Source organism: Dendropsophus ebraccatus, chromosome 5 (assembly GCF_027789765.1).
Source record: "Dendropsophus ebraccatus isolate aDenEbr1 chromosome 5, aDenEbr1.pat, whole genome shotgun sequence".
Lineage (NCBI taxonomy): Eukaryota > Metazoa > Chordata > Amphibia > Anura > Hylidae > Dendropsophus > Dendropsophus ebraccatus.
In genome coordinates, this window is record NC_091458.1 from 15952066 (window position 1) to 16073961 (window position 121896).

Consider the following 121896-nt stretch of genomic DNA (forward strand, 5'->3'; position numbering starts at 1 on the left):
ACGCGAGTGTCCATGTTTTCCAGGCGATCCTCAGGCTGTCTTCAGTTTCTCCACCGAGCGCCCAGACATCGGGATTCATATGAGTGACCAAACCTAGTGGATTAGACGTAGTAGACTATGGCCGTGGTTTACTAACAATATGTAGTTCGGGAAGGTTTTTCACAGGACAAAACTAAAACCCGACCATCTCGTCACACTAGAAGTGGCTGTTTTTAGAATATAAAACCTGTCAAAAAATGATGGTTTGTTTAGTAAATCAGTCAGTTGTGGCAGGTTTTAAAGGACACACTCATGACACGCCCACTTGGCAGGGTTTTTTTCTGATAAAAATGAAAGGTTTGTCAGGTTTTTGGAAAAATTGTGTTGCACACCTTTAGTAAATATCAAAACATCAAAACAAAAGAAAAAATTTATAAAAACTTGTCAATTATCTATCTATCTATCTATCTATCTATCTATCTCCTATCTATCTATCTATCTATCTATCTATCTATCTATCTCCTATCTATCTATCTATCTATCTATCTCCTATCTATCTATCTATCTATCTATCTATCTATCTATCTATCACCTATCTATCTATCTATCTATCTATCTATCTATCTATCTATTATCTATCTATCTATCTATCTATCTATCTATCTATCTTCTATCTATCTATCTATCTATCTATCTATCTATCTATCTATCTCCTATCTATCTATCTATCTATCTCCTATCTATCTATCTATCTATCTATCTATCTATCCATCTATCTATCTCCTATCTATCTATCTATCTATCTATCTCCTATCTATCTATCTATCTATCTATCTATCTATCTATCTATCTATCTCCTATCTATCTATCTATCTATCTATCACCTATCTATCTATCTATCTATCTATTATCTATCTATCTCCTATCTATCTATCTCCTATCTATCTATCTATCTATCTATCTATCTATCTCCTATCTATCTATCTATCTCCTATCTATCTATCTATCTATCTATCTATCTATCTATCTATTATCTATCTATCTCCTATCTATCTCCTATCTATCTATCTCCTATCTATCTATCTATCTATCTATCTATCTATCTATCTATCTATCTATCTATCCTCTATCTATCTATCTATCTCCTATCTATCTATCTATCTATCTATCTATCTATCTCCTATCTATCTATCTCCTATCTATCTATCTATCTATCTATCTATCTATCTATCTATCTATCTCCTATCTATCTATCTATCTATCTATCTATCTATCTATCTATCTATCTCCTATCTATCTATCTCCTATCTATCTATCTATCTATCTATCTATCTATCTATCTATCTATCTATCTCCTATCTATCTATCTATCTATCTATCTATCTATCACAATTACCACCCCCAGCCCCCCACACGACTACCACACTTAGCCCCCAAACAACTACCACCCCCAGCTCCCCAAACTACCACCCCAGCCCCCCACACAGCTACCCGCAAATACACACAGACACACACAGCACATGTAGACACACACAGCACACCTAGACACATACATACACACAGCACATGCAGACACACACATAAGCCTCCATGCCAAGGGTCTATTCATACAAGGGCAGGTACACTAAGGATTTTCTGCAGCAGGTTTGTGTGAAGAAAATATGCAGTCTTATCAGCAAAGTGGAAAGGAAACCTAAAGGGAAACAATCAGCCCATACCCTAAAGGGAAACATACAGCCCGCTGTATAAAGCTCCTGCAGCAGCTGCGGCACGTACAGGCCATGGCTGCTGCAGAAGCTTTATACCAAAGAAAAACACGTTTTATTCTCTTGGTGCGTGACAGGCAGAGGCAGGGAGGTAGTCACCTGGGTGGCTCACCGTCTGTGTCTAGTCACCACTCTCTGCCTGTCAGCACGTTCGGAGGGATGATTGACCGGCAGAGAGGTATGTTACTGGCCTCTCCAGCCTCCGGCCAGATGACTACCTTCCCGCTTCTACCTGTTGTGCGCCTGGGGAATATAACTCATTTTTCTCCAGTATAAAGCTTCTGCGGCCGGTATGTCCTGCGGCTGCTGCAGGAGCTTCATACAGCGCTCCTGGGAACAATATCAGCCCCATTGGCCTGATTGGTTCCCTTTAAATGTCTTCTATGTACACACAGACACATGACAGAGCTATGCACACACACACACACACGCCAGAGCTATGTACACACACAGACACACACACATGACAGAGCTATGCACACACACACACACACGCCAGAGCTATGTACACACACAGACACATACACATGACAGAGCTATGTACACACACAGACACACACACATGACAGAGCTATCTATACACACACACACGCCAGAGCTATGTACACACACACACACATGACAGAGCTATCTATACAAACACACACACACACATGACAGAGCTATGTACACACACACACACACACACAGACAGACACACACACATGACAGAGCTATGTACACACACACACAGACACATGACAGAGCTATGCACACACACACACACACACACAACAGAGCTATGTACACACACACACACACACAAACACATGACAGAGCTATGCACACACACACACACACACAACAGAGCTATGTACACACACACACATGACAGAGCTATGTACACACACACACACATGACAGAGCTATGTACACACACACACACAACAGAGCTATGTACACACACACACACAAACACATGACAGAGCTATGCACACACACACACACACAACAGAGCTATGTACACACACACACACACACACACACAAACACATGACAGAGCTATGCACACACACACACACACAACAGAGCTATGTACACACACACACACACATGACAGAGCTATGTACACACACACACACACACATGACAGAGCTATGTACACACACACACATACACATGACAGAGCTATGTACACACACACACACACACATGACAGAGCTATGTACACACACACACACACACATGACAGAGCTATGTACACACACACACACACATGACAGAGCTATGTACATACACACACAGACACACGCACACACAGACACATGACAGAGCTATGTACACACACACAAACACATGACAGAGCTATGTACACACAGACACATGACAGAGCTATGTACACACACACACACACACATGACAGAGCTATGTACACACACACACACATGACAGAGCTATGTACACACACACATACACACACACGCACACACACAGACACATGACAGAGCTATGTACACACACACAGACACATGACAGAGCTATGTACACACAGACACATGACAGAGCTATGTACACACACATAGACACATGACAGAGCTATGTACACACACACACACACAGACACATGACAGAGCTATGTACACACACACATACACACACACGCACACACACAGACACATGACAGAGCTATGTACACACACAGACACATGACAGAGCTATGTACACACAGACACATGACAGAGCTATGTACACACACATAGACACATGACAGAGCTATGTACACACACACACACACATACACATGACAGAGCTATGTACACACACAGACACATGACAGAACTATGTACACACACACATACACATGACAGAGCTATGTACACACACACAGACACATGACAGAGCTATGTACACACACACACACACACACACAGACACATGACAGAGCTATGTACACACACACAGACACATGACAGAGCTATGTACACACAGACACATGACATAGCTATGTACACACACACACACACAGACACATGACAGAGCTATGTACACACACACACACACACACACAGACACATGGCAGAGCTATGTACTCACACAGACACATGACAGAGCTATGTACACACACACACACACGACAGAGCTATGTACACACACACAGACACATGACAGAGCTATGTACTCACACAGACACATGACAGAGCTATGTACACACACACAGACACATGGCAGAGCTATGTACACACACACGGACACATGACAGAGCTATGTACACACACACACACACACGACAGAGCTATGTACACACACACACACACACACAGACACATGACAGAGCTATGTACACACACACACACATGACAGAGCTATGTACACACACACATACACATGACAGAGCTATGTACACACACACATACACATGACAGAGCTATGTACACACACACAGACACATGACAGAGCTATGTATACACACATCACAGAGCTATGTATATACACACACAGACACATGACAGAGCTATGTACACACACACAGACACATGACAGAGCTATGTACACACACAGAGACACATGACAGAACTATGTACACACACACAGACACATGACAGAACTATGTACACACACACACAGACACATGACAGAGCTATGTACACACACACACACAGACACATGACAGAGCTATGTACACACACACGACAGAGCTATGTACACACACACACACACACACACAGACACATGACAGAGCTATGTACACACACACACACATGACAGAGCTATGTACACACACATAGACACATGACAGAGCTATGTACACACACAGACACATGACAGAGCTATGTACACACACACATACACATGACAGAGCTATGTACACACACACATACACATGACAGAGCTATGTACACACACACATACACATGACAGAGCTATGTACACACACACATACACATGACAGAGCTATGTACACACACACAGACACATGACAGAGCTATGTTCACACACACAGACACATGACAGAGCTATGTACACACACACAGACACATGACAGAGCTATGTACACACACAGAGACACATGACAGAGCTATGTACACACACAGAGACACATGACAGAACTATGTACACACACACAGACACATGACAGAACTATGTACACACACACACACACAGACACATGACAGAGCTATGTACACACACACACACAGACACATGACAGAGCTATGTACACACACACACACACACAGACACATGACAGAGCTATGTACACACACACACATGACAGAGCTATGTACACACACACACAGACACATGACAGAGCTATGTACACACACACACACACAGACACATGACAGAGCTATGTACACACACACACAGACACATGACAGAGCTATGTACACACACACATGACAGAGCTATGTACACACACACACATGACAGAGCTATGTACACACACAGACACATGACAGAGCTATGTACACACACAGACACATGACAGAGCTATGTACACACACACACATGACAGAGCTATGTACACACACACACATGACAAAGCTATGTACACACACACACACATGACAGAGCTATGTACACACACACACATGACAGAGCTATGTACACACACACACATGACAGAGCTATGTACACACACACACAGACACATGACAGAACTATGTACACCAGGGGTGGGGAACCTTTTCCATGTCGAGGGCCGGTCGGTCATTAATAAAATCATTAGAGGGCCGCATACCGTGCGCGGCAGTTAGTAGCGGGGGTTTGCAGCACCCAGGACAAGGCATAGTATTGTTCCCCTAGTGCCCCTGCTATTGTAGTTAACCCCCAGTGATGCCCCTTGTAGTCTAGTTAACCCCCAAGTCATGTCCCTGGTAGCCTAGTTAACCCCCATCAGGCATGTCCCTGGTAGCCTAGTTATTCCCCCCCATCAGTCATGTCTCTGGTAGCCTAGTTGTCCCCCCCATCAGTCATGTCCCTGGTAGCCTAGTTGTCCCCCCCCCCCATCAGTCATGTCCCTGGTAGCCTAGTTATTCCCCCCCCCCATCAGTCATGTCCCTGGTAGCCTAGTTATTCCCCCCCCATCAGTCATGTCTCTGGTAGCCTACTTGTCTCCCCCATCAGTCATGTCCCTGGTGGCCTAGTTATCCCCCCATCAGTCATGTCCCTGGTAGCCTAGTTATCCCCCCATCAGTCATGTCCCTGGTAGCCTAGTTGTCCCCCCCATCAGTCATGTCCCTGGTAGCCTACTTGTCTCCCCCATCAGTCATGTCCCTGGTGGCCTAGTTATCCCCCCATCAGTCATGTCCCTGGTAGCCTAGTTGTCCCCCCCATCAGTCATGTCCCTGGTAGCCTAGTTGTCCCCCCCCCATCAGTCATGTCTCTGGTAGCCTAGTTGTCCCCCCCATCAGTCATGTCCCTGGTAGCCTAGTTGTCCCCCCCATCAGTCATGTCCCTGGTGGCCTAGTTGTCCCCCCCCATCAGGCATGTCCCTGGTAGCCTAGTTATTCCCCCCCCCCATCAGGCATGTCCCTGGTAGCCTAGTTAACCCCCATCAGGCATGTCCCTGGTAGCCTAGTTGTCCCCCCCCCCCCCCCATCAGTTATGTCCCTGGTAGCCTAGTTGTCCCCCCCCATCAGTCATGTCCCTGGTAGCCTAGTTGTCCCCCCCCCCCCCCATCAGTCATGTCCCTGGTAGCCTAGTTGCCCCCCCCCCCCATCAGTCATGTCCCTGGTAGCCTAGTTGCCCCCCCCCCCCATCAGTCATGTCCCTGGTAGCCTAGTTGCCCCCCCCCCCCCCATCAGTCATGTCCCTGGTAGCCTAGTTGTCCCCCCATCAGTCATGTCCCTGGTAGCCTAGTTGTCCCCCCATCAGTCATGTCCCTGGTAGCCTAGTTGTCCCCCCATCAGTCATGTCCCTGGTAGCCTAGTTGTCCCCCCATCAGTCATGTCCCTGGTAGCCTAGTTGTCCCCCCCCATCAGTCATGTCCCTGGGATCCTAGTTAACCCCCAAATAAAAAAATAAACATCCCACTCACCTTACCTCCGTTCCCACGCTGCCCATGTCCTCTTCTCTCCCAGGTCCTCTGTGCCGGTCTTCTCCTGCAGGCGGCGCGCGATGAAATGACGTCATCGCGCGCGGCCCGCAGGAGACTAAAGACACGCGCCGCTCTGCTGGGGAAGAAGCCGGCACAGACAGCATCCTCCGGTGTCTGGCAGCTGTCACAGACACCGGAGGATGCGGTGTATGCCGGCTTCTTCCCCAGCAGAGCGGCGAGCATCACAGGGGAGCTGCGGGCCACGGGCCGCATCGGGAGGTCTCAGGGGCCGGATGCGGCCCGCGGGCCGGAGGTTCCCCACCCCTGATGTACACACACACACACAGACACATGACAGAGCTACGTACACACAGACACACACACACACACACACACACACACACACACACACACGACAGAGCTATGTATACACACACAGAGCTTTGTACACACACACAGACACACACAGACAGGCCCATCACACAGACATTCACAGACACTTACTTTTTATGCGGTCCTTGAGGCTCCAGGCCTGCACTTATCTCCATCTTCCTCTCCTCATGACTTTGCAGCCTGCAGGCCTCCCCCCTTACCTTCTGCACCGACTGCAGAGCTGTATAAAGGAGGGGGCAGACATCACTGCAGGGGGAGGGGGACCAGGACAGAGAAGAGGGGGCCACAGCTTTTCACTGTATCTTCTGTGGTATGTCCAGCCTGGGAGCTGCTGAGAGGGAGGGGGGATGGAGCCGGCCTCTTCCCTATGTCTGGCAGCTGCTGGAGCCTCCTCAATCCAGCAGGGGCCCTCAGCAAGCCCACCAGGCATGAAAGAGGGCAGCACAGGCAGCACATCTAACTTCCATAGATGTGCAGTGAAGCTCTCTGTCTGCCAGAGCGCCCCCTAGCTGGCCGGGAGTGAGGCACCCTGTGCAAGTGCCCAGGTCGCACACCCCAAAGGCCGGCCCTGTATCTATCTCCTATCTATCTATTATCTATCTCCTATCTATCTATTATCTATCTCCTATCTATCTATCTATCTATCTATCTATCTATCTATCTCCTATCTATCTATCTATCTATCTATCTATCTATCTATCTATCTATCTCCTATCTATCTATCTATCTATCTATCTATCTATCTATCTATCTATCTATCTCCTATCTATCTATCTCCTATCTATCTCCTATCTATCTATCTATCTATCTATCTCCTATCTATCTATTATCTATCTCCTATCTATCTATCTATCTATCTATCTATCTATCTATCTATCTATCTATCTATCTATCTATCTATCTATTATCTATCTCCTATCTATCATCTATCTATCTATCTATCTATCTATCTATCTATCTATCTATCTATCTATTATCTATCTCCTATCTATCTATCTATCTATCTATCTATCTATCTATCTCCTATCTATCTATCTATCTATCTATCTATCTATCTCCTATCTATCTATCTATCTATCTATCTATCTATCTCCTATCTATCTCCTATCTATCTATCTCCTATCTATCTATCTATCTATCTATCTATCTATCTATCTATCTATCTATCTCCTATCTATCTATCTATCTATCTATCTATCTATCTATCTATCTATCTCCTATCTATCTATTATCTATCTATTATCTATCTCCTATCTATCTATCTATCTATCTATTATCTATCTCCTATCTATCTATCTATCTATCTATCTATCTATCTATCTATCTATCTATCTATCTATCTCCTATCTATCTCCTATCTATCTATCTATCTATCTATCTATCTATCTATCTATCTATTATCTATCTCCTATCTATCTATCTATCTATCTATCTATCTATCTATCTATCTATCTATCTATCTATCTACATATCTTTAGCCCTGCTATGGGATCTGGTGTCTTCAGTAAAAAACATCTGTATTTTGGGCTGACATAGTCACAGAGGTGGGTTTGTGATACTGCGATACAGCGTTCAAGTAATAGCGCCACCTAGGGTGCCATGTAACTAGCAAGCTTGTGTGCCCTGTAGGAGGGTTGTAACCGCTAAGCTTATGGTGCCTCTGTACTGTGATGGAATAATGTAAACTCCTTTGCTCAGAAATCCTATATATCATAGAATATCCCGCCTGTCTTACCATGAGACGTTCCTGGGATGTCAGTAGAGCGGCGTGAACCTCCCGTGGAGGCCGACAGACTTCTCTAGAACAACAGATTATAAATCATATGTAAGACTATGGTAAACCACACAGTACGGAGCCAACATGGAATGAGAGCTATGAGAGGTGACACCGCTATTGGACTGACATCACATCCACCACCAGCGGCCGTGTATCGGGAGCACATTACTGGACGGCTGCCATTCCCCACCACTCACAGGTCCTGGAAGGTCTCCTATTTCCGCCATCGCTCTCTGGAGTCATGGAGTCTCTGCTCAGGATATTAAGGGTTTGTAGGATGAAGAAAAACCTCAAAGCAGATGAATCTTTAGAGTAGATGGGGGAGATATTGTGAAATACTCCACATGTATAATATATATAAGCTATCAGATGGTCCTGGGGGGAGTTATAACCGGGAATTGGCAAGGAAACCAGGAAGACGTGGACATTCCCAGTGTATGACACCTCCATGTGGTAGCTACCGGTATGATTAGCATCCCATTGGTCTACATCATGACCATCATGTCCTCTACTTGTCCTGTATGTTTTTGTGGTTGCCCACTCTATAGGAAAACAATCTGCAAACCTTTCCCACTCATGGCCTCCAGTGGTCAGAAGAGGTCTATGGCTATGTTTGGCTGAGTTTGTGTGTCCATATGGCTATAGTTGGCTGAGCTTGTGTGCCCATATGGCTATGGTTGGCTGAGCTTGTGTGCCCACACCACTGTAGTATGTTGGTTAATAGCTATGACCCCCCCCCCCCACTACAAGTACAAGTCCATGCTAAATATCATGGGTGATGGAGTCACATGGCCTCAGTGCTGTAGATTACAGCTATTTCCGGTAGTCCTTGACCTTTCCCCTCATTGCTTCATCCACCTTCCCTTCAAACGTCTTATTTACCGCAGCCAGACGTTCGCCCATTACTAATACCCTACACCACATGAATAGACGGGGATGAGTCCAGACCCTTCTGTACTGTGAGGGATATTTGGCTCTGGTTCCTGGCAGAGGCGACCACTGGTTTCCTCCGGCTTTTATCCTTATTATAGCAGAACAGTGTATCATTATCCATGTTTGTTATAATAACATTGTGCGCAGATATGAGGGGTGGTCTGTGTGTCACAGCGGTGGTGGGCGGCAGAACAGTCACCATAACTCTCCCTGTGACCTTCTCAGAGGAAGAAACAAACATTTTGCAATAGTATTTTTTCTTTTTGCACACAATGTATGTTGAGTCCCTGCCCCCAACATCCGACCCCTGCCCCCAACATCCAACCTTTTCTCCCAAAATGCTATCCTTGCACAACATCCCATTCCTGCCCCCAACATCCAACCCCAGCCCCCAACAACCCATCCCTGCCCCAACTTCCGACCCCAGCCCCCAACAACCCCTCCCTGCCCCCAACATCCCATCCCTGCCCCAACATCCGACCCCAGCCCCCAACATCCCATCCCTGCCCCAACATCCGACCCCAGCCCCCAACAACCCATCCCTGCCCCCAACATCCAACCCCTGTCCCCAACATCCCATCACTGCCCCCATCATCCCATACCTGCCCCTCAACATCCCATCCCTGCCCCCAACATCCCATCTCTGCCCCTCAACATTTCATCCCTGCCCTCAACATCCCATGCCTGCCCCTAACATCCCATGCCTGCCCCTAACATCCCATGCCTGCTCCCCAACATCCCATCCCTGACCCCAACTTCCGACCCCAGCCCCCAACAACCCCTCCCTGCCCCCAACATCCCATCCCTGCCCCAATATCCGACCCCTGCCCCCAACATCTGACCCCTTCCCCAAACATCCCATCACTGCCCCCAATATCCAACCCCTGCCCCCAACATCCCATCTCTGCCCCAACATCCCATCTCTGCCCCAACATCCAATCCCTGTCCCCAACATCCCATCCCTGCAATTACTAGCAACCACCTGATACAATTGTGCAACCAGACTCCATTGTTAGAGAAGAGAGATCGCAACCCTCAAGTAGTTCCTTACACGTTCCGGTCTGATGAGTGATTTCAGTGTAATCATCGTCATCCATTCTGGGGACGCGTCGGATCCTTAATAATAACAACCGAAATAACATTGGTGCCAAGATCCTTTCCCAAAAACCAGGCACTGCTACAGGGTCATGGGGGCGGCAGAGCCCACCAGTCAAAACCATGAAGCGTTACAGAACAATCTCAGATCACTAGATATAGGTGATATTAGTGTGTGATAGTATAACGGTATTATTTGTTATGGTAATATTACCCAAAATTTGGTGGTATTATTTATTCAGAGTTTGGTGGTATTATTTATTCAGAGTTTGAAGGTATTATTTATTCAGAGTTTGGTGGTATTATTTATCCAGAGTTTGGTGGTATTATTTATTCAGAGTTTGGTGGTATTATTTATTCAGAGTTTGGTGGTATTATTTATCCAGAGTTTGATGGTATTATTTATTCAGAGATTGCTGGTATTATTTATTCAGAGTTTGCTGGTATTATTTATTCAGAGTTTGGTGGTATTATTTATTCAGAGTTTGGTGGTATTATTTATCCAGAGTTTGATGGTATTATTTATTCAGACATTGCTGGTATTATTTATCCAGAGTTTGATGGTATTATTCATTTAGACTTTGGTGGTATTATTTATTCAGAGTTTGATAATATTATTTATTCAGAGTTTGGTGGTATTATTTATTCAGAGTTTGGTGGTATTATTTATTCAGAGTTTGGTGGTATTATTTATTCAGAGTTTGATAATATTATTTATTCAGAGTTTGATAATATTATTTATTCAGAGTTTCGTGGTATTATTTATCCAGAGTTTCATGGTATATTTATTCAGAGTTTGGTGGTATTATTTATTCAGAGTTTGGTGGTATTATTTATCCAGAGTTTGATGGTATTATTTATTCAGAGTTTGGTGGTATTATTTATTCAGAGTTTGCTGGTATTATTTATCCAGAGTTTGATGGTATTATTTATTCAGAGTTTGGTGGTATTATTTATTCAGAGTTTGCTGGTATTATTTATCCAGAGTTTGATGGTATTATTTATTCAGAGTTTCGTGGTATTATTCATTCAGACTTTGGTGGTATTATTTATTCAGAGTTTGATAATATTATTTATTCAGAGTTTGATAATATTTTTTATTCAGAGTTTCGTGGTATTATTTATCCAGAGTTTGGTGGTATTATTTATTCAGAGTTTGATAATATTATTTATTCAGAGTTTGATAATATTATTTTTTCAGAGTTTGGTGGTTTTATTTATCCAGAGTTTGATGGTATAATGTATTCAGAGTTTGGTGGTATTATTCATTCAGAGTTTGATAATATTATTTATTTAGAGTTTGGTGGTTTTATTTATCCAGAGTTTGATGGTATAATGTATTCAGAGTTTGGTGGTATTATTTATTCAGCGTTTGATGGTATTATTTATTCAGGGTACTATTTAATCACTTTGTGGTGGTATTATCACATGTTGCTACTATTAAGCTGTGAGGTGCTGCTGAATCTGGTGCTATATAAATAAAAATTATTATAATTCACCAGCACATGTTTGTGCTATTCATACGCTATATGGTCGTTTTAGTTATTCACAGTTGGGTGTTACTATTTATAGTATTAGTATTTAGTATTTAGTTTGTAATGGTATTATTTATTCACCATTTCTTGGTATTATTTATACTCTTCGCAGTGGTAATCCGAGATTGGCGGCATTATTTATTAAATCTGTAGTGGTAAATTTTATTCACCCTTTTTTGGTATTATTTATACTGGTTGTGGTGGTATTCAGAGATTGGCGGCACTATTTATTCCATCAGTGGTGGTAAATTTTATTCACCATTTTTTTTATATTCCGCTTTATAGTAGTACTATTTATTCAAAGCTTGGTGGCACTGTTAATTCAATCTGTGGTGTATCATTCACAGCTTTTGATATTATTTATATATAATATGTTGGTACTATTGGCTCAGTACTGTGTAGTGGTATTTATTCATTGGTAGTACTATTTAATCACTGTGTGGTGGTTTTATTTAGTTGCTATATTGCGGTACTCAATAATATAAGCAGGCACCAATCAGCCATTCTATGGCAGTACTATTCAGTCATTATATGACAGTACTATAAAGTCACTCTATGGTGGTTTCATTCAGTCAGCGTATGGAAGTATAATTCACTAACTATGTGGGGATATTATTAAGTGCTATTCACTTACTTTACGGTTGTATTACTGTCAATGGATGGTAGTATGAGTCAGACATTATGAATATGAGTGTTATTTAGTCACTGTATGACAATATTCTTTAGTCAGTATAGAGTATTATTATGAGTCAGTAGTATTATTTAGTATATTATATGGTAGCATTTTATTCACTGCATAGCAGTATAATTTAGTCAATGTGTGGTGACCATTTAGTTACTTTATAGAAGTGATATTCAGTCACATTATGTGGCATTAGTCATTGTATGATCACTGGATGGTACTATTATTCATTGATGTATGGCGGCATCATCCATTCACTGGAACTATTATGCAGCTGCTATGTAATGGTATTATTCAGTCATTATATGGTTGTATTATTCAGTCACTGTCTGGTAATATCATTGTCATTACATGAGGGTATTATGATAGAGAAGTATTATTTACTCACTGTACGACGGTATGATTCAGTCACTCTATGGTGATTGTTATATGATGGAAACGTTGAGTCACGGTACAGTAGTATTACATAAGATGTAATGGACAAATTATACTATATGTAGATCAGTATGGAGTGGGGTCAAAGATTGGTCTATTCTAAAATATCTTCCTACATGACGCCCTATGGTGCCCAGGAGGCGATCAAATTCCAGCACTGTTCCTGGCTGTGCCAGTTCTTGGCCTTATAGTGAATAACCCTCCCATGGTTTCTGTCATCTTCTCACTAGTATATTATAATTTATGGGCCTTTCGGATCCTTTTTCCTGGTTTTTAGATATGTGTTATGTTTAGACAGCTGCAAACTCATAAACCATGTGTGCATATCCACAGGGAGCGCTCTCCGCATAGCCCACCTGACAATGCGAGACAAAAGGCCGATAAGTCAATGATGCACTATAGGTTCATTGTTATTTCACTGTGACATATTCACATTCCTACCAAGGAGCAAAGACGAACCCAGAGAGGATCACACACTACAACAGGAGCCAGGCAGAAAATCCTACACTCTTATAAGACTATAGTAGTTATATTCTTGTATATAGGGGCAGTATTATAGTAGTTATATTCTTGTATATAGGAGCAGTATTATAGTAGTTATACTCCTGTATATAGGAGCAGTATTATAGTAGTTATATTCATGTAAATAGGAGCAGTATTATAGTAGTTATATTTCTGTATATAGGAGCAGTATTATAGTAGTTATATTCTTGTATATAGGAGTCAGTATTATAGTAGTTATATTCTTGTATATAGGAGCAGTATTATAGTAGTTATATTCTTGTATATAGGAGCAGTATTATAGTAGTTATATTCTTGTATATAGGAGCAGTATTATAGTAGTTATATGCACAAGCCAAAAAGACAGAAATGGCTGCACATCGCACCCATGGCTGACACGAAAGCTTATTCAGCTACATTTAAAACCAACATCAAAAGTTAGTATATAATTTGCCCAAACCATATTGCCTCATGTACCACGTGCAGGTCTTCTGATACACATGAGTCCCTAACCAAAAAACATCACTGTGCCGGTCAGCGACCACAATTCCCGCAAAACGTGCGCAAGCAGAGAAGGGGGGCCACGGAATGGCCCTGCAACCCCATTGTCACAGGACCATACCCTAAAGGGCCCCCCGAACCCCGCAGGCACCGCCGGCGGAAAAAGTGGACGCCAAACAATACAAGTGTGAACAAGCTCTTACCTCTCTCCATTCCTCTGCAGGTAGAATGGGAGAATACTAGGAGATCCTCCCCTTATGTACACAGGTGCTTCCTGCTAATTTGGATCACATGGGTCTTACAAAGCACGAGTGCTAGCCACAATGAAAAAAGGGACAGAATACATAAAATATGCACAAGCCAAAAAGACAGAAATGGCTGCAATTGCTTGGCGTCCACTTTTTCCGCCGGTGGCGCCTGCGGGGTCTGGGGGGGGCCTTTAGGGTCTGGTCCTGTGACAATGGGGTTGCAGGGCCATTCCGTGGCCCCCCCTCTCTCCTTGCGCAAACTTTGTGGGGATTGTGGTCGCTGACTGGCACAGTGATGTTTTTTGGTTAGGGACTCATGTGTATCAGAAGACCTGCACGTGGTACATGAGGCAATATGGTTTGGCCAAATTATATACTAACTTCTGATGTTAGTTTTAAATGTAGCTGAATAAGCTTTCGTGTCAGCCATGGGTGCGATGTGCAGCCATTTCTGTATTTTTGGCTTGTGCATATTATAGTAGTTATATTCTTGTATATAGGAGCAGTATTATAGTGGTTATATTCTTGTTTATAGGGAGCAGTATTATAGTAGTTATATTCTTGTAGATAGGAGCAGTATTATAGTAGTTATATTCTTGTATATAGGAGCAGTATTATAGTCGTTATATTCCTGTATATAGGAGCAGTATTATAGCAGTTATATTCTTGTATATAGGAGCAGTATTATGGTAGTTATATTCTTGCATATAGGAGCAGTATTATAGTAGTTATATTCCTGTATATACGGGGATGTATTATAGTAGTTATATTCTTGTATATAGGAGGAGCCGTATTATGTTAGTTATATTCCTGTATATAGGGACAATATTATATTAGTTATATTCATGTATATAGGAGCAGTATTATAGTAGTTATATTCTTGTGTATAGGGAGCAATATTATATTAGTTATATTCGTGTATATAGGAGGCAGTATTATAGTAGGTATGGTTCAGGGAAGAAACAGAGTGCTGCACCTCACACCTATGGCTGATACTAGTGCCGCTAGGCTAAATAAAAAACACATCAGTATTTTGTGTATGAATTGATCAAACCATACTGCCCCATGTACCTCGTGCCGGTATCTGATACACATGGGTCCCTACACTAAGTCCACACCGTGCCAGTCAGTGGCCACCAACCCCGCAGGCGCGCACAGTCAGGGAACGGGGGCCATGGGACGGCCCTGCGACCCCCATGCCACAGGACCAGACCCAAAAACACCACACCAGAACCCGGCCAGCACCGCCGGCGGAAAAGGTCGCCCCCAAGCAGCACAAGTCTGGATAAGGTATTACACTCACCATAGCTGCAGCAAACAGAATGGGAAAAAACAGGAGGGATTAAAACCATGTGCACTCAGGTGTCTCCTGCTAATTGCAGTCATGTGGGTCTCACCAGGAGGAGTGCAATACACTGTCCTGTGACATTGGGGTTGCAGGGCCGTTCCATGGCCTCCCTTCCCTGCACGTGCACGCTTTGCGGGGTTGGCGGTCGCTGACCTACACGGTGTGGAGTTAGCGTAGGGACCCGTGTGGACCAGAGGACCTGCGCGGTGGTACACGGGGCAATATGGCTTGATCAATTCATATACAGACACTCTGGTGTTGATTTTTAATATAGGCCTAGCGGCATTAGTATCAGCCATAGATGGGATGTGCAGCAATTCCATTCTCTCCAGTTCGTGTTTTACAGTTCTCCCTCTCTGAACAGCTAGCACTCCTTTATAAGACCCACATGACCAAAATTAGCAGGATATGCCTGTGCTCACATGTCTGGACCCTATGTCTTCCCCATTCTGTGAGAGCAGCAATGGTAAGTGTAATACCATATCCATACTTGTGTCGTTTGGGGGCAGCCTTCCCCGCCGGTGGTGCTGGCTGGGTTTTGGTGGGGCTTTTTGGGTCTGGTCCTGTGACATTGGGGTTGCAGGGCCGTTCCATGGCCTCCCTTCCCTGCATGTGCACGTTTGGGGGGTTGGCGGTCGCTGACCGACACGGTGTGGAGTTAGCGTAGGGACCCGTGTGGACCAGAGGACCTGCGCGGTGGTACACGGGGCAATATGGCTTGATCAATTCATATACAGACACTCTGGTGTTGATTTTTAATATAGGCCTAGCGGCATTAGTATCAGCCATAGATGGGATGTGCAGCCGTTCCACTCTCTCCAGTTCGTGTATTATAGTAGGTATATTCTTGTATATAGGAGCAGTATATAGTAGTTATAGTCTTGTATATAGGAGCAGTATTATAGTAGTTATATTCTTGTATATAGATGCAGTATTATAGTAGTTATATTACTGTATATAGGAGCAGTATTATAGTAGTTATATTCCTGTATATTCATTCAATTCATACCCAAAATTCTGATGTGTTTTTTATTTAGCCTAGGGACACTAGTATCAGCCATAGGTGTGAGGTGCAGCACTCTTTTTCTTCCCTGAACCGCATTTTGTTTCTCTCTTTTCTCCGTGTTTTGCACTCCTCCTGGTGAGACCCACATGACCGCAATTAGCAGGAGACACCTGAGTGCACATGGTTTTAATCCCTCCTGTCTTTTCCCATTCTGTCTGCAGCAGCTATGGTGAGCGCAATACCTCATCCAGACTTGTGATGTTTGGGGGCGACCTTCTCCGCCGGCGGTGCTGTCTGGGTTCTGGTGTGGTGTTTTTGGGTCTGGTCCTGTGACATGGGGGTTGCAGGGCCGTCCCATGGCCCCCGTTCCCTGGCTGTGCACGCCTGCGGGTTGGTGGCCATTGACTGGCACGGTGTGGACTTAGTGTAGGGACCCATGTGTATCAGATACCTGCACGATGGTACATGGGGCAGTATGGCTTGATCAATTCATACACAAAATTCTGATGTGTTTTTTATTTAGCCTAGGGGCACTAGTATCAGCCATAGGTGTGAGGTGCAGCGCTTTTTCTTCCCTGAACCGCATTACAGTAGTTATATTCTTGTATATAGGGGGCAGTATTATAGTAGTTATATTCTTGTATATAGGAGCAGTATTATAGTAATTATATTCTTGTATATAGGAGCAGTATTATAGAAGTTATATTCTTGTATATAGGAGCAGTATTATAGTAGTTATACGAACTGGAGAGAGTGGAACGGCTGCACATCCCATCTATGGCTGATACTAATGCCGCTAGGCCTATATTAAAAATCAACACCAGAGTGTCTGTATATGAATTGATCAAGCCATATTGCCCCGTGTACCACCGCGCAGGTCCTCTGGTCCACACGGGTCCCTACGCTAACTCCACACCGTGTCGGTCAGCGACCGCCAACCCCGCAAAGCGTGCACATGCAGGGAAGGGAGGCCATGGAACGGCCCTGCAACCCCAATGTCACAGGACCAGACCCAAAAAGCCCCACCAAAACCCAGCCAGCACCACCGGCGGGGAAGGCTGCCCCCAAACGACACAAGTATGGATATGGTATTACACTTACCATTGCTGCTCTCACAGAATGGGAAAGACATAGGGTCCAGACATGTGAGCACAGACATATCCTGTATTATAGTAGTTATATTCTTGTATATAGGGGGCAGTATTATAGTAGTTATATTCTTGTATATAGGAGCAGTATTATAGTAGTTATATTCTTGTATATAGGAGCAGTATTATAGTAGTTATATTCTTGTATATAGTAACAGTATTATAGAAGTTATATTCTTGTATATAGGAGCAGTATTATAGAAGTTATATTCTTGTATATAGGAGCAGTATTATAGCAGTTACAGTACATAGGGGTAGCAGTACTGTCGTTGTACCGTGACTCCTACAAATTATAGGAATGGGAGCAAATCCCAGTTACACTTTAGATCTACGAGGAATGAAAGTTCTATCATTGACCTGACACCAGAGCAGAGATTTCCCACAAGATTCTGCTGAAGTTAGTGACATCTCCCAGTTTTAGCGCTGAAGTTTCACATATATACAGAAAACTCCTCTGAACAGGAAACATAAAGGAGCAGAGTAAATTACAAAGTTAAAATATCAAATGATATTTTGGAGAATTTCATAGCCTTCAGACCACACAGTACGGCAAAGACTGCAGAATTTCACTGAGTTGATGGCAGCGGTGGAGGGGGGGGGATATTTATTTAGTGTAATTCTGTACTTTTTTTTTTTTTTTACATTAGTAACCAACGCATTAGCATCATCCTGACAGATCTGGACTGGATCAGCGCTGGATGTATGTCTGGGTAAAATTCATTCCGTGCAATTAGAGACAATTGCGCAGATTACACAAGGCATTGTAATTAATCAGAACTCGGATCTCTGCTCCGGAGGAATTCATATTCCACAATGTTATGTTAACTCTGTGAGTTCCACATTGTTTATAGCTCTGCAATATAGTGTATAAAAAAAAGGCTAATACTCCACATCCACTACGTTTATCTAGAGGGTAGGACAGTGGACTGTAAAAGAACTGGCGTTAATTTAAGTTAAGAAAATTTGTGAAAAGTTGAATTGACTCTCGTAATTTGCTTTGTAACCTGAATTAATCAGTGTTGTGTAGTCCCTAAATATGATCGTTTGCTAATGGTGTTGACAGACCTCTAATCTTAATGGAAGTCGCACACAGATTTATTGTATTATTAGGACACTGAAGAGGTCATTGGGTTCCAAGTTCACTGGTTGCCATGTCCGTGTCTCAGTGCAGATTGTACAGAGAACTCATCACCATAAAAGATGTAATGCCATAGTGGTGACATAAGGCCGGGGACATCTGTGAATAAGCGCATCAGCTCACACATTTCTATTCTCTATTTTCTTTGCATAATGTCTCACTAGAGCAATGAGTTCATGATATCATTATTCCTGAGAAGTTCTTTCACTGAGTAAATGTTTACTCTACATAGTTGTCACCCTTAAAGCTCAATTATACCTATATACCCTAAGCTGACTGTCTTTACTTAAACCAATATGAACTGCTATAATGATGCAGAGGAAAAGATTGCATCTACTATAATACTGCTCCTATATACAAGAATATATCTACTATAATACTGCTCCTATATACAAGAATATAACTACTATAATACTGCTCCTATATACAATATAACTACTATAATACTGCTCCTATATACAAGAATATAACTACTATAATATGCACAAGCCAAAAAGACAGAAATGGCTGCACATCGCACCCATGGCTGACACAAAAGCTTATTCAGCTACATTTAAACCAACATCAGAAGTTAGTATATAATTTGGCCAAACCATATTGCCTCATGTACCACGTGCAGGTCTTCTGATACACATGAGTCCCTAACCAAAAAACATCACTGTGCCAGTCAGCGACCACAATCCCCGCAAAACGTGCGCAAGCAGAGAAGGGGGGCCACAGAATGGCCCTGCAACCCCATTGTCACAGGACCATACCCTAAAAGGCCCCCCGGACCCCGCAGGCGCCACCGGCGGAAAAAGTGGACGCCAAGCAACACAAGTGTGAACAAGCTCTTACCTCTCTCTCCATTCCTCTGCAGGTAGAATGGGAGAATACTAGGAGATCCTCCCCTTATGTACACAGGTGCTTCCTGCTAATTTGAATCACATGGGTCTTACAAAGCACGAGTCACTGACCAGCACAGTGATGTTTTCTGGTTAGGGACTCATGTGTATCAGAAGACCTGCACGTGGTACATGAGGCAATATGGTTTGGGCAAATTATATACTAACTTCTGATGTTGGTTTTAAATGTAGCTGAATAAGCTTTCGTGTCAGCCATGGGTGCGATGTGCAGCCATTTCTGTCTTTTTGGCTTGTGCATATTTTATGTATTCTGTCCCTTTTCTCATTGTGGCTAGCACTCGTGCTTTGTAAGACCCATGTGATCCAAATTAGCAGGTAGCACCTGTGTACATAAGGGGAGGATCTCCTAGTATTCTCCCATTCTACCTGCAGAGGAATGGAGAGAGAGGTAAGAGCTTGTTCACACTTGTGTTGCTTGGCGTCCACTTTCTCCGCCGGTGGCACCTGCGGGGTCCGTGGGGGCCCTTTAGGGTCTGGTCCTGTGACAATGGGGTTGCAGGGGTTGCGGGGATTGTGGTCACTGACCGGCACAGTGATGTTTTTTGGTTAGGGACTCATGTGTATCAGAAGACCTGCACGTGGTACATGAGGCAATATGGTTTGGCCAAATTATATACTAACTTCTGATGTTGGTTTTAAATGTAGCTGAATAAGCTTTTGTGTCAGCCATGGGTGCGATGTGCAGCCATTTCTGTCTTTTTGGCTTGTGCATATAACTACTATAATACTGCTCCTATACACAGGAATAGAACTACTATACTACTGCTCCTATATACAGGAATATAACTACTATAATACTGCTCCTATATACAAGAATATAACTACTATAATACTGCTCCTTATACAGGAATATAACTACTATACTACTGCTCCTATATACAAGAATATAACTACTATAATGTAGGTGGTAAGATGTAGAGACCTGCACCGCTCCAAATATGGCACTATGTGGAGTGGGTCTGTGGAACGGTCTTGAGCCAGACAGTGAGTGTGAATGTGGCTGCTGGGTGGAGGTGCAGACTACAGAGGCAAGATGTACCAAAGTTCAAGAAAAGAAACACGTAGTAGCACTCACCCGTACTTCAGCTTAGCGGCTTTATTACATTCACAAGTTGCGGGGAGGGGAAGGATTCAGGTGTGTGCGCATCCTGGATGAGAAAAGAGTGCTGCACCTCACACCTATGGCTGACACTAGTGCCTCTCGGCTGCATAAAAAACATCAGAATTTTGTGTATGAATTTATCAAGCCACACTGCCCCATGTACCTCGTGCAGGGTCTGATACACATGGGTCCCTACACTAAGTCCACACTGCCCCATGTACACTGCCCCAGTGTAGGGACCCATGTGTATCAGATACCTGCACATGTTACATGGGGCAGTGTGGCTTGATCAATTCATACACAAAATTCTGATGTTTTTTATGCAGCCGAGAGGCACTAGTGTCAGCCATAGGTGTGAGGTGCAGCACTCTTTTCTCTCCTTTATTGCATTTTGCTTTCTTTCTTAGTGTTTTGCACTCCTCCTGGTGAGACCCACATGACTGCAATTAGCAGGAGTCACCTGAGTGCTCATGGTTTTAATCCCTCCTGTTTGTCCCATTCTATCTGCAGTAGCTATGGTGAGCGCAATACCTTATCCAGACTTGTGCTGTTTGGGGGCAACCTTCTCCGCCGGCGGTGCTGGCCGGGTTGTGGCGTGGCATTTTTGGGTCTGGTCCTGTGATATGGGGGTTGCAGGGCCGTTCCATGGCCCCCCTTCCCTGACTGTGCGCGCCTGCGGGGGTGGTGGTCACTGACCGGCACAGTGTGGACTTAGTGTAGGGACCCATGTGTATCAGATACCTGCACGCGGTACATGGGGCAGTATGGCTTGATCAATTCATACACAAAATTCTGATGTTTTTTATGCAGCCGAGAGGTACTAGTATCAGCCATAGGTGTGAGGTGCAGCGCTCTTTTTTCTCCTGTATTGCATAACTAATATAATACTGCATCCTATATACAAGAGTATAACTACTATAATACTGCCCCCCTATATACAGGAATATAACTACTATAATACTGCTCCTATATACAAGAATATAACTACTATAATACTTCCTCCTATATACAAGAATATAACTACTATAATACTGCTCCTATGTACAAGAATATAACTACTATACTACTGCTCCTATATACAGGAATAACTACTATAATACTGCTCCTATGTACAAGAATATAACTACTATAATACTGCCCCTATATACAGGAATATAACTACTATAATACTGCCCCTATATACAGGAATATAACTACTATAATGCTGCTCCTATATACAAGAATATAACTGCTATAATACTGCTCCTATATACAGAAATATAACTACTATGATACTGCTCCTATATACAAGAATACTACTATAATACTGCTCCTATATACAAGAATATAACTACTATAATACTGCTCCTATATACAAGAATATAACTACTATAATACTGCCCCTATATACAGGAATATAACTACTATAATACTGTCCCCTATATACAAGAATATAACTACTATAATACTGCTCCCTATATACAAGAATATAACTACTATACTGCCCCTATATACAAGAATATAACTACTATAATATTGCTCCTATACAGGAATATAACTACTATAATCCGACATGGAGAGAGAGGAGCGGCTGCACATCACACCTATGGCTGATACTAATGCTGCTAAGCCTATTTTAAAAAACCAACTTCAGGATGTTGGAATATGAATTGATCAAGCCATATCGCCCCGTGTACCAACCTGCAGGTCTCTTGGTTCACACGGGTCCCTACGCTAACTCCACACCGTGTCGGTCAGTGACCGCCACCCCCGCAAAGCGTGCACATGCAGGGAAGGGAGGCCATGGAATGGCCCTGCAACCCCCATGTCACAGGACCAAACCCAAAGTGCCCCCCCAAAAAGTCCCAGCCAGCACCACCGGCGGGGAAGGCTGCCCCCAAACAACACAAGTATGGATATGGTATTACACTCACCAAAAACTGCTGCAGATAGAATGGGAAAAAAATGGAGGTACTGTCATGTGAGCACAGGTAGATGCTCTGCTGACTTAGGTCACATGGGTCTTTTAAAGGGGAGTGCCAGCTGCCCAGAAAGGGGAGAAAAATGCAAAATCCCACATGGAGAGAGAGGAGCGGCTGCACATCACACCCATGGCTGATAATAATGCTGCTAAGCCTATTTTAAAAAACCAACTTCAGGATGTTGGAATATGAATTGATCAAGCCATATCGCCCCGTGTACCAACGTGCAGGTCTCCTGGTTCACACGGGTCCCTACGCTGACCGAAACGGTGTGGAGTTAGCGTAGGGACCCGTGTGAACCAGGAGACCTGCACGTTGCATTATTATCAGCCATAGGTGTGATGTGCAGCCCCTCCTCTTTCTCCATGTCGGATAACTACTATAATACTGCCCCTATATACAGGAATATAACTACTATAATACTGCTCCTATATACAAGAATATAACTACTATAATACTTCTCCTATATACAAGAATATAACTACTATAATACTGCTCCCTATATACAGGAATATAACTATTATAATACTTCTCCTATATACAAGAATATAACTACTATAATACTGCTCCGCTGACCGGCACAGTGATGTTTTTTGGTTAGGGACTCATGTGTATCAGAAGACCTGCACGTGGTACATGAGGCAATATGGTTTGGCCAAATTATATACTAACTTCTGATGTTGGTTTTAAATGTAGCTGAATAAGCTTTTGTGTCAGCCATGGGTACGATGTGCAGCCATTTCTGTCTTTTTGGCTTGTGCATATAATTACTATAATACTGCCCCTATATAAAAGGATATAACTACTATAATACTGCTCCTATATACTGTAATAATTTGTTATTATTTTTTTTGTCTTCCTCTTGGCTCTGTGTCCTCTGATATGATATTATATATCAGTATTATGGTTATTCCCACAATATCCTCCCTCATATTGCTCTTCATGCCTTTTATGAAATATTTTTGAGGACAATAACATCTTTTTAGAAGAAATTCACCCGGGAAACATTGATCTTTAGCTGGTGTGAATTGCTCTCAGTTGGACGGGATACAAGAATCAAACAATGGGCCTCACAGATATATGACACAGAGTCTGGGTCTAGCAGCGGATCCCGTCCTCCATGGACTCACAGACAGGATCTGGACAATGCTCACTTGTATAAGAAGCGGCTTGGGTCCTCTGGGTTATCAGCTTTCCTGTAATACACTCAGTTACATTGTATGGAGACAGATCCATGAATCTCTGCACATTCTCACCATTTCATTGCTCTGTTGGATAATTCCACACGGACAAATGACGAGCTTGAATGATGACTTGAATGATGGGTTCAGCCATGTACCAAGGGCAAATACCAGACATTGATGAGTCCCATAAAGGAAAGGAATAAGGGCGCACATTCGTGTTTCCTGACTTCCCAGCATTCAGTATAGGAATATTTTAATAATAACTTAATAGATATAAGATTTGATAACTTTATAATATGGGCTTCCCGACCATACGACACAGTCATCATTCTGGTCCTTGGTATATATTATCTAGCAGGAGCTTGCTGTGGTCCCACAGGAACTGACCAAATGTTAATCCACAGTTATCAGAAAACCCTGGGTGCACCAAGAAAATGTCCCCCCCCCCCATTACACATCCCCCTCCAGCCTGTACTGTTCACATTGGGTTCATCAATTCATGTTGTCTGTGACAAATTCTGACCCTTCCATCAGTATGGTACGACTGGATTCATCTGACCGTCCATTTTTCTCCATAGAGATCTGGATCCATCTGATCAGTCATATTTCTCCTCAGACATCTGGATCAATCTGACCGGCTATGTTTCTAAACAGAGATCTGGATCCATGTGACCGACCCCATGTTTCTCCACAGAGATCTGTATCCGTCTGACCAGCCATGTTTCTCCACAGAGATCTGTATCCGTCTGACTGGCCATGTTTCTCCATAGAGATCTGGATCCATCTGACCAGCCATGTTTCTCCACAGAGATCTGGATCCATCTGACCACCACCATGTTTCTCCACAGAGATCTGGATCCGTCTGACCGGCCATTTTTCTCTATAGAGATCTGGATCCATCTGACCGACCATGTTTCTCTATAAAGATCTGGATCCATCTGACCAGCCATGTTTCTCTATAGAGATTTGGATCCATCTGACCGGCCATGTTTCTTTACTGAGATCTGGATCCATCTGACCGGCAATGTTTCTCTATAGAGATCTGGATCCATCTGACCAGGCTATGTTTGTACACAGAGATCTGGATCCATCTGACCGGCCATGTTTCTACACAGAGATCTGGATCCATGTGACCGGCCCTGTTTCTCCACAGAGATCTGGATCCATCTGACCAGCCATGTTTCTCTATAGAGATCTGGATCCATCTGACCAGCCATGTGTCTCCACAGAGATCTGTACCCATCTGACCAGCCATGTTTCTCTGTAGAGATCTGGATCCATCTGACCAGCCATGTTTCTCCACAGAGATCTGGATCCAGCTGACCAGCCATGTTTCTCCACAGAGATCTGGATCCATCTGACCAGCCATGTTTCTCCACAGAGATCTGTATCCGTCTGACCGGCCATGTTTCTCCATAGAGATCTGGATATGTCTGACTGGCCATTTTTCTCTATAGAGATCTGGATCCATCGGACCACCACCATGTTTCTCCACAGAGGTCTGGATCCATCTGACCCACCATGTTTCTCTATAAAGATCTGGATCCATCTGACCGGCCATGTTTCTCTATAGAGATCTGGATCCATCTGACCGGCCATGTTTCTCCACTGAGATCTGGATCCATCTGACCGGCAATGTTTCTCTATAGAGATCTGGATCCATCTGACCAGGCTATGTTTGTACATAGAGATCTGGATCCATCTGACCGGCCATGTTTCTACACAGAGATCTGGATCCATGTGACCGGCCCTGTTTCTCCACAGAGATCTGGATCCATCTGACCAGCCATGTTTCTTCACAGAGCTCTGGATCCATCTGACCGGCCATGTTTCTCTATAGAGATCTGGATCCATCTGACCAGCCATGTTTCTCCACAGAGATCTGTATTCATCTGACCAGCCATGTTTCTCTATAGAGATCTGGATCCATCTGACCAGCCATGTTTCTCCACAGAGATCTGGATCCAGCTGACCAGCCATGTTTCTCCACAGAGATCTGGATCCAGCTGACCAGCCATGTTTCTCCACAGAGATCTGGATCCATCTGACTTGTCATTTTTCTCTAAAGAGATCTGGATCTATCTGACCGGCCATGTTTCTCCACAGAGATCTGGATCCATCTGACCGGCCATGTTTCTCCACAGAGATCTGGATCCATCTTACCGGCAATGTTTCTCCACAGAGATCTGGATCCATCTGACCAGCCATGTTTCTTCACAGAGATCTAGATCCATCTCACCGGCCTTGTTTCCCCACTGAGATCTCGATCCATCTGACTAGCCACCGTGCTCTTTACTTTATATACAATTGCGCTGGAGCGCAACCTCTGCAGTGTCCTAAATAATTATGTTTTAACACGCCCACATTGGTCTCACATTACAATTATGCTAAGTTGCTCTCACACCTGTATCCCAGGTTGAATTACTTTGTTACGATAGGCTGCTTTGCTTTTAAACATGTGTTACACGTAGCATGCATCATACCAAGACTAAGCGCGCATGCGCGCGAAACGCGTCGGTGTTATCTTGCAGCACAATTTTATGGCTTCTATGAAATAAAGTATTGGATTTTAACCTTCTTGGAGTGCCGGAACCATCACTCATTTTTGCACTTTCCATGTATTCTGCGACTGGCTATCGCTGGAACCGTGCACCCTCCTGCAATAGACTGTGACCGACATGCAATTACTGAGGTGAGCTGACTGCCCTTCACTTTCTCTTGTATACTCTGCAGTGTCCTGACTGCGCTTCTCCGTCTGTTCCTCAGAACAATCCCGGACTTCCTCCTTTGGCCCATTTTCAGCAAAGCGTTTCACCTTTCACTACATGTTTTTTTTCCCTGACAAAGCATATTCTCCAAATACTAGAAATAAAGGTGAAATCCACCTCTTCTACTTTAAAGAGGACCTGTCACCCCCTGTGCTGGGGTGACAGGCTCTCAACCTCCAGTTAGATCCCCTTATACATACCGAGTCCCGCCGAGTCCCGCTGCCGGAGCCGGTCCCGGGACGGAGATATCTTGGTCAGAAGCCGGCGTTGGGGAGAGGTCCGGCGTCCATAGAGAATGAATGGAGCCGTGCGCGCTCTGCAGAGACGAGTCCGGCTCCATTCATTCTCTATGGATGCCTTACCTCTCCCCACAGCGCGCTCGCCGGCTTCTGACCGGGATATCTCCGTCCCGGGACCGGCTCCGGCAGCAGGACTCGGCGGGATGAGGTTCGTATAAGGGGATGTAGCTGGGGGTTGGGAGCCTGTCACCCCGGCACGGGGGGTGACAGGTCTCCTTTAAAGTTTGGTTTATGCTCTCCTTAAAGTTAGAGGCAACAATGGCCACAGGAATCCATTACAATGCCAAAGATGATTGTCACCTACCTTGGGAGATGTTATGAATCTTGTTGATTGTCTTGCCATGACTGGATTGACCTGGCCCCTCTGAGATGGTTCCCTCCCCCCACATAGAACACAAAAACACTGGGCCATGCCGAAATTTACAGTATATGGGGAGGATGGGGACCTGTTGCAAGAGATAACTGATGGCCAAACTATTGTTTTCCCATCAGTTATTGGAGGTGTATGGGCAGCTAAAGTTGCCGAAATTCTCTAGCCCCATAGCAACGCTCTTAGTACAATGCAATTTTTGGATGTCCTCTATGGGCAGAAAAATAGGGCCCTGTGCCTAAAGAAGAGGGATTTGTGGCACCAATCTCCACTACTTTGATGGCATGTTCCTTTGATGTAAGACTGATTCGTGACCCTGCTGTCACCGCTATTGACTTGTATGAGTAAAATAAAAGGTTCCTGGGTGGGATCCACTGACTGTATCATCAGAAAGAGTAATGTAGAAGACTGGGATGTGCACTTTTAGCCATGAATGACTGCGGTTTAGGATGTGTCAGAGTCGTGAAGATCTCACGTTCTTCCACCCCCTCCTGTCGGGCTGTAATAATAAAGATAAATACTTTCTGAGAGCATGGAGCTGACATGGCATGATAGCCCGGGATTACATGAAACCACAATATCCTCTGTTCACAGGGTAATTATAATCCTAAATTCAATTCGCTTTTCCAGCATTTGAAGTCTGTTGTGTTTGGCTTCACCTCCGTACCGCAATGATGGAGCCGGTCTCGTAATGACAGACCTCACTACTACTGCTGTCTGCTCTCTTGTTTTGGTGTAATATCTGAGACACTTGCTCAAAAACACTTGAAACAGTCTCAAAATTAAAGGGATTTCTGAATTATACACGAATGACAGGCATTGTGTCAAGTCTAGAGAGATGCAGCATCTTGGGCACCAGGAGGGCTCTAGTTCTCTTCTGAAGGGTAGGTGCTCCAGTGTTTGTCTACTAAAATGAGATGTAGATATATCAATCCCTCTCTAATGAATTCATTAGGAGCCAAGACTAGATCAATCAAAAGTCATTCCGAATCCATCTCCCATTGAAATTAATGAAGGTCTCAGCAGTCCATCGCCACAGATGTCAACTGGAGGTCATGGCCAGTATTTCTGAGATGTTAATGGAAAGTTATGGCTAATTCACCTATACTTAATGGAAAGTCAATGGAATTAATAGTAAGAAATGGAAGGTCATGGCCAATGTAGCTGTACAGAAGTTAACTGAAGATAATTGCCAGTCCACCTCCACCTAAGTCATATGAAGGTTAATAGCCGATCTACCTTAGAAGTTAATGGAAAGTAAGGCTAATCCACCTCTATTTAAATTAATAGAAAGTCGATGGAATCAATGGCAGTAAATGGAAGGTCGTTGGCTAATCCGTAAGTCAATGGAAGGTCATGATCAATATAACTCTACAGAAGTCAATGGAAGGCCATGGCTAGTCTAGCTCCACAGAAGGTCACGACCAGTCCATCTCCATAGAAGGTCATGGTCAGTCCATCTGTAGTAAGCTCAGTTGAGATGTCTACAACCAATAAGCAAGGCTGGTTGTCCAGAGTCCCTATTTCCTAACAGGACTGGACCCACCAGAATCTGTTTGATAGTGAAGCATGTAAGCATTCACTGCCCAGGACCACCAGGGGCTTTACTGTTTTCTCATCACTGCCTTTACACTTAGGAGTGTTATGTGAGCACCAAATGGCTGTATTGTATAGGCACTGTATGAAAGTAATATTTGGTGATGTCTGGCAGTAGTTTAGTATTTGGTATAGAGATCTGTTCCATTGCCAGTCTCTATGGGATTTTGCTGGACCCTAGGGTTCTGCTTATAGGCATATGATGGGCTGATATGGAGGATGGGATGGTTCAGCCCAAAATCCTCATCTAACTCATTGCAGTTCAGGTTCTCAGTAGAGAAGACACGTCCCACTTCACTCATCAATTCTCCTTTTGTACAAATCTCCAGCTCTGTCGGTTCTTAGTCCACTTAATCTTAATGGGGCTCCTCAAAATAAATACATTTTCTATCAAAGAGAAAACCCGGAGATAAGATAATAGCCGAGAGCCCGTAGTAATATTCTGCCCTTTATGGTTTATCATGAGAGGGTTTATCTCCGGCTTCTCCTCACAATGAGTCGGAAACAGACGGCAATGTATAACATTAACCACCTGCCTTAAAGGAACAGTACCGTCCTCAAAAATAGCTTCTTATGTGCAGAAAAGCAGGAAAAAATCTACTATACCGATCTGTAAGATCCCCAGAGACAAGTTATCTGCTCCGGGGTTAGAGTTGGTGCAGGAGGTCTAGTCTGGGGTCTCTATAAGTTTAGGAGGTCTAGTCTAGGGTCTCTATAAGTTTAGGAGGTCTAGTCTAGGGTCTCTATAAGTTTAGGAGGTCTTGTCTAGGGTCTCTATAAGTTTAGGAGGTCTTGTCTAGGGTCTCTATAAGTTTAGGAGGTCTAGTCTAGGGTCTCTATAAGTTTAGGAGGTCTTGTCTAGGGTCTCTATAAGTTTAGGAGGTCTTGTCTAGGGTCTCTATAAGTTTAGGAGGTCTAGTCTAGGGTCTCTAAAGGTTTAGGAGGTCTTGTCTAGAATCTCTATAAGTTTAGGAGGTCTAGTCTAGGGTCTCTAAAGGTTTAGGAGGTCTTGTCTAGAATCTCTATAAGTATAGGAGGTCTAGTCTAGGGTCTCTATAAGTTTAGGAGGTCTTGTCTAGAATCTCTATAAGTTTAGGAGGTCTAGTCTAGGGTCTCTATAAGTTTAGGAGGTCTAGTCTAGGGTCTCTATAAGTTTAGGAGGTCTAGTCTAGGGTCTCTATAAGTTTAGGAGGTCTAGTCTAGGGTCTCTATAAGTTTAGGAGGTCTAGTCTAGGGTCTCTATAAGTTTAGGAGGTCTAGTCTAGGGTCTCTATAAGTTTAGGAGGTCTAGTCTAGGGTCTCTATAAGTTTAGGAGGACTAGTCTAGGGTCTGAATAAGTTTAGGGTGTCAAACTGGGGTATTGTCTAGGTCTAAGCTGTGGGTTTATTTGGGTGTACATTTGTGTCACTGCATTGCAGCACTAGTGACACAGACAGCTCCCCCTAGTCTAATGTCTATTCTAATGGTAACATGTAACATACAGACATCAGGGGAGGCTGCAGCACTAGTGACACAGACAGCTTCCCCCAGTGTAATGTCTATTCTAATGGTAACATGTAACATACAGGCATCAGGGGAGGCTGCAGCACTAGTGACACAGACAGCTCCCCCCAGTGTAATGTCTATTCTAATGGTAACATGTATTATATAGACACCAGGGGAGACTGCAGCACTAGTGACACAGACAGCTTACCCCAGTGTAATGTATATTCTAATGGTAACATGTATTATATAGACATCAGGGGAGGCTGCTGCACTAGTGACACAGACAGCTCCCCCAGTGTAATATCTATTCTAATAGTAACATGTAATATATAGACATCAGAGGAGGCTGCAGCACTAGTGACACAGACAGCTCCTCCATTCTCAACCAACATTTAGACTCTCAAGTGTGGGGGAGGCTGGTATAAAAAGTTAAAGGAGCATCTTAAGTCTCAAGACGGTCACACAGTCCTTAAGACTTTACTGTAAGTAGGAATCATTAAAAATTATTATTAAATTTCACACATTTACACAATTACTACACATTTTATTACAGTGGCCTATCCCTTTAATGCCACCACTTAAAATGTGTCACGTACGCCTAATGGTAAGTCCTCCCTTTAAGAGGAAATTTCTATACACAGACATACAGTGAGTGATTTTTTTTTCTCATTGTGTTTTCATCAATTAAAGAAGTTTATTTTCCATGTATCTCTGCAGAATATCCAGAACTTTAAACACAATATGGATGAGTCACCCAGAGGAGACATAAAGAGATGATATCAGGCATCTTCTTCTCCTCAACTTTATTAATCAGCTGAGACTGTGACGCCATTTCCCCTCAGGGGTTAAACATGAGCGTAATTACATGATGCAGATACTTGAAGCTTGAATATGTCCAGGATGTCCCTCTTGCACTTGTCTGGATCCGGAAATATCATCTGGACAAAGCGCAGCTGGGATCAAATTGTGATCAGCTGTGTCGCCAAATCGGGCAAATGTAATAATGTGTTACAGAGTACGGGAAGGGAGTATATAGGGGGAAAAGTATAACAGATGTTTTTATATAGCTCAGAGGGAGCAGTATTATAGTAGTTATATTCCTGTATATAGGGGGCAGTATTATAGTAGTTATATTCCTGTATATGGGAGCAGTATTATAGTAGTTATATTCTTGTATCTAGGGGCAGTATTATAGTAGTTATATTCCTGTATATGGGAGCAGTATTATAGTAGTTATATTCTTGTATCTAGGGGCAGTATTATAGTAGTTATATTCCTGTATATAGGAGCAGTATTATAGTAGCTATATTCTTGTATATAGGAGCAGTATTATAGTAGTTATATTCTTGTATATAGGAGCAGTATTATAGTAGTTATATTCTTGTATATAGGGGGCAGTATTATAGTAGTTATATTCTTGTATCTAGGGGCAGTATTATAGTAGTTATATTCCTGTATATAGGGAGCAGTATTATAGTAGTTATATTCTTGTATATAGGGAGCAGTATTATAGTAGTTATATTCCTGTATATAGGAGCAGTATTATAGTAGTTATATTCTTGTATATAGGAGTAGTATTATAGTAGTTATATTCCTGTATATAGGGAGCAGTATTATAGTAGTTATATTCTTGTATATAGGAGCAGTATTATAGTAGTTATATTCCTGTATATAGGAGCAGTATTATAGTAGTTATGCGGTTCAGGGAAGAAACAGAGTGCTGCACCTCACACCTATGGCTGATACTAGTGCCCCTAGGCTAAATAAAAAACACATCAGAATTTTGTGTATGAATTGATCAAGCCATACTGCCCCATGTACCGCGTGCAGGTATCTGATACACATGGGTCCCTACACTAAGTCCACACCGTGCCAGTCAGTGGCCACCAACCCCGCAGGCGTGCACAGCCAGGGAACGGGGGCCATGGGACGGCCCTGCGACCCCCATGCCACAGGACCAGACCCAAAAACACCACACCAGAACCCGGCCAGCACCGCCGGCGGAGAAGGTCGCCCCCAAGCAGCACAAGTCCGGATAAGGAATTGCACTCACCATAGCTGCAGCAAACAGAATGGGAAAAAACAGGAGGGATTAAAACCATGTGCACTCAGGTGTCTCCTGCTAATTGCGGTCATGTGGGTCTCACCAGGAGGAGTGCAAAACACGGAGAAAAGAGAGAAACAAAATGCGGTTCAGGGAAGAAACAGAGTGCTGCACCTCACACCTATGGCTGACACTAGTGCCGCTAGGCTAAATAAAAAACACATCAGAATTATAAGACCCACATGACCAAAATTAGCAGGAGATGTCTGTGCTCACATGTCTGGACCCTATGTCTTCCCCATTCTGTGAGAGCAGCAATAGTAAGTGTAATACCATATCCATACTTGTGTCATTTGGGGGCAGCCTTCCCCGCCGGTGGTGCTGGCTGGGTTCTGGTGGGGCTTTTTGGGTCTGGTCCTGTGACATTGGGGTTGCAGGGCCGTTCCATGGCCTCCCTTCCCTGCATGTGCACGCTTTGCAGGGTTGGCGGTCGCTGACCGACACGGTGTGGAGTTAGCGTAGGGACCCGTGTGGACCAGAGGACCTGCGCGGTGGTACACGGGGCAATATGGCTTGGTCAATTCATATACAGACACTCTGGTGTTGATTTTTAATATAGGCCTAGCGGCATTAGTATTAGCCATAGATGGGATGTGCAGCGGTTCCATTCTCTCCAGTTCGTATTATAGTAGTTATATTCCTGTATATAGGGAGCAGTATTATAGTAGTTATATTCCTGTATATAGGGAGCAGTATTATAGTAGTTATATTCCTGTATATAGGGAGCAGTATTATAGCAGTTATATTCCTGTATATAGGGAGCAGTATTATAGTAGTTATATTCTTGTATATACGGAGCAGTATTATAGTAGTTATATTCCTGTATATAGGGGGCAGTATTATAGTAGTTATATTCCTGTATGTAGGGAGCAGTATTATAGTAGTTATATTCCTGTATATCGGAGCAGTATTATAGTAGTTATATTCTTGTATATAGGGGGCAGTATTATAGTAGTTATATTTCTGTATATCGGAGCAGTATTATAGTAGTTATATTCTTGTATATAGGGGGCAGTATTATAGTAGTTATATTCTTGTATATAGGAGCAGTATTATAGTAGTTATATTCCTGTATATAGGGTGCAGTATTATAGTAGTTATATTCCTGTATATAGGAGCAGTATTATAGTAGTTATATTCCTGTATATAGGAGCAGTATTATAGTAGTTATATTCCTGTATATAGGAGCAGTATTATAGTAGTTATATTCCTGTATATAGGGTGCAGTATTATAGTAGTTATAAGTAGTGAAAGGTAGATAAATCAGCACTCACCCGGTATCTTGAATCAGCTCACTTTATTCCGTCTGCCATCAGTAGCGGGGAGGGGAAGGTGCGGACGCGCACTTGTCCTGCACGTTTACTGCCGTGGATTCCCAGATACTGGTGTTTTGATTAGTGGTGCGGGCCAGCTGTATCTCCCTCCTGCATTATAGTAGTTATATTCTTGTATATAGGGAGCAGTATTATAGTAGTTATAGTAAAAGGTAAGGAAACAGAAGCGGCCACTCACCGGTGATATACGTCTTCAGAATCGGTTTATTAAAGGGATCACTTCACGGGGCGTGCACAGTCAGGGAAGGGAGGCCATGGGACGGCCCTGCAACCCCCATGCCACAGGACCAGACCCCAAAACACCACACCAGAACCCGGCCAGCACCGCCGGCGGAGAAGGTCGCCCCCAAACAGCACAAGTCTGGATGAGGTATTGCGCTCACCATAGCTGCTGCAGACATGAATGGGAAAAGACAGGAGGGATTAAAACCAAGTGCACTCAGGTGTCTCCTGCTAATTGCGGTCATGTGGGTCTCACCAGGAGGAGTGCAAAACACGGAGAAAAGAGAGAAACAAAATGCGGTTCAGGGAAGAAAAAGAGCGCTGCACCTCACACCTATGGCCGATACTGGTGCCCCTAGGCTAAATAAAAAACACATCAGAATTTTGTGTATGAATTGATCAAGCCATACTGCCCCATGTACCATCGTGCAGGTATCTAATACAATTGGTCTTTAAGGAGCATCTGATGTCACAAGAACCCGCAACCGGTCACATTGCAGAACATCACAGAAAGCAGCACAGAGAATGAGAGAGATTCCTAAAAGTCCAAAGTGTCAGATTCAATAAACACCATCAGCATATACACAGTATCATCCTAACCACGGGAGAGTATAATAGTAGTTATATTCTTGTATATAGGGGCAGAATTATAGTAGTTATATTCCTGTATATAGGAGCAGTATTATAGCAGTTATATTCCTGTATATAGGGGGCAGTATTATAGTAGTTATATTCTTGTATATAGGAGCAGTATTAAAGTAGCTATATTTTTGTATATAGGAGCAGTATTATAGTAGTTATACGAACTGGAGAGAGTGGAACGGCTGCACATCCCATCTATGGCTGATACTAATGCCGCTAGGCCTATATTAAAAATCAACACCAGAGTGTCTGTATATGAATTGATCAAGCCATATTGCCCCGTGTACCACCGCGCAGGTCCTCTGGTCCACACGGGTCCCTACGCTAACTCCACACCGTGTCGGTCAGCGACCGCCAACCCCGCAAAGCGTGTACATGCAGGGAAGGGAGGCCATGGAACGGCCCTGCAACCCCAATGTCACAGGACCAGACCCAAAAAGCCCCACCAAAACCCAGCCAGCACCACCGGCGGGGAAGGCTGCCCCCAAACGACACAAGTGTGGACTTAGTGTAGGGACCCATGTGTATCAGATACCTGCACGATGATACATGGGGCAGTATGGCTTGATCAATTCATACACAAAATTCTGATGTGTTTTTTATTTAGCCTAGGGGCACTAGTATCAGCCATAGGTGTGAGGTGCAGCACTCTTTTTTCTTCCCTGAACCGCATTATAGTAGTTATATTCTTGTATATAGGGGCAGTATTATAGTAGTTATATTCTTGTATATAGGAGCAGTATTATAGTAGTTATATTCCTGTATATAGGAGCAGTATTATAGTAGTTATATTCCTGTATATAAGAGCAGTATTATAGTAGTTATATTCTTGTATATAGGAGCAGTATTATAGTAGTTATATTCTTGTATATAGGAGCAGTATTATAGTAGTTATATTCCTGTATATAGGAGCAGTATTATAGTAGTTATATTCTTGTATATAGGAGCAGTATTATAGTAGTTATATTCCTGTATATAGGAGCAGTATTATAGTAGTTATATTCCTGTATATAGGAGCAGTATTATAGTAGTTATATTCTTGTATATAGGAGCAGTATTATAGTTGTTATATTCCTGTATATAGGGGCAGTATTATAGTAGTTATATTCTTGTATATAGGAGTCAGTATTATAGTAGTTATATTCCTGTATATAGGAGCAGTATTATAGTAGTTATATTCTTGTATATAGGGGACAGTATTATAGTAGTTATATTCTTGTATATAGGAGCAGTATTATATTAGTTATATTCCTGTTTATAGGGGACAGTATTATAGTAGTTACAGTCTTGTATATAGGGAGCAGTATTATTATTTGTATAAACCACTTCCCTTCAATTCAGTGAGAGACGATTATTTTTTTATCTGCAATCAGAACTGATGAACCAGATTTCAGTCGCAGTGGCCTCATCCTTCCTCGAATACATCAGTTGTCTCTCTTTCTTATCTAACAGATATCCCTGAACAGTCGCTGAATTGAGGTCAAGTGCCGAGTCACATGATTCTTTCTCTTAAAACGAGTCTGTACCCACAATATGACCCCCCCAAACCACTTGTACCTTCAGATAGCTGCTTTTAATCCAAGATCTGTCCTGGGGTCCATTCGGCAGGTGATGCAGTTATTGTCCTAAAAAACAACTTTTAAACTGGCAGCCCTGTGTCCAATGGCCGTGGCCTAGATTGTATATGCATTAGGCTGGCACAACCTCTATGTCCCTCCTCCCCGCCCTCCTCATCATTAGGAATGCCCCAGACAGATTGTCCCCTATTCATCAGCTGTGTAAATACTGAACATGGGCTGGATTGTTAAGGCACCTGTGCAATGTTCAGACAGGAGAAAATGTTCCAGTGGCATTCCTAATGATGAAGAGGGTGGGGAGGAGGGACGGAGGGGTGGTGCAAAGTTAGGGCACAGATATTCTAGGCCATGGCCGTTTGGCACAGGGCTGCAAGTTTAAAAGTTGTTTTTATAGGACAATAACTGCATCACCTGCCGAACAGACCCCAGGACACATCTTGGATTAAAAACAGCTATCAGATGGTACAAGGGGTTTGGGGGGGGGGGGGTCAGATTGTGGGTACAGTTTCGCTTTAACACTTATTCGTTTTCAATTAATGTAAATTTTACTAAAGCATCAGAACAAATTTAGCCAAACCCATCAATATTAGAGGAGTAGGGTAGACTATCTTATGTGTATGGTGGTGTAAAGATTTTGGGGGACAGAATAATCAGGCGTGTTGGATTTTAACATACTCTGTTCATTGTTCTTAGATGAGATAAATCTCTATTACAGGAGTCTTGCAGCAGTTTTTTCAGCGCTCCACTTTGAGACAATAGTGTATGGGTAAGTTAGGAAGAACAACATTCGTCCAACAGCTATTGATAGTACATGAGCACCTTTGGTGAGCATCAGCTGCCAGTAGCTTCCATAGAGGCAGGCCACGCAACTGCTATGGGGCCCAGCCATTTCTAGTTACGCCCCTGGTGAGCATAAATAAATATAGGGTAGTGACGGGCACAGCATATAATGTTAATATTGTTACAACAGAGGTGTCCATAACAGTAACCCAAAACAAAAAAAACAAAGGCAAAGGTAAGTAGAGATGTAGTGTATATGTATACATAATCAAAATGAAATAATATATACCTGTTGTGGTGGTCCGAAAGTGAGGTAGCACAAACCCCGGTCACATGATCGGCTCGAATCATAACCAACAAAAATGTCAATAATATTAGTGAATAACAAACACAAGCCTATTACTGAGCCAAAGCTGTAACTATTGCGCAAGTGAGATACTAATATGCGCAGGTAATGCAGCACATGTTATATCACACGATGATCACATGATGTTCACCTCACAAAATAAAGATCCATCCGTCACTCTGAACTACAAGCGCCAGATCAATATGCGCATGGGCGTTGTTTTAGATGGTAAGCGCATGCGCGTTGTGTCAGATGGTAAGCGCATGCGCGTTGTGTCAGATGGTAAGTGCATGTGTGTTGTTTTAGATGGTAAGTGCATGTGTGTTGTGTCAGATGGTAAGTGCATGTGTGTTGTGTCAGATGGTAAGCGAATGTGTGTTGTGTCAGATGGTAAGCGAATGTGTGTTGTGTCAGATGGTAAGCGCATGCGTGTTGTGTCAGATGGTAAGTGCATGTGTGTTGTGTCAGATGGTAAGCGCATGCGTGTTGTGTCCCATGGTAAGCGAATGTGTGTTGTGTCAGATGGTAAGCGCATGCACGTTGTGTCAGATGGTAAGCGCATGCACGTTGTGTCAGATGGTAAGCACATGCGCGTTGTGTCAGATGGTAAGCGCATATGCGTTGTGTCAGATGGTAAGCGCATGGGCGTTGTGTCAGATGGTAAGCGCATACGCGTTGTGTCAGATGGTAAGTGCATGGGCGTTGTGTCAGATGGTAAGCGCATGCGTGTTGTGTCAGACAGGTCCCAGTATCCAACAACCAAAGATATGGAGACAAGACGAGTTCCCCTAGACATCCCCATTCTGGTACATAACCAGACAAAGAATGACGCATATAGATGGAATATAAAAAATAACATTTAGTTCATTTATATATGAAAAATATATATTAGTGCTTATCGACACAATTCCCCGAACTAATAAAGAGTAAAGGGTAGCTTCACACATACTGGATTCGCAACAGATTTCATGCTGCGAGTTTGCAGCGAAATCCGCTGCGAATCCTGGTACAGTAAAGTTGAATGCGTCACATACCCGCAGCAGAACTTTCATTCTGCTGCCAGTATGTGACCTTGCCCCTTTAACCCCCCGCCGCCCGCGCCTGGAGCATACATTACCTGCTTGTCAGGAAGCACTGATTGGCTGATGGGGACTGACGGGAGCTGGGGGCCTCACATGCAGCCGCGCCGCCAAGCAGGTAATGTATGCTCCGGGTGCAGGCTGCAGGCTGGTCCCCTGGTCACATACTGGCAGTGGCCTGGTCACATACTGGCAGTACGCTGCACAAGAGACGGACAGTCCACCGGGGACCAAACAACAGGTAATAGACGAATGACTATATAAATGGAAACTGTATATCACAGTTATATGGGCCGGCTGGAGAGACATCAATATGGTGACAAAAGGTAAAGCTAGAATATAGGCGAGCTGCCAGTATATATGAGACACAACAGCCATCAATCCAAAATCCAGGAAAAGAGAAACATGATTATCAAAAAGTCCATTAAAAGGCAACAAGTCCAGAAGGGAACGTGAAGATTTCACGTCGGGGAGTAGGTACGTTATTCCAACATTGATGACTGGTAATCCAATGGGGTCGCAGCATCCGGCACTTTCCAGAACAGAGATGGCATAATCAGGAGCTGTATTGCACGGTACATCCAAAGCGATCCGTACACTGTGTGTAATAGATGTGTTAGGGCCAAAATATCAAAAGAGGACACTGATCCATATCAAATGTGAAATTACTGTATAGTGGGAATTATAGATACCTAGAAATCGTGCTAAAAAGTACAAGAGTGAAGAAAGTGAGACAAATCAAAAATTATTACATAAAGTACACCTACACAGCAAAAAATATATATATAACAGATGAAACTCCCCAGTGATAGAAGTGACTGAGATGAATAAAAATAGTGCAGACAAAGTTGGGTAAAAATACCCAGTGACAAACAATATACACAGCAACCCAATAGCATAAACATGCACAAACATCCAAAGAAGAACAAGGAACAAACAGAAGAACAAACAACCAATAAATGAATGTAAGAGGCCCAAAAATGATATATACTGACCAAAAAAAGGAGAAGAGTTTAGGCCTTGGATGAAGATTAAACTACCTGCAATAAAAAAGTATATAGATTTGGTGTCCCACCACGGGTGTTGCCAGAATTTTGCCACAAGATGTCGTTATTGCAAGTATGTATACCTAGATATTGCACAGCTGTAGTACTCAAAGGGTTATTGTTTGTTTGTGTTCCACATGGAACTGCTCACCAATGAGAGTTCTTTCTTCTCTTCACCTCTTCATCTCTTTCTTTACTTCTGTATATGCACTCCTCACCCACTCACAGCACACCTTACATGCGCTGTAGGAAGGAAGTGACATGGGTCGAGGTCTATTCGTCATAAGACATCCTCTGTCCTGGTTGCACGCCCTTTGATAGGCCGCAGAAATCAGTTTGTGAGGACAACCACATGCTCTAAATCCTGACATTAGGTCTCTGGTTAGGTCACCAATCGTGGTACACTTCCTCAGTAAAATTTTCCTGTAGCTGCCATCTTTGATTTCAAGCCAAAGATCCAGAAAATCCACTGTGGAGGAAGAAACGTGGTAGGTAGGTTGTCACTATTTCGGCACAAGATAAACTTAAGATATTCCTGTTCCTCCCCATCCCCAAAAAAGACAATTTCGTCTTTAAAATGGAACCAATGGGTGCTGAAATGAGGCGATGTGTACACGTGGGCCACCTCCATAAAGAGGTTGGCGTCAGAGGGGCCACAAAGTGCACCCATCACTGTCCCGGATACCTGGCAGTAGAACTTCTAGTCAAACGTAAGGTAATTATGCCTAAGTATAAAACTCAAGGATTCCACAATGAAAGAGTTAAGTTTGTGATCAGAACCAACCTGGCGATCCAAGAAGTACGTTACTGCCGCAATTTCATTCCATCGTGATGACTGTTATTTGTATAAAGTGACTCCACATCACGTCACCATCAGTGTACCACAGCCGTCACAGCACTGGATCAGATGCATGGAGTCCCTAAGGTAAGTGGGGAGTTTGGTTACCAACGGTTCCAAAAAATGATCCACAAAAATGCAGTCCTTCTCACATAAACCCCCAATCCCGGCTACCACTGGCCTACCCAGAGGATCGCTCAAATCTTTATGAACTTTAGGTAACATGTATAGCTTCAGGACACGTGGAGTCTCCACCTTCAAAAAATCCAATTCTTTTTGGTTAATGGCACCAATAGGACCAACTTCGAATATTAAGTCGAGGAGCTGATCATACTTCATTTTAAAAAATGTGCGTTAGATCTGAGGGGAGTGGAGCGTAGACTCTAGTGTTGGACAGTTGTCGATGAGCTTCCCGAACATACAGGTCAGTTGGCCACATAGCGACATTGCCCTCTTAATGACAAAACTACTGTTGTTCTGTAATTTCGCCAGTGGCCGAGTCATCAATGCTGGAATAACGTACCTACTCCCCGACGTGGAATCTTCACCTTCCCTCTTGAACTTGTTGCCTTTTATTGGACTTCTTTGATAATCATGTTTCTCTTTTCCTGGATTTTGGATTGATGGCTGTTGTGTCTCATATATACTGGCAGCTCGCCTATATTCTAGCTTTACCTTTTGCCACCATATTTATGTCTCTCCAGCCGGCCCATATTACTGTGATATACAGTTTCCATTTATATAGTCATTCGTCTATTACCTGTTGTTTGGTCCCCGGTGGACTGTCCGTCTCTTGTGCAGCGTACATGAATAGCCGGCACTGACAGGCTAAGGACGTGTGGTGTATCTATACATAAGGCTTTGGGCAGGTTATATGTGTTTTTTTATATGTTATTTTATGGTGATTGGATGGAATGGGAACCTTGATATATTTATGTACAGGGATTGTCACATCATGGTTTAGGTGTCATATATATTATACTACATCATTATTTCTCTATATATTGATTTTTTTCTCTTTATACCTATTTATTAGTATGGGGAATGGTGTTGATTGTGTCGATAAGCACTAATAGATATTTTTAATATATGAATGAACTAAATGTTATTTTTTATATTCCATCTATATGTGTTGTTCTTTGGTTATGTACCAGATTGGGAATGTCTAAGGGAACTCGTCTCGTCTCCACATCTGGGGTTGTTGGATACTGGGACCTGTTCCATATGTCATTTAGCTTAATTTGCATGCACTGTATGGTATGGCATTAGCCTGTAGTGTGATGGAACGGTCACCTGATACTATTATTGCAGTTGCTTATATGAACTGTGTGAACTGCGCTGGCGTTTATTTGTATGGTGCAAGCAGGGTATATAATATAATAATCTCTCTATTAATTATTCACCTATTTACTTATTATTTTCCATGTTTGTGACTATTGGGGTTTGGTTTGCACTTTATTCACTATTTCAGTTAATGCGCATGTGCTAATCTGACCAGCATGTGAATTCCATTCGGATTGACTGACGTACCTCGGTCATGTGACGCAGACCCAGGTCATGTTATTGCGCTTACCAATTGATACAATGTGCATGCGCTTACCATCTGACAACGCACATGCGCTTATCGATCCGATAGACAGGTAGTCCTCCTATTATGCGGGTATGTCCCCCAATACACACGTGTGGGCCACGCAATAGTTAGGTAGGTTCCCCAGCCAAAAGACAAGTTTGTCCTTAGGTAGGTAGTACCCCCCAATAGATTGTTTTTTTCTTCGGTAGGTAGGTTGCTACCAGTAAGTAAGTACAGCCTTAGGTATGTAGTGTTACCCCCTCCAGTTGGTATCTATATGCTTAGGTAGGTAGCACCACCCCCACCCCAGTAGACAGACATGCCCCTAGGTAGGTAGCCCCCCCCAGCAGGTTGGTATGATTTTAGATAGGTAGTGACCCCCCAGTAGGTTGGTATGTCCTAAGATAGGCAGACCCTCCAGTAGGTATTTCCTTAGATAGGGTGACCCTCCAGTAGGTATTTCCTTAGATAGGCAGACCCTCCAGTAGGTATTTCCTTAGATAGGGTGACCCTCCAGTAGGTATTTCCTTAGATAGGCAGACCCTCCAGTAGATCGGTATGTCATTATGCATGTGGCCCTCCAGCGCCAAGAAAAATGCTGAGGTAGGTATTCCCCTTCCCCATCAAGTAGACAAGAATGACCCCCAATATATCCTACAACGACCACCAGACCTGCCTGGGTCTCTATCAACAAATTCCTAAAAAAACGGCTACTAATGTTTAATCAATGTAAATCTCTTTATTATCAAAAATATCAATAAAATCACAACATGGAGTAAAAATCATGCACACAAGAGGTACTGTCTAAACAGATGATAAGATGGATACAACAATGTATCCCTAAATGTAAAGGTATCCACTACTGTGTGAATCCTGCCAACAGCATGATATAGGCTTTGATGCTCTGTATAGCACTATTGCTATTGCACTAAACCCAGGTGAAAGGAAGTATGTAAACAATAATGAGAAAGTTCTCCAACAATAAATACACTGACTGGGACAAAAAGACAGTACCTGATATAATTGTGTGCTGCCACCTCTAACGCACGTTTCGCGTACCGCTTGTTCACAGAGGAGTACAGATCCCTATAATCCTGTTCCTTATATACACCAGAGGGAAATGCCGGTCTTTAGACGCCTCCCCCACTGGTCACATGATCGCGCACTACGGCGCGGCGTCCTGACGTCACACGTACACCCACGTGAGCGGGTCACGCCGACGTCATCGGTCGCGTTGCCATAGTGCCCTACAATGATAAGGCTGATGACATGAAAAGGATCTTGGAAAAATTCTGGCCTATCCTACAAGGGGACCCTATGATAGGCAAGTGGATCACTGAAACACCTGCAGTAACGTATAGGAGGGCGTGTAATTTGAAGGACATGCTTGTGCGGAGTTATCACAGAGGCACAACGGTAAAAAACGTGTTTGGATCAAGGGGTCCCAAGTGGGGATGTTATCCCTGTGGGACGTGCGTGGCATGTCCCAATATGGAGAGGGCAACTGAATTTGTTTCGAGTAATGGCAACAGGAGGTTTAAAATCACGCAACACATTACCTGTAACACAGAAGGAGTCGTGTATTACGCAACATGTCCCTGCAACCTGATATATGTGGGTCTGACCTCACGTAAATTGAAAGTGAGGATACGTGAACATATACAAGACATCCGTCGGGGGATGGAAGCAGATGAAGTGTCGATGCTAAAAGCAATTCCTAGGCACTTCAGAACACATCACGATGGGAATGGAAATCTGCTGAGAGTGAGAGGAATCGACAGAGTCCATATTGGCAATAGAGGAGGAGATTGGAGGAAGATACTGGCACAGCTGGAAGCAAAGTGGATTGTGAAAATTGATTGTGTAAGTCCCAAGGGATTAAATGAGATGCTAAGTTTTGCCCCATTTTTATAATCATGCGCATGAGTTTATGGCCTTGGTAGGGTTTACGTATAACTATGTTTCGAGGGTCCTTGTGTTATGTTAGGTGTACGTGATGTATACTAACGGTTTTAATTTCTTTTAATTTAGAGTTTTTGATATATCCTGATATTCTGTCCAGTGGGATAAAGAAGATTTCAAATGAAAAGGAAGAGGAAGTGGAGAAGAGAGGAAGCGATTTATTTATTCATATCATGTTGTTCTAATAATTGGCAGAGATCATTATCCATACATCATTACTAATTTTACATGAATTGATATATTTATTATAATTTTAACATGTTGTTTTATATATAATGAAATATATACTTTTTTACACTTATACACATTTTGTTTTATGTTTGTATATTTGGGTTTTAGTGTTGTGGGGTTTGAGTGTAGCAATCACCATTGTTGTGTCCGTGTGTATATGGGTGCATGTATGCATGTGCGTTTCGGCACATGTGTATATGAATTTGTGTGCACAGGGATGCATATTCACATATTTTTGTCAATCACACTTTTTGATATATTTATATATATATTAATGTATTGCTATAGTTAGTTTATTAATCATCTTATTAACACTGGGTTGTTTACTAGACACATCATGGTATCTTTATATTGATTTCGATTATTTATTAGTAGTTTAACTTTGGCACACATCATGCACTTTATGGTGTGCATTAGTTTCATTTACACATTATGCACTTTAGGGTGAGATATGGTCTTTTATACACATTATGCATTTTATGTTGTGGAGTGCCATAATTATATACATTGTGTACACATGGAACACTTATTATATTATATATTTTTTCACATATGTATTTATTGGTATTTATTATTAATTATATTTTTAAATTATATAATATACAGTTGTTTATCATTATTATGCAATGTAGGATTATTGAATAGTTTATATATGGTGCCCATTTGGTATATTTATGATTGATTGACACTGGTTTCTGTACATGTACAGTTGCACTAGCGATATGTATAATTATGAATTTTGCATGTGTTGCTATTATGTAGGTATGGGTATACCTTTTTAAATGGGCATTAACAGTTACGTTTACACATATGTGTTTTGGGCCACTGCTGTCTGTTTACTGTGCTGGTTTGGCTTTGATGCTCTGCTGATAGGATTTAGTTACGCTTTCTCCATTACCATCTACCGGGAGACGCCATTCCCCTGTCTGTAAACATGTTCGGCACTATGGCAACGCGACCGATGACGTCGGCGTGACCCGCTCACGTGGGTGTACGTGTGACGTCAGGACGCCGCGCCGTAGCGCGCGATCATGTGACCAGCGGGGGAGGCGTCTAAAGACCGGCATTTCCCTCTGGTGTATATAAGGAACAGGATTATAGGGATCTGTACTCCTCTGTGAACAAGCGGTACGCGAAACGTGCGTTAGAGGTGGCAGCACACAATTATATCAGGTACTGTCTTTTTGTCCCAGTCAGTGTATTTATTGTTGGAGAACTTTCTCATTATTGTTTACATACTTCCTTTCACCTGGGTTTAGTGCAATAGCAATAGTGCTATACAGAGCATCAAAGCCTATATCATGCTGTTGGCAGGATTCACACAGCAGTGGATACCTTTACATTTAGGGATACATTGTTGTATCCATCTTATCATCTGTTTAGACAGTACCTCTTGTGTGCATGATTTTTACTCCATGTTGTGATTTTATTGATATTTTTGATAATAAAGAGATTTACATTGATTAAACAAGAATGACCCCCAGTACGCAGACAGTCCCCCCTTTTGTACCAGAATAAGATAAAAAAAATTATGCTGACCTCAATCATGTAGCAATATCGGGCACAGTACAACCTGGCAGCTTCCCTTCCTTCTCCACAATGCAGGTCGATGAGTGACGTCATTGGCACCGGTACTGCGTCAGGGTGCAGGTCACGGTCTGCTGTTAGCATAAGCCACAGGTCTGACAGCAGACTAAACTGGCACCTATGCATGTGCACATGCAGTAAAAAGGGGTACACCTGGGGATCCAGAACAAGTGTTATTGATTCCCCATTAGCGCCAAAGAGATTGCAATGGAGGAGGTAGCCAAGGCTGCCCTTAATATAATCTGCCCCCCTGATGGCAGAAATACCTCTGGGTGACCCAACACACTCACTGGGTGAAAGGAATAAAGTCTGGAGGCCCCATACACGATGGTCAGCTGGCCCGGCCAAAAGCAGCAGGTTTAGCCGAATGGGAATGGTGCCTAAGTATCTCATAAGAAGCAGTTAGCAGAACAGTTTATTCTATACAAAGGAACTGACAGTCACCAAGAATTAACCCCATCTGGTATATCACAATATGGCTCTCCACAATATAGATGACTTATTTCCTAATGCGACTAGAGAACTGGAAGCAGCAACTGAGAACTCCAGCAGATCTTATCCAGGTGGCACTCTGTCTCCATACTCTCACAGTGGGCGCCAAGCACCAAAGGGAAACAATAGGGCACTGTGCTCGGAAGACATCGATATAGAAGCAAATAAATGCACAGAATAAATCACTGCGGGCACCGAGCATCAATGATTCATGAGGCATTATGTGAAATACTCAGAGGTTCCCACTCATTACCTAGATCTATGGTCAGCACATAATATAGTAGGTGCCCTCATCCGTCAGCCAATGCAGACTTTAAGTGCTGTATTGTTTTTGTACTTTAGTCTATTCAGTATAACTCTCCAAAGTTGGCAATGCATAGTGGGAAATCCATGGTGGCCTATGGTAAAGGAGACATCTCCCAAACTAGGAAAGGACTAGAGATGAGCGAACCGGGTTCAGGTTCGAGTCCATCCGAACCCGAACGTTTGGTATTTGATTAGCGGTGGCTGCTGAACTTGGATAAAGCTCTAAGGTTGTCTGGAAACATGGATACAGCCAATGACTATATCCATGATTTCCACATAGCCTTAGGGCTTTATCCAACTTCAGCAGCCACCGCTAATCAAATGCCGAAAGTTCAGGTTCGGATGGACTCCAGCTGCTCCAGGTTCGCTCATCTCTAGAAAGGACCCATAATGTAGGGCTCTATATGAAGATAAGGTAAGGACATACTGCTAAGCTGCCAAGTATGCTCCTATATAGGTGTAATGTAACAAACAGACGATATTTTACCCTAAAAGCCCAAACCGGACTCCTAGATTATCATAACCAAACCAGACCCTTAGATAGAAACATAGGATCATGGAAGATTGATGGCAGAAAGAGATCACTGGGTCCATCTAGTCTTCCCTTAGTATTTCCTTTCTTATTATCTTAGGATAGATATATGTATACACCAGGCAGGTTACATTCTGTTATTGTAGATTTACCAACCACCTCTGCTGGAAGTTTGTTCCAAGCGTCTACTACTCTCTCAGTAAAGTCATATTTTCTCACGTTGCTTCTGATCTTTCCCCCAGTAACCTCTCACTGTGTCCTCTTGTTCTTGAGCTCAGTTTTTTACTAAAACACTTCCCTCCTGACCCTTATTTAGTCCTGTAACATATAGAAAGGTTTCCATCATGTCCCCCTTTCCCTTCTTTCCTCCAGACTATACAGATTCAAATCTTTAAGTCTTTCCGGATATGGTTTATGCCTCACACCCTCCACCATTTTTGTAGCCGTCTTTCGACCCGCTCTATTTTATCAAAATCCTTTTGTAGGTGAGGTCTCCAGAACTGGACACAGTATTCCAGATGTGATGTCACTAGAGCTCTATACAGCGGGATCACAATCTCCCTCTTCTTACTGCCCAGAATACAGCCCAGCATGGCAATATATATACAGCCCAGCATACCATTATATATTACAGCCCAGCATACCATTATATATTACAGCCCAGCATACCATTATATATACAGCCCAGCATACCATTATATATACAGCCCAGCATACCATTATATATACAGCCCAGCATACCATTATATATATACAGCCCAGCATATCATTATATATATATATATACAGCCCAGTATACCATTATATATATACAGCCCAGTATACCATTATATATACAGCCCAGCATTAGAGATGAGCAAACCTGCCGAGCCTTACCTACCAAACCTTCTCCTATGTCACTATCCTTACCTACCAAACCTTCTCCTATGTCACTAACCTTACCTACTAACCCTTCTCCTATATTACTATCCTTACCTACCAAACCTTCTCCTATATCACTATCCTTCCCTACCAAACCTTCTCCTATGTCACTATCCTTACCTACCAAACCTTCTCCTATGTCACTAACCTTACCTACTAACCCTTCTCCTATATCACTATCCTTACCTACCAAACCTTCTCCTATATCACTATCCTTCCCTACCAAACCTTCTCCTATGTCACTATCCTTACCTACCAAACCTTCTCCTATGTCACTAATCTTACCTACCAACCCTTCTCCTATGTCACTATCCTTACCTACCAAACATTCCCCTATGTCATTATGCTTACCTACTAACCCTTCTCCTATATCACTATCCTTCCCTACCAAACCTTCTCCTATGTCACTATCCTTACCTACCAAACCTTCTCCTATGACACTATCCTTACCTACCAAACCTTCTCCTATGTCACTATCCTTACCTACCAAACCTTCTCCTATGTCACTATCCTTACCTACCAAACCTTCTCCTATGTCACTATCCTTACCTACCAAACCTTCTCCTATGTCACTATCCCTACCTACCAAACCTTCTCCTATGTCACTATCCCTACCTACCAAACCTTCTCCTATGTCACTATCCTTACCTACCAACCCCTCCCCTATGTCACTATCCTTACCTACCAAACCTTCTCCTATGTCACTTACAAACATATTAAAATAGATCAGGACCCAGAACAGACCCTTGTGGCCACCACATGTAACCAGTCTCTGCTCGGAATATACATCATTAACAACAACCCTCTGATATCTATTCTTCAGCCAGCCACAAATCCACTGAGCTATCCAGAGATTCCAATTTTCTCTAACTTCTTTGATGGCAGAAAGAGACCACTGGGTCCATCTAGTCTTCCCTTTTAGTTTTTCCGTTCTTATTATCTCTGGATAGATATATGTATATACCAGGCAGGTTACGTTCTGTTATTGTAGATTTACCAACCACCTCTGCTGGAAGTTTGCTCCAAGCATCTACTACTCTCTCAGTAAAGTCATATTTTCTCACGTTGCTTCTGACCTTTCCCCCAGTAACCTCTCACTGTGTCCTCTTGTTCTTGAGTTCAGTCTTTTACTAAAACACTTCCCTCCTGAACCTTATTTAGTCCTGTAACATATAGAAAGGTTTCCATCATGTCCCCCCTTTCCCTTCTTTCCTCCAGACTATACAGATTCAAATCTTTAAGTCTTTCCTGATATGTTTTATGCCTCACACCCTCCACCATTTTTGTAGCCGTCTTTGGACCCGCTCTATACAGCGGGATCACAAGAGCTCTATACAGCGGGATCACAATCTCCCTCTTCTTACTGCCCAGAATACAGCCCAGCATGCCAATATATATACAGCCCAGCATACCATTATATTTTACAGCCCAGCATACCATTATATATTACAGCCCAGCATACCATTATATATATACAGCCCAGCATACCATTATATATACAGCCCAGCATACCATTATATATACAGCCCAGCATACCATTATATATATATATATATATATATATACAGCTCAGCATACCATTATATATATATACAGCTCAGCATACCATTATATATATGCAGCCCAGCATACCATTATATATACAGCCCAGCATACCATTATATATTACAGCCCAGCATACCATTATATATTACAGCCCAGCATGCCAATATATATATACAGCCCAGCATACCATTATATATTACAGCCCAGCATACCGTTATATATTACAGCCCAGCATACCAATATATATACAGCCCAGCATACCATTATATATACAGCCCAGCATAGCATTATATATTACAGCCCAGCATACCATTATATATTACAGCCCAGCATACCATTATACATACAGCGCAGCATACCATTATATATACAACCCAGCATAGCATTATATATATACAGCCCAGCATACCATTATATATACAGCGCAGCATACCATTAAATATACAGCCCAGTATAGCATTATATATTACAGCCCAGCATGCCAATATATATATACAGCCCAGCATACCATTATATATGGTCACTATCCTTACCTACCAAACCTCCTATGTCACTATCCTTACCTACCAAACCTTCTCCTATGTCACTATCCCACTATCCTTACCTACCAAACCTTCTCCTATGTCACTATTCCACTATCCTTACCTACCAAACCTCCTATGTCAATAACCTTACCTACCAAACCTTCTCCTATATCAGTAACCTTACCTACCAAACCTTCTCCTATGTCACTATCCTTACCTACCAAACCTCCTATATCACTATCCTTACCTACCAAACCTTCTCCTATGTCACTATCCTTACCTACCAAACCTCCTATATCACTATCCTTACCTACCAAACCTTCTCCTGTCACTATCCTTACCTACCAAACCTTCTCCTATGTCACTATCCTTACCTACCAAACCTTCTCCTATGTCACTATCCTTACCTACCAAACCTTCTCCTATATCACTATCTTTACCTACCAAACCTTCTCCTATGTCACTATCCTTACTGTACCTACCAACCCTTCTCCTATATCACTATCCTTACCTACCAAACCTTCTCCTATGTCCCTAACCTTACCTACCAACCCTTCTCCTATGTCACTATCCTTACCTACCAAACCTCCTCCCATGTCACTATGCTTACCTACCAAACTTTCTCCTATATCACTATCTTTACCTACCAAACCTTCTCCTATGTCACTATCCTTACCTACCAAACCTTCTCCTGTCACTATCCTTACCTACCAAACCTTCTCCTATGTCACTATACTTACCTACCAAACCTTCTCCTATGTCACTAGCCTTACCTACCAAACCTTCTCCTATGTCACTATACTTACTGCTTACTGTCACTCACTATATTGGTGCACTGGGGGCGGGCCCTGGCCTAACTCTGCCTTTGCATTACTTATGGGAGGAGATATCGGTGCACTGGGGGCGCTGGGCCTGCTTCCAGTGCACCAAGTGACCTTATTTGCATATAGAAAAACCTGCGCAGATCGTGAGAACCAGGCAGCTGTTTAAAAAACGGAGCCACCAGGATCTATATGCCAGTCGTATTCTTTTTTTTTTTTTTATAATGGAAGTGGTACATTCACTTTAATAAGACATAAGCCAGTGGATTCATAGCGATTCAAAATTGCTTGAAATTTCCCTAAAAAATTCTGATTTGACCAAATGTGTGATTTGTTTGGGGTTTCGTTCTATGTTGTGCAGCCTATGGTGACGGGGAGCGCACTGGTCAGAGGTGGAGCCCCCTCCTTTCAGTAGCCCTATAGTAGCAATCTGGGTTTCCCATATAGTACGTTCATATTCTGCAGACAGTTTAGTGCCAGATGCCTATAATATAGAAATGTGATGCTATCCTGGGGACACAGTCAGTTGTTTTTTTATTCTTTTTTATTAAACTTTTCAAATAAAATGACATATTTTCTACATCTTTTTTACTTAGGAGTCAAAATACAACCATTGATTCTGAATGTTTTCGGCTTTTCCTAAAGTTCCTGAGAGGACGCTCTGAAAACCTTTGTTACCCGTTGGCAAAAAGTCCCAGACGGCAAAATACCACAGCGGGTCCGGTGGTTGCCAAGAGGCACAAGATCGTGGTGTGCGCACAGAGAGCGGAGGATGACAGGGAACAGAAAACACACATCCCATCCAGACATCTCAGCATCAGAAAATCACTCACGTCCATTTCTTTTTGGTCCGTGTAACGAGATAAAAAAAAAGAGAATAATTTTTTTCATTTATTTTATTAAAAACTTATGTTTGAAATTCAATTCCATCATCTGAAATTCCAGAAATTCTGATAATCCTGCATTAGTTTCCCACACAGAAATATGGTAATCTGATATCCAGAACAGAGGTACCCAGAGACGAGTACAGCCATGTACACTGACGTGATCAGCCATGGGAATATTTAAAGGGGTATTCCTATCTAACAAACTTATCCACATAGGATAGGAGATAACTTTGTTGGATGAGAATACCCCTTTAACTTTTTCCATGGCCCTGGTAGTCTAGTGTTTTAACACTTTCTATACGGCTTTACAGTATGTTGGCTATAGCCTATTTTTTTCCATGTCCACTGGACTACATTTTTACGTATGTTTTCTTGGGCAATGAAGATGGGCCTTTAATTTTGATTTAGTAGACTTATCCTATAACCATAGAACATTAGAATCCTGGTGGTCCAGTGGGATGTTCTCTCTTTACATTGGTAATAGACCAGTGGATTAGTCATCTTTACATTGTTTCTCAGAGATATCAACCCTCTTTTATTCCTGACAGTCAATTGCAATTGCTTATACAGTATACATTGCTTATATATATATATACACTCACCGGCCACTTTATTAGGTACACCTGTCCAACTGCACGTTACCACTTAATTTCTAATCAGCCAATCACATGGCGGCAACTCAGTGCATTTAGGCATGTAGACATGGTCAAGACAATCTCCTGCAGTTCAAACCGAGCATCAGTATGGGGAAGAAAGGTGATTTGAGGCCTTTGAACGTGGCATGGTTGTTGGTGCCAGAAGGGCTGGTCTGAGTATTTCAGAAACTGCTGATCTACTGGGATTTTCACGAACAACCATCTCTAGGGTTTACAGAGAATGGTCCGAAAAAGAAAAAACATCCAGTGAGCGGCAGTTCTGTGGGCGGAAATGCCTTGTTGATGCCAGAGGTCAGAGGAGAATGGGCAGACTGGTTCGAGCTGATAGAAAGGCAACAGTGACTCAAATAGCCAACCGTTACAACCAAGGTAGGCAGAAGAGCATCTCTGAACGCACAGTACCTCCAACTTTGAGGCAGATGGGCTACAGCAGCAGAAGACCACACCGGGTGCCACTCCTTTCAGCTAAGAACAGGAAACTGAGGCTACAATTTGCAGAAGCTCATCGAAATTGGACAGTAGAAGATTGGAAAAACGTTGGCTGGTCTGATGAGTCTCGATTTCTGCTGCGACATTCGGATGGTAGGGTCAGAATTTGGCGTCAACAACATGAAAGCATGGATCCATCCTGCCTTGTATCAACGGTTCAGGCTGGTGGTGGTGGTGTCATGGTGTGGGGAATATTTTCTTGGCACTCTTTGGGCCCCTTGGTACCAATTGAGCATCGTTGCAACGCCACAGCCTACCTGAGTATTGTTGCTGACCATGTCCATCCCTTTATGACCACAATGTACCCAACATCTGATGGCTACTTTCAGCAGGATAATGCGCCATGTCATAAAGCTAGAATCATCTCAGACTGGTTTCTTGAACATGACAATGAGTTCACTGTACTCCAATGGCCTCCACAGTCACCAGATCTCAATCCAATAGAGCATCTTTGGGATGTGGTGGAACGGGAGATTTGCATCATGGATGTGCAGCCGACAAATCTGCGGCAACTGTGTGATGCCATCATGTCAATATGGACCAAAATCTCTGAGGAAGCTTCCAGCACCTTGTTGTATCTATGCCACCAAGAATTGAGGCAGTTCTGAAGGCAAAAAGGGGGTCCAACCTGTTACTAGCATGGTGTACCTAATAAAGTGGCCGGTGAGTGTATATATATACATATATATATATATATATATATATATATATATATATATATATATCTTAAATAATCCATGGTATTATTTTTAGTAGTATGATGAAATTAATTTTCTAATGATCCATATGTTTTCCATTCTACATATCCCTGATGGCCTAGAAGTCTTATTCATATTACTGACCATAAAGTAGAATTACCACCCTTCCTATCCCTGGTGGCCTTGCAGTCTTATTGATAAAGTAGAATTACCACCCTTCCTATCCCTGGTGGCCTAGTAGTCTTATTTATATTACTGACCATAAAGTAGAATTACCGCGCTTCATATCCCTGGTGGCCTCGTAGTTTTATTGATATTACTGACCGTAAAGTAGAATTACCACCCTTCCTATCCCTGGTGGCCTAGTAGTCTTATTGTTAAAGTATAATTACCACCCTTCCTATCCCTGGTGGCCTTGCAGTCTTATTGATAAAGTAGAATTACCACCCTTCCTATCCCTGGTGGCCTTGCAGTCTTATTGATAAAGTAGAATTACCACCCTTCCTATCCCTGGTGGCCTAGTAGTCTTATTTATGCTACTGACCATAAAGTAGAATTACCGCGCTTCATATCCCTGGTGGCCTCGTAGTCTTATTGATATTATGGACCAAAAAGTAGAATTACCACCCCTCCTATCCCTGGTGGCCTAGTAGTCTTATTCATATTACTGACCGTAAAGTAGAATTACCACCCTTCCTATCCCTGGTGGCCTAGTAGTCTTATTGATAAAGTAGAATTACCACCCTTCCTATTCCTGGTGGTCTAGTAGTCTTATTGATATTACGGACCATAAAGTAGAATTACCTACCTTCCTATCCCTGGTGACCTCGTAGGCTTATCGATATTACTGACCAGAAAATAGAATTACCGCCCTTCCTATCCCTGGTGGCCTTGTGGATTAGAGTGGTCAGAACCTTGGTACCATGTGATTAGAACGTCTCATCCCACTGGTGATTTAATGAGAACAGAAATTGTCAGAGTTTTTGAGAACACTTCATCCCAGATACCGCCATGTTCTCGGAATATTAGACGCTACTGTTTGGTAAAATTCTAAATATTTCAGACAATTTAAAACTTCAAAGTAAAACTGTTTCACTAAATATCCTTTTCCTCTTTTTGAAGTTGCCTCCACCTCCTTGTCTGTTTCCTGAAGATTCCGATTGTGACTTCATACTTTTTTTTATTGAGTTCCAGAAAACTACCTTAGAGAGCCGACTATCTCCAGACTATCTCCTGCTGACAGCTGAAGGCTTCTCGTCTATAATTACCAAATCCTCGTAATTTTCACATTGACGTGAATGTAATATAAAGAGAAAGGAAAATGCGCAATTCGTAAAAAGCAAAAACAAACATTGCTTTCTGGTCACTGTGTTTCCATTGTTTACACTGTTCGGCAGCTCATGGGCGGGGCTGTCCTTTAGATCATTTGATTGGCTGCTGTACTTCTGTTGTGTCGGGAGATCACAGCTCACAACGGTTGGGATTATTATTAGTGACGAGCGAATAGTATAAGATCGAATAGTATGCTATACATGCTATTCGATTGCGTTTGAATATTCGAATGATAACGCAGTAAAAATTTGATTCGCCCTCCCACCCCCTGGCGCTTTTTTTCCCAGCCAATAAACATGCAGGGGGGGGGGGCAGGCACTAGGAATAGGCAGGACTTGAAAAAAACTCTAACTGTGATTGGGTGGCTAAACCATGTGACCTCCTGAATATGACAATAGGGGATTTCGGATTCGTCTCACTTGCTGGTTGGCGCTAGAGAGGGACAGACTGTATGCCAGGGAGAGAAAGCTTTTAGGTGATGTTAGGTAGAAAGGGACCCCCAAAAGCCCTTTTTAGGGCTAAAAGTATAAAAACCCAGAGATTTAGAAGATGTTGTGAGACAGGCAGTGTGTTCAGACATCTACTGATAGTGTATATGGCTGTATACTGTGATTGCAGGATAATAGCTGTTATCTTGCTAATACTGATTTGCGCAGTCTGCGTCCTGTAAAGGAGTTGAACAGTTCTTTCATTTTATTATTGTAAAAAACAATTATATATCCGGTATACGGCTGTATACTGTGATTGTGGGATGTTCGCTCATCACTAGTGTTAGATGCAGCCAGGCATGCTTCCTTTGCTGTCCTATATACATTCCGGAGGTATTGACATCAATTCCTGAGGTGTCATTGGGCACTTGGTGACCTCCTAGTGGTTGGATCTTGTTTTCCAGTTCCCAAGTATTTTTCTCCCATAGACTATAATGGGATTAGATATTCGTTTGAATATACAAATAGCAGGAGCTATTCGAATTGAATTTAGAATTATTGAAAATTTCACTATTCGCTCATCTGTATTTATTATTACTTATTGGGATTAGATACCAGAAGTGCCTAATATAGTCTCAATAGTGAGTGACTGTATCAGATGTCATTGAGAGAAGAGGAAACTTCTGGTCTAGATTAGAGTAACAGAAGATGAGATAAGACGTCCGGACCACGGAGCTTGTCACCACGGAGGTTCTGTGGCTGATCACCGTAGAGAGTACAGTCTAAGTATCAGGTCTCTGAGAATGGTCCCAGTGTAGATGGCAACTGGTCTGAGAGGCCAAGAGACACCAGTGTGAAATACAGTGGGATCAGACAGAAGAAGTCCAGGTATGGGCCAAGGTCATGGCTGTCAGCAGAATAGTGAAGTCAGTAGCAGTCAGACAAGTCGGGCAGGCAGCACAGGTTTGTAGTAAACAGTCAGGGTCATATACAATATGGTAGAGGGCACCAGACATAGGTCATACGCACAGTACAGAAACACCTTGACATGGGACACCCGCACATTGGGAACCTACTACTGACAGCAAGGGGACTGGCCAGCGGCAGAGTTAATAGAGGGAGCATAGCCAGGAACAGAGGCAGGAGTAACCTGGCAGCTCTATCCGCTAGGTTGAAATGCCTACTTTACCGTAATTCAAAAACACACCCATAGGTTACTTACTAATGGGACACCCAGAGTTAGGGCCCTCCATATATAACTTATCAGAAACATATTAAACAACTGCTTTACATTAAACATATTAAACAATAACTGCTTTATAAAACAAGTCGGTCCAAAGTAGGAGCACAACCTCTTCTCTGGACAGTTCCTGACATGGACAGAGGTGGCAGCAGAGAGCACTGTGTCATACTGGAGAGAAGACACCACTTCCTGCAGGACTTACAGCAGCCGATAAGTACTAAGAGGCTTACATTTTATTTTAAATAGAAGTAAATTACAAATCTGTATAACTTTCTGCCACTAGATGATTTGAAAATAATATTTTTTGTTCTCCAGAATACCCCTTTAAGTTAAGTAAAATAGTAAAAATGTGAATTAAACGTTTTTTTCTATATTGTCGCACAGTTTATTGCTAACTATACTAAAATAAGTGGGGGGAAAATTAAGATAGCTCAACAAACTACTGAGATCTGGTAAACCTGATGGGAGGGTACCAAACTACAAACTACAACTCCCAGCATGCTGAGAGAGCTAGAGAGCTGGGTTAGTAGCCGGGGGCAGCGGTTATTCTGCTTTGTGCCGTCAGTCAATCAGGCAGGAAACAGACATAAGATTTCTTGATTATAATCTACAAGACAGGAGGTCAAGGGGGAAGAAAAGGGTCATAAGCGCAAAAAAAGTGACATCTAAGGTTAGAGGGGAAGATTATATACATTATGGGGGAGATTTATCCAACATGGAGTAAAGTGAAACTGGCTCAGTTGCCCCTAGCAACCAATCAGATCCCACCTTTCATTTCTCACAGACTCTTTGGAAAATTAAAGGTGGAATCTGATTGGTTGCTAGGGGCAACTGAGCCAGTTTCACTTTACTCCATGTTTGATAAATCTCCCCCTATATACATAGGGTTCACTGATGCTGTGTTGTCTGGGGCTTCTGGGAGTCAGGAATACTACAGTCTCTTGTGGTATACTCGACCGGTGACGTGCTAAGGTGTTGTTAGTGACACTACTTCTGTGGTGGTTGGTTGGATGTGTTGTACAGCTCAGCCAAGGGTGGTAATGTCGTGACGCCAATGCTAGTCCAGCACACAGGTATGGTGGTAGTGCCTGTTTTGTATATTGGCTGGCTGTACTCCCCAAAATGGTCGGTGACCTGCCGGGCTGTAGTGGGTCCCTTGGGTTCTTGTCACGGTAGACTATCGATACCGCCACCCACAGAAAGGGGAAAGTGACCCAAGGTGTGTAGCGGATGTGTATAGGTGCTGGTGCGGAGTCCCAGTGATAAAAATAGAACAGCTTTACTGTACAGTCTCTGAATAATCTAAAACACTTTGGCAGCAAAAAGATAATCTTTATACAGACTTTAGTGCTCGACTTGGTTTGTGCTGCGGAGATACTTGGAAGGGTAAAATACGATAGGGGTAGTTGTAGCGGAGCTTGTATAGCTGAGAGTAGAGTAGAGTGGACCAGCGTAGAGGAGCGGAGTGTGTCAAAGGAGTCCCAATCCAAGTAGTACTGTGCTCTGCCGAAACTTGAAAAAAATACTTGAGAATGAGAGATACTTGTATCCGTGTTTCGACTAGTGTCTGACCACCTTCTGCCCTACAGTGTCGAGCCATTCGTCCTACTAGGGTGATACAAGCCCCAGCTGTGGTTACCTGGGTGAAGCTAAGTGTCCGAGAGTGTCCCAGTGTCACCTGCACTGCGAGATAGAATACGTAGACCTTCTGGTATCTTTGTTCTATCCAGGTTGTTCAGCTCAGAGCTGGCGTAGATCTCACTGACATTTTTCCGGTGGAAATGTGGTGCACGCAGAGGCCACGCCTCCTCTGTGTGCAGTCACACCCCCGTTCTGCCCCCTCCCCGTCTTATTGGCATAGGTGAAACAGGCATTTGTGAAAAATGTATCCGCGTTGGGCCCCTTTCACCATGGTTGACCACCTCCCTCAGTGGGTTGCAGTCATACCCACAACAGATCTCATTACTTGTACCACTGCCATCATGTTCTACTGCAAGTTCATAAAACACCATGGACGGCCATACTGACTGTGGACCAGCCAACTGTGTGCAGGTACCACCAGTCTAACAACAGCCAATGTGAGAAGGTAAACCAAACCTGCAATATGCTGAGAACAGGTGGAGTTACCCAATGGGCTAAATGGCCTGAACTCTTGGATGAGCTTGGCTAAAAGTACAATAATACCATCCATTACTTCTGACTATTCTCCCTTTTTACCTCATGTTTGGACAAGGTCAATTACCCAAAGTACCAGATGCCATTAATTCACTGACTAAAACCAACTGGGTATGAGAACACCATAGAAGAATGGCAGAAGTTCATGAGATAGTCCGCCATCGCATGGAAAATGTATTTGGAAACAAGACAGCTATAACCAGCATGTCAATGAGCCCCTCCAAGTAGGAGATGAAGTCTGACTCTGGAATACCCATCATGCCAAAAGACTGGATCCCTTGTGGGAAGTTGAACCCAACATGGTAAAGCATTACTCTATTACTCCTCAGTCTGACGTATACGAAATACAGAGGTTGTTCAGGGTACCTGTCAGGAAGTGGATCTCTCCTGATCAGCGTGCAGACTCAGGTGCCGCAAAGTGATTGGGTTGCCATGGATGCATCTCACGCTGACCAAGTTCTGTGCACAATCCCTAGTCATTAAAATGGGAACTCAACTGGCCTTGGACGTATCCATGGCAACCTGATCCTCCAGTGGCAGATCACTATGATCAGGGTTGATCCGCTTATGAAGGAATTAGCCATCTAGTGATCTCCTCCTCAGCTGATTACCCCTAACTACCTGTCTGAGGCACCAGGGAAGATCTCCTACCACTGGGGAGCCATTGTGTGCTCCTCAACCCTTCATTCCAGAGACTGTGAGTTACCTGCACGAGGAGTCATGCTGTGGAGATCAAAGTGAAGCATAAAAGGTTCCGCCTGTAGGCTACATAGAACAAATAACAAATCTTTTTCCAGTTGACTTACTTACAATATAGGTTCATACTGTGTGTACATAAGTTATTTCATAGTGACAACCCCCGGTTTAAGCCTCAGCACCTGACACAGCCTCAGTACCTGTTACAGTGGGAATTTTCTGTTTGCACTAATTTTCCTTTCCATGATACGAACATTTATTATAAGTGACTCCTACAAAGTGGTTATACATTGACTACTTATTTATTTATATTCATTTTATAAATAAAGTCCAATGAACACTAAAATCGGCGGAGGAGGGGCGGGGATTAATAAACTCACCCCTCCTCGTGCCTCGTAGCACCACTCCCAGGTCCTGTTGACAGCAGCCGGGGTCCTGCAGCGATTGGCCAATCAGTGCTGGGGTGGGACATTTCCCCAGTAACTGACTGGCTGGGCAGGCAATTGCTCAGCCGGTCCGTGATGTTGCTGCTGGAAGAGGTGGGTACGTGACGTTCCTTGTTTCCAGCCAAAGATGACAACTGGCTGTTATTATTTTCCCTAAAAAGGACTGTTGGGTTCTTAAAGAGGATGTACCATCAGGTACATCCTCTTTAATCTGACCCAGAGATAGAACAGCGCGGGGTCCCAGGCCGGATCTGATGCACAGGAGGCGGGCCGGCCCGCCCCCAGTGGGAAGAATCCCCCGCCCCTGTATGACGCGGCTCCATTGATTCTAATGAATAGAGGGGAGGGAATCCCCCCTACTGAGGGCAGGCTGGCCAGCCTCCTGTGCTTCAGCTCTGGCCCGAAACCCGTTGATAGAACGGCGCTGTACACGGGAACCTGGCCGCAGTTCAAAAAACGGACCACGGCACCGGCTTCCCCGTGACGGCCTGGTCACTACAGGGTTAAGAAATTAATCTTTATAGTGCTAAAACACCGGATTCTGTCACCCTTCTTACACTGATAATTTCACAACGTTCTAAGCCCTACTCGGTCAGCTCTCCCTCCCTACACTGACTAACTACCACTGTAAATATTGCTGCCTAACTAAATTCAGATGCTGTCCCTGCCCGTTACACTCTCCCTACTGAACGGCAGAAGATTTAGGAAAGACTGTGAGAAAATTTGCCTCATCGTCGCGTTTTTATAGCACGTACGTAACACCCGCAATGAGGCTAATCATACAGCCAATCACAGTAATGCCAGGAGTCAACATGGCTACTTCATTACCTGGTGTGCCCTTCCTTCCCCACACGTTCATTGGATCTTTCAAATTGGTGGAAGGAAACTTACGCAGTTGTGTACATCACAAGATAAACGTTCCCATTTTCGAATATGTTCGGAAATGATCGGCATAACCATTCCGATCATCAAACAAATTGTTTATGATTGGCAAACACCAACATGTTCGCTCATCACCATTCATAGGACTTCCTCTTACAGGCTCCGCATTATGTGTCAGGGCTACAAGATATATATGGGAATTATTTGTTGCCACATGCAGTGTATATATTAGCACTTCATAAAGATGTTTGCCTTGGTTTTTTAAACCTTGGTTTCCATTCTATACCAACATAATATTTTCTCAGGAAACAATACCCTTCATCTAAATCCTGTTCAGATTACGCAAGTTTTGTTACCCATTCCCGCTATCATGCATGAATCTCCTTTTCATTATGTTAAATCTCACATATCACCGAGGATGTATTTTCTTTAGAGGGGGAGCTTGTAGTGTCCCATTTTAGCATACGCTATGGTGTAAGAATGTGCAAGGGGTAATATTTTTCTATTGACTGCAACCACTGCTGGATTACATATGTAAAGGATGCATAGAACCTTGGTCATGTGACAAGAAGTTGCCAGAAGGTTCTGATGGAGGAGTCACCCAAGTCCAACCCCCTCTTTCCCCAAGGGCTGGAATCAGTCTAAACTTGTTAGTCTGGACCAGGCCAAAAAGGTGTAAGTATTCTATTATACTCTGTACTGCTGATTCACATGAGGAGAATATATTTAGGTCTTAATCAGTCTCCCTTCTCTGATAACAGCATGTAGTTAGGGGAAATCCATCTCTAAGTTATAGCAAGAAGTGAGGGTGGGACAAACCATGTGGGGGGGGGGAGAAAGGTTTTAGCTGTGTACCTGCAAGCTTAGGATCTGCACTGTCTATACTAGGCAAAGGTTTCCACTTCATCTCAGCAACGGGGCATACTATAACCCTTTGCTTGCTCTGATGTTGCTGTTTTTTTTCTATACTGCTCATGTAGCACATTACAAATCTAGTGCATCACTAACCCCTTCTCCTCCACATGCCATCTATAGGAGCATATTCACCATCCCCCAGGTTCAGTACTTAGGGTGTACTGCTTGCTGTGATGCTTCTGTTGGTTTAACTCACACAGCACCTTGCAAACCCAGTGCATCAGTAGCCCCTTCTCCCACATGCCACCTATAGTAAGACACCGGGCCAGCCCAGGGCACTTCCGCCAGCACTATGTTATAGCTTAGCAGAGAGGAGTGAGTGCTGTTCTGTGATTGGCTACAGAAGTAAGGAAAGGAAGCCCTGTGTGTGTACTACTGGCAAACAGCCCATCCCTGGTCTTGCCCTCAACATCCAGTGAATCAGAAACAGCTGTGAACCATGGAGGGAGCTCTATAACAGCAGAAGTATCTAAAACTGCCTTGTCTTCACTGGGGAGGGTTTATCTAATAAAGTCATGCAGGTTTAAAGTGTAACTGTCATTGTTTTTTTTTTTTTCCCCCCCAGAAATCAATAGTACAGACGATTTTAAGAAACTTTGTAATTGGGTTTATTAGGCAAATATGCCATTATCTGTATTCAAAAAGACTTTCCCCAGGTCTCCCCCTCCTCTCCTCTCTCTCATTCACTGCTCATTATCAGAAAATCTTCACTCTTTTACATCAGCTGAGCCATGTGTAACCTATGGAGAGGGGAGAGGGGAGGGGGATTAGTCGGCAGCAGAGAGCAGAGGACAAAGGATTACACGGTGGGAGCTGTGTGAAAGCCGGTATTCAGAGGTCAGAGAGGTCAGTGCTGACTTCAGAGCAGATAGCCCGGTGATGTAGCTGTAAATTAACTCTTTGTTGTCCTATTTTGGTGCCTCATCTCCCTCCACCCCTCCCCTCTCCATAAGAGAACCATGAAGACAGGGGGGGAGAGCTTCAAACTGCTTTTTTGTGATAAAAATGCATTTTCGGCTAATAACCCCAATTACAAAGTTTCTTAAAGTTGCCTGTACTATTGATTTCTTCAAAAAATTATTTAAAGACAAAAAAAAAAGAAGAAGCTATTGTTGGAATGTCAGGTATATTTGCGCTCTTGTTCTTTTCATATACTGCCCTGCCAGATTTAAAGGGGCCACACTCATATTTTTGAATTATTTTGGCTCCGCCCCTTTTACATTTGTGGCTCAGCTAGTCAATAAAACTAAGCTACACTGATCTACAGCACAAGTGTATAGAATGTGATTTCTCCATATAAAATGAGCCCCATTACATCATGTGATATTGCGGCCCGCTACATTCCACGTATGGGGGGGCGATAGGAGGGAAAAGGCCTCTATTTTACTATCTGACATGGAAAATAGGCAGATGGCAGGAATTCCTGAGTGGGTGAAATTCCGGAATCCTCAATACTGTGATTTTCCCATCGTCTTATCACTACAACGTTCCACTCACTACACTGTCCGAAATTCTTTATGGAAAACTAAATGTCTCGTCTATAGTCCCAAAAATGTTCCAATTAACGTTAGGGGTTTTTTTGTCTTTTGAAAGAATTTTGGATGATTTTTTTTTTAAAGGGAATGTATATTCAGAAAATGATCTATTGTTTAAATTAATGTTCAACGTATTTTAAGGAATTTTTGGTGATTTTTGTTTCTTTAACTTTTTTATTTCACTCGCTATATTTTATATGAATTCTGAAATCTTGACCACTAGGGTTTAGCTAAAAAAAGGTCCAGCAGTCTCCTCCTTATCATTACACACAGGATTACAGTGAAAGGTAACACCTTTATAGATAGGATGGTAACATCAGTGTATAGATAAAATGGGATCGTGCCTTTCGGAGCACATAATGGTTACAGCTACTCTCCTCCCCCTCCCTGTACAGGTCACACAGCATGCGTAGGCATCTTTTTTGCTGTTTACTGCTTATAAACACAGACAATTATATCAGACCATTTACAATATTTGATGATCACAGGCCCCATCCCAACACAATGATATCTGCAGAGGTCACACAGCATGCCCAGAAAACTGTTCGGCAGTTTTATCCTTATCATTAGAGATGAGTGAATCTACAGTAGGAACAAAGTGAAGCGCTACATTCCTATGTGCATTCTGCTCATCAGGCTGCAGGCTTTAAAGTCTCCTCTGCTTCCTGCCACTCCTCCCTGGGTGATGGGAAAAGATGGAATCGCTCATCTCTACTTATAAGGCAGAAGTACTGTAAAAAGTGACAAAAGTATATAGATAATATGGGTTCAGTCTATTTACATTGTGCAATGATCACAGCTCCCATACTCCCCCTGCCTGCAGAATTAACTCTGCACAGGTGACAGAGCATGCCCAAAAAATATTTCCAGTCTCTCTGTATCATCACTGAAATGATTTACTGTGAAAGGTGACATGGGTATGTAAATGAAATAACAGGCAATGATAACAGCTTCCCTCTTTCATCTTCCTGCCCAATAACCTCTGCACAGATCCCACATCATTCCTAAAAAACTTTCCAGCAATCTCTTTATTATTATTATAGGCGGGAGCACAGTGAAAGTTAACACCAATATATAAATAATAGGGGTTCATGCCATTTACAGTACAGTAAGTATGTGATGATTACAGCTCTCTACACAATGATCTCTGCACAGATCACACATTATGCCTAGAAAACTTTCCAGCAATCTTTTCCTTAACAGTGAAAGGTAACACAGATATATAGATAATAAGAGATTGTGCATTTACAATATTTGATGATCACAGATCCCTTTTTCCCCCTCCCTGCACAATATCCCCTGCACAGGTCACAGAGCATGCCCAGAAAATGTTTCCGCAGTCTCTTTATCATTACTAATAGGTTTTACTGTGAAAGCTGACGAGTATATAAATAATATAAAATCATGCCATTTACAATCGATGATATCATAGCTCCCCTATAACCCCTGCCTGCCAATTGACCTCTGCATAGATCACACTGTATGCCTAGAAAACGTTGCAGCAGTCTCATATTTATTATCATCATAGGTTGGATAAAAATGAAAGGTAATACCAGTATATAGATAATAAGGGATCATGTCATTCACAATATTTGTTGATCACAGATTCCTTTGTCCTTCTCATAGCACAATATTTACTGCATAGGTCACAGAGCATACCCAGAAAATCATTTAGTAGTCTCCTAGTTATTATCACAGACACAGTAAAAGGGGGCGTGGGCATATAAATAATACAGGATCATGCCATTTACAATAGGTGATTATAACAGCCCCCTTCCTCCTACGTAATAATCTCTGCACAGGTCACAGAGCATGCCCACAGCACTGTCCTATGGACCAACAATGGGACCTCTCCATACTAATCTTTACTTTATATCCATGGGGCTGATGTAAATAATTTGCTTAAAGGGGTTATCCAGTGCTACAAAAACATGGCCACTGTTCCACCTCTCTTTTCTCCAGGTCAGGTGTGGTTTGCAATTAGGCTCCATTTACTTCAATGTAACTGAGTTTGAACCCCCACCCAATCTGGAGACAAAAGAGGGGGAAAAGTGGCCATGTTTTGGTTACACTGGATAACCCCTTTAAATGCTCAGAGCGGAGCTTAAAGGGATAGTTTACCCCCAATTTTTTCATTCAAACCAACTGGTGCCAGAAAGTGCCAGAGATTTGTAATGTACTCCTATTTAAAAATCTCACATCTTCCAGTACTGATCAGCTGGTCAGTATGTCCTGCAGGAAGTTGTATTCTTTCCAGTCTGGAGAGCAGGAGAGGTTTTCTTTGGGGATTTGTTGTTACTGCTCTGGACAATCCCTGACATGGACAGAGGTGGCAGCTTCATTGATTCCCAATGGGTTTTTACAGGGCACCTTCAGCAGTGACAGTCTTTGCTATGGTGCCCTGCACCTGTCTTTCCTGTCCTGTACTTTGGTAGAGGAGTATAGTGGCACACACCAGCCCCTATTCTGACGTCACAGGCCCTTTGACCATAGTAAAACTATACTCTATCAATGTGGAAACTTTCTTGCCCCCAGGACTTACAGGACACACAGAGCTGACAAGTCTCAGCAGCCAGGGCGGCGGGCGGTCCACTCCTCCATGTGTTGGCTTCAGCTATTGACAGCTTCTGAGTAAGAAAGGGGAGGGGGGGCGTGAGCTGCAGACAGGGAAGCAGCAGACCTTCTCGCTGCCCAGAAGTGCTAGGAGCCCCTGGATGAGGAAGACTCCAAGGGTCCCAGTCTGCAGAGGGTGCTGTGCCCACTATGTGAGGATCTGACTAACCTTGCTGTGAATATCTACAGGACTGACTCTGCTGCATCTGATTCTAGGACCACCCTGCTGTAAGGTAAGGGGGGGGGGGGCAGCTTAGATATGTGATACATTCTATCAACCCCCAACAATATCTATTTGTTATAAGCGTATCCAGTCCATTGTGATACACTCACTGCGCTGCTACACTGTAACAAACCATCAGGACGGGGCAGACAGATGCTATTGATCTGCTCTGCCACTGTCTCCCTTATCTGAATGAGGTTTACAGAAATCCCTGCACAGAAGCCATCCCATTCATATGGATAGGAAGAGTTTTTCCAGCCTCCGGCATGTGAACGCAGCCTAAGATCCCTCCTCTAGGTCTGTCCAGGTTATAAATAAGAATGTTTCCATTCACTGACAGCAAGCAGAGATATTGAAAAATGTGAGAAATTAAAGGGGTATTCCAAGAAAAACGAACGTGTCCCCTATCCGCAGAGATCGTGGTGGGTCCTGTGGGTAGTGTTCTTGGAATACCCCTTTAATAGAAGTGTTTATTGAGCTATTGGCTTTACTTGAAGGGATATTTCCACCTGATAAAGTGATCATCGATGGGGGTCTGACCTCTAGGAGAGAAGGGGTCACAGCTCAATGTGTCATTGCTGTATGAGATGTGAGTGCTCAATGTGAATGAAGCCCAACTGTATACTGAAAACTCTTACAACTTTCTGATTTATGTGATTCAAGACCTCTGCTTGCTGTCAGTGACTTAAGAGGATGGTATGTGGAGCTATGGTCTTCATCTTTTTCATTATACTTCCTTAATACTGTCACTTGAAAAAACTTATGATGTGTCCAAAGTTTTGATTGGTCAGTGTCTCAGTGCTGAGATCCCTGCTGGATGGTGGCAGGAGAAGAGCACCGCTGTGTGCTTCACTCCTGGGCTCGCCACTCAATCTCTCTTGATGTAAAAATCCATAGACTAACAGTGGAGCCTGCCTTTTACAACAAGTCAGATGAAATGGTAAGCCGGGGAGTAAAGCGCACAGGTTACATCTATCGTGAGGGTCTTAATACTCCAACCAATCAAAACTGTTAACATGTTAAAGGGAGATTTTTTTTTTTTCAGAAACAGCGCCACTCCTGCCCTCAGGTTGTGTGTGGTATCACATCCTAGCTCCATTCACTTCAAGAAAACTGAGTTGTAATACCCCATACAAACTGACGGTCAGAGCGGCGCTGTGTCTGGAACAAAGCAGAGCAAAGCCCGGTTGACTCCATTAACAATTGCAAACCTTCTAAAAACCTTCCTTTCCGCGCTGTTTTAATAGCTCTGCTTGCTGCCAGCTTAAAGGGAAAATATTCTATTACAGATCTGACACTGCGCACAGCTGAGGGTTTGTTACACTTCTACCAAATCAAGACAATCCTTATAGAGAAAAAAAAAAAATTGTGAACCAGACTGATACATTGTAACAAACAGAACAGGAGGATTGTTCTAGTGCACTGTATGTCTGTATAGTTGGGGTACATACCCCCCCCAGTGCTGGGTGGCGGCAGAGAATCGCCAACACTGCGACACTTCTCCGAACTGCGTTCTGCAATGGGAACATTCTGTCCGACTTTGCTCCTTTACCCACCGCAAGAATCTGTCTATGTGAGTCCAGTTCTTATAGCAGGACAGCAGCCGCTTACAGCTCCCCCGAGTTCTGGCAGCAATGGGGGCAGCATAGGGCTTTGTAAGCATCTGCACTTTTAACCCTTTAAACATCTGATAAGAGAGATGTGCCCTTTAAAGGTTTAGTCATGTCCAGCACTTATAGGTAGATTTTCCCACAGATTGGATTACAGTACAACCTGTGTCCACTTAAAGGGGTTATCCAGCGCCACAAAAACATGGCCACTTTCCCCCTACTGTTGTCTCCAGTTTGGGTGGGGTTTTAAAACTCAGTTCCATTGAAGTAAATGGAGCTTAATTGCAAACCGCACCTGAACTAGAGACAACAGTAGGGGGAAAAGTGGCCATGTTTTTGTAGCGCTGGATAACCCCTTTAAACAGCTACATGCTGCTATACCCTTAGAGGGCACCACCTCTGTAACAGGTGCACATAGCTAATGAGTTTATTAGAAACCAAAGATCCAATAGCGACCCGTCTCATCCGGCTTTCTATGGACCCTGCACGGCAGACACATTTGAGGTTGTGATGTAGAGTTCTCCGCAGAATCTAACACGTAGCTGTTCAAAAAAATATTACAAGCCGTCAGTCACTGCAGGACGGGAGATGGGGGGTGCACGTCCAGGGGCGGCGGCTCTCGCCTAGAATATTTCCATATATGACCGGTATCTGAAGAATTCACATCTTCCTTGTCCTAATAAATAAACTTACTTCATGTTGGTATTTCAAGAAAGTGAAAAAAGTCATAAAGCATCAAGATACTGTAACATTTTATTTCACTGGCAGTGACTGTCCGGAATTCATAGGAAGAAAGCAAAGACCTCACTTCTGGGTCCTCGTAGGAGGAGTCCTTACTTTGGGCCCTCATGGGAGGCGACTGCACTTTGGGTCCTTGTGGGAGGAGTCCTCCTTTTGGGTCATCGTAGGAGGAGTCCCTTCTTCTGACCCTCATGGGGGTAGTCCCCACTTTGGGTCCCCATGGGAGGAGTCCTCACTTTGGGCCCTTGTGGGGGGGAATCCTCATTTTGGGTCCTCGTAGGAGGAGTCCTCACTTTGGGCCCTCATAAGAGGAGTCCTCACTTTGGGTCCTTGTGGAGGGAGTCCTCCCTTTGGGCCCTTTTGGGGGAGTCCTTACTTTGGGTCCTCGTCAGAGGAGTCCTCACTTTGAGCCCTTGTGGGGGAGTCCTCATTTTGGGCACTTGTGGGAGGAGTCCTCATTTCAGGTCCTCGTAGGAGGAGTCCTCACTTTGAGTCCTCGTAGGAGGAGTACTCACTTTGGGCCCTCATAAGAGGAGTCCTCACCCTCACTTTGGGTCCTCGTGTGAGGAGTCCTCACTTTGGGCCCTTTTGGGGGAGTCCTCATTTTGGGTCCTCGTCAGAGGAGTCCTCACTTTGAGACCTTGTGGGGGAGTCCTCCCTTTAGGTCCTTGTGGGAGGAGTCCTCATTTTGGGTCCTTGTGGGAGGAGTCCTCATTTCGGGTCCTCGTAGGAGGAGTCCTCACTTTGAGTCCTCGTAGGAGGAGTCCTCACTTTGGGTCCTCGTAGGAGGAGTCCTTACTTTGAGCCCTTGTGGGGGGAGTCCTCACTTTAGGTCCTTGTGGGAGGAGTCCTCACTTTGAGCCCTTGTGGGAAGAGTCCTCATTTTGGGTCCTCATAGGAGGAGTCCTCACTTTATACCCTCATAGGAGGAGTCCTCACTTTGGGCCCTCGTAGGAGGAGTCTTCACTTTGGGTCCTTTTGGAGGGATTCCTCATTATGGGTCTCCGTCGCAGGAGTCCTCACTTTGAGCCCTTGTGGAAGGAGTCCTCACTTTGGGCCCTTGTGGGAGGAGTACTCATTTTGGGTCCTCATAGGAGGAGTCCTCACTTTGGGTCCTTAGGGAAGGAATCCTCACTTTGGGTCCTCATGATTAAGTGATATAGTACATTTCTGTCTATATAATTCCTACAAATCAATAAGCAAAAAACTTCAAATTTTCTCCAAATTTCTAAAATTTAAACTTTTGCACAAAGTGTGTCAGGAAAAAAAAAAACAGTTTTAGATGACTTTTACTGTTAATAAAGTAAAAAAAAGTAAAATGATAAAAAATATTTTCACAATTTTACAAGGAAAATTTAAAAAACTAAATATTTCTTTAATTTTTAAAAAATTGATAAACAAAACACAAGTGAGACAAAATAAAAACTACCGCGTGACTGCCTGAGCTGATAGTAATACTCTGTCACACGTCTTCAGTGAAGAAATAAACCACACAAACACCACAAGGAAACTTGCACTTGTGGTTTGCATTGTGATTGAAGCCAATAGCAGGAAAAAGGCGAAATAAACACAGCGAAGACACAACAGAAATAACAGGAACACCGGCCAAAAATCTCAAGGTTCTCTACCAATTTTTATTTTAAGGAACGGTACAGACTAAAAATGTAAAGGAGACGTGTGATCACACGCGTACCGGCCCTTTAAATATCACCATATGACTATTATTTCTGATAGGATCAGATACCTGCACATTACACAGGTCCAAGTCATCAGTATTAATAGGGGACATAAATACACAGTATTAATAGCCAAACCTAACACACTTGTGAGTGTCAACGACAGCTTGGACGTCTCTGTGATACATGAGATCATATCCCCGTCCCCTCATATAACCGGAAGGAGAGCCGCATCCAAGACCTACAAGAAGAAACATTCACTGAGCCGCAACCAACCTCATATACAAAAGATGTGTCATACAGGGAGAGGCTGATACAGGAGCAGTATTATAGTAGTTATATTCCTGTATATAGGAGCAGTATTATAGTAGTTATATTCCTGTATATAGGAGCAGTATTATAGTAGTTATATTCTTGTATATAGGAGGCAGTATTATAGTAGTTATATTCTTGTGTATAGGGGCAGTATTATAGTATTTATATTCTTGTATATAGGAGCAGTATTATAGTAGTTATATTCCTGTATATAGGAGCAGTATTATAGTAGTTATACGTATGGTGAGAGTTCCGGCCGGCACTAACTACAAGGTACATCCAATGTGGGAAACCCGGGACTGGAGTATATAGCACACAGACTGTATCCAAACCGTGGAGCGGCGGTGCAGAGACAAAAAAGGCAGGATAAATGAACAAGGATCAAGAAACAGAGTCTCGCACTCACCGGACTGAAGATGCAAGTGGTTAATTTCCGATACATCAGAGTAGGCTAGGCGGGGAGAGGGGAGATGGTGAAGCAGGTGTGTTCAGCAGGAGCAACAAAATGTTTCACGCCTACAGAGGCGCTTCGTCGGGTGTTTTGCAATTCTCCCTCTCTGAACAGCTAGCACTCCTTTATAAGACCCACATGACCAAAATTAGCAGGATATGTCTGTGCTCACATGTCCGGACCCTATGTCTTCCCCATTCTGTGAGAGCAGCAATGGTAATTGTAATACCATATCCATACTTGTGTCGTTTGGGGGCAGCCTTCCCCGCCGGTGGTGCTGGCTGGGTTTTGGTGGGGCTTTTTGGGTCTGGTCCTGTGACATTGGGGTTGCAGGGCCGTTCCATGGCCTCCCTTCCCTGCACGTGCACGCTTTGCGGGGTTGGCGGTCGCTGACCGACACGGTGTGGAGTTAGCGTAGGGACCCGTGTGGACCAGAGGACCTGCGCGGTGGTACACGGGGCAATATGGTTTGATCAATTCATATACAGACACTCTGGTGTTGATTTTTAATATAGGCCTGGCGGCATTAGTATCAGCCATAGATGGGATGTGCAGCCGTTCCATTCTCTCCAGTTCGTATTATAGTAGTTATATTCCTGTATATAGGAGCAGTATTATAGTAGTTATATCCCTGTACACAGGAGCAGTATTATAGTAGTTATATTCCTGTATATAGGGTGCAGTATTATAGTAGTTATATTCCTGTATATAGGGAGCAGTATTATAGTAGTTATATTCTTGTATATAGGAGCAGTATTTTAGTAGTTATATGCTTGTATATAGGAGCAGTATTATAGTAGTTATATTACTGTATATAGGGAGCAGTATTATAGTAGTTATATTCTTGTATATAGGAGCAGTATTATAGCAGTTATATTCTTGTATATAGGAGCAGTATTTTAGTAGTTATATTCCTGTACACAGGAGCAGTATTATAGTAGTTATATTCTTGTATATAGGAGCAGTATTATAGTAGTTATATTCCTGTATATAGGAGCAGTATTATAGTAGTTATATCCCTGTACACAGGAGCAGTATTATAGTAGTTATATTCTTGTATATAGGAGCAGTATTATAGTAGTTATATTCCTGTATATAGGGAGCAGTATTATAGTAGTTATATTCCTGTATATAGGAGCAGTATTATAGTAGCTATATTCCTGTATATAGGAGCAGTATTATAGTAGTTATATTCCTGTATATAGGAGCAGTATTATAGTAGTTATATTCCTGTATATAGGAGCAGTATTATAGTAGTTATATTCTTGTATATAGGAGCAGTATTATAGTAGTTATATTCTTGTATATAGGAGCAGTATTATAGTAGTTATATTCTTGTACTGTACTGTATTCTCGTTCTTGTACGTTGGACTGTATCTAGCACTTTTCAGTCCCCTGACCCCCTTTTCTGATTGTATTTTACCCATCAGATTTTTCCCAGCAGAGGTGGCAGTAGTAGTTACCAGGAATGTGGTAGAAACTAAAAACTCCATTCAAGAAAAGCATAAAAGCGTGAAGAATAAATGTTGAATATGTCAGGAGAGTGAAAGTCCTGATGAGCGACATCTCTCTTAGAGGACATTACTATATTTATTACATGGCTGTGTGTTTACCTTCCCTGGGAACCGACCAGTTCAGTCCGCAGAGTCAGCCAGAGGTTGTGTAATGTGCTGCCATCAGCCAAGGGACCAAACACTACGCTCCTTTACAAGAATATAATACAATCAGGCCAAACGCTGTACACACTGAGCAAGGGATTAGAGCCGTCACTGAACTTTTATGTGGAACAGGCGGTTTATATAGATTAGTCAAAAGCCAATACATTAAAGGGTGTGTATACTTTAGAAACTGGTGTTATATTGCTTTAGTGTATATACAATATAAACAATGTAAGAGGCGGGGCAAGGGGCGGGGCCAGAATGCTGCCACCTGCTGCCCATTTCATTTAAAGGGAATGTTTAGAAAGTGACTTATTTTGTAAATAATGTTTTTATGTTAAACATATTTTTAAAGAATTTCTGGTGACATTTTCTCTATTTTTAATTTTTTTTTTAATCTATATTATAAAATAAACCTGATATCTTGCAGTTTTCATTCTCACCACTGGGGCTAAAACTAAGCTGAGACTTCCTGTTCTGTCTGTGGTGATAAGAGGAGGCTGCAGTAAAGTTATGTGTACAGCATTGCAGCATCATGTGACACCAGTAGATAGAGGAGAGAATAGCAGTTCCCTGTGGAATGACCTCTTCACAGGTCACAGAGCGTGCTCAGTAATGTCTCATATTCATCTCAAGGGGACAGAGTCTGTCTATTGTTGTCTATGTCCATGAGTCTTGCTGTAAAGCATGTTACTAAATGCTGTTAAAACAGCCCAGTCAAGATGACAGCCCCTATAACAATTTACAAAAAGTCTAATAAAAAAAATAGAAACAGATTAGAATAAAAGAACATGTTTTAGTGTGTGACACATTCCCTTTAAGGAAATGTAGGCTTGTAGGTTGAGAAGGAGACTGAGGGACCAGATGGGAATGGTGTCACCTGCTGCCCATGTTACCTTTTGAAGACTTGTAGAGTAAGGGGCCTATTCCACGGAGCGATAATCGTCCGAATCGGCCCGATTATAGCTCCATGGAATAGAGAGAACAATCAGCCGATGATCTTGTCATCGGCTGCTCTTTCTTTTAGGTTCAAACCTAAAATCATCGGTCGCCACCCGCGCATCACTACGTGGAATAGCGGTGCGTGGCGGGCGACTGATGATTTGAAAATATCTTACTTTACATCACCAGGCTGCAGGTCTTCTCCTTCTCCCGGTCCCGCGCGGCAGCATCAGCTTCGGAGCGGCCTGTCTGAGCTGACAAACCACTCAGCCAATCACTGTCCGGGACCGCCGTGGCCAGTGATTGGCTGAGCGGTCTGTCAGTTCAGACAGGCCGCTCCAAAGCTGCTGCGGCGCGGGACCGGGAGAAGGAGAAGACCTGCAGCCTGGTGAGGTAAAGTATGAAACAAGGGCTGCAAGGACATCAGTAACGATGTCCCTGCAGCCCTCGCTAAACGATTGTCGGGCCGTGGAATAGGCCCAGTAAACGAGCACCGATCTTGTTTACATCGTTGATCGGTCGGCTGGTCGGCCCGTGGAATACTACCCTAAGACTTGCAAGGACTGAGAATGCCCCCAAACCCTGCCCCATAGCAGTTGCATGGTCTGCCTCCATGGTAGCTGCACCAGTGCTGCCCAACAGCTATGTTACAGTCCTCAGTTGCTGCTGATTTTGCAAGGTAAAGTCTGCAGCCCATCCGTCCGGTGTGAACCCATGTATACATTGTTGCCTTTGATCAATATTAAGATGGCAAATACCACAAATCACAGTACGGAAGAGGCGCAGCCTTTGTTAAATAAGCAGCAAACACACAATAAAAATGTCCGGGTGGAGCCAATGGATTGATTCGCTTTCCCTGTGCGCCATTCATCTGCTGGATGTTTACAGTATAGACTGACCTGCTTAGGGAGACAACACCCAATATACTCTCATCGGCATGATACTGTTAGAAGTAAATCCTAATCTGTAGTATCTTGTCAGCGGCAGCCTGTGTTCTGTCTATGGAAGGGCATGGAAGCCATAGGTAATATAACTCTCGGCATTTGCCATCTATTTCCAGGAGGGAAGGTCTTGGTGGTCTAGTGGGGTAAGCATTGCCTGCTTCCTGGTGGGGGAAGAGTTATAAGCAATCTTTTGTTAGTCACCTAGAAATAACAGCAGAGGCTGATCTTGTAATCCAGTGGATAAATCATTGTATGTTCCCTGGTGGCCCGGTGCAATTCACCATCATGATACCCACAAATGCACTTAGGCCTAATAACATTATCCCTTGCAGGACACTCTACTAGAATAGACAGTTTGCAATGACCCCTGGGGACTGCAGCACCATGGTAGATGGTGTTTCTGATCCCTGGTGGTCCAGTGGTAAAGGCAATCTCTAATGTGGTACCTTTCCCAATAAGGTTTTATTGGTAAACCCAGACAAGCCAGATTCATTATATAACTTTTATTTAATGTGATGAATGATTATGTATAATGTAACATTTATTTTAACCATTTCATGTTATTTATGTGTCCTTGTGGTCCACTGAGAACAACGGTGATGGATCGTAGGTGGTCATCTACTGAAAATGACATCTTTTAGTTGAAGCAGAAAAGCAATTGCCTTAGTCCTTAGGCAGTAAGTCTCATCCCTTGTGGTTTAGTTGTGAATAACAGTATTGAGCCCTGGTGGTCTAGAGGTAAACTGTGTCATATGTCTTGTAGATCAGTGGAAATCTTCAACTGGTGATCCAGTGGTCAACAGAGTCCCATCTTATAAGGTTTAGAAGGAATAAAAAAAATCTGAGCCCTGGTGGCCCAGTGGTTAAGCAGTGTCACATCATTTACAATCCAGTGAGAACACAAGTCGTAGTAGTCTAGTTACCATACCTGTCCCATCCTTTGTGGATCAGTGGTAATAAAAGCATCTGATCCCTTTTACAGTCCAGTGAAAATAACAGCACCAAAAACTGATCCAGAGCTAAATAAGCTAAGTCCTATCTCCTGTGGTTCAGTAGGAATACCGGTCTCTGAGTCCTGGTGGTCCAGAGGTAAGCCATGTCACATCTCCTGTAGTCCAATGGAAAAAGCACCTAAAACTGTGTTATTCTAGTGGTTGGGTGGTGTTCTATATCCTGTGGTTTAGTAGGAATAACAATATCTAAGTCCAGGTGGGTTAGTGGTTAATCAGTGTCACATCTCTTGCAATCCACATAGAATAACAGAGTCCTGGAATTCCTTTGTGGACCTGTGGGCATAGCAGCATATTAACCCTTGTGGTTTAGTGGTTAAACAGACAAACCCTAGGCGGATCTGTGAGAAACTGGGCAGCATTTGAGCTCTGATGATCCAGTACCTTGTAGTCTAGTGGGAAAAAAGGAATATGAGCCCTGGTGGTCTAGTTGTTGTACAAGTCACAATACTTGGGGTCCATTTGGACCCTAGCGGCCCACTTAGCAAACAGGCTTATATATCTAGTGGTCTGCTTAAAAAAAAACAAAAAAAAAACACTTCACATCCCTAGTGGATCAGTGGGAATAAATGCATCTAAGCCCTGGTGGGTCAGTAGTTAAACAGTGTCTATTATCAGTGTCTGTTGCCTAGTGGTAAACTATGGTACTACAAGTCTTATACTGGGACTGTCCTTGAACCCATGTATGCACCTGGGTAAAAGGAACCGGACACCAAGACAATGCTGTCTAACTATTGACACCATGTTATAGAGCAGGAAGAGCTGAGCAGATTGATATATATCTTTATAGGAAAAGATTCAGTATAACTTGTAACTTGTTGATGGAAATTTCTGCTCATTCTGTGAAAAGGAGTCCAGTGGGCGGGGTCACTCAATGGACGGGACTCTTTACTCTTTACAAGTTATATCTAATCTTTTCCCATAAAGTTATATATCAATCCGCTCAGCTCTTCCTGCTCTATAAGATGATGCTGATGTCTTAGGTAACATTTTCATGGCGAGGGGTTCTCTTTAAATTCCACATTGTATGAGATGCTCAGCCACTTGCCCCATCATCCATCTGTGTTCGTTTCTCCAATGATAGTGGAGATGAGTGTTTGCACTCCATTTGGTGTGAACACAATAGTGGAATATTTATTTTCCGTGCAAAATACACCACTATCCAATATATCAGTATGACCGCCCCTCACTCTCACTATACCGCCCCTCACTCTTGCTATACCGCCCTTCACTCTCACTATTGTGCCCATCACTCTTACTATACTGTCTATCACTCTCACTCTATCGCCTGTCACTCTCACTATACTGCCCATCTCTATACTGCCCGTCACTATCACTATACCGGCCATCACTCTCACTATATCGTCTGTCGCTCTCTCACTATACTGCCCGTCACTATCACTATACTGTCTATCACTCTCACTATATCGTCTGTCGCTCTCACTATACTGCCCGGCACTATGCTGTCTGTCACTCCCACTATACTGCACATCACGATACTGGCCATCATGCTCACTATATCGTCCATCACTCTCAATTTACCACCCGTTACTCTAACTATTGTGCCCGTCACTATACTGCCCGTCACTCTCACTATACCGCCCATCACTCTCACTATACCACTCATCACTCTCACTATACCTCCTATCACTCTCACAATACCACCCATCACCCTCACTATACCGCCCATCACTCACACTCTACCACCCATTACTCTCACTATTGTCGCAGTCACTTTCACTATATCGCCCGTGACTCTCACTATACCTCCCGTCACTCACACTATACCGCCCATCACTATACCGCTCGTCACTCACACTATATCGCCCATCACTATACCTCCCGTCATTCGCACTATACCACCCATCAATCTCACTATACCGCCCGTCACTCTCACTATACCGCCCATCACTATACCGCCAATCACTCACACTTTATCGCCCATCACTATACTGCCCATCACTCTCACTATACCGCCCATCACTATACCGCCCGTCACTCACACTATATCGCCCATCACTATACTTCCTGTCATTCACACTATACCGCCCGTCACTCTCACTATACCGCCTGTCACTCTCGGTGTCACCGTGCCAGCCTCGTGCAGCCACGCGTAGCGTTCATCTCATCAAGCACATTCCAATCTTTGTGACGCTAATGAGGATTATTACATCCATAGCAACCGGATTCTTGTGTCAGCGACCTCGCCGTCCAGCCGCGCAAATCCTCAAATGACAGAACCTCCATTGTTCTCCTGTAAGAGATTGGGGAACGCTGAAACCATCAGCACATGTGGTCACTAATGGCCAAAAATGACACGGCCGTCTTCCAGCGCACATGAGGCGCAGCACCCCCCCCGCTGTGCGTAATAACTCACAGGTGGTTATAACATCCGACTGTGATCAGCGAGCGGAGTCCAGAGTTCAGGAGGAAGGACGGCTCGTGCATGAAACTTGGGGGGGGGGGGGGTGAAAAGCTGAAAAGAAGAATAAAAAGGGATAGTCGTATTCCACTTTAATGTCAGTAAAATTTAAAGGGGAACTCCTCTTTTATAACACTTTATTGGGTGTATTGTATCAACAAGTGATTAAGTCATTTTGTAAATATTTTGCTTTTCTTATCTTGATCTGATCTTGAGTTACATCCTGTCTTAAAGGGATACTCCGACATCAGCTGCAGGCATAAATAGAAGCATATAGCATTGCTTATACACCTGCCCCAGTTCTGTTTTCCAGTAAGTAATACTCTTCCCTACCATGTCCTTTCGTCAGCTTTTAATCACATCCCTATTCCCCTCTCACAGCAGACCATTGCTGTACAATCAGTATATCTGCAGCACCTGCTGTATTCATTCCCTGTCTGCTCCTCAGTCTGTGGCATTGTTCAGCACAAGACAGCATGCTGTATACACACCTCATATATATATATATATATATATATATATATATATATATACACACTGTATATATATGTCCACATGACCGGAAGATGGTGATGTAAGCTGCAGAGGCTGGTCAGAGGTAGTGACATCACTCAGGGGGCGGGGCTTGATCTTAGAGACAAGAGCCTGAAGCATCAGAGTATGATATCTTGTTTTGGGAGAAAGGGAAGAGCTGGAGACAATACCACACCGCATTGAGGACTACACAACTTCCTGTCACTTCCTGTCATGCTGAAGCCAGTACACTATATAATAGATAATACTGGACTGTCCCTTTAAGTGGACCATAAACACAGAAGAAGACTGTCCCATAAACATGTCCTAATCTCAGAGAAATTAATGAGATCAGATCGGTCCAATCACTCCCACTCATCACCTCCTGTTTACGGCCAACTGTATACTGTAGTCGCATCCAGAGCTGAACTCATAATTCTGCTGGGCGCTCGTATTTAATAGTGATATTTTTATAAAAATGAACTAGATTGACTCCGCAAGATGCGACGACCAGCTGCATACAACATGTGACTCTCCAAACAAGTGACTGGCGGAGGTCGTCTCATTGTCTTTGCTGGAAGCAGAAAACAGAACCACAGAAGCGTCAAGGAGTCAGTTTGGGTGAAGTCGATTTTGCTTTTAAAGGAGAATAGAGACCCAAATGTAGTTGTTCTACCAGTTAAAGGGGTTGTTCACTCCCCAAAAAAATGTTTTATTCAAATCAACTGGTGCCAGAGATTTGTAATTTACTTCTATTAAAAAAATCTCCAGTCTTTCAGTACTTATCAGCTGCTGTATGTCCTGCAGGAAGTGGTGTATTCTTCTCAGTCTGACACAGTGCTCTCTGCTGCCACCTCTGTCCATGTCAGGAACTGTCCAGAGCAGGAGAGGTTTTCTATGGGGATTTGCTACTGCTCTGGACAGTTCCTGACATGGACAGAGGTGGCAGCAGAGAGCACTGTGTCAGACTGGAAAGAATACACCACTTCCTGCAGGACATCCAGCAGCTGATAAGTACTGGAAGACTTGAGATTTTATAATAGAAGTAAACTACAAATGTCTGGCACCAGTTGATTTGAAAGAACTTTTTGGGGTTAACTACCCCTTTAAATGAGCTGTTCCTTAAAGAGACAGCGCACATTTTCTTTTTCAGTAAGGACTACAATTGTGTTTGCCATCGTGTAGCTTGGCGCCAGCTGTATCTACACTATAGCGCTGTTACTTAAATTCTATTCCAAAAAGATTGGGTTCCCGGCTTCATTTTAGTGTATGTATCTGGGCCGGGCATAATAATCGATCCCCAGATTTATTCAGGAGTCAGGGCACAAAGGTAAAGCTGCTGTTATGTGATATGCCAGGAACGCTGGCGCTCCATCAGCTCCGTAATGTAACAAAACGCCATCGAAAATGTTGCCAGTCTTCCAAAACTTATCAGCTGCTGTATGTCCTGCAGGAAGTGGTGTATTCTCTCCAGTCTGACACAGTGCTCTCTGCTGCCACCTCTGTCCATGTCAGGAACTGTCCAGAGCAGCAGCAAATCCCCATAGAAAACCTTTCCTGCTCTGGACCTGCTGTGATCAGGAGCTGTCGCTAGGAAGAGTGTACGGCGGCAGCAGCGCTATCCTCTCCCTGGCTGGCCACTAGTTGTGACAATGTAGCCTCATAGACTTATAGAGGGGAGAATAAGTATATGATACGTTGACAATTTTGCATGTTTTCCCTCCTACATAGAATGGAGAGATGTAATATTTCTGGTCGGTAACGTCACCTGTGAGAGACAGAATCTATAGAACATTCCGGATAATCACATTTATAAAAAATTATTCTGCATTTTATTAAATTAAAGGGGTACTCCAGCATTTTTGGCTTCCATAAAAAACATTTCATTGTGCTGGAGCGGCCGCCAGTCTCCACACCTGAACCCAATAGAAAATCTTTGGAGGAGCTGAAACCCAATGTTACCCCCAGCGACAGCCTCAAAACCTGAAAGCTGTGGAGAAGATGTGTATGGAGGAGGGGGACACTATCCCTGCTGCAGGGTCTACAAACCTGGTCTAGACCTCGAGCAAATGTCCGACCTCTGTAACTGCAAACACAGGTTATAGCTATATCGTTAGAATGTCCACTGGGAGATCAGAGCCAAGACCGCCACATGGTACCCCCATTACAGCACATATATGGTGCCCCCATTACAGCACATACATGGTGCCCCCATTATAGCACATACATGGTGCCCCCATTACAGCACATACATGGTACAGCACCTATATGGTACCCCCATTATAGCACATACATGGTACCCCCATTATAGCACATACATGGTGCCCCCATTATAGCACATACATGGTGCCCCCATTACAGCACATACATGGTACAGCACATATATGGTACCCCCATTACAGCACATATATGGTGCCCCCATTACAGCACATACATGGTACAGCACATACATGGTACCCCCATTATAGCACATACATGGTGCCCCCATTATAGCACATACATGGTACCCCCATTACAGCACATACAGTACATGGTACCCCCATTACAGCACATACATGGTACCCCCATTACAGCACATACATGGTACCCCCATTACAGCACATACATGGTACCCCCATTACAGCACATATATGGTGCCCCCATTACAGCACATATATGGTGCCCCCATTACAGCACATACATGGTACAGCACATACATGGTACCCCCATTACAGCACATACATGGTACAGCACATACATGGTACCCCCATTACAGCACATACATGGTACCCCCATTACAGCACATACATGGTACCCCCATTACAGCACATATATGGTGCCCCCATTACAGCACATATATGGTGCCCCCATTACAGCACATACATGGTACCCTCATTACAGCACATACATGGTACCCTCATTACAGCACATACATGGTGCCCTCATTACAGCACATACATGGTACCCCCATTACAGCACATACATGGTACCCTCATTACAGCACATATATGGTACCCCCAATACAGCACATACATGGTACCCCCATTACAGCACATATATGGTGCCCCCATTACAGCACATATATGGTGCCCTCATTACAGCACATATATGGTACCCCCATTACAGCACATATATGGTGCCCCCATTACAGCACATACATGGTACCCCCATTACAGCACATACATGGTATAGCCAGAGCGCCCCCTGTTGATAATGTCAGGTAATAATCTTGCATAATAATCAGTGTTGCTGCCATTACACTCCTCCCAGGACTCCCCGCTTCTTGTCTCCGCTCATACAGCATCTTTATACACAATGATTCAGGTCTTTTCCCCATTATGAGCTGCGTCCAGTTTGCTCAGCTGTGTATATCCACAGGGTTTTGTCTCCGGTGTTGATTCCGGAATATTCTTTGTTTTCAGTAATTATCATTACTAGTCGCGGCTCCCCTGACAGCCAGGGCGTATTACCAGCTGCTGCTGCCCCAGGCGCTAAACCTGAAGACGCCCCATCTTGGGGAGCGTGGGGGAGAGTGGCTTCAGAATCTGATTTTTCATGTTTTTTTAACTGCTTGAAACATAAACAGTTTTCCACATTGAATCAATATTTAGAGGCGTCTGCATATTGTCTGATGGAATTCTCACCACAGGATTGGTAGATTGGTAGGTAATAGCTCCAGACGTCACATTTAACACTGCCACACCAGACCTGACCAATACCGCCATATTGTGACTGTATAACACCGCCACACCAGACCTGACCAATACCGCCATACTGTGACTGTATAACACCGCCACACCAGACCTGACCAATACCACCATACTGTGACTGTATAACACCGCCACACCAGACCTGATCAATACCACCATACTGTGACTGTATAACACCGCCACACCAGACCTGATCAATACCACCATACTGTGACTGGATAACACTGCCATACCAGACCTGACCAATACCGCCATACCCCCCTCCCCCATCAAAAAGACACCAGATTTACTGGCAAGTCTGAACTGGAGGTGGTAGATTTAAAAAAAAAAAAAGTTTGTTTTCTTCCTCCTGCTCCCTGGTGCTGCCCCCCTGAAAGGTTCCGCCCTAGGCACCGGACCACGGGTGCCGAGTGGACAATACGGCCCTTCTGACAGCGCACAGAATTTTCTTCAACAGAGGTGAAAAATAGCACAAGTGACCTCTCACAAGATCAATGAACCTCTCTCCTGAAATCCTCTGTGCTGCTGGGGGACACTACCCTTTCCTGGTGGTGCATCCATCTACCCACCTGCCCCATCACATATGTGGTGAGTCCCCGGTGATGATGTTATTGTGTGGGAGGAGCGGCCGGTCACCTGCTAGGTGGTAAGGTGTGACTCCAAGCCAGAGGTGGTTGGCCAAGATACAGCCGGACCTTGTAGTGTGAATTTGTGACGCCAGTGCCTGGTGGGCACACAGGTGTGAGGGCACGCCTCCTTTTATTTTTAAAGGCCGGTTGTACCCTTCTCCCCTGTGGTCAGTGTCCTGCCGGGCTGCCACAGGGTCCCTTGGGATAGTGTAATCACGGATGTCCAGAGCGGTGTAGTGACCCTCCCAGACTATCAGAACCACCAACCACAGAAAGGAGAAGTGTCCCAAGGTTACGGTGTGTGCTGTGTCGGTGGAAAGCGAAAAATCACAGAGTCTCTTAAATGTAGATAAGCCGGTTTTACTTACAGTAGCAAATGTGCAGCAGGTCATACAGAAGAGTATGAGGTTTTAGTAGATAAAGCACTGGATAACACACTTGACAATAAATCCAAATAAATACTTGACAATACAACCACTCGATCTGTAGTATAAGTGGTGTATGATACAGTCGTGTTGACTGGGTAGTGCGCTGAGTGATACGAAGAAGCAGAGTAGCAGAGAGGAGGATGCCGCGAAAGTCTCAACACATGTAGTACTGTGCTCTGCCGGGATGTTGGAGGATGAGGTAGAATACTTAGAAGAAGAAGAAGAAGAATACTTGTGCCCGTGTATTGACCTTTACGTAGTCTTCACACCACCTTATGCCCACTAGACTCGGCTGAACCTTCCTAATGGGTGACACAGGCCCCAGACCTTGTTACCTGGGACGAGCAGAATGCTGAGGGTTCCCTGCTGACACCCGCACTGCGAGATAAAGTTGCTAGGCTTACTGCAACTTTGCTCTATCTAGATCAGTTCCTAGCTCTTTGGCTTCTGTTGTGGATACTGTCCAGCACTGTAACTTTTCCTTGTCCTCGGCGTGGGTTGAGGTTGTCTCTGGCTTGTCCTCTTCTAAGAGGTTTTAACACTGCATAGTGCTTTGTAACGTTACTAGTAATAGACTTGTGGAGGTGTACTGTCTTGCATCCTTCCCATGCGTGGTTCTAGCTAAGACTGACTTAAGGTAAGGGGACCTGGCAGAGGGCCAGGGCCCAGATAGGACCACTGTGGAGAGCTATCCAGCTTGCGTCCTTCCTCCACCATGCCCAACTTGAAAGACCTTTGCTCCTCCTCCACCCAAGTGACTTACTTCCCTAGCGTAACTAACGTGCGCTGTGAGTGGGTGAAGAGTGCGACAGAAGAAATAAGAGGAGAGGTGATAGGAGAGAAGAAAACAAGACTCCTACTGGTCTACAGGGTCTACAGAAAAACAATAACCCTTTAGATCCTTCAGCTGTGCGGCTTCCAAATACACACAAATAATATAGCAACATCTAGTGGCGAACTTTAGTACTACTTTCATCACCACAATAGTACAATAAGTACAGACTTTTGTGAAGGGTGTATCCAACTGTAACACCCGTGGTAGGACACCACAACATATAGCTCTGTCCTCACTAACGTCAAATAAGTGAACAGGTCACCACCTCACACAAGCACACTCCTATCCTGAAATACTCTGTGCTGCTTGTTTGCTCCACTATAAAAATCTAAGTATGTGGCCACCCTCTTGTACATGGCTTCGGGGTCACATGGCAATAGGGATAGTAGAAATAGCTCCTTCTTTTTGATACCACCTAGATGCCACAGCCCCTATTGACCATGGCATATAAAGGGCCAATACAGCCCATTTATCCTCAACTGACAAGAAACATCTGTACTGGGCTACTGCACTGTAAAAAGTCTGCATTAGGGATCATTAAAGGGACTGTTCACCAATTTTCTTTCAAATCAACTGATGCCAGAGATTTGTAATTTACTTCTATTAAAAAAAAACTCCAGTATTCCAGTACTTAACAGCGGTTGTATGTCCTGCAGGAAGTGGTGTATTCATTTGTGTGACACAGTGCTCTCTGCTGCCACCTCTGTCCATGTCAGGAACTGTCCAGAACAGCAGCAAATCCCTATAGAAAACCTCTTCTACTCTGGAGAGTTCCTGACATGGACAGAGGTGGCAGCAGAGAGCACTTTGTGCAGACTGGAAGTGGTGTATTCTTTCCAGTCTGACACAGTGCTGACCTCTGTCCATGTCAGGAACTCTCCAGAGTAGCAGCAAATCCCCATAGAAAACCTCTCCTGCTCTCCAGATGGGAAAGAATACACCACATCCTGCAGGACATACAGCAGCTGATAAGTACTGGACGACTGGAGATTTTTTAATAAAAGTAAATTACAAATCTCTGCCACTTTCTGGCACCAGTTGACTTAAAGGAATTGTTTGAGCGTGAATCTACCCCTTTAAGAGGCCTAACAGCCATGATATAATGCAAGTATGAAATTTTACCCACTTCCAGCCACCACTAGGGGGAGCTCACTGCATAAAAATGTATACAGGTATGGAAGGCAATAGGTATACATGGGCAGCCAGTGCGATATAGACCACAACAACCCCCTGAACCTGATTGGCGCGATGCTCTGCTGCATACAGTCCAGTAGGCAGGAAATTCTTAATGCACTGACATGGGGAAGAAGCCTAAGTGGTCTGGATGCAGTCATGGACAGGCCCCCTCTGACAGGAGGCAGCTGTTGGCGCGGACATGATGGGTTTTAGGTTTTCTTCTCTGGCAGCGACTCCGAAAAGAAATTTGTAGAACGGCTGCGGCGATTCAATGTAGATTACACATGTCAGCCCCGAAATATCCAGCAAGACAGGGAGACAGATCCGATCCAAGTACAAGATACAGATCTCCAGATACCAGCAGGACTCCCCCCTTAAAGGGGCAGTCATGTTATAGGGAAAAGTTCTTCATTGTGCTCAGATCTCTGCTTGCTGTCAGTGAATGGGAACACCCCATAGCCTTGTATCTAATCTACTGTACCAGCAGCAGCACGTATCTCTATCCTGATCTATAGTGATAGAAGGGTTTTCTGTAGGAGGATTTTTCACCTCGGAATGTAAACTGGTATTTCCATTCATTGACAGCAGTCATTTATGGGGAAAAAAAAGTATAAAGGAAGTTTGCAGAGCTCAGCATGATACAATGAGTATATAGTATTTACATAAGGCCTGAAAGTGTCCTTAATGTGTATTCAAACATAGAAACCTGCGAAATGCATGAGGTGAAGAGGCAATTACTGTAACTCACATCCATTATATCGAGGAGGACAAAGTGCTCTATAACTACAGTACTGCTCATAGTCACCGAGAGAGAGAAAGAGTCACTATGAAGTAACTGCGACTGTATCAGCAAATATTTATAAATATATCAGGTTATAGAAATATCAAAGAAACCAAAACAATCTGGAATTTACATGATAGTTTAAGCACTTCATTCTTGAATGCACAAACAAATAACCACAATGATAAAATATGTATAAATATATATATATATACACTATATACAAGAATATAACTACTATAATACTGCTCCTATATACAAGAATATAACTACTATAATACTGCTCCCTATATACAAGGATATAACTACTATAATACTGCCCCCTATATACAAGAATATAACTACTATAATACTGCCTCCTATATACAGGAATATAACTACTATAATACTGCACCCTATATACAAGACTATAACTACTATAATACTGCTCCTATATACAAGAATATAACTACTATAATACTGCTCCTATATACAGGAATATAACTACTATAATACTGCTCCTATATACAAGAATATAACTACTATAATACTGCTCCCTATATACAAGAATATAACTACTATAATACTGCACCCTATATACAAGACTATAACTACTATAATACTGCTCCTATATACAAGAATATAACTACTATAATACTGCTCCTATATACAGGAATATAACTACTATAATACTGCTCCTATATACAGGAATATAACTACTATAATACTGCTCCTTTATACAGGAATATAACTACTATAATACTGCCCCTATATACAGGAATATAACTTCTATAATACTGCTCCTATATACAGGAATATAACTACTATAATGTATGAGGTAGATGAAGACAGCACTCACCCGGTATGAGACAGCTCACTTTATTCCATGGATAGCGGGTAGCAGGGAGGGAGAGGTAAGGACCCGCACTGGGACGGCCATTTCGGGGACACGCCCCCTTTGTCGACCCGCTATCCATGGAATAAAGTGAGCTGTCTCATACCGGGTGAGTGCTGTCTTCATCTACCTCATACATTACGTATTTCTTCCCTACTGTCTTGCACCCCCGGCACCCAGCCATACATACCGCGGTGTACCCTGCATACTGACGTCCGTGGACCCATTGAGACTGGAGCATTGGATAGTGGTGCAGATCGGCTGTCTCTTCCCCTCGCATAACTACTATAATACTGCTCCTATATACAAGAATATAGCTACTATAATACTGCCCCTATATACAAGAATATAACTACTATAATACTGCCCCCTATATACAGGAATATAACTACTATAATACTGCTCCTATATACAAGAATACAACTACTATAATACTGCTCCTATATACAAGAATATAGCTACTATAATACTGCCCCTATATACAAGAATATAACTACTATAATACTGCCCCCTATATACAAGAATATAACTACTATAATACTGCCCCCTATATACAAGAATATAGCTACTATAATACTGCTGCTATATACAGGAATATAACTACTATAATACTGCTCCCTATATACAGGAATATAACTACTATAATACTGCTCCTATATACAAGAATATAGCTACTATAATACTGCCCCTATATACAAGAATATAACTACTATAATACTGCCCCCTATATACAGGGATATAACTACTATAATACTGCTCCTATATACAAGAATATAACTACTATAATACTACTCCTATATACAAGAATATAACTACTATAATACTGCTCCTGTATACAAGAATATAACTACTATAATACTGCCCCCTATATACCGGAATATAACTACTATAATACTGCTCCTATATACAAGAATATAACTACTATAATACTGCTCCCTATATACAAGAATATAACTACTATTATACTCTCCCGTGGTTAGGATGATACTGTATATATGCTGATGGTGTTTATTGAATCTGACACTTTGGACTTTTATGAATCTCTCTCGTTCTCTGTGCCGCTTTCTGTGATGTTCTGCGATGTGACCGGTTCCGGGTTCTTGTGACATCAGATGCTCCTTAAAGACCAATTCTAAAGATCAGTTCTAGCTGCAGGGGAGGTATACGGAGATGAGGTCTGACAGGCAGCAGGAGGCAGCAGTGCAGTGCAGGATGTCAGCGCCCTCCTCCCCGACATCCTTACCGGAGTATAACGTTATCTTCAATGGCATTTTAATACACCGATGTGGGGGGGGGGGGGCACCACGAGTTTATTGTGACGCCATCATGACCCCCACATTCATACAGCTTGCTATATAGTGCTTCCTATAGAAATGCCGATAAAGCCTACAGAGATATTGCTATGCACACAGGAAAATGTACTCAACAAATCCAGCTCTGCTACAACTGATTATACAGCTACCAGTGATGAATGGGCAGGGCATACTGTACATACTGACTGTTTTAGCTTCACCTTGATGATGTTCACTATGAAAGTTTGTGAAATCTACAGTATATCAGTAATATTCTGTGCGGTATTATATTGTGGCATCTGGTGATTTCGTCATAAGCAGCAAAGCTGTGTACGTGGGGTGAGAGGTAACTGATCATGACAATAACCTGTCTCCACCAGTATATGGCAGATAACTGTCCACACCGTTTCCGATTCTAAGAAGATACAATATTTACTGTCTCTAGTACCAAAACAGCGAGAAACGAGTGAGGTCACATGACTGCGTCACATATTTATACTGGATACAAAGGAAATGGAAAAATATGACAGTCCGACAAATGTGCCTGTCCACCTGTACACACGAGCCGGAGAGTGCGGACGCCTACACGATATCAGAGGTGATAACATGTCCATATACTGCTATACCATCATTCTATACTGTACTAGGAAGGCAATGTTATGTCTATAGGGGCGGAAGTATAGTAGTTATATTCTTGTATATAGGAGGCAGTATTATAGTAGTTATATTCCTGTATATAGGGGGGCAGTATTATAGTAGTTATATTCCTGTATATAGGGGGGCAGTATTACAGTAGTTATATTCCTGTATATAGGGGGGCAGTATTACAGTAGTTATATTCCTGTATATAGGGGGGCAGTATTATAGTAGTTATATTCTTGTATATAGGAGCAGTATTATAGTAGTTATATTCTTGTACATAGGAGCAGTATTATAGTAGTTATATTCCTGTATATAGGAGCAGTATTATAGTAGTTATATTCTTGTATATAGGAGCAGTATTATAGTAGTTATATTCCTGTATATAGGGGGCAGTATTATAGTAGTTATATTCTTGTATATAGGGGGCAGTATTATAGTAGTTATATATCTGTATATAGGGGCAGTATTATAGTAGTTATATTCCTGTATATAGGAGCAGTATTATAGTAGTTATATTCCTGTATATAGGAGGCAGTATTATAGTAGTTATATTCCTGTATATAGGAGCAGTATTATAGTAGTTATATTCCTGTATATAGGGGGCAGTATTATAGTAGTTATAGCAAATGGAAAAAACAGATCCGGGCACTCACCGGCAAGGTAGGATTTCTTTATTCAGCCACTATGTTCAGCGGGGAAGGGAGGACAGGTGGAGGTGCGGGCGCACGCTACCCCAGGACAGCTGTTTCACGGCTGATTGCCGCTTCCTCAAGCTTAGGGTATTAGTAATACCCTAAGCTTGAGGAAGCGGCAATCAGCCGTGAAACAGCTGTCCTGGGGTAGCGTGCGCCCGCACCTCCACCTGTCCTCCCTTCCCCGCTGAACATAGTGGCTGAATAAAGAAATCCTACCTTGCCGGTGAGTGCCCGGATCTGTTTTTTCCATTTGCTATTGCATTTGTCTTTTTCTATACGGAGCACCCCGGTGGATTTATTATCTCACCTCTGTCCTGACTACTGCTGTATGTTTGTGGTGCCGACTGCTATCTGCCTTTTGAGATTATAGTAGTTATATTCTTGTATATAGGAGCAGTATTTTAGTAGTTATATTCTTGTATATAGGAGCAGTATTATAGTAGTTATATTCCTGTATATAGGGGGGCAGTATTATAGTAGTTATATTCTTGTATATGGGAGCAGTATTATAGTAGTTATATTCTTGTATATAGGAGCAGTATTATAGTAGTTATATTCTTGTATATAGGAGCAGTATTATAGTAGTTATATCCCTGTATATAGGAGCAGTATTATAGTAGTTATATTCCTGTATATAGGGAGCAGTATTATAGTAGTTATATTCTAGTATATAGCAGTATTATAGTAGTTATATTCTTGTATATAGGAGCAGTATTATAGTAGTTATATTTCTGTATATAGGGGGGCAGTATTATAGTAGTTATATTCTTGTATATAGGAGCAGTATTATAGTAGTTATATTCTTGTATATAGGAGCAGTATTATAGTAGTTATATTCTTGTATATAGGAGCAGTATTATAGTAGTTATATCCTTGTATATAGGAGCAGTATTATAGTAGTTATATTCCTGTATATAGAGGCAGTATTATAGTAGTTATATTCTTGTATATAGGAGCAGTATTATAGTAGTTATATTCCTGTATATAGGAGTAGTATTATAGTAGTTATATTCCTGTATATAGGAGCAATATTATAGTAGTTATATTCCTGTATATAGGAGCAGTATTATAGTAGTTATATTCTTGTACATAGGGGCAGTATTATAGTATTTAGATGCAAGTTTTCTCAACTCTTTGTGACCTTCCTGGATATTTTCTATTGTTTTAGCCTGTGTTTACTTTTCTTATTACGTCATTATGGGGGATAGCATGCAATATGATAAGTAAGGACTATAATCACTCCATACTTCATTTTCTGAATAATCCGTCACTTTCTGTCATCTCTGCCTTGCGCATTCTCATCAGACACCCGCTCTTTATCTTTCACAGTCGTACGGAAGTTCTCATTGCCAAACATGGTCCATGTTCTAAGTTAAAATGAAATTCTGAATAAATTAATATATTTCTAATTATAATATTTATGAATATTCTGCAGCAATGTACAACTCAGAGGGTACAGGCCAGGGATGGGGAACCTTCGGCCCTGCAGCTGTTGCAAAACTACAACTCCGATCGTGCCTGGACAGCCAGATCCAAAGCTTATTCTAAAATCTTGGGTATCTATGGACTGCTCAAAGCGAAGATCAGAACTGAGTACCCCCTAACACCTTGAAAGCACCTCATAGAGCCCAAATACACAGGATGATAATCAGCTTTATTTTATTTAGCTGTGGGTTTTTTTTTTCTAATCCTGGAAAACCCTTTAATTTTTACATTAATTTGTAGATCCCAGTTACATAGCTGGAGCACATTACATGGCCATAAACCCTTGAAGGCTATGAAGTCCCTTCTCGTCTATAATAAACCTAATACAAGTCCTTAAGGTGGGCCGGTATCTACACCAAAGACAGCGAGACATATGGGAGTGGATTTACTGTATGTCAGATGATGGTATACAGCTGTGTGTTATTATTCATATTAGAGAAATGGGGAACTGAGAAAGAGAACCTAGAATGTAGAACTGTTCTACTAACACTTCAAGTTCTTCTTAGTATGGGAAGAAAGTTTTAAAGGGGGAGATTTATTAAACATGGAGTAAAGTGAAACTGGCTCAGTTGCCCCTAGCAACCAATCAGATTCCACCTTTCATTTTTCTAAGAGTCTGTGAGGAATGAAAGGTGGAATCTGATTGGTTGCTAGGGGCAACTGAGCCAGTTTCACTTTACACCATGGTTGATAAATCTCCCCCTTAATTTCCATTTACTTTTCTTCTAACAAAGCTCCTGTGTATAATCCAGAATACAGCCGCTCTCACAGCACTCATCAGCTGCATATAATTCCATATAATCCGTCAGTGGTCGGGACTATCTCACACACCGTCCTCATCACCCAGCAGACCACTCTATGCTGAGGGGGGGTAATAATTAATAGTAATACATCCATATCATTTGCTAATATGCAGATCACAAAGTGGCTCTATAAAAAAAAACCTTTTAAAAAATACTTAGAGGTATTCCACGCAAAAAAACTTTTGATATGCACCTGCCCATGGTGAGACTAACAATTCCTTCTATACTTGTTATTATCTATTCAGTCTCCTTCCCCCAGTTCTCAGCTGCTGTTTTCTGCTGAAGACACAGAAATCTGTGTGTGAGCTTTTCTCTCCGTCTCCCCCTCCTCCCCCCTCCCTTCTGAGACGGCTGCTGCAACAAGTCAACTGCAACTTTGTTATGAGGGGAGGATTAATCACAGTGAGTTTATCCGCTACTTGACTTCAAAAAAACCTTCCCAGTATTACAAAGAAGATACAGTGTTGCAGATACAGCCAGCCAGGGACTTGATTACATCAAACGTCTCAGAGGGGAGGGGGTAGGAGGGGGAGACCGACGGAAAGGCTCACACAGATTTTTGTGTTTTCAGCAGAAAGCAGCAGCTCAGACTGAATAGATAATAACAAGTATGGAAGGAATTGTTAGTCTCACCATGGGCAGCAACATATCAAAATTTATGTTTGAGTGGAATATCTCTTTAAGTATTTTTCCTGTAGGTATTGGCCTGTAGTCAAGATCAGCGCACAAATTATGCAGGAAGGAAGCTTTCTACATATGGGTAATCCATTGTGAGCGCTCAGGTAGCGGAGATGGCGGGAATCTATGTCAGACCTTCTTAGGCGGTAAACTTCCTTTTGTTTTCTTCTGCATTTGACTGATCGTCTCCATTGTTGCTGTAAGGTCATTCGATAGATGTTTCCATGTCCTTCAGAGCTGTGAATAGATCATCTGACTTTCTCCACCCAGTAACGTAAGTGGCCAAATATACTTCACCACCCTGACCCTAAGGCTATGTTCACACACACGTATGATAGTATACACCTGCATTGATACAATACATTCACCCTATAGTACGTGTTCCTCTCCTTCACACCATTGTGTACTTGATTTATCCTTCAGATGTGGCCATTTCTTCTTATTTGCAACATTAAAGTGATTGTTCACCAATCTTTTTTTTTTTTTTTTTTTGCTTTCAAGTCAACTGGTGACAGAAAGTTATATGGTTCTGTAATTTTTTTCTGTCTTCCAGTACTTATCAGCTGCTGTCACCTCTGTCCATATCAGGAAATGTCCAGAGCAGCAGCAAATCCCCATAGAAAACCTCTCCTGCTCTGGACAATTCTGACATGGACAGAGGTGGCAGCAGAGAGCGCTGTGTTAGATTGGAGAGAATACACCACTTCCTGTAGGACATGCAGCAGCTGATAAGTACTGGAAGACAGAAAAAATTTTAATAGAAGTAAATTACAAATCTCTGGCACTTTCTGGCACCAGTTGATTTGAAAGAAAAAAAATTGTGTGAACTACCCCTTTAATGTTTTGCCTCCTCCTTATAGATGGCTTTCTTTCAGTTTCATTAGGTTTCCTATAGGCAACTTCTTTCCTTTTATTCTATTGCTTGTATTTTAAGTAAATCATTGTGGTTTCTTGTTCCTTTAATTTTGTGCTCATAAACGCTGACTTTGTAAATGCCCATCCACCACAGCAGCACACGGCCACATCTGGCGAGCCCCCTAGCTTCTCACTGATCGGCAGTCTCATGTGTACCAGGGCTGAAACTAGAAATAGCTCGCCCCCATAGCAAACGTTTGATTAGGCCCCCTCCCAACTGACCACAAACCTGTCAAGTGTAGTCGTAACCTTTAACAATTAACTGCAAGTGCTCGGCAGCAGTGCTTGCAGCTACAGGGACATTTGCAGCTCCCTGAAAGCCTACTCCACCACCAGGGACTGCAAATGATGACGGTTCAGGGGCTCCAGTGTATTGCAGGAGTAGGCTAGTGGGCCCCCTGATGCAGCGGGCCCCATAGCAGCCGCTATGGCAGCTATGGTGATAGTTATGCCCCTGTGTGTAGGCATCTAGTGTTTGAGGACTGTAAGCAGTGGCTAGTTGCATCATGGCCAACATGGTCTAAGCCCGCTAACTCCCTGATCCTCGCATTACACATCCACAAAAACCCATCTGTGCACTGACGGTGTTCTGCTGACTGAACCTCGGAGCTCACAACATTATGATTAATTATGATGTCATAAGCTCTGATACTGTTTGAAAGTTCGTGCTCATGTACTGACACAGCCGCGTAACACTAGCGCAAACAGTATAGGAGCTTCCAACATCCCACTCCCAGGTCCAGTCCGCAGAACACTATCCGTGCACTGCACATACAAACATTACACTACGTCACAACAAGAAACTATGTACATTACAAACACAGACATACAGACACTGCACAACAATATTACACTACATATATTACACATGTACATAATAGACATGGACACCACACAGGTGGTGTGGCCCGGGGTTGCTAGTTGTTAACAGCAGGGGGTTACACCACTAAATCTCCCCCATAGAGTCTAGCACTAAAATAGAAGACAACTTTTACTAAGGGTCTTCAGTGTAATACAGAACTTTCCAGTATAAAGAGCACCAAATCACAAACAGCACAATGTCCTTTCTCTTGGTGGATAACACAGAATATTTAGCTTTGGGTGCTTGGAGTGTGCAATACTCTGCCGGGATGGTTTTGTGGTGACTTTGTGTAGAAGATGACTCTCGTTCTCACATTTAGAATGAGAAAAGAATACCTGAGAAGGTCGAGAAGGATCCAGTGGAGTACTTCAGCTTATGCTTTTTGCTCCAATGCAGATCAATCCGGGCTTTGGATTGTCCTGACTTGTTAGAAGAATCCCTGGTGAAGAAGTGAGGTGTAAGACAGTGTGTGGCACCCAAGCCAGTGATTGGACAGAACAGTGCAGCAAAGAACACACGGTTAACCCTTTTCCTTCCTTCAGCTGTGCCAACAGACAGGGGAGAGTGAGACACCAAGTGGTGATGGGACAGAACGACACCCATCATCCCAGAGTGCACTTACCTTCGGACAGGTGGAATACAGGATTTAGTGGCACACCTGTACTGGGACACTACACAGGCAATATACTACAGACACTACACCATACTGTGTACAAATACTACATTACACATATACACACAAACACCTTTGTCCTGTGGTTTGGTGGCTGCAGACTGGAAAGGAAGGTGAGTACCACACTTTAGTCAGGTCATGATTTCAGATGGGATCCTCTTGAGTCTTCTCATACACGACGTATAAGCCCCCCAGTGTTATAGTCTATGGCTGCAGGAGCCATTCCTAAGATCCCATTAGGCTCCTGCAGCTGCGTTAGGATTTCTGCAGGAAATGACCTGTAGCTGTTTCTGTCCCTGAACATGGAGAACAGACTCGGATCCAGATTGCCGACCCCTCATACAGAAAATCTATCCTTATTTTGAGCCGCGCAGTCATGTCCATGAATTAATCCTATTGAGGTTGAGAGTAATAAAATTAGGAAATAGGTTTTGAAGGGAAATGACATTTTTATTGCAATAATTTATGAGATTATAGAAATTCACGGGAAATGGAAATAATTCTGTATCGCATTATCTTCACGGCCTATTAGGTCAGTTCTCGGCACAGCGGCCCCGGCTACTTGTGAAAACAATTGCTCTTTAATTCCTTTTATACTTCGAGGAGAGTTTTCATGTCCTTTAAGATCCCAGTAGCGGCTTAGATGCCGTCTTTGCACCAAATCGATGGTGGTGTCTAGGGACATAGAATAGTAGGTGTCTATCTAACAGTATCCTGACCCTCTGACTCCACCACTGCTTTACCTCTACATTATGGCAGCCACTCAATCCCCGGCTGCTAAGAGAGTACTTGGATGGAATCCATTTTAGCTAATGGGTCTGTGGTGCTTCCCAACATTTTCAGCCTTGCATATTATATTATATTATATATCATAGGTGTTTAAATGATAATCTCACATTTACAATATTATGATCTATATATTATATAAAAAGCAGGCAAGCATAAAAAAATTGCGCCATATAGTGACCATATAATACAGGTTATACTGTCAGACAGAACACATACAAAGTAGTGATTGATAATAATATTCACAATGTCCAGAAGGTTTATATTATTATCCTATGTGCCCCAAAGAGTATAGAAAAAACACCCCAGATGGTTAAAATTATTACCCAGAGTTCACTTTAGGTTCCTCTCCTTTGAGATTTGTAGTGCCTATAGTTATATGGACAGTAAATAGTCATTCAGTTGCACTAGGGGTGATGTTTGTACCCATTGCCATCCCTCTGGATTAGATTGAGCATGCATGGAAAACATATGTTATATGTGCCACATGATGGTCACTATACAGCCATGAGATATACAGTATAGATGGCCACCTATGTGATCTAATAGCACATATGGTTAGGGGTTGTATACCAGGGGATTCTCTACTATAGGTCCCCGTGAGGAATATGGAGAGCCTTGTCTTTATTCATGAATATGTAAAGGGATATTATATGTGGTGTGCTTTTATGTGTATTCTAACAATGGATACGTTATATATTCTTCATGTAATAATTGTAATAGTACAGTCATACCTCTGTAATTGGTACCGGAGGGCAGTCTGAGGACCGAGCAGTGTTTTCCCATAGGAAATAATGTAAATGTGTTTAATTGGTTCTAGCACCCACCAATAATTAAAGGGCAACTCCAACGAAAACAAAAATTGTATAAATGTGTCAACTGTATAGATGTGTCATTTACTTCTAATAAAAAAATCTCAAGTCTTCCAGTACTTATGAGCTGCTGTATGTCCTGCATATCTATGTCTATGAGATACAGCAGCTGATAAGTACAGGAAGACTTGAGGTTTTAAGTAGATGTAAATTACAAATCTCTGGCACTTTCTGACACCAGCTGATTTAAAAGACAAAAATGCACTTACAGTATCATTTATTACTTTAAAAAGTGCCCAGTATAATCCCTATAGTACAGAACAAAACACTGCTATACTGTACAGGATATTATACACAAGAAACATTCGGATGGGAGATGGTGGTGCACTGACTGTACTACTACTGTGCTGTATATGCACTCCAGCAGTCTTATATAGTACAGGATGGGAGATGGTGGTGCACTGACTGTACTACTACTGTACTGTATATGCACTCCAGCAATCTTATACAGTACAGTACAGGATGGGAGATGGTGGAGCCCTGACTGTACTACTACTACAGTACTGTATATGCACTCCAGCAATCTTATACAGTACAGGATGGGAGATGGCGGTGTACTGACTGTACTACTACTGTACTGTATATGCTCTCCAGCAATCTTATACAGTACAGGATGGGAGATGGCGGTGCACTGACTGTACTACTACTGTACTGTATATGTACTCCAGCAATCTTATACAGTACAGTACAGGATGGGAGATGGTGGTGCACTGACTACTACTACTGTACTGTACATGCACTCCAGCAATCTTATACAGTACAGGATGGGAGATGGTGGTGCACTGACTGTACTACTACAGTACTGTATATGCACTCCAGCAATCTTATACAGTACAGGATGGGAGATGGCGGTGTACTGACTGTACTACTACTGTGCTGTATATGCACTCCAGCAGTCTTATACAGTACAGGATGGGAGATGGTGGTGCACTGACTGTACTACTACTGTACTGTATATGCACTCCAGCAGTCTTATACAGTACAGGATGGGAGATGGTGGGGCACTGACTGTACTACTACTGTATATGCACTACAGCAGTCTTATACAGTAATGTACAGGAGGGAAGATGGTGGTGCACTGACTGTACTACTACTGTACTGTATATGCACGCCAGAATTCTTATGCAGTACAGTACAGGATGGGAGATGGTGGTGCACTGCCTGTACTACTACTATACTGTATATGCACTCCAGCAGTCTTATACAGTACAGTACAGGATGGGAGATGGTGGTGCACTGACTGTACTACTACTAGATCGGCGCTCGTTTACATCGTTGATCTGCCCTGCTCAGCCCGTGCAATAGGACCCTTAGGCAGGCGTACTGACTCCATGCCAGCAGGGGGTAGATTCTCTTTGAGAAAAGAAGAACATGGAATCTTTCATAACCTGCTCCAAATAAAACATATAGCCATAGAACCAACTCCATAGTGTTGGGTATGAGGGTGACATCGCAGAGTCCAAACATGGTCCATGGCCCCTACCTTCTCTGGGTATCCTACTGATATTTTCAGGTGTGCTCCCTTAATGGCTGAGGGGGATGGGTAAGGCCACATGTGTAATGAAGTCAGAGGTGTCAGGTGACCTCACCCCCCCCCCCCCCCCCACCACCATCCCCCAGACCGTCATCATATTAACAAGAGACCAGGGGAACATTTGAGTGTCACAAAGTTGAGGCTTGATTAGTTTGTGCACCATTTTCTATGGGGAGGAAGAATCTATACAACACATCTCTATGCTAAGTATCCAAACTTTCTTATTTATCCTTTTTGTTTCCATTGTTTGCAGGGTCTGTATGTCTCTTGTAAACCATCTTTTTCTGACCAAGTACTGTCCATTTTCATGCATTAGGCTATGTTCACACTACGTAAGTTTCTGGCCGTAGCTCGTTCCGTGAATATACGTAGTTTGCGTATAATGGAAAGTATACAAAGTACGGCTGCAAAGTTCACACTACGTACGAACTTACGCCCGGATTGTACGCAGCGGCGTAAAAAATTAACCAGACCATTGTTTGCGGACGAAAATGCCGTAACTTACGCCCGTAGCGCAACATGCGGTCCCGTACGTAGTGGTGATTTCTTCATTTTTGCAGCTTTTTGTGCCAATCCAAAAGGTTCTGTGGGGTGTCCGGGGCTAGGCGAAGATTTCCAAGTAAAAGACCGCTGTCAGATCGCTACGTAGGGCGCTCGGGAAGCCTAAGTAGACTTCGGGCGTAAGTTTGCGGTCCGTACGTAGCCGGACGCAAGTAGCGTAAATCTCCGGCCGGAGTTTACCGCGTATATGTCCGGCCGCGAAAATATGCGGCCGGACATATACGCAGTGTGAACATAGCCTTAAACTGAAAAGTTTGATGGTTTGTATTGCACCCTTGAATGCACACACTTAGGGCCCTATTCCACCGGACGATTATCGTTCGCATAATCGTTAACGATTAACGATTTCAAATGACCTCTATTGCGAAAGACCTGAAAACATTCACTCATTTCCATGGAACGATAATCGTTACTTATGATCGTAATTGCGATCGATTATTCTTCGCTATTTCTTCGCTTTGGCGTTCGTAATCACTGCGAACGACCGAACGATGTCTTATTCAATGCGAACGATTTGCAAACGTTTTGCGAACGAGCAACGATAAAAATAGGTTCAGGTCTTATAAAGCGATCAACGATTTCTCGTTCGGTTGTTAATCGTTAACTGCATTTCAACCGAACGATTATCGTTTAGAGTCGAACGTTTTTACAATAATCTGAACGATAATCGTCCGGTGGAATAGGGCCCTTAGTTAGCACTGTGGAGAGTGCAGGTGCGGTGTGCGGCCTTTTGTGCTATGACCAGGTGGCTTAGTCTACCCTGTGGGTGGGTCTGCTTGTGGGGTTCCCTTTCTCTCAGTCTACCATCACCACCCCCATGACGGCCGGGGTTGGCCTGTGGCCTGTGTATAATAATAATAGTGTAGGGAGCACGGACTATAATAATACTATAAAAATTTCTATAGTAAGTGTAAACACAGCTGTGCATAGGATTCTATGGGGTCTCCTGCTAGCTGTGTGTGTGCGCGCGTGTGTGTGTGTTTGTGTGTGTGTGTGTTCCCAACAATATCCAATTAAATATGAAAGATTTATAAAGTATAGGGAGGAGAACAAGTAAAAGGGAAAGTAGAGGGAGAAAGACTGAGGAGGAAATAAGAAGGAGAAGGAGAAAGTTCTGTATATAAAGAAGATAAGGAAGAAGATGAAGAAAAGAGGAAGAGGCGATGGAAAAGAAGATAAAAGGAGGGAAAATGAAGGAAAAATAAAATTGTAAGAAAGAAGCAAGCAAAGGAAGTAAAATACTGTGAGCTAAATAAAAGAAAGAAGAAAAATGAGAAGATGATGGAGGAGTAGGAGAAGACAATCAAGATGGAAGAAAGTGACAGAATGAATGCTGAAGAGAAAGATTATAGGGCTGAAAAAGAGGAAAGAAAGTAACATGGTGAATAGTCAGATAGAGCAGTGCTTCTCAACCCCAGTCCTCATGGTCACCAACAGGTCATGATGTGAGGATATCCCATACAAAGAACACCTGTGATAACACCTGAAGAGTATAATTATGTCACCTGTGATAGTAACTGATGCACTGACTATAGTTAAATCACCTGTGATAATACCTGATGAGTATAATTAAATCACCTGTAGTAATACCTGATGTATAATTATATCACCTGTGCTAATACCTAATGAACCGAGTATAGCTCTATCCCCTGTGATAATACCTGATAAGTATAATTATATCACCTATGATAATACCTGATGCACTGAGTATAATTATAACATCTGTGATAATACCTGATGAGTATAATTATATCACCTGTGCTAATACCTGAGGCACTGAGTATAATTATAACATCTGTGATAATACCTGATGAGTATAATTATATCACCTGTGCTAATACCTGAGGCACTGAGTATATAATTACATCACCTGCGATAATACCTGATGCACCGAGATAGACATGATACAATGAGCAAAGCCGATCAAAGATGACACCAAGATTAGGATATATACATTATTAAGAAAATGAGAAAAAGTGATTGATAATCTCAAGTACAACTAACAGCTACGAGAAATATAATTCTAGTTGTCTTATTATTATGATTATGATTATTATTAGTCAGCATCCCGGTAAGTCTCACATTGATGTGATCTCAGTGGACACAGGACCTCATGTGCAGCCGTGCGGAGTCCTGATATTAATACCATCTGATCTGCGCCTCCCCCCCCCCCCTTCCTCCATCTCTCCGTCTCAGTAGCAGTGAGATCTTCACCTCCCAGGGATTCAACCTCCGATCTCTCCGCTGTCCCGGCTCCTGGTCTGGGATCTGTTCTATAATATCAGTGCAGTCTCAACAGTACTCTGGATACAGTCCGCTACCCCCCTACAGTGCTCTGCTCCTCTCCTGGATACAGTCCGCTACCCCCCTACAGTGCTCTGCTCCTCTCCTGGATACAGTCCGCTACCCTGCTACAGTGCTCTGCTCCTCTCCTGGATACAGTCCGCTACCCCCCTACAGTGCTCTGCTCCTCTCCTGGATACAGTCCGCTACCCCCCTACAGTGCTCTGCTCCTCTCCTGGATACAGTCCGCTACCCCCCTACAGTGCTCTGCTCCTCTCCTGGATACAGTCCGCTACCCCCCTACAGTGCTCTGCTCCTCTCCTGGATACAGTCCGCTACCCCCCTACAGTGCTCTGCTCCTCTCCTGGATACAGTCCGCTACCCCGCTACAGTGCTCTGCTCCTCTCCTGGATACAGTCCGCTACCCCGCTACAGTGCTCTGCTCCTCTCCTGGATACAGTCCGCTACCCCACTACAGTGCTCTGCTCCTCTCCTGAATTTTGGAGGTTGTTATATTGAATTTGCAGGTAATTACATTGATGTCTATTATATCAATGTTTCTATAGAGATAATAATGTAGCAGAGCTCAATGTCTAATATAACTCCCCGAGGCTGCACTGTGTATGTATCATGTCAGCTCTCCTGGTATAGAGAATAATGATGCTTGCAGTTCTGTGTAACATAGATAGATAGATAGATAGATAGATAGATAGATAGATAGATAGATAGATAGATAGATAGGAGATAGATAGATAGATAGATAGATAAATCTTAGATAGATAGGAGATAGATAGATAGGTAGATAGATAGATAGAAGATAGTAACATAGATAGATAGATAGGAGATAGTAACATAGATAGATAGATAGAAGATAGTAACATAGATAGATAGATAATTGATACTGCATTGTTTTACAGTGATGCAACCAATATATGTCTCTAGAGAGCTGTAGACTGGAGCAGGGGCAGATTAACTTTACCATAGGCCCCGGGCTGTTCACCCCACTGTACCCCCCCCCCCTCCCCACTGTAACTATGGCAGCACTAGCCTGGCGTTCATAGTACAGGACAGATAATGTCATGATGTCCTGATCTGTGCAAAATTGCCAAAAAAAAAACTAATTATTTTGCAAATCATGGCGGAAGTGTAGCCAGGAGACAGTACACCACTGAAAGTATAAGTCTTTTTGGGTGGTCATGGGTCCCCCAGGAGCTCAGGGCCCCAGGCTGCCGCCCGAAACGCCCCTATTATAGTCCACTAATGGACTGGAGCAATGTACTGATATTACCTAAAACTGCAGCACTTGAGACATTAACTTTACTCTAGATTTAGTTTACAGATTTTATTATCCTGATACATGTCACGGCCGCGGTGGCGTCCCGTGCTCCTGGCCGCCGCCGCGACCTCTCCATGCAGCTGCCAGGGTCCACGTGCAGGGACCCAGCGCTGCTAGTAGTTGGGCCCCGGGGGGCGCCTTACCTCGCCCAGCTCCTGTCACCCGCTGTGCCGGCCGGCGCGCACGTCCCCGCCTCCTAGGGCGCGCCGGCTGTCTCAGATTTAAAGGGCCAGTCCGCCCCTTATTGGAAGGTGCACTAATCACTTCCTAGAAGTTCCAGCCCTGCCCCCTTCCAGGTGTTGGAGCCTCTACATGCTTCCCATAGCGTGGCCCAGCCCCCTGTTGTTCCTGATTCCTGTCCGCTACCTGGTCCCTAGTCCTTGTTGCTGATTTCTCTCCGCTACCTGGTCCCTAGTCCTTGTCCCTGGTTCCTGCTCCCCTGTCACTCCATTGCTCCTGTGTTCAGCCTGTCACCTGCGGTTACGCCTACAGACCTCTGCCAGCACCATCTCCTGCCTACTGCTCCTGCCACGCCTCGCCTGCCGTCACTAGCAACCAAGCCAGGGGTAGCGACCTGGGGGTCGCCTGCCGCAGCAAGCCCATCCCGCATTGCGGCGGGCTCTGGTGAAAACCAGCGGCCCCTTAGGCTCCGCTCCCTTGTGAGGTTAGTGCCATCGCTAGTGTCGGCTCAGTGGATCCACTACTCCAGGCGTTACAATAAATTCTGCTTGGCAGGAAAATATCTGCCCTTTATTCTGATTCTGTGATAGCTTAGATTTTGTGGGCCACTGACAGTAATTATATGCATTTTCTGGTAGTTATATTCCTGTATATAGGGGGCAGTATTATAGTAATTATATTCTTGTATATAGGGGCAGTATTATAGTAATTATATTCTTGTATATAGGAGCAGTATTATAGTAGTTATATTCCTGTATATAGGGGGCAGTATTATAGTAGTTATATCCCTGTATGTAGGGGGCAGTATTATAGTAGTTATATTCCTGTATATAGGAGCAGTATTATAGTAGTTATATTCCTGTATATAGGAGCAGTATTATAGTAGTTATATTCTTGTATATAGGAGCAGTATTATAGTAGTTATGGGAGAAACAGAGTGCTGCACCTCACACCTATGGCTGATACTAGTGCCCCTAGGCTAAATAAAAAACACATCAGAATTTTGTGTATGAATTGATCAAGCCATACTGCCCCATGTACCTCGTGCCGGTATCTGATACACATGGGTCCCTACACTAAGTCCACACCGTGCCAGTCAGTGGCCACCAACCCCGCAGGCGTGCACAGCCAGGTAACGGGGGCCATGGGACGGCCCTGCGACCCCCATGCCACAGGACCAGACCCAAAAACACCACACCAGAACCCGGCCAGCACCGCCGGCGGAGAAGGTCGCCCCCAAGCAGCACAAGTCTGGATAAGATATTACACTCACCATAGCTGCAGCAAACAGAATGGGAAAAAACAGGAGGGATTAAAACCATGTGCACTCAGGTGTCTCCTGCTAATTGCGGTCATGTGGGTCTCACCAGGAGGAGTGCAAAACACGGAGAAAAGAGAGAAACAAAATGCGGTTCAGGGAAGAAACAGAGTGCTGCACCTCACACCTATGGCTGATACTAGTGCCCCTAGGCTAAATAAAAAACACATCAGAATTTTGTGTATGAATTGATTTAGCAGGAGACACCTGAGTGCACATGGTTTTAATCCCTCCTGTTTTTTCCCATTCTGTTTGCTGCAGCTATGGTGAGTGTAATATCTTATCCAGACTTGTGCTGCTTGGGGGCGACCTTCTCCGCCGGCGGTGCTGGCCGGGTTCTGGTGTGGTGTTTTTGGGTCTGGTCCTGTGGCATGGGGGTCGCAGGGCCGTCCCATGGCCCCCGTTCCCTGGCTGTGCACGCCTGCGGGGTTGGTGGCCACTGACTGGCACGGTGTGGACTTAGTGTAGGGACCCATGTGTATCAGATACCGGCACGAGGTACATGGGGCAGTATGGCTTGATCAATTCATACACAAAATTCTGATGTGTTTTTTATTTAGCCAAGCGGCACTAGTATCAGCCATAGGTGTGAGGTGCAGCACTCTGTTTCTTCCCTGAACCGCATTATAGTAGATATATTCTAGTATATAGGAGCAGTATTATAGTAGTTATATTCTTCTATATAGGAGCAGTATTATAGTAGTTATATTCCTGTATATAGGGAGCAGTATTATAGTAGTTATATTCCTGTATATAGGAGGCAGTATTATAGTAGTTATATTCTGGTATATAGGGGCAGTATTATAGTAGTTATATTCTTGTATATAGGAGCAGTATTATAGTAGTTATATTCCTGTATATAGGGGGCAGTATTATAGTAATTATATTATTGTATATATAGGAGCAGTATTATAGTAGTTATTGCGAGGGGAAGGAACAGCTGACCCACACCACCAGACAATACTCCAGTTACAATGGGCCCACGGACTTGAGTATGCAGGATACACCGCGGTATATACGGCTGAGCACCGGGGGTGCAAGACAGTAAAGGAGGATTATGCAGTGTGTAAGGTAGATGAAGACAGCACTCACCCGGTATCGAACAGCTCACTTTATTCCATGAATCGCGGGTAGCAGGGAGGGAGAGGTAAGGACGCGCACTGGGACGGCCGTTTCGGGGACACGCCCCCTTTATCGACCAGGTAATGACGGTCGATAAAGGGGGCGTGTCCCCGAAACGGCCGTCCCAGTGCGCGTCCTTACCTCTCCCTCCCTGCTACCCGCGATTCATGGAATAAAGTGAGCTGTTCGATACCGGGTGAGTGCTGTCTTTATCTACCTTACACACATTATAGTAGTTATATTCCTGTATATAGGAGCAGTATTATAGTAGTTATATTGTACTTACGAGCAGTATTATAGTAGTTATATTCTGGTATATATAGGAGCAGTATTATAGTAGTTATATTCCTGTATACAGGAGCAGTATTATAGTAGTTATATTCCTGTATACAGGAGCAGTATTATAGTAGTTATATTCCTGTATATAGGAGCAGTATTATAATAGTTATATTCTTGTATATAGGAGCAGTATTATAATAGTTATATTCTTGTATATAGGGGCAGTATTATAGTAGTTATATTCTTGTATATAGGAGCAGTATTATAGTAGTTATATTCCTGTATACAGGAGCAGTATTATAGTAGTTATATTCCTGTATATAGGAGCAGTATTATAATAGTTATATTCTTGTATATAGGAGCTGTATTATAGTAGTTATATTCTAGTATATAGGAGCAGTATTATAGTAGTTATATTCCTGTATATAGGAGCAGTATTATAGTAGTTATATTCCTGTATATAGGGGTAGTATTATAGTAGTTATATTCTTGTATACAGAGGGCAGTATTATAGTAGTTATATTCCTGTATATAGGAGCAGTATTATAGTAGTTATACGGTTAAGGGAAGAAAAAGAGTGCTGCACCTCACACCTATGGCTGATACTAGTACCTCTCGGCTGCATAAAAAACATCAGAATTCTGTATGTGAATTGATCAAGCCACACTGCCCCATGTACCGCGTGCAGGTATCTGACACACATGGGTGCCTACACTAAGTCCACACTGTGTTGGTCAGCGAATACCCCACCCCCGCTTCCCCGCAGGCGTGCACAGTCAGGGAAGGAAGGCCATGGAACGGCCCTGCAACCCCCATGCCACAGGACCAGACCCAAAAATGCCACACCAGAACCCAGCCAGCACCACCGGCGGAGGAAGCTGCCCCCAAACAGCACAAGTCTGGATAAGGTATTGCACTCACCATAGCTATCAAAGATAGAATGGGACAGACAGGAGGGATTAAAACCATGAGCACTCAGGTGTCTCCTGCTAATTGCGGTCATGTGGGTCTCACCAGGAGGAGTGCAAAACACGGAAAGAAGAGAGAAACAAATACGGTTAAGGGAAGAAAAAGAGTGCTGTACCTCACACCTATGGCTGATACTAGTACCTCTCGGCTGCATAAAAAACATCAGAATTCTGTATGCGAATTGATCAAGCCACACTGCCCCATATACCGCGTGCAGGTATCTGACACACATGGGTCCCTACACTAAGTCCACACTGTGCCGGTCAGCGACCAGTCAGCGTCCTCCACCTATGACACTATGACAGTCTATTATAATGTCACTCTCTAGGAGTCATGTTCTGTCTTAATGTTAATCATGTTAGTCATGTCTCTTAATGTTATATTAGAATAGCAATGGAACATTGTATCAGATTTAGCTTCTTTCCGCACACAGAAACTCTAGAAGGTGAATAGTGAGCTCCAGAGTATATACCTTGGCTGGGCTTGGGCACTTTGGGGGTCAGGAATTAACCACATCCATCTGCTGTCCATGGGACGCTGACTGTGATCGGAGCACCAGCTGGGTCCAAAATAACCTGAAGTCAATGAATGTAGAATAGCTGGCAGAGCTGCCCCAGCACGAGTTGCATTTAAAGAGACAGTAACACCACAAACTGAAGGTATGCTTAAATAAAAAAAATTATTTAAGTATTGAATTGTCCCCCAAAAGTTATACAAAACCCCAATATACACTTATTATGGGAAATGCTTATAAAGAGCTTTTTTCCCTGCACTTACTACTGCATCAAGGCTTCACTTCCTGGATAACATGGTGATGTCACGACCCGACTCCCAGAGCTGTGCGGGCTGTGGCTGCTGGAGAGGATGATGGCAGGGGGATGCTCAGTGTCCCTCCAGTGCCTTGTGTCCCTCAGTGTCCCCCTGTCATCATCCTCTCCAGCAGCCACAGCCCGCACAGCTCTGGGAGTCGGGTCGTGACATCACCATGTTATCCAGGAAGTGACATCACCATGTTATCCAGGAAGTGACATTGCCATGTTATCCAGGAAGTGACATCACCATGTTATCCAGGAAGTGACATCACCATGTTATCCAGGAAGTAACATCAGCATGTTATCCAGGAAGTGACATCACCATGTTATCCAGGAAGTGAAGCCTTGATGCAGTAGTAAGTGCAGGAAAAAAACACTTTATAAGCATTTCCCATAATAAGTGTATATTGGTGATTTGTATTACTTTTGGGGGGGGGGGGGCAATACAATACTTTAATCATTTTTGCCGGAGTTCTCCTTTAAGTATTTAGCATTTTGTCGTAAAACTTTGTATTCAATCCATGTCTCTGTAATAATCTGGTTTTACCTGTTCGCTCTTAGCCCCAAGTACTTCTCCCGACACAGACCATCTTAGCGCCTACTTTTCTTTTACCTTTATTTTTTTCTATATTACATACAAGCTCTTATTGCCGATCTATGCTCATTAAAGGGGTACTCCAGCGAAAATATTTTTCTTTTAAATCAACTGTTTTCAGAAAGTTATATAGATTCGTAATGTAATGTATTTAGAAACTTTCATTTCTTCCATATGTATCAGCTGCTGTATGTCCTGCAGGAAGTGGTGTATTCTCTCCAGTCTGACACAGTGCTCTCTGCTGCCACCTCTGTCCATGTCAGGAACTGTCCAGAGCAGCAGCAAATCCCCATAGAAACCTCTCCCACTCTGGACAGTTCCTAAAATGGACAGAGGTGGCAGCAGAGAGCTCTGTGTCAGACTGGAAAGAATACACCACTTCCTGCAGGGCATACAGCAGCTGATAAGTACTAGAAGGGTCGAGATTTTTAAATAGAAGTACATTACAAGTCTATATAACTTTCTGACACCAGTTGAGGAAGTGGAACCTTAGCAGCTCTGGGTATCTGCCCTATATACACCTTCCCATACAGCCATTTCTGCATATATATTATCTTTTAGTTTTGCATGTAAACATATTTTTCGCTGGAAATTTATTTCCCTTACTAGAGCATCTAAGCATATGATACAGTATCATGGTCGCCTGTACAGAGATTCTGATTGGTGGATGCCTCCGGGGGTAGATGGGCGATCTATGATCGGCCACTGATCTTATATCATAGAAGATGCAAACAACTTCAGCAGCTGAGGGGATTAGGGAAGTTACAGTGTCCTGACCACTCATACAGACCATGAGAAATGACTAATAGAGGAAATGGGTACTGGGTATCTAAGCAAGAAAATATCCTTATGATCCAGCACAACAGATGTAACCCAGGAAAATAGAGAACCAGCACTTATAGTCCATGCAGTACCTAATTACTTATATATTGGTACATATAGGCAGTATTATAGTGGTTATATTCTTGTATATAGGAGCAGTATTATAGTGGTTATATTCTTGTATATAGGCAGTATTATAGTAGTTATATAAAATATGCACAAGCCAAAAAGACAGAAATGGCTGCACATCGCACCCATGGCTGACACGAAAGCTTATTCAGCTACATTTAAAACATCAGAAGTTAGTATATAATTTGGCAAAACCATATTGCCTCATGTACCACGTGCAGGTATACACATGAGTCCCTAACCAAAAAACATCACTGTGCCGGTCAGCGACCACAAATATAGTAGTTATATTCCTGTATATAGGAGCAGTATTATAGTAGTTATATTTTTGTATATAGGGGCAGTATTATAGTAGTTATATTCTTGTATATAGGGGGCAGTATTATAGTAGTTATATTCCTGTATATAGGAGCAGTATTATAGTAGTTATATTCTTGTATATAGGGGGCAGTATTATAGTAGGTATAGTCTTGTATATAGGGGGCAGTATTATAGTAGTTCTATTCCTGTATATAGGAGCAGTATTATAGTAGTTACTATGCAGGAAGATGAATGAATCCATTTCTTATCAGTTCATGTGCAGGGAGAGGAGGGGTGCGTGGCGTGTCTCAGGGCGACAGCCGTTTCTTTCCACTAGGGCCTGTCCTTAAGCCGAGCCGGTTCGGCTGCACAGGGGCCCCGAGGGGGACTGGGGCCCGCTGCTTGCTCAGTTGTCCCCCTTTCAGCATCCCTAGAAGCTGTAGCTCTTATAGCACTGCTGCTATAATCCTTGTCGGACTGGGTCGGGGCCCCAGCCCAGCACCTGCAGAGGCACACACACTGATTGTCGCAGGCCCTGGTAGCAGGTTACAATCAGTGTGTGTGCCACCGCTCAAGTTAGTGAGGGCCCCCACCCGTTTCCCTCTGTGACAGGAGAAGACGCCCCCACTCACACTGTAATCCTCTCCCCTGTACGGCATCCGCAGGGTTGACAGGCCCCTCCCCCAGGCCAGGTCACAATGCCGTACAACAGAGAGCATGTATGGCGCTGTGACCTTGTCTGGGGGAGGGGCCTGTCAACCCAGCGGATGCTGTACAGTACAGGGGAGAGGAGCAGTCCATTGCAGCTTTGCATTACAGTGCGAGTGGGGGCGTCTGGAGAAGCGGTGGATTCCTGTGTCTGGATGGTGAGGAGGGGAATAGGTGGGAGCCCGCAGGTTTGCCGGGACTTTCCTGATTCTGAGGAGACTGCCCAGGCAAAACCATGTCCCGGGAAGCTCCGCCCCCGCTGTGGGAAGCTCCGCCCCTGCCAGCGCGAGTAATGTCACTCATGCAGAGCAGGGAGAGGAGTCCATGGGGGTACTTTTTTTTGTTTTAATTGCAAATGAAGGGGGAATAGTATGATGATGGAGTTATAGGAAGATGAAGGAGGTAGTAGTATGATCATGGAGGGACAGAAAGATGAAGGACGTAGTAGTATGATCATGGAGGGACAGAAAGATGAAGGATGTAGTAGTATGATGATGGAGGGGCAGGAGGATGAAGGGGGGAGTAGTATGATGATGGAGGGGCAGGAGAATAAAGGGGAGAGTAGTATGATGTTGGAAGGGCAGGAGAATGAAGGGGGTAGTAGTATGATGATGGAGGGGCAGGAGGATGAGAGGGGTAGTACTATGATTATGGAGGGACAGGAGGATGAAGGGGGGAGTACTATGATGATGGAGGGGCAGGAGGATGAAGGGGGGAGTAGTATGATGATGGAGGGGCAGGAGGATGAAGGGGGTAGTAGTATGATGATGGAAGGGCAGGAGAATGAAGGGGGAGTAGTATGATGATGGAGGGGCAGGAGGATGAGAGGGGTAGTACTATGATTATGGAGGGACAGGAGGATGAAGTGGGTGTAGTATGATGATGGAAGGGCTCGAGGATGAGAGGGGTAGTACTATGATGATGGAGGAGCAGGAGGATGTAGGGGGTAGTAGTATGATGATGGAGGGGTAGGAGGATGAAGGGGGGAGTAGTATGATGATGGAGGATGAAGGGGAGAGTAGTATGATGATGGAGGGGCAGGAGGATGAAGGGGGGGGAGTACTATGATGATGGAGGGGCAGGAGGATGAAGGGGGGAGTAGTATGATGATGGAGGATGAAGGGGAGAGTAGTATGATGATGGAGGGGTAGGAGGATGAAGGGGGGAGTACTATGATGATGGAGGGGCAGGAGGATTAAGGGGGGGAGTAGTATGATGATGGAGGGACAGGAGGATGAAGGGGGGAGTAGTATGATGATGGAGGATGAAGGGGAGAGTAGTATGATGATGGAGGGGCAGGAGGATTAAGGGGGGGAGTAGTATGATGATGGAGGGGCAGAAGGATGAAGGGGGGAGTAGTATGATGATGGAAGGGCAGGAGAATGAAGAAGGTAGTAGTATGATATGGGGTGCAGCTGCATCATATGGGCACAAACTACCAGTATATACAGTTAGTCAGTAGAGCTATCTCTCAGCCTGCTCTTACTATAGGGAGTCACAATAGGGGGCATTACTACTATAAAGGGCACAGCAGGGGGCACTATTACTATATGAAAGGGACAGCAGAGGGCATTTGTACAATATGGAAGGCACAGCAGGGCACCTTATTACTATATGGGGGGGGGGGTCATAGAAGGGGATGTTATTACTGTATGGGGGGTCATAGAAGATGGATTGTAGCTGGAAGAAATCATCATAGAGGCCGGGGTGCGATTGCCTCAGATTAAAGAAGATGTCACCTGTGATTCACTAATTGCTGTTTTTTGTATTTTGTAGAACATTTGGTAGGGGTGCCTGAAGTGGAAAAGGTTAGTGGGAAACAAAGGGGGGAGAGGGGCCCAGGCAAACTTTTCGCACAGGGGCCCTATGCAGTCTGGGTCCGCCCCTGATCTCCATCACAGGGACTTTACTTGTTGAGCTGTATTTCGTAACAGAACATCTGTAACTTCTGCAGTTCCCTTAAAATTCAATAAAAGGGGGAAGTTTAGCCCATTATTAGTGAATGAGCGTCCTCACATGTCTCATCTTGGTCTGTGACACGTTTTGGGTGGTAGAGAAAGGACCTCGGCTGAGCAGCTGCAGCTCTTACAAAGGGATCAATGCTTGGTCTGCAGAGAAGCATCAGGTATCTAAACTTCTTTTCTCTTATTCATCTTTTGGTGACATTGTAGTATAGAGAGGAGTCCATATCTCCTATAGAGTATAATGGAGAACATTCTCTTTTTATTGACTTTACCTATAAATGGGGTCAATTGGCCAAATATATGAGAAATGAATTCAGTCTTAATATAACATTCTATGGCTGCAACATCCCTTTAATTTATGCAGATTTGGGGAGCTACATACAAGACAGCGGAACCCACTAAAAGTCCATAAATCTACATTTCAGTGGGAAATCCGAGCTTGTGGCATGTTCCTCAATGTTGCCGTAGCATAAGTGTCAGGATGAATAATACAAGTAGGTATAATAGATGCAAAGTCTGCAGATCACATGGAAATATATTCATAATCACATTTCTGTAGGTTATTTAACAGTGAAGAAAGTGAAAAAAATATTTCCGTATTTGCAAGTTTTGTGTTTCTGTTTCTCATGCAAATCGCTTGATTGTGGATCTTTCAGAAGGACGCTTGTGCCACCTTGTGGTGAACAGAGTAAATGCAATGGATTTTTTAAAACTTCTAAATCCAATGTACCTATGAACAGAGAAAGGTCAAGATTGATCCATTATTTTCTTGGAATCAATGACCTCCTCCCTCGCTGCTGTGTATAGATAACTCCTTTCATCCTTTTACTAATATAGAGTACTGCTATAGTCATAATGTATACAGCACTATAGACTCAACGTGACTCAGAGAACTGTTTGGACTAACTCCATCCCATCAGACTCCAATTGCTTGACATGGACAACAAGGACACTTATTTTGATTGATGAGATTTATTGAACATCTCTTCTCTTTTTTTCCAGATTCTGACGTAACCATGTGATCGCCTCCTCCTCAAGCATGGACAACGTGACGTCAGTCCCCATCGTGAAAAATTCATCATGTACCTTCCATGAGGAGTTTAAGCAAATCCTCCTTCCGGTGGTCTACTCTGTGGTCTTGGTCTTCGGTCTACCACTTAACTTTATTGTGATCCTTCAAGTGTGTCTTGCCAGAAAGGCGCTCACCCGCACGGCCATCTACAACCTGAATCTAGCGGTGGCTGACTTCCTCTATGTGTGCTCCCTCCCTCTTCTCATATATAACTATGTCCAGCATGACTACTGGCCATTTGGAGACTTTACATGCCGTTTTGTCCGGTTCCAGTTCTACACCAATCTCCATGGAAGTATCATGTTCCTCACCTGCATGAGCTTCCAGAGATACATGGGCATCTGCCATCCCTTATCTGTCTGGCACAAAAAGAGAGGCAAAAAATTCACGTGGGTGGTTTGTGGAATAGTCTGGTTTATTGTCATTGTCCAGTGTTTGCCCACCTTCCTTTTTGCATCTACAGGAATCCAGAGGAACCGGACAGTTTGCTATGACTTGAGCCCCCCAGTCTTATCCTCTCTGTATTTTCCATATGGGATCACCTTGACTATTACCGGATTCTTGATCCCTTTCATTGCCATTTTATGTTGCTATTGTGCCATGACCAAAATCCTGTGCCAGAAGGATGACCTTGCTGATGTGGTGGCCCGGCGAAGGAAGGACAAAGCCATCCGTATGATCATCATCGTGGTCATAGTCTTTGCCATAAGCTTTTTTCCTTTCCATCTCACCAAAACCATCTATCTAGTTGTACGCTCCAAGTTCAGGGTTCCATGTTTGACGTTGCAGAATTTTGCTATTGTATATAAATGCACAAGGCCCTTCGCGAGCATGAACAGCGTCCTCGACCCCATCTTATTCTATTTTACTCAGCAAAAATTTAGGCAAAGCACCAAATTATTAGTAAAGAGGGTCACCGCCAAATGGAAGACTGAAGCAACTATTGCTCAACAATCGTAGAGAGGTCTCAGACTCTGAGATTTAGGGCAAGTTTCATGGAAGACCACCAAGACAGGATGTCCTTATTGTATACCAGTCTCTATGGAGAAGGGGAATTCGGTAAACAATAAATAAAACTGTGACCAATTTTTCAACTTGTAAAAACTTTGGACACATGACCAAGTGGGCTCAAAAGGAAATGACATAAAGTTGTGGAGACGCTCTGCTCCATGCTGCTCCAGCTATCTCACATCCTCGTTTGGGAGGGAGCAACTTTAACTCATGACATCTTAGGCCAGCAGCATTGTGGTGACATCACCGCCTACCTGACCTAAGCTCTCATAGCAGCAATGGGTCTAGTAGAAGATAGCCAGTACTAACAATGCTAATCTCAGTTTCTGGCAACTGGGACCAGGAATGAGTGAGCTGTCAAACAGGGGTTGGAAGCTACTGCCAGCTTCTGACCTCCTGCCATCCATACAGTCCAGTTGTCTCTGACTGGTCAAGCGAGGCCTGCGCTACTGCAATGTAGCATGGGTCATAGTCAAGGAAAAAAAAAGTAATAAAACATGGAGTGGTATCCTTCTAAAGCAAACAAAACGGTAATAAAAACTTATTACATATAGGCTTAATATGATATAAGATGCAAATACCTCTTTAAATAAATCAAGTATGGTGGCAGACTAAACTCCACTCTCGTTTCTGTCTTGGAACTATAATAAAGTCTAGGCCTCTAATCCATAACTTAAGAGAAATTAAGATGAACAAAGAAAAAAAAGGGATGGCCATGGGGTCAAAACTCACCCCTTACTACTGAGCAAACATTATGGTCACCAGTGTTTTCTTCTTAGGTCCCCATTTGTATCTCATCATAGCATCCAATAGCACTGTGTTACCTCTGTGTGTCCGGGACAGGCAACAACACAGAAAACACATTACATAATGCAAATGAAAATCTATAAAAATTATTAGTTTTCTTTAGGTCCGAAAGAATTTCAGAAAGATATAAGTTTCAGACTAGCATGTTTTCTTTCTCAGTGTTACAGTACAGCTCTATAGCCATAGGTTGGGCGCCATCTTGGAACAGCAGCTTATTTCCGCAGGGTGCTGTGTACATTGTACATACAATCATGTAAATAAAAACCTTAACAATGTGAATTGAATAACAATAGACTCCAGGTCACTGATTACAGAAGGTGAATGTTCAGTATTTGTCGCAATATCATGAATTGCAATGTGAATCCATTAAACGTGATCCATGTCTGACCTATGGCCTGGTGGAGGTCTATAGCTGAACCAAGTCCATTATCTCTCTTCTTTCCTTGTCTCTATAGCTCACATATGTAATAATTGAGTAGCCAGTATTGCAAATCTACTCCCCCACCCCCGGGACACCCAGAATCACCAGACATTTCCATTGACACCTCCTCGCCCAGTCACCATACACACAATACTGGACTCTTATCCACCAACTTTAGGGCCAAGCTCTAAATAATGAACCGTGAAGATTTCTCTACATGAAAACCAGAACGAAGTCAGTAGTATACAATGATTGAATAGGTATATGACAAATGTGGAACATGGGGCACTCATCTAGGAGCCTTTATGTTAGGCTCCAAGACAGCTTGTCTCCCCCGACTACAATGATGAATACATATATACATGCAGTGACATACTGGCTCACTGCTAGGTGAATATGCCGCACTGTATTATGTCAGGATATCAAGGGTTTGTCAGGAAAGCTTCACATCATGAGGAATCCTCTCATAGAATATGTATTGCCAGTTTTTCATTCCACAGAGTCCCTTGTAAGTAATCTGTTCTTTAGTGTATAATCTATTGTATACATTCCTAAATGTGCCCACACACATCAGACTAAAGTGAATGTGCATTCTATTGTGTGCAATATATCATGTGCATTCTATTGTGCGCATTATATCATGTGCATTGTATTTTGTGTGCTTTCCATGGTGTACATTCTATTGTGTGCATTCTATGATGTTCATTCTATCGTGTACATTCTATTGTGTGCATTCTATGGTGTTCATTCTATGGTGTGCATTTTGTGTATATTCTATTGTGTGCATTGTATGATTTACATTTTATTGTGTGCATTTTATTATGTGCATCATTATATCATGTACATTCTATTGTGTGCATTCTATGTCCATTCTATTGTGTGCATTCTATGATATACATTCTATTGTGTGCATTCTATGATGTACATTCTATTGTGTGCATTCTATTATGTGCATTCTATCATGTGCATTGTATTGTATGCATTCTATCATGTGCATTGTATTGTATGCATTCTATCATGTGCATTCTATTGTGTGCATTCTATGGTGTGCATTCTATGGTGTGCATTGTATTGTATGCATTCTATGATGTGCATTTTATTGTGTATATTCTATTGTGTGCATTGTATGATTTACATTTTATTGTGTGCATTCTATTATGTGCATCATTATATCATGTACATTCTATTGTGTGCATTCTATGATATACATTTTATTGTGTGCATTCTATGATGTACGTTCTATTGTGTGAATTCTACTCTGTGCATTCTATGATGTGCATTCTATTGTGTGCATTCTATGATGTACTGTACATTCTATTGTGTGCATTCTATGATGTACATTCTATTGTGTGCATTCTATTGTGTGCATTCTATGGTGTGCATTCTATTGTGTGCATTCTATTGTGTGCATTCTATGATGTACATTCTATTGTGTGCATTCTATGATGTACATTCTATTGTGTGCATTGTATTGTGTGCATTCTATGATGTACATTCTATTGTGTGCATTCTATTGTGTGCATTCTATGATGTACATTCTATTGTGTGCATTCTATGATGTACATTCTATTGTGTGCATTGTATTGTGTGCATTCTATTATGTGCATTCTATAAAGTACATTCAAGGGACTTTCCAGGACTTTGATTCTGATGGTATACCTTTACAACAGGCCATCAATATTAGGTAGGAGACAGGTCTGACTGCCAGTAAATCACAGGTACAGCTAACTGAAGAGCCCATGATGCTTCAGCAAGTCCAACTTATTGTTTACCAGTCACAGAGCCATACATTTGGTAGCGACTGTGCATGGTATTTTGCAAGACCATACAGTCACTAAACAGCAATGAACCAGGCAAAGCTGCCATAAAGTCTTTGTCACTGTGCCAAAGAAATAATAAACTGGAAGCCACACTTCATATTTCACATAACTCTCCATACAGTGGGAACCAGTATACCACTAACAATCCACTCTCCGCAAGCTACCAGGATGCAGGAAAAATCTTACTATACAAAATGCTCCTGTGATGTGGCCTAAGACTGCAATATATAACACACACGGGGGATCTCAAGGTAAAAGGGAAGTAAACGTGGGAGGATGGGCGTCACTGTTTCCACAAGTTTGTAGATAATAGAGATGAGCAAATCTACTGCATTAGCGAAATGCTTCACTACACTTGGTCGTCGGCTTGTCAGCTGGCTGCCATGTGCAGTACTGTGGTCTGTAAGTTATAATGTTACGATTAGTGAACATTGCATTAGAATACTTATAATAGGAGCAGGCCTTACTACTACTACTATGGGGTTCAACTCAAGCTAAGGCTCAGCACTAAACTGCATACAATTATAAGTGGTAGGAGAAGCTATCCCTACTATACAGAAGTTATCCCTACTATACAGAAATTGTCCCTACTACACAGAGGTTATCCCTACTACACAGATGTTATCCCTACTATACAGATGTTATCCCTACTATACAGATTTTATCCCTACTATACAGAAGTTGTTACTACTACACAGAAGTTATCCCTACTATACAGATATTATACAAGAGCAAAAAAGAGGGATGGCTATGGGGTCAAAACTCATCCCTGACCCCTGATCAGACAATGTGGCTCCTCAAGTCTTTTTAGTTCTTTGGTCGACATGAAAGTATCCACTTGCTGTCTCTGCATGGACACCCTGATATCCCACTCAGATATAAATCCCCATCTAAGAGGAAACCCTATAGACCTCTATATGTGTAACTACAGTTTACTGTATCGAGTACAAAAGTGATGATGTATTATAGGGACAAGATGTAACTATTTATATAAGATGACAATGTAAATGACTGTATTAGAGATCTGTGTAACTGTGACCTTCACCTATTATATGTACAGTAAATAGATGGAATATGTAACATTACATCCCACTTCTGACATCAAGTGCACAATGTGAATTTTGTTTTAGGACTGTAGGTTCTTATATTAATGTTCTGTGGCATAAATTGAATCTGTGAATAAAGATAAAGTATGTGTAGTAATGGTGGATTATTATATTTGCAAACTATTATTAGTATGGTAGGATCTTACTATAGGGGTCTTACAGATCCTTATTAGAGATGAGCATCCGAACCCGAACTTTCGGCATTTGATTAGCGTTGGCTGCTGAACTTGGATAAATGGATATATGTGGAAAACATGGATATAGTCATTGGCTGTATCCATGTTTTCCAGACAACCTTAGAGCTTTATCCATGTTCAGCAGCCACCACTAATCAAATGCCGATCTCGAACCCGAACCCGGTTCGCTCATTTCTAATCCTTATCCCTCCTAAATAGTAGGCAGTCATTCTCCATTATAGAGAAAGAGAAGAGTTCACTCAAATGTACATTCACCCGCCAGGTAACTCAACAACCCCATTCTTGGGATCCCTGATCCGTGGGGTTTCACAATAGTTAAACCTGGTAGGCTGACAAACGTATAGGATGTATGGGCACCTTAAGTCTGTAAAGTGAGTTAAAAACAAAAAATAAAGAACTCCAGAGAAGAATTTCCATCCCAGATTCTCATCTATTTGAAAGGAATTGATAGGAGCTACAAGCAGCATCTCTTGTTCTGTGTAACAGCAGGTGGTTGTGTCTGTTATCCTCTACCTGTTGCAGGTCGCTCTGTCCTGTGGTCATCTGCACACGCTCCTGTTCTGAGCTGGCCTCTTGGGGGATTAGGCTCCCTCTAGTGGCAGCCATCTGCCTATTCACCTGTATTTATAGCTCAGACCACAGGTTCTGTAGAATTATAGGCTGTTCACCTGAGGGTATATATAGCTACCACCTCCACACCTCTGTGCTTTGTTATTGGTGTGTGTCAATCAGAAAATCACATCTGTGCTCCCCATCTATCTGCTACTTCCTCGCTTCCTAGCATACTTCCATAGCATTCCTAGACTGGTGACAGTCTGCAGCGAGGAGAACACAAAGAGAGAGAAAGAGTTGCTGCTGCAGTTTCCATTCAGGCCTTTTAGTCTTCTGTTGGTGGATGGAGGATAGAACACAGCTACAGAGATTAAAGGGAACCTGTCACCCCCCCGTGCCGGGGTGACAGGCTCCCGACCCCCTGTTAGAGCCCCCTATACTTACCTAATCCCGCCGGGACCCGGCGGGATTAGGTAAGTATAGGGGGCTCTAACGGGGGGTCGGGAGCCCGTCACCCCGGCACGGGGGGTGACAGGTTCCCTTTAAGATTTTTCTTCCCAAAAAGACTCTATAGTCACCATGCAGTGCTAAACCCAAAGGAGGGGTAACCATCAGCTAGGACAACATTGCCTACACTAGGGATCCTTCTACAGATTCTTCAGGGCAGTCTACAAGAGTCAAGGGATTGATCCCCAGTAGGACAGAGTTTAAGCTGAGGTATCCTACCGATAGATGCACAGCTACCTTGGGAGGTCTCGAGGGGTTGCCTGGGGGTCGTACTAGCCAACCTGGCACTCTCTGATCTGGTTGGGCAAAATAGTCAGATAATATATCTAAATATAAGTACGGGTATTCTATTCTGCACGCAAAGTTGCTTTCTGAGCACAATCCCGGCAGAGTATTGATACTACTTAGACAAGGTCCCCAAGACGGTCCCCCTGTACTGAGTTCCAGCCAACCTACGCTTCTCTTAGGCCTTGCTGCACTGCTTCCACCCAACAACTACCTCAACACCTCAATCACCTACATGTGAACCTAGTGAGCTAGCGAACACCACAAAACAGCATTACTAATAGGGTTCACCGCTCAAGCATTAGATCTTTACAGGTGTTCATCCTCTGGATATAAAAAAATAAATGTCACCATTCATTGAAAGCAAGCAGAAAACAGAATCACATATAGAAGAAATCACCTTAAAAAATTCCACCTTTATTTTTCCATCAGACAGTACAACGTAGAGACATCTGAGAGGACCTCACTCCTTGCCCACGCACGTTTCTTGCTTACAAGCGCTTTCTCAAGGCATTCTGGGTAGTGGGGCGTACGCTCTACTACATTTACATGTAATCACATGAATTTGCATAATAAAAAATTTAAACCATATGGTCAGAAAACAACCTTCAGAGAAACACACTGTAATCGTTTCTATTATTCAAACAGAGACTGTCCAGTGCTTCCGTCTCGATAATAACGCGAGCCTCCATTTGCAGAAGTTTTTTATGGAGGTTCACATTACCATCTGGTTTTACCCTTATTAAGCCTGCGAATTTTAAAGAGTTTTTATCGGAATTATGGCACTCCTTCATGTGACTTATTTAACGGGGACAACTCTTTCCAGTTATGAGAGAACGCATGTGTTCCTTCACTCAGAATCACAAACTCTTAAAAAGTTACAGAACTTATCTTTCTAAACCAATGAAGCTTTATTGTACAGAGATGTCATATAGAATGTGACCACTAGGGGGCGCTGAGGATTCAGGTTAACAATCATTAGAAAGCGCACAGATCATTACAACATCATAGCATTCCTTACATGCAAGATCAGAGATAGAAAAACTTTTCCTATATCCGGTGACCTCTTCTGTTTGCAGACCCCAGACCAGAGCCAGTATACCCCCAAATAAAAAAGAGCCCAGACGAGAGCCCCCTGTATACAAACCCCAGACCAAAGCCCCCTGTATACAAACCCCAGACCAGAGCCCCCTGTATACAGTCCCAAGACCAGAGCCCCCTGTATACAGTCCCCAGACCAGAGCCCCCTGTATACAGGCCCAAGACCAGAGCCCCCTGTATACAGGCCCAAGACCAGAGCCAGTGTACCCTTACACAAAAAAGAGCCCCCTGTCTACAGACCCCAGACCAGACCTTCCCTGTTTATAAACTCCTGACCAGACCCCCATGTATAAAAGGAAAAACAAAACCAAATGAAGCCCCCATGTCAGAGTCCACTGTATATAGCCCCCAGATGAAAGTCCCTGTTTACAGACCACAGACCAGGCGCCCCCTGTATGTAGACCCCAGAACCTCATAAAAATAGACCTTAGGTCACAAAACCCTGTATACTTATCCTAACGGAGACCCCCACATCCCCCAAACCTATAACAGGGCCCCTAATTACAGGTCCCAGTCACCCCCCATCCCCATATATAGGGCCTAGACCAGAGCCCCCTGTATATAGGGCCTAGACCAGAGCCCCTGTATATAGGGCCTAGACCAGAGCCCCCTGTATATAGGGCCTAGCGCAGCTCGCTGCTGCTTGCACAGAAACTTTAGTCTCTCATACATACAGTACATGAAGGGGTTAAGTAACACTGACCATGTGACCATTTGCAGGTTACATATTGTTTGTCAGTGAATTGTTACCTCATTACATCACCGACCTGCGAGGAATCAGATTCCAGACTTACAAGAGCCGAGGGACTCAGCGATGGCGTCACTGACGGGGTTAATCATCAATCTCAGAGAAAATAC

The 121896-nt window shown here is 43.2% G+C and overlaps 1 protein-coding gene across 4 annotated transcripts; it reads left to right on the top strand.

Annotated features, from left to right (window-relative positions):
* Positions 1 to 66713: 66713 nt before the first annotated feature.
* On the top strand, positions 66714 to 118493 carry P2RY6 (pyrimidinergic receptor P2Y6). Of its 4 annotated transcripts, XM_069969572.1 has the most exons (3): positions 92470 to 92529; positions 93344 to 93413; positions 113162 to 118493. In XM_069969572.1, the coding sequence occupies exon 3, from the start codon at positions 113199 to 113201 to the stop codon at positions 114189 to 114191; it is 993 nt and encodes a 330-aa protein (XP_069825673.1). In that variant the 5' UTR covers positions 92470 to 92529; positions 93344 to 93413; positions 113162 to 113198; the 3' UTR covers positions 114192 to 118493. The 4 variants fall into 4 exon arrangements, with proteins under 4 accessions (XP_069825671.1, XP_069825673.1, XP_069825674.1 ...); XM_069969570.1 differs by lacking the exons at positions 92470 to 92529; positions 93344 to 93413 and adding an exon at positions 66714 to 66860; XM_069969573.1 differs by lacking the exons at positions 92470 to 92529; positions 93344 to 93413 and adding an exon at positions 93261 to 93285.
* Positions 118494 to 121896: the final 3403 nt, after the last annotated feature.

Coding starts and splice junctions, on each gene's coding strand:
- P2RY6 (XM_069969570.1), top strand. CDS start 113,199: ATGGACAACGTGACGTCAGTCCCCATCGTGAAAAATTCATCATGTACC.